Below are 143,040 nucleotides of genomic sequence, written 5' to 3'. Positions count from 1 at the left end.
GTGCATTTTGTGTTTATTTTTATTAAAAGATATTTGGAATTCCTGTTTAGCCAGAGGGCAGTGATTTGATCTAGTTATTTGTGGTAACTCTCTTCTTCTCAAGGATGGAGTAGAGGATAAAGGAGGGGAGAAATGGGGCAAGAAATGACTGACTGTTACTACAAGATATGTCTTTGGTGTTTTTTTTTGGTTTTGTTCTGTTTTGTTTTTTGCGGGGGACAGGGTCTCTCTCTGTCTCCTAGGCTGGAGAGCAGTAGCATGATCTTGGGCTCATTGCAGCTTCTACCTCCTGGCCTCAAGCAGTCTTTCCACCCCAGCCTCTCAGCACGCTGGAATTACAGATGTAAGCCACCACACCAGGCCTACGAGGTATGTCTTCGAAGGAGCATTGAAAGTCTTGGGTTTTTTTGTAATGAATTTCCTTGGAAGATGTTGGGGTCTCACTGGGGCATGTGCATCATTGAAGACATCTGTTTTAGTAGATGGTGGTGCCAGTATTTGGGGGTGGGGTCATTACAGGTGTACACCACCATGCCCGGCTAATTTTTGTATTTTTAGTACAGACGGGGTTTCACCACGTTGGCCAGGCTGGTCTTGATCTCCAGACCTCGGGTGATCCACCCACATCGGCCTCCCAAAGTGCTGGGATTACAAGCATGAGCCACCGTGCTGGGCCTTTCCTGTTTATTTTTTAGAGTTGCTTTTTTTCTTCCCCCTAAACCTGGCCCATTTCAAGGTTCAGTTTGATAATGTGGCACTTAGCACAAGAGACTTCATTCTGGCTTGGTCTGGTAGTTTGGGAGGCTGGTCCGAAACAACGGCCTTCCCACAAAAAAGAACAAGATCATGTCCTTTCCCAGGACATGGATGGAGCTGGAGGCATTATCCTTAGCAAACTAACACAAGAACAGAAAACCAAACACTGCACGTTCACACTTACAAGTGGGAGGTAAATGATGAGAACACATGGACACATAGAGGGAAACAACACACACTGGGACCTACCTGAGAGTGGAGTGTGGGAGGAGGGAGATGATCAGGAAAAGTAACTTGTAGATATTAGGCTTAATACCCGGATGATGAAATAATGTGTACAACAAACCCCCATGACCCGTTTACCTATGTAACCAGCCTGCATATCCTGCACATGTACCCCTGAACTTAAAATATAAATTCAAAAAAATACTTTGGGCTTCCATAAAATTTGTTTAACTGGTTATTCATTTTTCCTTCTACAGAATTACTTTAAACAGTGTTTTCTGATGGTGGTGTATTGACCATTAAATGCATGCGCACACACAGACCCTAAAGCCTCTAGTTTCCTTCCACTGTGCCCTAATTAAAACAAAACATACCATTAACTGTGTTTCTGCCTGTAGTGAGTACCCCTCTCTGTGCTTCATTTAAGAGCATAATACACTACAATCTTGTTCAGAGTCTCTGTCTTCACTTCTTGCCTCCAACTGTGTCTTGAATGCGTCGGATGAAACTTTCGTATCCACCATTCCACTGATAACTTTATTTTTCAGAGTCACCAGTGACCTCCCCATTTCTAAATCCAATGTATTTCATTTCCTGCTTTACTCTTTCTTTTCCCGTCAGGAGCTATTTGATTTTCTTATCATCTCCCTGACCATTTCACACTTCTCTCTGCTGCTGTGTCCTGACTCCAAATTGTTTCTCAATGTGGGAATGATTCATGGCTTAGTCCTTGAGCCTCTTCTTGTTTCTCTCCACACCCACTGTCTTTCCTCATCATCTCATCTTATGAATTTCAACACCACTGTATTAGGCCATTCTTGAATTGCTATAATGAAATACTGGAGACTGGGTAATTTATAAAGAAAACAGGTTTAATTGGCTCACAGTTCTGCAGGCTGCACAGGAAGCATAGCAGCATCTGCTTCTGGGGAGGCTGCAAGAAGATTCCAGTCATGGCAGGTGAAGGAGGAGCAGGCGTCTCACATGGCGGGAGCAGGAGCAAGAGAGAGTGAGGGGGGAGGCGCTACACGCTTTTAAACAACTAGATCTCGTGAGAACTCACTGTGATAAGAACAGCACCAAGAGGTGGTGAGAAACCATTCAACACAAATCCACCCTCATAATCCAACCACTTCCCACCAGGCCCCACCAGTAACACTGGGGATTACAATTCAGTGTGAGATTTGGGCCAGGGACCCAGAGCCGATCCATATCACCCACCTATGTCCATGTCCCCTGCAGACCTGTCCCCTGACCTCTAGAATTCTGTGTCCTTTTGTCATCTTGGCTGTCTGCTCAGCCAACTAACAGGTATCTCCACCAAAAGCAACTGCCTAAACTCCCCAAGTACATTCCCCTGCGCTCCTGCACCTCTCAGGTGAAGGTGACCCTATACTTCCTGGCTTTAGTTTTACATGTCAGCATATATTTGAAATAGAGAAAACATGACATTAAAAAGAAGTGCTTTAATTCATGTGATAAAGATAAGTTGTATTTACTTAAAAAGGGTGAGGAAATACATAGTTTCTTAAATTACTGTGAGCTGTGGGAGAAGAGTGTTTGAATACCTCGTCTCTACCTAGTCTGCTCCCCAGAACCTCTCTGACCTCATCTCCTCCCTGTGTCCTCCCTGCTCCCGCTGCTCCAGCCACACAGGCCTCTTTCCTGTTCCTTGGGCTGAGGTTGCTTCTGCCTCAGGGCCTCTGCCTGGGCTGTCTGGCCCCTCAGCTGCAGGTGCAAACATCCTTCCTTCTTGAGGTCTTTGTTCTGATACCACCTTCTCCATTGGGACTTTTGTGACTCACCCTCCTCTCACCATTTAACACTCCAGCCACACCCTTGCCCCTACCCCTGGTGCATATTATGTGTCTCTGTGTTTCTTTCTGGTCCATTGTCTTCTACTGTCTACAAACTGGTAACAATGAGGCCCCAAGGGGAGAGCAGAGCTGGGAGGATGGGGCTGTGCTAGTCTTGCCCCCTTTAAGATGTACTCAACCCTGGCTTCACATTAGCATGCTGAGGCAGTTTGCAAATACATGTTTTGTGCCCTTTTACCACAGATTCCACTTCCCATAGTTAGCTTGGACTCAACCTTCATATTGTTTAAGGTACCCAAGTTGATTCTAATTTGTATCCAGCATTAAGCGTCAAACCTCTGTGTCTTCTGTTTCTGAGAGCTGAGCTCAGCCTGTGATCCACAGGGAGTTGAGGGGGCTGTGCTCTGTATGGGGTTTGATCAGGGATGGGTCTGTGTCCTGAAGGGAAGCATAGTCCAGCCCAGCTCCCCACTGCTGCAGGGTGTCCGGGAGGGGAACAAGTTCTGAAGAAAAGGGTGAGATGGCTGGGCGCGGTGGCTCAAGCCTGTAATCCCAGCACTTTGGGAGGCCGAAACGGGCGGATCACGAGGTCAGGAGATCGAGACCATCCTGGCTAACACGGTGAAACCCTGTCTCTACTAAAAAATACGAAAAAACTAGCCGGGCGTGGTGGCAGGCGCCTGTAGTCCCAGCTACTCGGGAGGCTGAGGCAGGAGAATGGCATAAACCTGAGAGGCGGAGCTTGCAGTGAGCCGAGATCCGGCCACTGCACTCCAGCTTGGGCGACAGAGCCAGACTCCGTCTTAAAAAAAAAAAAAAAAAGAAGAAAAGGGTGAGAAACTCACTTGGTCATTGTGTAGGAATTTATTATTCTTGCACCCTCCTGGTGCAGTGGGCTGTCTGTCCACATGCTGAGGTCTTCCCTGTGGGCATGGTTGTGGCACAGAAAGGAATGTGTTGTTTCCAAGCGTTAAACAACAGATTTTTGACTTTCAGATTTGACTTTTAAAGAATTAATTGTATTGACTGAGAGAGAAGCCCAAAAGAGGAAGAAGAAAGAAAAGGAGTCAAGAATGGCTCTTCCTCAGGTAAAGTGATATGCTCAGTGGATTGTTTTGTCTCCTTCCTTTTTGAAATGCAGGGCATTGGAGTTGCGAATCTCTGAGTCTGAAGTGTTCTGCCTGACACATTTGCTCGCACTCACCCATGCCTTCCCTCAGTCCCGCTCATCTGCACTTACATTCCAGATCTCACGGTGACCCAGTGACATGAGCTTGGGAAGAGGTTGCACTGGCCATGGTCCTGGGAAGGGCTCATACCCAGACATGGATGGAAACGGGGTGTGGGTCCTGCGGTGTCAGCTTTTGGGCAGCAGAGATTGTTTACGGGCAACATCTGAATGCACTGTCAGCTCTCAGTAGACCAGGAGTAGAGAAGCTGTATGTGGTAGTCACATGTTAATGTGTACAAATACCTTATAAATTCTTGAAAAGATGCCTTTAAGGGGAGATCTTTTCTACCTGGTTTTATGCCACATTTGAAGCTATAATGAATGAGTCACTCTTTCTAACTCCACAATCTTAATGATTGGGAATGGAATGGAAAACTAGGTACCGACATCAGTGATAGAGGGTGTTTTATTCCATCATTGCTTTTAAAATATGAAATCAACCTGAACATCAGATTAATTTAGCCATTCTCAGCATATCCATCCCACAGAGAATGCAGTGTTCCTGCAGGGACTCTTACCAGCAGTTGTTTTTTGTAAAATGGTTATAATTTTGCTCAGATGTAAGAGCCAAACTTTTTTGATGTCAGAGAAGATGCAGCCAAATTCTGTCATTCCACCAATTATTATTAAATATTACGTTTTTTTTATTTTAAACATCACATGATATATATATTTGTTTTGTGGTAGAAGTCCAAACAGAGATGCAATTTAGGCATTAAGAAGGGGGGATACAACATAAGCGTGATAGGGAGTAACATTTTATTATATGTGAAATTTATGCTAAATGAGATTTTAGGTGTTCTTGCCACAAAAGCAAAAAAAAAAAAAAAAGGTAACTGAGATATGGATATGTTAATTTGTTAAACTGTAGTGAGTTTTTTACTATCCATATCTTGCTATATTGTGTACCTTAAATATACACAATAAAATTTGTAAGCAAACAAGTAAAAAACAGGGCATCAAGAAAAACACTTTAGTTTTATAGTAAAAACAACTTACAACCTGAAAAAAGGACATCAAGGCATATATATTTAAAAACTTTACAGAATGTGAAAGAGCTTCCAGAATGCGGTAAAAGAAAATTGAGCATAAAATGAAAATTATTTTATTTTGATTTCCACAAAATAATGAAATGTCCTCACAGTCCAAGGAATTGGAAAATGGACATATAAAGAATTTTTATTTTTTCTAGATCCTCAAAGAGAAAAAACTACATAGTAGTACTTGTTTTTTTTTAAAGAGGGGGAAATGTCATGTGTCGTTGGTGGGAGGGGGCATCTTTGAACTTGGGATAGTGGGGAATCTTGCCAGATTCACCAAAATAGGAAATGTACTATCCTAGAAGAGGCGATCACTCTTTCAATTACACACCCGGAGGAACCCAGGTTCCTTTTCCCTGTCACATCCTCCACCATGTGTCATGTTTCATTGAGGAGCTACAGTGGTAAGCTCTGTGGCAAGAGTCAGTGAGAGGTGTCAAGATGCATTTACACGTCATTGTGGGTTTTTAGAAGACGATTCTTCAGTGAATGTTCTGCTGTATTTTGCAAGTTTTGGAAATGTACATGTTTTTTATGTTAATAAACATTAATAGCTTGTTTTGCATCCTCTTTGGAGCAATTTCTTAATGAAGACATGGATCTTCTACAATTTTTCACTTTTGCAAAAAATATCACCGTGGCTGCTTCTGTGCATGCTGTCTTCACCACAAGTGTGTGAGGGTTACTTCACTGGCAGTTCAAAGAATGTTTGCTGCTTTTAGGACGGTATACCACAAAAGCAAAAATAATTATATGTTTGTTTTATCTTTTGGAAGCCCTGGCTCACGGTGTGATTATAAAATATGAAGTTTCTTGAAAATCTAATGTTTCTTGCTTACATTTTCTTTGCATGAATTTTTTTTGATTGAATCTTTAATTTGAATTTTTGTGTATATCTTTTTGTAGATTATATTTGATTGCTTTTAAAGTTTCAGATTATAAATGTCATAATAGGTTCATATGAAGATTGGCAAACCTCTCCATTTCTTTCCAAAATTTTGTTGGTTCTTTTTTTTATACAACAGTCACATTTTATTAAATTCCCACATACTTCGTTTGTGTTTGAATGACTGTGAATTTTTACAGTTGCAGGTCTTGTCACCACATCTTCCAATAAGAATTGAGTTTGTCAGTCAGTGATTATATCTTTATTATGTCTTTCAGTAAAGCTTGTTTGTTTGCTTACAGTTCAGTAATGTTAGGTATATTCACATTATTTATTGGGCTTTCAGAATATATATGTTCTTGGTGCTTGATGGTTTCCCCTTATGCTCTCTTTATTTTTCTTTATTTTTTATAGTTTTTGTTTTCCTCCCAGTCAAAATCCCCTTTGAGTTCACTTATTCCTTCTTCTGCCTGATTAAGTCTGCTATTGAACTCATCTGGTGAATTTTTCAACTCAGTTATTGTATTTTAGGTATACTTTTTTTCTTTCTTTTGTTTTGTTTTCAGGCGGGGTTTCACTCTTTCCCAGGCTGGACTGCAGTGGCACAATCTTGGATCACTGCATTCTCTGCCTCCCGAGTTCAAATGAACCTCCCACTTCAGCCTCCTGAGTAACTGGGACTACAGGCGTGCACCATCACACCTGCCTAATTTTTGTACTCTTAGTAGAGATCGGATTTTGCCATGTTGCCCTGGCTGGTCTCGGAACTCCTGGGCTTAAGCAATTCTCCCACCTTGGCCTCCCAGAGTGTTGGGATTACAGGCATGAGCCACGGTGCCCAGCCTCAGAATTTCTTTTTGATTCTTTTTTATAGCTTCTATCTGTGTTGATACTCTTCTTTGCATGCATAGTTCATATAGTTTTCCTGATTTCGTGAGCTTGTCTGTGTGTGCTGTCTTTTAACTCATTGAGCATTCTTGTGGCTATTATTTCAAATTCTTTGGTAATTCACATACAGTCAGCCCTCTGCATTCATGGCTCATGTAGCCACAGATGGAACCAACTATGAACTACAAATAGCCAGAAAAAAAATGGATGGTTTCAAGGAACATGTATAGTCCTTTTTTTCTTGTCATTATTTCCTAAACAATGCAGTATAACAACTACTTACGTAGCATTTACGTTGTATTAGCTATTATGAGTAGAAATGATTTAAATCATATGGGAAGATATAGGTAGGTTATATGCAAGTATTATGCCTTTTTTATATAAGGGACTTCAGTATCCATAGATTTGATCTCCTTAGGGAATCTTGGAACCAATCCCCTGCATATACTGAGGGTGGTCCCCATTTCTTTTTAGTTCTTCAAAGCCATGATGTAAATCACCATTTCTTTAGTGTAAGTTTATAGAGACTTAATTGGTTTCTTTTTACAGACCGTATTTTCCTGTTTCTTTGTAAGCTTTCTTATCTTCTTTTGGCACTTCAGTATTTGAAAAATCATCTACCTCCCCAGTTTTCGGTGGTTGCTTTGTTCAGGGAGGACACTGCAGTCAACTCAACTACATTCTGGAGACCTTCCACACCTTTTCTGGCTGGGGATTTTGTCCTCTCTGGGCCTTTGCTTGTCATCTCTTCATTGAAAATGTTTGCTGGTTTCTACCCAGAAGCTCCCCTGTTGTCTCTCTTTGGTATTGCAGACTTGGGTGCTACAGTAAGCTGTAGTACTAGATCTTCACTTAGTGTTTGTCTATGTTACTGCACACACTGGTTTATGTAAATCATCCTTTTTCTCAGTGGCCCCTAACCTTTCACCTTGTTCTTGTCAGTGCTTATATTCAGTAAGAGAGAAACCAGCCCATCAGTTGGTCATCTGAAAAGTCAGGATGTTGGACAGATATTCTGCTCCTTTCCATCCCCTAGATGATCTTGGGAGTTGTGGGTTTCTTTTCTGTTACCCCTGCATGGCAGGGGCTGGGTCTCTGTCAAGTGGATGCTTCAGATTTTCCTTCAGAGCTTCTATACTGTTTGCTTTATGTTGGCCTGAGGTGTAGAAACCTCGTAACTGTTTTGTGGATTTATCCCCGAGGCAATTAGTCTATGAATTGTTGTTAAAATCATTTCATTGTGGTGACTGGAGAGTTTGGGGATTCTTGTTCCTTTATCTTGCTGACATCACTCAGTATAGTTTTATAATTTGTTCACAGAATTCTGAAAATGTTTTGTACTTAAGTGCCATGGTATATATGCTAATGAAAATTTAGAAGTGTGTGTGTGTGTTGTTGTTGTTGTTTTTAAATTAGTGTACTAAAGTAGGAAGATTTTTTCAGTATATTATTAGTTTGTATACTTAAATATTCTTTTTCTGGGTTGCAATCATGTTATCTCTCTTTTTTTTTTTTTTCTGAGATGGAATTTCACTCTTGTTGCCCCAGAGCGAATCATGAGATTTCCCAGCCAGCAGAATCATGAGAAATACATTTCTATTGTTCATAAATTAGTCTCTCTTATTTTGTTATAGCTGCACAGAAAGACTAGGACATATTCTGTTATATAACGGTTGAATTCTGTTGATTCAACTCTAATTTTTAGACATCTGGGTTCAGGTGCTTGTTGCACTGTTGGCAGGTTGTTGACCTAGGCGAGTTTCTTAGCCTGTCTGTGACACAGTTGTCTTCTAGTAAGATGGGAAGAAATATTTCTGTCCTAGGTTATTATGTCATCATTTGAGTTAGAACATGTAAAGCCTTTGGAGTAATGCCCGGTACATGAGGAGTGTTCCAAAACTTTAGTCCTTGCTGTTGCTCTTGTCATCAGTTTTTAGTTTCTGACCTTTCTTTAAAGCCACTAAGAACACTGTCATCTCTGAAGACACCACTTGTATTCTAGCTCATCTGGACACCTTACTTGGTGTAACAAATATAATATCTAAAACTTTCATAGGGATAACTATGTGTTTATTTCTTATTTTGTCCGCAGAAGTGAGAAATGTGCACTGATTTAGATAAAATCTTAATCTCCTATTGAATTTTATAAAACCCAAAATTAGGGACACATAATTATCTCACAGATGCTTTTAATGGTTATGTCAAAACACACACTTCAATCAAATTGATGTGACAGTTCTTTCCTCTTCTCATTTTATGTAAAGATAAGAGCTCACCCATTGCTCATATTGAAATGTGTTTTTCATTTTAGGGATCTTTGACATTCAGGGATGTGGCCATAGAATTCTCTCAGGAGGAGTGGAAATGCCTGGATCCTATTCAGAAAGCTTTATACAGGGACGTGATGTTGGAGAACTACAGGAACCTGGGCTTCCTGGGTGAGGATAATTTTCCTCTAGAAGTTAGGATCTTCCCTTGTGCATTTTTGTACTTTCCTTATTGTGTTTCTTGGGAGGCCCTACATTATTTGACAGAGATTGAAGCCTTGTTGATTCACAAATAAAAAGCCTCATGGATGTTCTGCTTCCTTCTTTGTATGTTAGTGGTGGTTCCAGAGCTGAGGTACATATAAAACCTTATGGCAGAGTTAATATATCCAATTCCCTGTTCCTGTTTTCTATCCCTGTGGTTTTTTTTTTTTTTTTTTTTTTTTTGACACAGTCTCAGTCTGTCACCCAGGCTGGAATGCAGTGGTGTGATCTCGGCACACTGCAACCTTAGCTTCTTGGGATCAAGCCATCCTCCTACCTTAGCCTCCCAAATAGCTGGGACTATGGGTGTGCAACACCATGCCTAGGTAGAGACAGGGTTTCACTCTGTTGCCCAGGCTGATCTTGAACTCCTGTGCTGAAGCCATCTTCCTGTCTTGGCCTCCGAAAGTGCTGAGATTACAGGCTTGAGCCAGTACGCTTGGCCTATCCCTGTGTTTTTGATTTAGTATTTCTTGGGAGAGAGCTAGATATCTGCATCTTTTTTTTTTTTTTTTTTTTAGACGGAGTCTTGCTCTGTGCCCCAGGCTGGAGTGCAGTAGCGCGATCTCGGCTCACTGCAAGCTCCGCCCCCCTGGGTTCACGCCATTCTCCTGCCTCAGCCTCCCGAGTAGCTGGGACTACAGGCGCCCGCCACCTCGCCCAGCTAATTTTCTTGTATTTTTAGTAGAGACGGGGTTTCACCGTGTTAGCCAGGATGGTCTCGATATCCTGACCTCGTGATCCGCCCGTCTCGGCCTCCCAAAGTGCTGGGATTACAGGCTTGAGCCACCGCGCCCGGCCGATATCTGCATCTTATAGTGTTCCCTAAACATTCAGAAGGAGGCAATCAATGGATGAGTTTGTGAAATATTTTGTAGATTCAACTGCAGTGTTTTCTCTTCTACCTAAACATTAGGCTGGGTTCTGGAAAAACCATGGGACATCTTCTTTCTTTTTTTTATAAACAGGACTCTGTCTTCCTGACCTGAATATTATCTCCATGTTGGAGCAAGGGAAAGAGCCCTGGACTGTGGTGAGCCAAGTGAAAATAGCAAGGAACCCAAATTGGGGAGAATGCATGAAAGGCATGATCACAGGTAAGAGCTCAGATGGGCACAATGGAAGCAGCATGATGAAATTGTGTGTGTAAAACTCTGCAAGTGGGAGAGTTCTGTGGGGAAACAAATTTGATTTTCTGTGAGCTCCGAAATTTTTCTTCTTTCCTGCTTATCACTTTGCTCTCCAGACACGTATAAGTTTACCCTTTCACTCTCCACGGGTTGCTGCAGCTCAAACAGAGTAAAGGACAAGACTGTTATGATGAACCACAGTGTCATCTGAATTCTCTGAACTCTGATGCTTTGACTCTGTGGCATGGGAAGGGCCTTTTCAAAGAAGTCTCTTTCCCGTGTGGTCTCTCCTCCTGTTCTTGATTCCATCTGATCCTCAGTTCTCTGATCCATATAGATTAGAGCTCCATAGTCCTGATGCCTGGAGCTTTTCTGGTTCCACCTCATTTCGTATACTTGAAAGTGCTGGTCAGGAGATGGGGAAATATTGGTTGCCCTTCTTTTGAAGCTGGGGTCCTAGAACTGCACGGGACTGTCTTCAGCCATCTGCCTGTTCAGGTCCCTCAGCCATTTTCTTAGTTCTTCTTTGGATACTCTTCTTGGGTTTGTGACAGGGGAATGAGTTGGGTCTCCTGAGATTGTTACATAGAAGAATTGTAAAGACAGTTGACACAAAGATCCTCTCTTTATTCTTAGTCCTACACAGGGAGCATATCTCTGTCTTCACACTCTTAGTTTGGGATCTGTGGACAGAGCAGAGTCTCATTTCAAGATCCCTCACAATCCAACTCCTGTGTTTTTCTCTGTCTTGTTTATGCCTTGGCTATTTCTGATCTTACATTCTCTTTTATGTTTGTGTGATTTTTTTGCCTCTGAGACTTGCTTTGAATAAACACATTTCTAGGGTCTGACATTTTATCCTTTTTTCCTGCTGTGATAACCCATCTTGGGGTTATGAATATCTCGTGGACTATCTTATGGAGTGGGTTTACTGGGTAAGAGAAAATTTTTGAAGGAGAGCACTTTGAGTAATGAGTTTTAACATCATCTTGCTACATACAGATGCGACTATTAAAGTCAGAGTAGAATGATCAGCATTTATCATGATATTCAGATAGCATCACAAGAGCCTGGTTTCTGAGAAATGTCACAAAAGTATCTCTCAAGGGTACTGTGGTAATGTTGATCTCATATACTAATGGTCCTCTTTTTTGAGCTAGCAGTGAATGGTGTAGGAATTTCTCCCATGCCGGGCGCAGTGGCTCATGCCTGTAATCTCAGCACTTTGGGAGGTTAACCTGAGGTTAGGAGTTCTAGACCAGCTGGCCAACTTGGTGAAACCCCGTCTCTACTAAAAATACAAAAATTAGCCGGGCATGGTGGCAGGTGCCTGTAATCCCAGCTACTCGGGGGGCTGAGGCAGGAGAATCACTTGAACCCGGGAGGTGGAAGTTGTGAGCCGAGATTGCGCCATCGCAGTCCAGCCTGGGGGACAAGCTGGGGGACAAGAACAAGACTTCATCTCAAAAAAAAAAGAGAGGAATTTCTCTCAGGGAGAACATTGTCCAAGTTCACAGCTTCATCTCTGCAGGGTGGTTGCCTGAACCACTGCTCATGCCACACTTTTCTTCCCCAGTATTTTTGTTTACAGTGAGTACGACTTTGATCTTGAGGAAGCTCATGAAGTTGAATGAGGCTTATTTTTTTTAAGTCCAGAAAGTTCGTTTTAAGCAGCCGTTGCTTTCATCTGATGCATTTTCATGTATTATAAATGAACTTTGTTTTTATTTGTGTAACGATCAGTTCCATAGTTTTGACGATACTCAGTTTTCTTTGTTTTATGTTTCTATGTGTGGTAGTGTTGTGTTGGGGAATGCATATTGTTTTATGTATTTTAAAAGATTTCCTTCTCTAGTACACATGGTATAGCTCAGCAGCAGTTTCCCTAAAACTTACACAAACTCCATAGTGTTGTGTTGACAGTTTCAGTTATTGCTTTTACTTCTGTTTCACCTGACTTCATTCCTACTATGAAAGTATATGTTTGTCAATTAAATTGATTACAGTTTTTAAGTTGGAAATTTTTAATATCTTGAACATAATTTTTTAAGTTACTGTCGTAATTGTGGAAATACCATTTAATAGATTGATCATTCTTTGTTATATGACATACATTGCTTTTCTGTAATAAGTTTCAGTTTCCTAAATATAGCTTGCTGAGTATTCAAATTGCACTGTTTTTTTCTTTATTGGAACAAATGCTATATTATAATGACTATTCTGTCTACATTCATGTCCATCATGTTATAGTGAATCATTATTTAAAAATCTAACTTTATTTTACACTTAGCCCATTTCTTACACTTCAGAGACTTCTCTACTATTTATAAAACCTATATATTTTTTTCATGATGCTCAAGCAATGAAGAATAAATTCTCTTGAAAAACTTGTATTGGGCCAGGAGCAGTGGCTCATGCCTGTAATCCCAGCACTTTGGGAGGCTGAGGCGGGTGGATCATTTTGAGATCTGAGGTCAGGAGTTCAAGACCAGCCTGACCAACATGGTGAATCCGTTTCTACTAAAAATACAAAAAAATTAGCCAGGCGTGGTGGTGCATGCATGTAATCTCAGCTAGTTGGGAGGCTGAGACAAGAGAATTTCTTGAACCCAGGAGACAGACGTTGCATTGAGCTGAGATCGTGCCACTGTACTTTAGCCTGGGTGACAGAGCAAGACTCTGTCCCTAAAAAAAAAAAGAAAAAAAAAAACAAACTTGTATTTTGTCCAGAAAAGTTTTTCCTATATTTTCTTCTAGAATTTTTGTAGCTTGAAGTCTTACATGTAAGTCTTTATTCATCTTGAATTAATTTTTGTATATGATGAGAGATAGGAGTCCAGTTTCATTCTTCTGTTTATGGCTAGCCAGTTTTTCTAGCATCCTTGTTGAATAGAATGGCTTTTCCCAATTGTTTTTGTTGACTATAAAAATCAGTTGGTTGTAGGTGTGTGGCTGTATTTCTGGGTTTCCTACTCTGTTTCATCGGATATCTTTCTATTTTAATGTTAGCATTTATATCTATAGATTTTCTATCTTAGCACTTTTTTCTGCATTCACAAGTCTTGGTATGTTCTATTTTCATTTTCCTTTGTTTTGAGATTTTTTAAAATTTCCCTTGTGATTTCTAATTTGACATATTGGCTGTTTAAGAGTATGGTTTTATTTGTTTTTGTTTTTGTTTTTTGAGATGGAGTTACGCTCTTATTGTCCAGGCTGGAATGTAGTGGTGCAATCTCAGCTCACTGTAACCTCCACTTCCTGGGTTCAAGCGATTCTCCTGCCTCAGCCTCCCAAGTAGCTGGGATTACAGGCGTCTGCCACCACGCCTGGGTTTCACTATGTTGGCCAGGCTGATCTCGAACTCCTGACCTCAGGTGATCCACCTGCCTCAGCCACCCAAATTGCTGGGATTACAGGTGTGAGCCACCACACTGGCCTAAGAGTATGTTGTTTCCACATATTTGTTGATAATCTAATTTCTTGATTTTCTTGAATTTTCTTGAATTTGTTGATAATTTAATTTTCTTTCTTGATCTCTAGTTTTATTTTATTATGATGGGATAAGTTATGCTTTATGATTTTAGTCTTTAAAAAGTTTTAAAAATTTTTTCTTTTCCAATATTTTTTTTTGAAAAATGTTTCATATGCAGTTCTGAAAAATTTGTATTGTGCTATTTTTGGATGTTGTGTTATGCATATATAGGTTAGGTTCAATTTGATGTATAGTTTAGGTTCTCTAGTTCCTTATTTTTCTTTTTTTTTTCTTTTTATTTATTTATTTATTTTTATTTATTTATTTTTTATTATTATTATACTTTAAGTTCTAGGGTACATGTGCATAACGTGCAGGTTTGTTACATATGTATACTTGTGCCATGTTGGTGTGCTGCACCCATCAACTCGTCAGCACCCATCAACTCGTCATTTACATCAGGTATAACTTCCAATGCAATCCCTCCCCCCTCCCCCCTCCCCATGATAGGCCCCGGTGTGTGATGTTCCCCTTCCCGAGTCCAAGTGATCTCATTGTTCAGTTCCCACCTATGAGTGAGAACATGCGGTGTTTGGTTTTCTGTTCTTGTGATAGTTTGCTGAGAATGATGGTTTCCAGCTGCATCCATGTCCCTACAAAGGACACAAACTAGTTCCTTATTTTTCTTCTGTCTGATTGTCCTATTTATAAGTAAAAATAGGCCATTGAAGTCTCTTATTATTACTGTGAAACTACTTCTCCCTTTAGTTGTATTAATTTTGCTTCACATATTGAGGATTGCTATATTAGGCACATATTATTATATCTTCCTAGTTAATTAACCTTTTAATCATTATATAATGCCCTTCTTTGTCTCCAGTTTTGACTTAAAGTCTATTTCGACTGACATCAGTTTAGCCACTGCTGATGTCTTTCTGTTACCGTTTATAGGGGATATCTTTTTTCATCGCTTCAATTCAGCCTACCTATATCCTTTGAATTAAAATGAGTATTTTCTGGATAGTGTGTAGCTGAAGCCAGTTTTAGAAATTCATTCAGCCAGTCTCTGTCTTCAGACTGTGGAGTATAAACCACTTACATTTAATGTAATTACTGATAGAAAAGGACTTATATTGCCATTTTGTTAAGTGTTTTCTGTGTCTCTTTTAGATTTTTTTTGCTCTGTTTCTCTTACTGCCTTCGTTTTTGTATAGTTGATTTTTTTTTTCCTGAAATGGTTTTACTTCCATTGTGTGTGTCTTCTATACATTCTTTGTGGTTACCGTTGCAATTACAGAAAACACTTTTGATTTATAACATCCTATTTTAAACTAATAACAGCTTAACTTCAATTACATACAAAAATGACTTTTTTACAGATCTGCTTCCATGTTGTGTTTTGTCTTTTTTTTTTTTTTTTTCCTTTTTGTGGAGAACGGGTCTCGCTATATTACCCAGACAGGTCTCGAACTCCTGGGCTCAAGCTGTCCTCCCGCCTCTGCCTCCCTGAGAGCTGGGATTACAGGCGTGAGCCACCACGCCCGGCCTCCATGTTGTGTTTTGATATCCCAGTTACTTTCATCGTATATACTGTGTCTCCATTGACATATATTTCAACCTTGACAAGAGTCTCCTGCTTTCTTTGTTTTCTCAAATCTTCGCCTGTTGTGCTAGGGTCCTCATTCTGCACCCCATGTCTCCTTAACATTCTTGTACTATCAATAAAGTTTTATGGTATCATTATGTGTGTGTACGAAATGAATTCATCCATCTCCTCTTCATGGCAATTTTCAAGTTTTTTCTTAAGGACTGAATTATAAGAACAGTCTTTCACATATCTCCTGATAGGTAGGGTTGTTGAGCATATACCTGGAAATAGAACTCATGGGACATTCAATTTGATAAATTTCATAGCAAATATTATAGAGACATAATCTGTTTTCTTCCCATATCATCATACCACCTCCTTTTTAATTGTCTTCCCTTGTCCTGCACCCATAGTGTATTTCTCACATTTAAGTATTAGTACAATGCTACTTCTACATTAGTTTCTCTTTTCTTCCAAAGCCAGGATTTTAGCTGTTTCTTGTGCAGTTACATTCCCACAGCTCTGCAAGCACACAAACCTTGCTGCCCCATGCTTATTACTCCTTGCTCTCCCGGCTTGCCCTTTCTCCTCTTAGGCCTTTCCTAACATATTACTTTGGTCCAGATGGACTACCCAGTTACTGCCTAGCATATTAATTTTATACTTCCATTATTGCAGAACTCCCTCACCTCCTATGCTACTCTCATTCTGTAAGGGGTCACCCCTACTCATTTACTTGACCATTGTCTGATAACACTGCCTAAATCAATATGTGCAGGGGATGATGACTCAGAAACCGTTCGTTATTCATGACGGATGGCTGAATAATGCTTTTGGCAACACAGCATTGCAGGGAGCTGAAGGTTCATGGGACGTGACCAACTCAGCATTCCACTGGAGGCTATATGATCAAACAGCAAATTGTTTATCATGAATGCAGGATGTGGGCAAACTCATGACTGCTTCTGCTGACAGAAGTTTTGCTGGAGGCAATCACTCCCTGGCGCCAAGGTTATCTACTGTGATATCTAGAGCCTGTTGTTTGAGGAATGCAGTCTTGCAAACCTACTTTGGGCTGAGCAGCTGACCCCTTCTTCCACCCTCCTTCTCACTATCTCTCTTGCTTAGTAAATACAGAGGGCTGTGTAAAGCTCAGGGCCCTTGTCCACTAGAGGCAAGGTGCCCCCTGACCCCTTCTTCCAAATATACTCTTTTGTCTCTTGTCTTTTATTCCTGCATTCACCCCCTTTGTTCAGTTCCCCTAGGTCCATGTGGGTTACATAGTGGCACCCCGAACAGCGACAGAATCAGGTGCTCTACACAAAATGGCTCTTGAATTATTTCTACACTCTTGATATTTGGGTTGACCTGTTATCTGCACTGCTTGTTTGGGAGTTGTTTTTAAAAACATGTTTGATCTTGCAAACCCAGGTTCTCATATCTTACTTTCTTTGTAAATTGGGTATAGATACATAAATCCTGTGGCCATATTTAGTGTGCTTGTTTGTTAAATAATGATAACTTACCTAAAGACTTTTTAAACAAGTTAATGCTGTTAGCTAGCTTAGAATATTGCATGTTTTATAGTAAAGACTCACAAATTTGTTTAATAATGTGTATCAACATTGTTTCATGTTTATAATGAGATAGCATATTGGCTTTACCTTAGTCAGCTTGGCTAGCTATATCAGATACCATAGATAGGATGGTTTAAACAGCAGAAATTGACTTTTCACAGATCTAGGTGGTGCAAAGTTCAACATGTCAGAGCCAGCCACTTTGGTTCTAGGTGTGGGCTTTTTTCTGGTGTGCCATGGCTGACTCTTTGTGTTCTCATGTGGCAGAAAGATTGCCATGCAAAAAACAGAAGCTTTTTCACGTCTCTTCTAATTGCATTCCTGAAGTTCTATGCACCATCCTGACGTAATTGCCACCCAAAGACCACACTTCCAAATACTATATCACATTGAGGATGGGACCTTAACATAGGAATTTTGGCAGACATAAGTCTTTATATCAGAACAGTCTACATTGTATCTGTAAATTTTCATTTTGCAGTTTGTTCCAAACAGTGTTGTTTTTTATCTTAGTTCATACATTTTCCAAGTGCAATCTCTGTATCATACATGTTTTGTGGCCAATGAACTGGATAATTAAAGACAATGAACAGGACTGGGTACGGTGGCTCATGCCTGTAATCCCAGCACTTTGGGAGGCAGAGGTGGGCAGATTGTTTGAGCTCAGGAGTTCCAGACCAGCCTGGGCAACATGGCAAAACCTCATCTCTACCAAAACTACAAAAAAATTAACCGGGCATGATGGCGTGCATCTATCTGTGGTCCCAGCTCTCAGGAGGCTGAGGTGGGAGGATCGCTTGAGCCTGTGAGCTGGAGGCTGCAGTGAGGTGAGATCATGCCACTGCACTCCAGCCTGGGTGAGAGAGTGAGACTCCATCTCAACCAAAAGCAAAAAAAGACAATGAATACATAGGGAGTTGCTCTATTGTTTGTTACATAGTTGTAGGCACGAAATCATAACTGGAATTTCTGATTTCCTTTCCCAAGTTTTATTCTTTTTTTGAGGCAGTCTCTCTCTGTCGCCCAGGCTGAAGTGCAGTGTCGCAATCTTGACTGACTGCATCCTCCCCCTTATGGGTTTATGTGACTCTCGTGCTTCAGCCTCCTGAGTAGTTGGGATTACAGGCATGCACCATCACACTTGGCTAATTTTTTATATTTTTAGTAGAGACGAAGTTTCACCATGTTGGCCTGGCTAGTCTCGAACTCTTGGCCTCAAGTGATCTGCCCACCGTGTCCTCTCAAAATGCTGGGATTATAGGTCTGAGTCACCATACCTGTTCCCTTGTTTTTTTTTTTGGTTTTTTTTTGAGATGGAGTCTTGCTCTGTCGCCCAGACTGGAGTACAGTGGCGAAATCTCGGCTCACTGCAACCTCTGCCTCCTAGATTCCAATGATTCTCCTGCCTCAGGCTCCCGAGTAGCTGGGATTATAGGCATGTGCCACCACGCCCAGCTGATTTTTACTTTTAGTATAGACAGGATTTCACCATGTTGGCCAAGCTAGTCTCGAACTCCTGACCTTGTGATCCACCTGCCTCGGCCTCCCAAAATGCTGGGATTACAGGCGTGAGCCACTGCGCCTGGCTGACCTGTCCCCAATTTTCATTCTTTATTATGTTATGTATTTACCTTTCTCTCATCCAAGTACTAACCAGTTCTGACACTGCTTAGCTACTGAGATCAGATAGATCAGATGCATTCACGGTGGTATGGCCATAGACATATTTACCTTTCTTTTATCTTTAAAAGCCAGTGATCTCAACATATTTTCTAGTTATCATATGCTGCCTCTAGACTATAAGTTCTTGCTTATTATTAATGGAGAATTGTTTAGAATTTCATACTATAAATTTGTATTTTGTGGTTGTTCATTATTTACCTGCTGGTTTTATCACAGGCTATTAGAATGTTTTATTTATTAATTTATATTATGATTATTAATTAGTTAATATTTACCATTACAGTATATCTTGCTGTGGTTTTAGCATTTATTTGTATAAAATAAATATATGTAACTTATTTTCTCTTCTATTATGAGGGAGCCATATGTTTACTGCCAGTTGGTGTGTCATTTGGGGTCAGTGGTTGCAAAAGACTTGTTTTGGTGCTCATATATGTTTGCACAACACGAGTCTTTTGGTCAAAGGATATTTGAAACTAGGCTTTCCTAAAATTGATTTGAATTACATGTGATCATCTTTACTACAGAATTCTATTCATTTTGCATTTCTACAAATAGAAGATCATGGTAGAAAAGTTTCACAACTTGCTAGTATATTATGTTTAGTGTAGTGTGTTTTCAGTATAAAATAATATTTACCAATAATAGTTATTTTAAAACCCCATGTTCATTATATTTTGCAGGTATCTCTCCTAAACGTGTGATCAAGGAATTACCACCAATACAGAACAATAACACAGGAGAAAAATTCCAAACAGTGATGTTGGAAGGACATGAAAGCTATGACATTGAAAATGTTTACTTCAGGGAAATCCACAAAAATCTACAGGACCTTGACTTTCAATGGAAAGATGGTGAAATAAATTGTAAAGAAGCACCGATGACCCATAAAAACAATCTTACTGGTACAAGAGTTCGACATAGTCAAGGGGACGTAGAAAACAAGCATATTGAAAATCAGCTTATATTAAGCTTTCAGTCCGGTCTGGCTGAATTGCAGAAATTTCAAACTGCAGGGAAAATTTATGAATGTAATCAAATTGAGAAGACAGTTAATAATGGTTTTTTAGCTTCACCACTTCAAAGAATTTTTCCTAGTGTCCAAACCAACATTTCTAGGAAATATGGGAATGATTTTTTGCAACTTCCGTTACCTACACAAGATGAGGAAACATACATTGGGGAAAAACCTTACATAGGTAATGAGTGTGGCAAAGCCTTTAGAGTGTCTCCAAGTCTTATTAATCATCAGATGATACATACAACAGAGAAACCTTACAGATGCAATGAGTCTGGCAAAGCCTTTAATCGGGGCTCACTACTAACAATACATCAGATAGTCCATACAAGAGGGAAACCATATCAATGTGATGTATGTGGCAAGATCTTCAGACAAAATTCAGATCTTATAAATCACCGGAGAAGTCACACTGGAGACAAGCCCTACATATGTAATGAATGTGGCAAGTCGTTTAGTAAAAGTTCTCACCTTGCAGTTCATCAGAGAATTCATACTGGAGAGAAACCTTACAAATGTAATCGATGTGGGAAGTGCTTTAGTCAAAGTTCCTCTCTTGCAACTCATCAGACAGTTCATACTGGAGACAAACCCTACAAATGTAATGAGTGTGGCAAAACCTTTAAACGGAACTCAAGCCTCACTGCACATCAGATAATCCATGCAGGAAAGAAACCATATACATGTGATGTATGTGGCAAGGTCTTTTATCAAAATTCACAACTTGTAAGGCACCAGATAATTCATACTGGAGAGACACCTTACAAATGTAATGAATGTGGCAAGGTCTTCTTTCAACGTTCACGTCTCGCAGGGCATCGGAGAATTCATACTGGAGAGAAACCTTACAAATGTAATGAATGTGGCAAGGTCTTCAGTCAACATTCACATCTTGCAGTGCATCGGAGAGTTCATACTGGAGAGAAACCTTACAAATGTAATGAATGTGGCAAAGCCTTTAATTGGGGCTCATTACTCACTATACATCAGAGAATTCATACCGGAGAGAAACCTTACAAATGTAATGTGTGTGGCAAGGTCTTTAATTACGGTGGATACCTTTCAGTTCATATGAGATGTCATACTGGAGAGAAACCGCTCCATTGTAATAAATGTGGCATGGTCTTCACTTACTATTCATGCCTAGCACGTCATCAGAGAATGCATACTGGAGAGAAACCTTACAAATGTAATGTGTGTGGCAAGGTCTTCATTGACAGTGGAAACCTTTCAATACATAGGCGAAGTCATACCGGAGAGAAACCTTTCCAGTGTAACGAATGTGGCAAGGTCTTCAGTTACTACTCATGCCTAGCACGTCATCGGAAAATTCATACTGGAGAGAAACCTTACAAATGTAATGATTGTGGCAAAGCCTATACTCAGCGTTCAAGCCTCACTAAACATCTGGTAATTCATACTGGAGGGAACCCTTACCACTGTAATGAGTTTGGCGAGGCTTTTATCCAAAGTTCAAAACTTGCAAAATATCACAGAAATCCTACTGGGGAGAAACCACACAAATGTAGTGAATGTGGTAGAACTTTTAGTCATAAAACAAGTCTCGTGTACCATCAGAGAAGACATACTGGAGAGATGCCATACAAATGTATTGAATGTGGGAAAGTGTTTAATTCCACTACAACCCTTGCAAGGCATCGGAGAATTCATACTGGAGAGAAACCTTACAAATGTAATGAATGTGGCAAGGTCTTCCGTTACCGCTCAGGCCTCGCACGTCATTGGAGTATTCATACTGGAGAGAAACCTTACAAATGTAATGAGTGTGGCAAAGCCTTTAGAGTACGTTCAATTCTGCTTAATCATCAGATGATGCATACTGGAGAGAAACCTTATAAATGTAATGAATGTGGTAAAGCTTTTATTGAAAGGTCAAACTTGGTTTACCATCAGAGAAACCATACTGGAGAGAAGCCATACAAATGTATTGAATGTGGCAAGGCATTTGGGCGGCGGTCTTGCCTCACTAAACACCAACGAATTCATTCTGGTGAAAAACCTTATAAATGTAATGAGTGTGGCAAATCTTACATTAGTCGCTCAGGCCTTACTAAACATCAGATAAAACATACTGGAGAGAACCTTACAACTAAACTCAATGTGGAAAGGCCTTTAGACGTTGTCCTAACTTCTGGGATCCCCAAATAATTTATACTTAACTGATATAATTTGTGTATTTGTCCCTTCCCTTTGAAGTCTCATGTGGAATTGTAATCTCCAGCATTGGAGGTGGGGCCTAGTGGGAGGCAACTGGATGATGGGGGTAGATTTCTCAAGAAAGGTTTAGTACCATCCCCTTGTTGCTGTCCTTGTGATAGTGAGTTCTCATGAGGTCTGGCTGTTTAAAAGTGAATGGCAGGGCCAGGCGCCTGTCTCATGCCTGTAATCCCAGCACTTTGGGAGACTGTGGACGGATCACTTGAGGTCAGGCATTCGAGAGCAGCCTGGCCAACATGGTGAAACCCTGTCTCTGCCAAAAATACAAAAAATTAGCTGGGCTTCATGGTGGGTACTTGTAGTACCAGCTACTCGAGAAGATGAGTCAGGAGAATTGCCTGAACCCTGGAGGTGGAGGCTGCAGTGACCCGAGATCGTGCCACTGCACTCCTGCCTGGGCAACAGAGTGAGACTCCGTCACACACACACACACACACACACACACACGCACGCACGCATGAAAGTGAATAGCACCACCCTCTTGTTTGTTCCCCTTCTGGCTATGTGACATGCCCACTCCCCCTTCACCTTCCACCATCATTTTAACCTTCCCGAGGCTTCCCCAGAGGGTGAGCAGATGGCAGCACCATGTTTACTGTAAAGCCTACAAAATTGTGAGCCAATTAAACCTCTTTATACATTAGCCTCAGGTATTTCTTTCTAGCAATGCAATTATGGCCTAATACATTTACACATGAAGTGAAGAATATAGCTAAGTTTCAAGCAAGTGTTCACTAGGCATAAGAATATACATCCTGGAGAGGAATCACAGAAGTGTAATATGTGTGGCAAGAATACTAAAGGTCAAAACTTGTGGATCTATAAATAACTCAAAGTGCAGATATGCTTTACAAATGAAATGAGTGTGGCAAAAACTTTGTACCAGAGTTCAGTCACTACTTGACATGAGAGTTTATATTGGAAATAAATCATATAAATGTATGTGCTAGAGGCTTCCCCGAGGTATCTGAACTCGCTAGACATCAGAATATACATCTTGGACAGGAACCACACAAATGCAACTTGTGTGCTAAGGCTTTTTACCCGAACATCAAAACGGAAACATCAGAGTATTCATACTGGAGAACAGCCTTACAAATGTAACGAATGTGGTAAGCCTTTTTTAAAAAAAATCAAATGGGCCGGGTGTGGTGGCTCACACCTGTAATCCTAGCACTTTGGGAGGCCGAGGTGGGTGGATCACCTGATGTCAGGAGTTCAAGACCAGCCTGGCCAGCATGGTGAAACCCCGTCTCTATTAAAAATACAAAAATTAGCTGGGCGTGGTGGTGGGCACCTGTAATTCCAGCTACTTGGGAGGCTGAGGCAGGAGAATCACTTGAACCCGGGAGGTGGAGGTTGCTGTGAGCCAAGATTGCACCATTGTACCCCAGCCTGGGTGATAAGAGCAAGACTCCATCTCAAAAAAATAAAAAATCAAATGTTCATGTTTTTGGAGTTTGAGATAATTTATACAAGAGAAAAGCCAAATGATTGTGCTTAACATAGAAGGACCTCTAATCAGTAGTGTGTCTTCAGGCTTCACCAAATTATTCATGCTGGATAGAAACCTTGCAAATGTAATTAACAAGGTAAAATTTTAAACCATTTCTCAACAGATTCCACATTAGGTAAACCATACTATGGATAACTAAGTCTGCTTCTCCATCCAGGATTGACCTGGAATGATACCTGCTGTAAAATAACTACAAGACAAAATTTGTCAAAACCCCAGGTAATATGTACATCAAAGGAGCAAAAGCATGTGTGCAAATGGCTAATTCAGTATATAAAATAATTGTATTCACTTTGACATTTCTTAAAAAGGCTAGTTAACTATTTGTGACCTTCATCCTAAAGTATGAAGTCTTTCCTACACATCCTTCATTGTGGCCTCTGGGAATAAATCAGATGAGAGGGCTACTTCATTAGGTGTGGTTCCTTCATATCCATGTTTTCTGGAAGATTAAGGTCACTGTACTGTGTGAGTTAAGCAGCATGGAGTACGGTGGAGAATAATGTAAATTTACAACGTAAGTCACTGAGCTTGTGTTCACAGTGTCCTTTGACAAACAGAGTTACTTTGGGATATGGGAAACATACGGTGTACTTTCACTACCCTAAAAATCTGTGCTCCACCTAGATTTGTACATTGTTTTCACTTCTGTCACTTGTTGCTTCACATGTTTTGCAGCTGGTTTTAAGTGCACACACACAAGATTCTCAAATCATCTTTGTAAATTGACATTTTTATCATGTAACCACCCTGTCACTCAGGCTGGAGTGCAATAGTGATAAGGTCAACTTTTGGAACCCATCTGCAAATTTCCTAGGATTCTTAGAGTAGCTTCCTAGCTTTTCCTTAATTGCTATATATCAGTTACAGAGAAGGGGACCTGCAATAGGACTGGCCGTTCGGCTCCTGCTACTTCCCTAAGGGGTAGCAAGGCTGGAGGGAGAGTGGAATATGGTGTTCCCCTCTGAGTGTTAGGGGGACTTAGTAGCGTCCCTAGTGTTTGGTCCTGGGTTTTAGCCTCAGGAGCACTTGGCAAGGGGGCGATAGGGATGGTCGCTGTTCATCCGTAGAGACAAGTGGCTCTTGTAAAAGGGGGTCATCTGACTGGGCACGGTGGCTCATGCCTGTAATCCCAACACTTTGGGAGGCCGAGGCAGGCGGATCACCTGAGGTCCGGAGTTCAAGACAAGCCTGACCAACATGGAGAAACCTCATCTCTACTAAAAAGGCAAAATTAGCTGGGCATGGTGGTGTGTGCCTGTAATCCCAGCTACTTGGGCGGCTGAGGCAGGAGAATTGCTTGAACCTGGGAGGTGGAGGTTGCAGTGAGCTGAGATCAAGCCATTGCATTCCAGCCTGGGCGACAAGAGCGAAACTCCATCTCAAAAAAAAAAGGGGGGGTCATCTATATCATCTATAATATCTAATTCTACCTTAGAACTTTCCTTTGGTTGGAGGGGGAGGTGGGTTCTGGGAGTTTCACAGATTGTTAGGTTTTGGTATAGGGTCATAAAAGCCTGTGCATATGGGATTTCTGACCATTTGCCCTGCCTCTTGCAAAATAGGTCTAATGGCAGGATGGTGTCATAATTAAGGCTGCCAGTGACTGCCCATTGTTCCAGGCTGGGCAGTTCATAATGGGGACAGACAATGTTGCACAAAAAAAAATTACACATTTTGTCTTTAGAGTGTCAGGGTCAAATTTATTTCAATGGTTGAGGATATAGCCAAGCATGGAATCAGGTGGAAGAGGTGGAGAGTTGCCCATAGTGGTCTGGAAAAGAGAAGAGGACTTTAAAAAGTGGAGGGCTCATTAGGTGACCCAAATTTTACCTGGGGCATCCCCCTGGAAAAATTCTGGGCCCAGAGTGGGGTCCCTGGGAGCATCCCCCCTTTAGGGCTCCAACTTAGTCTGTCAGACATCTCTGACCTTAGATGGGTGCTGGCACCGCTTTGGAATGGTTCTCTCCACCACTGAGGACCTGACAAGTTTTTCTATCCCACTTAAAGCAACTCTTTAACCCTCTCAACTTAGGCAATAATAAATTCCCTTTCATGAATTCCCTCCACCACCATGCACCACACAGACCACCTACGATACGCCCAGACCCTCTGACTTGTATAACCTTTTTTGCATAGTTAGGTGGGTTTTCTGTCCTTGGCCAGTTGAATGAGGGAAGGGAAGAATTTAGCATAAGTAAAAGAAGCTTAAGTCACCTGAAACCTGTGAGTTCGCCCTGGATGAGCTACTGCTGCCAACTGCATCACACATAGGGATCAGGGACTATTACTGAAAAGGATAGAAAAGAGTCTTTTCCCCTTCTGGGCAGGGGAGCCATCCCTGTTCACTCCTTGGCCTTCAGAGACCACCAGAGAGTGGCCCCAGTCAGTTCCCCCCAATTACCAAGGAGCTACTAGGAAACGGCTGCTGAAAGACTGAAAAAGGAGAAAAGGAAAAGAACTCAGAAAAAGAAAAAAAGGAATAGGACTCAGGTTTCTCACCTGAACCAAGCGGTGGCAGTCAGGCACTTCCACACAGAAACCTTTCAGTTTCACCGGAGAATGGCCCTGGCCAGAAACTTGCAGTTGTCTTCGTGCTTAGGCGCTGTCCACCGAGGGTCCTGAGTTGGAAAGGAAAAGAGACCTAGACAAAGACTTCCCTGTATGTAAAAGGGGAAAGGAGAAAAAGAAATCCCAAACTTTGGACCTACTTTCTCTCCTGGCTAGCTCACCAAAATATGTTACCAGTAGAGGGTCTTGATTGCAAGTTGTTCAGGTTCTTGGCATTTTGAACAAAGAATTGGAAAAAACACCCAGCAAAAGCAAGGAAAGAATGCAGCATCAAAAGAACGAAAACAGGAATTTACTGAAAATGAAAGTACACTCCACAGTGTGGGAACAAGCCCTAGCAGTGGCCCGGATATAGAATCTTCTTGGGTCCAAATGACTACTGCAGCTTTCCCATTGGCCGCTTGGTGGTCTCCTCATATAAATAAAATGGTGGCCTGCAATCAGTCAACCAATCAGAGGCTGAAGTAAAGTTACAAAGGTCTTTACTTTGTAAAAGTAAAAGCAAAAAGCAATCAATCAGAGGTACTTTTAATTTCCCACCTGCCACGCAGACAAGGTAGAGGTTTGCAAAGGGAGTAGTCTCTGGTTCTTTTGTTACTTAGGTGTGGAAAGTTAGGGGTTTCCCTTCAATTTAGTTCAAGGAAGTTAGCACGAAACAGCCTTAGGTTTCCTGCCTCCAGACCCTATTCTCCTGCCTCAGGACCGCAGGCCCACGCCACCACACCTGGTTAATTTTGTATTTTTTGTAGAGATGGGGTTTCGTCATGTTGCCCAGACTGGGAGAAATATATTTTAAGGTATAATTAGCATGTTGTTTTTAAAATCCCGGTGATATACTTGCACATTAGCAACAGAGCTCTTGCTTCCGCATTATACAATTTCAGTTCATTATCTTGTATCATTCGAATTATTGCACGGAACTTAAAATGTAAGGGACCCTCTACATATTGATAGAGCACATCCTTTTTATCTGTCAGTTCTCTGTACATATTTTTTGCCACACAAATCTAAAAATACCACCTTGATTTATGGATCCTTCAAGTTTTTCATTTAAGTACAAGGGAAGAAATGTAAATCTATAAATTGGATTAAGTGATTTCTAGGAAAGTGTATAATTGTTTTTAAAAAGTATTTTAAAAAGTAAGTTTTGGGCAGTTGTAGTGGCTCGCACCTGTAATCCCAGCACTTTGGGAGACCATGGTGGGAACATTGCTTGAACCCAGGAGTTTGAGACCAGCCTGGGGAACATGGTGAAACCCCATCTCTATTTAAAAATAAATAAATAGGCCGGGAGCAGTGGCTCACGCCTGTAATCCTAGCACTTTGGGAGGCCGAGGTGGGTGGATCACTTGAGGTCAGGAGTTTGAAACCAGCTTGGCCAATATGGCAAAACCCCGTCTCTACTAGAAATATACAGATTAGCTGGGGGTGGTGGCAGGTGCCTGTGATCCCAGCTACTCAGGAGGCTGAGGTGGGAGAATCGCTTGAATCCATGAGGTGGAGGTTGCAGTGAGCCAAGATCACGCCACTGCACTCCAGCCTGGGCGACAGGAGTGAAACTACATCTCTAAATAAATAAGTAAATAAATAAAATGGAGCTTTGCTATAGTTGAGAAATTATTATAGAGTACCATGCTTATTATGATAACCTCATGTAGAAATTTTTATAGCTTTTTGAAAAATGACTTTTTTGTTAATTTTTATTGTCTTATAAACATTAATTTTCACAATTCAAGTGTAAAAATATTGTAGACAATTTGTCTAAGCAGTATTTTGGAAGCACTTTCAACAATTATATTGTGTAAAGGGTCCTATTTATGCTGGAAGAAAGGACATGTATAAGGTTTTAGCATGAGGAAATTGAGCCTTTCTCAACCTAGAAGTCAGGAGTTTCAAGAGTAAACATTCAGTGTTGGATTAAAGAATCTGAATCTACTTTTTTATTGATTACTGATATCTTTTAAGCCACACCACTTTTTCTATTTTGCCCATTTGGGCAAGTCGATAATAAAGAGTGCTCCCTTCTTTGGTATATGCTGGAAGTTCAAGACATGCCTGGGCACCTTTACCCTAGCCCTACTCCTTAACCATAGTCAACAACACATTTTCCTGCTCTCACAAGCCACTTTTGAACCAGCTTGGGCAGTCTTCTGCTCTTTCCAGAGTCTCATTATGTAACAAATATGATACTTCACTATGTGACATCATCAGTCCCAGCATCCAAACGTGGGTGGGGTTCCATCCTGTTCTAGTGGAGTGCCCCCAGTGCAAATTAACGAAATATGTTTTGGGTTGAATATATATAGTTTCTACTTTACCTACCCCGCAAGATATCCCATTGTGTATGTTTATTCTTCAGAGGGAACATTAACCTTTTTTTTTTTTTTTTTTTTTTTTTGAGACTAAGTCTCACTCTGTGGCCCAGGGCTGGAGTGCAGTGGCACGATCTGTGTTCACTGTAACCTCTGCCTACCGGGTTCAAGCAATTCTCGTGCCTCAGCCTCAACCATGTCCGTCGAATTTTGTATTTTTAGTAGAGACGGGAATTTCTCCATGTTGGTCAGTTTGGTCTCGAACTCCTGACCTCAGGTGATCCACCAGCCTCAGTTGGTTGAGATTGCAGGTGTGTACCACCACACCAGCTAAATTTTGTATTTTTAATAAAGACTGGGTTTTGCCATGTTGGCCAGGATGGATGATCACCAGGATGGTGATCCACCCGCCTCAGCCTCCCAAAGTGCTGGGATTACAGACATGACCTACAGACATGACCCACAACCCTGGCCCATTAATCTTTTTTTTTTAAATTTATTATTATTTTTTTAAGACAGAGTCTAGCACTGTTTCTGTTTTTGTTTTGTTTTGTTTTTTGTTTTTTTCACAGAGTCTTGCTATGTTTCCTAGGCTGGAGTGCAATGATGTCATCTCAACTCACTGTAGCCTCTGCCTCCTGGGCTCAATCGATGCTCCTGGCTCAGCCTCTCAAGTAGCTGGGACTACAGGTATGCGCCACCATGCCCAGCTGATATTAGTATGTTTTGTGGAGATGGTGGTTTCATCATGTTGCCCAGGCTGGTCTTGGATTTTTGGGCTCAAGCAATCCTCCCGCCTCAACCTTCCAAAGTGCTAGGATTACAGCCATGAGCCACCGTGCCTGTCCTAACATTTAATCTTTTCAAATTCACTATGTATTCTTTTTTGTTGTTGTTTTTTTTTCTGTTTACTTCACTATGTATTCTAAGCACAAATAAGAAATTCTTATTTCCTAATTATTTTCATGTATATAATATATATATATATTACATTTTTTAATTTTTTTTTTTTTAAGACTGCGTCTCACTCTGTCGCCCAGGCTGGAACACAGTGGTGCAATCTCAGCTCGCTGCAAACTCTGTCTCCCAGGTTCAAGCGATTCTTCTGCCTCAGCCTCCCAAATAGCTGGGATTACAGGCATGCGCCACCACACCCAGCTAATTTTTGTATTTTTAGTAGAGACACAGTTTCACCGTGTTGTTCAGGCTGGTCTCAAACTTCTGAACTCATGTGATCCACCTGCCTCGGCCTCCCAAAGTGCTGGGATTACAGGTATGAGTCCCCACACCTGGACCATTTCCTAATATTTGTATATACTTGCCATATTTTTATTTTTACCACACATAAAAGTCAAGGCAAATGCAAGCCACTGATCTTAGTACATACAAAGGCATGTAGAAATATAATCATATAGTGAATATTCATGAATACTGAGGCAGGTTTTAGATGCTCAGAGTCTGAAATTGCACTGCATGGTATTTCCACAAAAATGTCCTGGGGCATACTCAGAGAGAATAGCTCAAGTGCAAATTATAAGCATATAGTCCCCAAATTGTATCCTGTTTGAATTCATCTAATATGAAAAAACTTGTTGGCCGGGCGCGGTGGCTCAAGCCTGTAATCCCAGCACTTTGGGAGGCCGAGACGGGCGGATCACGAGGTCAGGAGATCGAGACCATCCTGGCTAACACAGTGAAACCCCGTCTCTACTAAAAAATACAAAAAACTAGCTGGGCGAGGTGGCGGGCACCTGTAGTCCCAGGTACTCGGGAGGCTGAGGCAGGAGAATGGCGTGAACCCAGGAGGTAGAGCTTGCAGTGAGCTGAGATCCGGCCACTGCACTCCAGCCTAGGCAAGAGAGCCAGACTCCGCCTCAAGAAAAAAAAAAGAAAAAAAAGAAAAAACTTGTTATAGGTGGCATTCAACCTTCAGCACTTCGTGATGTATTACTAATATTTATTATGAAGTGCCCCAGTGAGGCAGAACTTGCTTTGGTTGATGTAAGGCACATGATTTGTTCCAGGTTGCAAAACAAGCAATTACATTTTACTGATTAATACATCCATTATAAATCAATACTAAAATGCAATTTCAGTAGCCAAATATGAATCCTACACATGAACACTCTTCTGCTTCTTTTGAATAAAATGCCCTCTGTAATAACTGCTGTCTTTTTAGTTTCCAAGAATAAGACTAATTTTCATTAATATGATATACAACTATTACTTTTTGTGTGTGTGTGACGGAGTTTCCCTCTTATTGCCCAGGCTGGAGTGCAATGGCACCATCTGGGCTCGCTGCAACCTCCGTCTCCTGGGTTCAAGCGATTCTCCTGCCTTTGCCTCCCGAGTAGCTGGGATTACAGGCATGTGCCACCATGTCCGTCTAATTTTGTATTTTTAGTAGAGACGGGAATTTCTCCATGTTGGTCAGTTTGGTCTCAAACTCCTGACCTCAGGTGATCCACCAGCCTCAGCCTCCCAAAGTGCTGGTATTACAGGCATACGCCAGTGTGCCTGGCCACAACTATTACTTTTCAAAGTAGAAGGTGACTATCATTCTCCTTACATTTTTTTTGTCTACCATATATGCATTTTTTGTCTACCATATATGCAGATAGGTAACCTATCATTCTACTCCAATGAAAATCTCATTCTCTTAATGTTCCGGTCTGCTATTCATGTAACATGGTCATCCTGCAGAGTGATCCTTTCCTTTAATCAATAAAGACTCTCTGCCATATCAACAAAAGAGAAGGTGCCCTGACGACATGAGGCATGATAATTTGGAAAATAGTTGTATGTCTGTTATCTGCTACTTCCCATGCTCTCAAGTTTATACCATATTGTATCTTTTTTTGTTTGTTTTGTTTTTGGTAGAGACAGGGTTTTGTCATGTTGCCCTGGCTGGTCTTGAACTCCTGGGCTCAAGCGATCTTCTCGCTCCAGCCTCCCTAGGACTACAGGCATGCATCACCATGCCCAGCTAATTTTTTTTTTCTTCTTCAGATAGAGTTTTGCTCTTTTTGCCTGGGCTGGAGTGCAATGGCATGATCTCACTGCAACCTCTGCCTCCCAAGTTCAAGCAAATCTCCTGCCTCAGTCCCTAAGTAGCTGGGATTACAAGTACTTACTACCACACCTGGCTAATTTTTGTATTTTTAATAAGGACAGGGTTTCACCATGTTGTCCAGGCTGGTCTCGAACTCCTGGCCTCTCAGGTGATCTGCCTGCCTTGGCCTCCCAAAGTGCTGGGATTACAGTCATGAGCCACTTCACCTGGCCCATACTGTATCTTAAAACACTGCAAAGTAGGTACATAGTGCACTAGTAACCACTTCATCCCACTGCACCTTGAGCTGCAATTTCTACTTATTTGCTAACTTTGTCTGTTTGAAAACCCAAAGAATCAATTTTGACCGCTAAATTTTGTATTTCTTCATTAATTACATAGCCAGTGAGTGTTCTTTTTCTTGGGGGGGGAAAAGTATCAATTATTGGCTTATGTGATATTCAAAAAAATGGTAGACGCTGCCATTTAAACCATTTGATGCTGTTGGTTTTATTTGTGAAAGACTGTTACAAATATATCTCTTTCTTCTAGGGATAGATTTCTGTTCAGGCTTCCTATCATTGCTGGGGTCAATATTGATAAGGTAGATTTTCCTATTTCTTCATCATCACTTCTAAATTAATTTGCATTTAATTGTACAAATGAGTTCAGTGACATCTAATGTGAATTACTGGCATCAAGTACTTTTTCTTTTCTTTTTTTTTTTTTGAGACAGAGCCTTATTCTGTCTCCCAGGCTGCAGTGTAGTGCTGTGATCCAGGCTCACTGCAACCTCCGCCTCCTGAGTTCAAGCGCTTCTCCTGCCTCAGCCTCCTAAGCACCCAGAATTATAGACGCACGCTACCACACCGGCTAATTTTTGTATTTTCAGTAGAGATGGTGTTTCACCATGTTGGCCAGGCTGACCTTGATTCCTGACTTCACATGATCCACCACCTTGGCTCCCCAAAGTGCTGAGATTACAGGCGTCAGCCACCATGCCTGGCCCAAGGCTACAGTTCGGTTGGGTTTTTGTAGAAGCGGCATTGGGACATAGGTTTACATCTATTCTAACATTTAAGAGATTAGATCACTTTTCCTGTTTTTTTAGTTTATCTTATACTTGCCTTGTTTTTATTCTATATGATTTTTGTGAATGTATTGTTGGCATACATTAGCATTGCCTTAAAGGATTCCATTGTGTGGATATCACTGAGTCATTTTACTATGTGGATGGTCTATAGTTTGGGGTATTATGACTAGTGCTGGTATATAAATTCTTGAATTAATCTTTTGGTGGTGTATATATATAGATATAGATAGAGACAGAAATTTATTTGGGGTATATTTGTAAGAGTGTAATTGTTGAGACCTAGGTTTGTATCTCTTCAGCTTATGTAGGTACTACCAAAGAGTTTTCCAAAATATTTGTGCCATTTTTAACACCCATTGGTATGAAGTGCCTGATTTACCCACATCTTTTCCAAAACTTGGTATTTCCTACCATTTTTATTATAGATTTCTGGTTGGTGTACAATGATATTAGGTAGTAGTGTTATTTTAATTCTCACAATTAATAAAGACATTGAACATTTTCTCTAAATTATTAATTGAGTAATGTTTTTGAAGCTTCTATTGGAATGTTTTGACTATAATTTACTCTATTGTGTGAATCTGTGTTTTTTTACGGTACATACATCTCTCTCTTCCAAACCCCTCGTGTGTGTGTGGTGTGTCTTTTAGGAGTGCCAGCTCTTAATTTTACTATGGCCTAATTTGTCATCTTTCCTATATTATTAATGTGTTTTGTGTGGCTTGAGAAACATTTTGTTATTCTAAAACCACAAGAATACTATTATTGTTTTTCTAGAAATTGTATTACTTACCATGAAAATTTAGATCAGCAATTCATTCAGAAGTAATTTGTTCTATAGTGTTGGTAGCGGTTGAGGTTATGTCTTCTTTCCATTATAACTACCTCATCAGTTTATTCATAAAATGTTAGATGATGCTTTTTTTCTGTTTGCTATCACTTGTCATTGCTTCTCCCATGGTTAACAGCACCTCATCCTACGTGCTGACTTCCATGAAGTATCCTGGTAATTCTTTCCATTTCTAAGTGCACCTGGCTATCCTCACCGGAGCACACAGTGAAAGTTACTGTTAATGACAAGAATCTTCAATAAGGCTATTTGCTCATAAGAATGATTGTTACCATCCTTAAAGGAACATGTGCTGAATGAAAGAATAGATTCCAGTGATGTGGCAATAAGGATAATCTTATCACAGAAGAGAGTTGAAATCCTAGGCAACTTCTCTCTTGTCTGCCATTATCTATTCCTTTCTTACAAAGGATCCAGGTTGAGGTCCACAGATGTGATTCTCAAGCACTTGATCATTGGAAACCCCATGTTTCTTCTCTCAAAAGGAGTTCCCCAGACAATGTCAGCTTTTGGATTGACACATTTCTTCAATGGTTTTGGATGTGAACATACTTTCTATGTAGAAAGAGTGGTTAGGACTACGTCCATTGGCACCACCTGCCTCTTGAGTGTCTTCCAGACCATAAGGATCAGCCCCATGAACTCCAGGTGGAAGGATCTTAAAGTAAAAGCTGCAAAGTACGTTGGATACTCCATTCCCATCTGCTGGATCCTGTACATTGTAGTAAATTTTTCCCGTGTATCTGGTTGTCACATACAGCAACAAAAACATCACAAAGAAGAGATTTTGGTTACTGTTCTACTCTAGGTTTTAACAAAATTATAGACCCATTGTATGCAGCATTATTTGTATTCCCTGAAGTTTTATTTTCTGTGCTCATAATCTTGTCCAGTGGCTCCAGGATTTTCATTTTGTACAGGCACAAGCAGTAAGTCCAACACATTCACAGGAATAATGTTTCCTCCAGATCCTCTGAGTCCAGAGTCACCCAGAGTATCCTTGTCCTGGTGAGCACCTTTGGGTCTTTTCACATCCTCTCCTCCTTCATTCATGCTTGTATTGCTCGATTTCATAATCCCAGGTGGTGGCCGGTGAACACTGTTGCCCTCATTTCTGTGTGTTTTCCAAGTGTCAGCCCCTTTGTTGTCATGAGCTGTGACTCCACTGTATCCAGGCTCTGCTTTGTCTGGATCAGAAATACAAATTCTCATCTTATCATAAATAAGTAAATTGCATGTTTTTGCACACATTCAGTTGTTTACACATTCATCATCCTTGGAACATCAATGCAGAAACTTACGGAGGAGCCACATTTCTTTCTATTGTAGTCTCAGGATTTTCTTCAGCTGGTTAATGTGGTACCTACGTGGGGATAGCAACGGTGAATAAATCAGGTTATCCTCATCCTGATGCATAGTATCCAACTGATAGAAATCTTAATTAAATATTGCTTCATTAGGGAGGCTGAGGGGGGTGGATCACTTGAGGTCAGGAGTTTGAGACCAGCCTGGCCAACATGGTGAAACCCCGTCTCTACAAAAAATACCAAAATTAGGCGTGATGGCACACGCCTGTAATCCCAGCTACTAGGGAGGCTGAGGCAGGAGAATCTCTTCAACCCAGGAGGCGGAGGTTGCAGTGAGCTGAGATCATGCCACTGCATGCCAGCCTGGGTGACAGAAACTTCCATAGTTCCTGAAAATGACCAGAGGTGTGATTCAAAATAAGATTGATAGATAGATAGGCTGGGCGTGGTGGCTCACACCTGTACTCCCAGCATTTTGGGAGGCAGAAGCGAGTGGATCACCTGAGGTCAGGAGTTCAAGACCAATCTGGCCAACATGGTGAAACCCCGTCTCTACAAAAAATATAAGAATTAGTTGGGCATGATGGTAGGTGCCTATAATCCCAGCTACTCGGGAGGCTGAGGCAGAAGAATCACTTGAATGCGGGAGGCGGAGGTTGCAGTGAGCTGAGATCTCGCCATTGCACTCCAGCCTGGGCGACAGTCTGAGACTCTGTCTCAAAAAAAAAAAAGTTGAGACGGAGTCTTACTCAGTCACCCAGGCTGGAGTGCAGTGGCACGATCTCGGCTTACTGCAAGCTCCCCCTCCCGGATTCATGCCATTCTCCTGCCTCAGCCTCCTGAGTAGCTGGGACTACAGGCGCCGGCCACCACACCCGGCTAATTTTTTTTTTTTTTTTTTTTTTTGTATTTTTAGTAGAGACGGGGTTTCACCATGTTAGCTAGGATGGTCTCAATCTCCTGACCTCGTGATTACAAGCGTGAGCCACCGTGCCCGGCAATTCCTAACTATTCTTTTTAAAAAGGGGATTTAATACCCTCTAAATCACAATAAATATAAGTGTTTAGGGTACATTCTTGGAAGAATTAATTGATCTGTATTAAAATGGAGAAGAATATAAGTTGTTGGGGCAGGTAGGGCCATGAGAGAGATCAGCACAAGACCAGCAGGTGGGGCACTGCATAGGTAGAGGAGGAAGATATGAAAAGACTCACAGGTGAGGTATCCTAGAGGGGATGTGGAGAAAAAGTATTATGAGAGGTTCTGAAGTTTTTTGCTCTTGAGTGCCCTGTTATCTCTGTCCCTGTCACTCTTACAGTATCTTCAAAAAAGGCCACATGTGTCACTGAGGTTTTTCTGTAAAAGTAAATTCTTTTGGAAATATCTGAGGGGATTTGAGCTTTATATCTGTACTTACATTAGGCAAAATCTAATCTTATGGAGAAGGCCAAGATGAATACAGAGGAGATACTGGTAGGTTAAACCCCTAGGAATTAGAACAAATTTCTGGGAAATCTTCAGCATTTCGAGGCTGCAGAAGTTATGTGGTAAAGGCAAGATCTTGGAGGAGAGAACCAGACCCAGCTAAAGCTGAGTTATATGTGAAATAAACAGAGTTTCCCCAAAGAATATCTTTTATAAGATGAGAGAAAGGAGACGAAGTAGAAGAGAGACTGAGTTGGTCCTTCAGGATCGGAATCTGATAGATTGGACACTAGAGGAAGTTTAATGTAACTTTTTTGTGCTATCTAGATCTAGTTTTTAGGCCCTGGCTAGAGGCCAGTTAGTTCCTTTTCTAGAGTGGCCAATAAAGTTCACAACACCGGCCACAAGTGAGCTTTACCTTGTGGTATTTACCTTGCCCTAATCCTATCCCCATATCCTCTGCTCCAAGGTAACTTTGAAAAGCAACCACCTTTTAACAACAGTAACAGTGAATATCTGCACCCTAGCAGATTATCTGCACTTAAGGAGGTAGAAATGGCTCTGAAAATGGCAGAAATGGCTCTGAAACACCCAAAAGCCTCCATCCCCACAGAATTTTCACTACTAAATGTGTTGCAGCCTGAACAGGTCTATTCTCATAGTATTTCTCTATTTGACTTGACTCAGCTTTATCTATGTGAACACTCCTACCCATAGGGCACTTGTCAAAAACAATCAGTGGCAATTGTTTAACACTAGAGTGTTTAGAGGAGTGATAGTGTGTGTCTGTGTGACAGATGGAAGTAATAAGAGGGTACAGGGGAAAGGGGCCATAGGCATAAGATGATGGAACAGAGCCTGGAGTGTGGGGTATAGAGAGTGTAGGGGAAGGGAGAAGGCAGACAGGTAAAAGGAAAAAGAATGTTAAGTGTTGTTCAGCCTCAAGACTGACATGATGAAAATACCTTTATTGTGGTTTTTGTAAATTAGAACACATGCTTTATTATTAAAAAGAAAACACACAATTGAAAATGTTGACATTTTCATCCTTGCGTCTTCTAAAAAAACGACACAAGGCATAACTTGTGGTAATAATTCTGTAGATATATGGACAATTTTAAAAAATAGTATTTTTTCATTGCAAAATATTCATTAGTGTCATATCATAGGCAGATCTCCAACTCCAGAATAATTCCCATGGTTATATTATGTTACATGGCAAAAAGGACTCTGCACTGTAATTATTAATCAGCTGCCTTTAGCATTGGGAGATTATTCTGGATTGCCCAAGCACTTAATAATAGGAGAAACCGGAGAGATGCAATAGTCAGAAATTTCAAATATGAAAGGCATTTGACAATACTATTGTTGGCTTTAAAGATTCCTATCTTTAAAGGGGTGGGGGCAAGGAAACTGTGTGAAGGAAATTAATCTGCCAACAACCTAAATAATTCTAGAAAACGATTCATTTCCAGAGTCAAGAACAGAGCCAGGTGGTTTTGTTCTTCTAAAGACAATTCCACGGGCCAGTTCCACCGCAAGCTTCCCAGAGAGCATTCGTTCTGCCCTACGGACACCGACCTTCCCCTAAGATGGCCGCCCCCACAGTGCTCCCGCCTGACGGCGCGGTTACCTGCAACGCACGACTCGCTTATTTTTTGTTCTAATCCCGCTTGATTCAGTTTTTATACGGCCTCTAAAACGCTTCGCATTTAAAATAGTGATTGAGGTGCCCAGAGGTGACTTTAATTTTCCATTGAGTTGAGACGCCACAGCCATCATGACCGTTAAGAACTGATGCCGCGCCTTTGTGGTAATAATGGGTTCCGGCCTTTGAGAAGTTTGCGCCGTTCACTAGCCCCTGCAAGGAGAAGATCAACTTATTCTGTTCCCTGTCTGTTCAGAGGACTTTACCCACACGCCGTATCTGTCTGTGTGAACTCAAGCCTCTGATAATCTCTCCATTTTCTGCCAGGGCTGACGTGTCTGGAAATCGGACAGTTTTAAGAGGCCTCTGTCCACAGCGTCTCGCGGCTCCTGTGCCGTCTGTACGTCACGTACTCAAAGATGGCCGCCCCCAGAGCGGCGAGGCGACTCCGGCGCGGACGCTTCTTCTGAGGAAAAGCCGGAAGGCCGCAGTCCGCTCTCCATGGAAACGCGGGTGACCTTCCCTTGAGGTTTAGTGGGGAGGGAGCTGGGCGAGGGGCCCAGAAGTGGAAGAACTTTAGGGAAGTAAGTTCAGTCTTTAAGAAGTCGCAGCGATTCCAGGGAGAGTCAGGTCAGTGTGTGGGTCAGGACGTGGAAACGCGGTGGGAGGGAGCATTCTGAGGGCGTCTGCGTTGTTGGTGGCGCTGTACCGTGTAGGTAGCGCGGCAGTGTGGGGGAGGCGGGGGCGGGTGTTTTCTTTTGGAGGGGAGCTGGTAGGAGTCCCTGGTGGGTGTCTGTGATGGGATATCTTTGGGGGTCCCTCATGGAGGCTCTGGTGGTCAGTGATTAAAGGCCTGAGTAGATCTACGACCAAGAGTCCTGAGGTCAGGGATTGTGGTCCTCGAGGGTCACTCCCCTGTGGGGCTCAGTGATTGAGAATCGGTAGGGTGGCTTTTTCAACTAATGTGACTTCTGTTTCACATTCGGGATTAATCTGAGGCTCAGTGATCGAGGAATCATTAAGGGAAGCCAGTGTACGTGTGTATCTACTCCAGGTTTTCGTATTAATCTGGCGGGGTGGTGGCCTTTTGTGTAGAGACAAGTGAAAACTGAAGTATTTTCACAAGAGCCCTGGCAGGGTCTGTGTGTGTGTGTTGAGCTCAAACTTTGGCTGCTGGAACAGACTTGATGAACGTTAACATTTCCTAAAAGTTTCAGGTCCAAGTACCTCCTGCACGATGAGTTTTCTAATCCTCTGGCTTTCCACGACAACCCATGCTCTTGAACCTGCAGAAAATGAAAGTTTTGTTGCGGGGGCAGAGAGGGTGCGGATGAATAAGCTTTCTATTTAACAGTATGTTTTTTTAATTACTGCTGCACAAATTAATAAGAGCCTATTTTTATCCTTCCTCTTGCAAATGTACTGCATATTTTTTATGGGTGTTTCAGGTTTTGTATGTTCATATATAAAGGCGGCTATTTTCCCAGTATTTATATTTTTGAATTGTTTTCTAAATTTGTACTTATACCTCGTATTCCTTCTCTCTGTCTCCCTCTTTTTTTTGATGTGTTTCTTGTTCTTCATATTGAAGTGTGTATATAAACACTTTTTTTTTTTTTTGAGATGGAGTCCTGCTCTTTTTGCCCAGGCTTGAGTGCAATGGCTGGGCTCACTGCAACCTTCGCCTCCTAAGTTCAAGCCATTCTCCTGCCTCAGTCTCTGAGTAGCTGGGATTACAGGTGCCCGCCATCACACCCGGCTAATTTTTTGTATTTTTAGTAGAGACAGTGTTTCGCCATGTTGACCAGGCTGGTCTTGAACTCCTGACCTCAGGTGATCCGCCCACCTCAGCCTCCCAAAGTGCTGGGATTACAGATGTGAACCATCATGCCGGGCCATATATAAACACTTTTAAATATATATAAAGACTTTTAAAGAGGTGTGAGGGTAACATTGTATAAAGGGGAAAATGTACAGTTTCTCACCATCCATATGGCATTATTTAAAAAGCTGATATGAGAATTACCTACCACTTAGGCATGATGCTGTGTGGCCTTTGTGACCTCCCCTTTCCTCTTCATGTTACTTCCACACTTCACCGAAGAAAGGCATTTGGCCTTCATTGAGGGTCTTGCATTTCTTTGGTTTGAGAGAACCAAATAAAGAGACAAATATTCAGGGTCATGTGTTAGGATGAATGTACCCCTGAAAGTTGTTTTGCTCCTCAGTCTACAGGTCCTGGCTGCCCTGGGAAGAGACAAGAAGTGAATGAAGAAAGAGGAAGATTCCAGGACCTAGATAATGATTTTTGTGGACACTCTTCACTGGTGACTGAGGTTTCTAACTAGAAATTTAAGGCAGATCCAGAGGAGACAAAGACAGAGTATCCCAGGTGCTGGCCATTTCCCACAACTGAAGAAAATGATCAATGCCCAGGTGACTTTTTCTGTATTTTATTCTCTCCTTTATTCCATGGTGGATTTGTAGAGACCTGTAAGAAATTATTTCAGAATCTAGAGAGAAATAAACTTTAAATCTAACTCCAACATCATGGCAAAGTAAGATCAGGAATATAGTGTTTATGTGATTCCTACAAAATGACTGATGTTGGAACATAATGCCTGACTAGAAGATCCTTTCTATTGCATTAGCTGTCAGTTTGCATCTGATGTCTCTGACAGCCAGTACAAGAAAGTCATGCTAAGTTATATAATATACAGTGACTGTGAGGAAAAAGCAGACACGTTCCTCAGGAGATCATTATTTCATGGCACTTAGATGTCAAGAAAAATTTGCTATTCTTCCCAGAGGTGATATGGTTTTTTGAACAGTGTTTTGAACTAGCTTTCTAATAAAGGCAGAAGATTTCTTACTGCTGTTTATAACAGGGTTCCTCAGAGACTCCTATGGAAATAGACCAGGCAAACTCAGTGGACACAGTTTTTTCAAGGGACGAAAGCAAGGCCACACACTCAAGTCTTTGTGAGCTGATTTAGGAATAAAATCTAAGTGGCCTAGGAAAATGGAAGGCGTGCATAGCTTCCATTTGTCCTGAACAGATGGCTGAACTGGCATTAACTGCAGATTTGGCATTAGGGAGTTGTCTGATAAGGTCTTGAGTTGTTGGGTGCCATGTTTGATAACTTTACCTCATCTCAGAATATACAGAATCCTTCTGCATTTTCACATCCAATTCTTACATATTTTTATTGCTTTTATTTTTTGTAATTACATAAATAACTCATGGATTCCAAAGGGAAAAAAATCTGTTTTTTGTTCGTTTGTTTGTTTTGTTTTGTTGAGATGGAGTATCACTCTGTTTCCCAGGCTGGAGTGCAGTGGTGTGATCTCGTCTCACTATAACCTCCGCCTCCTGGGTTCAAGGGATTCTCATGCCTCAGCTTCCTGAGTAGCTGGGATTACAGGTGCACGCCAGCATGCCTGGCTAATTTTTGTATTTTTAGTAGAGCTAGGTTTCACCACATTGGTCAGGCTGGTCTCGAACTCCTGACCTCAGGTGATCCACCCGCCTCTGTCTCCCAAAGTGCTGGGATTACAGGCATGAGCCACCGTGCCTGGCCCCACAGGGAAATGAATTCTAATGATGAAGTACACACTGGTTAAAAAAGTAGATTCCCGGGCCGGGCACGGTGGCTCATGCCTGTAATCCCAGCACTTTGGGAGGCCGAGGCAGGCGGATCACCTGAGGTCGGGAGTTCAAGACCAGCCTGACCAAAACCCTGTCTCTACTAAAAACACAAAATTAGAGTGGCATGGTGGTGCATGCCTGTAATCCCAGCTACTTGGGAGCCTGAAACAGGAGAATCGCTTGAACCCAGGAGGCGGAGGTTGTGGTGAGCCGAGATCATGCCATTGTACTCCAGCCTCGGCAACGAGAGCAAAACTCTGTCTCTAAAAAAAAAAGGTAAATTTGCTCATCATAACTTTATTCCTAATCCCCTTATAGTGCTTCAACAAAGGTTTGGTAGCACGTACTTACTGTCACCGAACTGTGTGCATCTCTGTATGTATGTGTATTTATAAATCTATGTGTTTTATGTATGTGTCTGTATATATAAACACATTTATTATGACTTCTTTTGCTTCAGTGGAATCACATTTCACCTGTTGGTCACCTTAGATCAAACTTGTACAACCTGCAGCCTGTGGGCTGCATGTGGCCCAGGATGGCTTTGAATGTGGCCCAACACAAATTTGTAAATTTTCTTAAAACATTATGAGAATTTTTTGCACTTTTTTTCCAGCTATCATTAGTGTATCTTATGTATGGCCCAACACATTTCTTCTTCCAGTGTGGCCCAGGGAAGCCAAAAGATTGGACACCCCTGCCTTAGATGGTATAGTTTTAGAATATAAAGGAATATCACTATAATTAATTGAAGAATATTAATTGTATAAAATTCCATTTGTCTAAAGTCATACATGGAAACATTGTTAAACTATGTAAAGTATTTAAATGAGTGCCTGCAACATAGAGACTGATACATGGAGTCCTTTTTGCCTTAAATCTTTGCCAATACTTAAAAATAAGACATTATCAAATTACACAATTTTCAGTGATCCAATATTCTTTTGTCTTATTTTGCATTTTCCTCATCACAGGCGAGGTTGAAGTCCTTTGTGTGTATTTCTTGGCCAACTGGATTTTTTGCTCTCGTGAAATGCCTGACTATAATTTTTATATTAAAAAACTTTTTTCTTACTGGTTAATGAGTTGGTTATATCTACTATATATTGACCTTTTGTTTATTGCAAATTTTTTTAGCCCGTCATTTTTCTTTCAGCTTTGTTTATGATCTGTTTTTCAATGTAGATATTAAAATTTTTTTCTCATAAAATTTGTCCCTGTTTTTTCCTTTATGGCTCTGAACATGAATATATTTCATATTTGCTTCTGCTTCCATAGGTTCTTTTGCTTTCTGGTTAGGACTTTAAACGGGAAAAACTTATTTTTGAGTATGAAATTAGGTAGAAACCTAAGATTTTTTTTTCCAAACAGATTTATTTCTCATGTGAAATAATTCCGAATGTGATAAGATCAGCAGCATTAAGAATTTGCAGACTCCACTAAGTCTGTTCTTTTATCTGTGTATTAATCTCTGCAATTACATGGGGATAGATTATCCCATCAATTTTCACCTAGCTCTTTCCTGCCTCAAGTTCCCACTACCATATGATTATAAGTCATGTTGAGACAGGAGAGTGGCAGTTTAGTTGACAAGAGGGTCTCAATTTATTTTCCAGTGGCATTCGGGGCTAGGCCATACCATACAATTTGCCAAATACCACAGAATCAAGACATTGAAGACGTTATTCTGCACTTTTCTTGCTTCTTTTGTTTCTATGGAAGTCAGTTGTTAGAACATTTTGTCTTTCTTTTGATGGTAATGCATCTTTTCCTTCTGTTAATGCTTGTTTTCATAATGTTATATTTGCATCTGATGTTCAATAGTTTCTGTCTGATGTGTCTAGATGCAGATTTTCTGCTTGGCTTTGTTGATTTATTAAATTTGAGTTACAGGATATTTAATCAGTTCTGAAAATTTCTCACTCAGATATTTGGAAATTGCTTCTCATTTCAATATAATATTTCAAAAACTATGTATAGGCATATGTTAGGCCTCATTCTGTCTTCCATATTTAGTAAACTCTCCTTCATACTTTCTGTCACTTTGTGTCTCTGCTTCATTTTTCAGTTATTTTAATTTTTTGAGATAGGGTCTCACTCTGTCACCCAGGCTGGAGTACAGTGGCATGATCACAGCTCGCTGCAGCGTCAACTTCCTGGGCTCCAGCGATCCTCCCACCTCACCCTCCCAAGTAGCTGAGACCACAGGCATGTGCCACTGTACCTAGCTAATTTCTGTCTTTTTGGTAGAGACAGGATTTCACCATGTTTCCCAGGCTGGTCTTGAACTCCTGAGCTCAAGCTATCCACCTGCCTCAGGCTCCCAAAGTGCTGGGATTACAGGTGTGAGCCACCCCACCTGGCCCTGTTATTTTTTTTTTTACTGTGAATTCCAACTCACTAATTATTTCTTCAGTGTATCTAATATAACCTTTCTGTTAATAGACACACATACCTGTGACTGTATACATATATATACACACATACGTATATATGTTTGTGTGTGTACATATATATTTAATATATATTTCCAAAAATAAGTTTTCCCAATTTGGTTACTCTTTAATAGTTTCTCATGCTTTCTATGCATTTCTATTTTTTAATCCATTTAATAATTAAACATGAACGTAGTGTCCTGTGATTCTAGCATCTGGAGTCTCCCCATGTCTTATGTTAGTATTAGCTGGGAAGGCTTACAGTGAATGAAACAATTTATATCAGATACCTAGATGTAGGTAGCATATACTTTCTTGACTGGGCAATAGATACTGAAATTAAAATTTATACGTAAAACCTGTTTTTACTGAGCGGATTTGATATAAAACCTTAATTTTTGTTGAGCAAATGGGGCACTGTACAATTATAGAATACTTGGAGATTCTCTGGTGATATTAAAAAATACAATAGATTTATAGATGGATGCAGTCTAGGTGGTTAATATGAGCAGGACAACTTCCCTTCACATTCTTTTCATGTCAGTAAAAGAGAAACACTTCCTATTAAGCGAGGCTCTGTTTTCTTACAGGAATTGCTGACACTGGAGGATATTACTGTGGAGTTCACCTGGGAGGAGTGGCAGCTCCTGGACCCTTTTCAGAAGGACTTGTACCGGGATGTGATGTTGGAGATCTACAGCAACCTGGTATCAATGGGTAAGGACAGCTGCCCTCTGTCACCTGGAGGGTGCCCAGTCTGTGGCCTTTGCTTTCTCAGCTGCTTACCCTTGGAATTAACTGCAGTGCTCTGAATAGCAGATTTTTGGTACATCCTCTGGCTTCTGATAAAAGGATATACAGTCACCCCTCAGTGTCTGAGAGGGATTGGTTTCACAGCTTTCCATGGATATGAAATCCACAGATGCTCAAATCTCATATAAAATGGCATTGTATTTGCATATAACCTACACACACCTCCCCCCAAATACTTTAAATCATCTCTAGATTATGCCTGATACTTAATACAATGTAAGTGCTATGTAAATAGTTGTTATACTGTATGTTTTAATTTGTTTTTTATTGTGGTTTTCTTTTTTCTTTAGAGACAGCGTCTTGCTCTGTTGCCCAGGCTAGAATGTAGTGGTGCCTTCATGGCTCACTGCAGCTTTGAACTGGGTTCAAGTGGTCCTCCTGCCTCAGCCTCCTGAGGAACTATGCCTACAGATGCAAACCACCATGCTTGGCTATTTTTTTTTTTTTTTGTAGAGATGGAATCTGTGTTGCCCAGGCTGGTCTCCCACTCCTGGCTTCAAGTGTTGGTTTCATGTCAGCCTCCCATAGTGCTGGGATTATAGGCAAGAGCCACTGCACTTTGTATTTTTTATTATTGTATTTTTTTAAAAATATTTTCAGTCCATTGAAAATATGGTTGAATCCCTGGATGTGAAATTTTCAGATATTAAGGTCTGACTGTAATCTGCCCTTTCCTGAGAGAAAAGCCTCTACTTACTTTGCAGATGTGAAAACTGTCTAGTTACTTAAATGTAACGTTCTCTCACATTACATACACCAGCCCAATCCAGTGTGTCTGTCTTCTGTCATTTCCCATAAATAGGTTATCAAGTCAGCAAACCAGATGCACTCTCCAGGTTGGAACGAGGAGAAGAACCATGGACAATGGAAGGTGAAAGGCACAGTCAAATCTGTCCAGGTATGCGAGAACCAGCAAGATGCGTAAGTCATATTACAGTCAGTAAAAGAATGCTGTGTGGGTGTCTCAGGACACAGAAGCAGTGCCTATTAGGAATACGGATCATTTTTTCTCCACAAAAACCTTCCCATCTTATTTTAAGGTTGCATTCTCCTTTAGTACCATACTTCTTTCCTGTCTGTGCTGGTATTGTATTGAATGTCCTTTACCTATGGAGTTGTCTTGTTAAAAGTCTCTACTATTTTTGTTGACTGTTTACCTAGAAAGGAGTTTTACATCCTACATCAGTTGTAGTCCAAACCAGGTCATAACTTATGTCTATCTCAGAGTACTTCCTTTGTACATTTGATTTCTGCTTTTCCCTTAGTTCATCTTAGACAGTAGCATTGTATTCATTTCCCTAATGTGTTTTTCCCATTATAGATTTGTTTTTTAACAGCTTAATTTACATACCATACAATTTTCCAATTTAAAGTTTATTTTTCAGTGCTTCATGGTGTATGAACAGTTATGTAACCATCACCATAGTCAATTTTTTTTTTCTTTCTTTTTTTTGTTTTTTGAGATAGAGTCTCGCTTTGTCACCCAGGGTGGAGTGCAATGGTATGGTCTTGGCTCACTGCAACCTCTACCTCCTGGGTTCAAGCGATTCTCCTGCCTCAGCCTCCTGAGTAGCTGGGATTACAGGCGTGCAACATCATGCCCAGCTAATTTTTGTGTTTTTGTGGAGACGGGGTTTCACCATGTTGGCCAGTTTGGTCTCATACTCCTGACCTCGTGACCCACTCGCCTCAGCCTCCCAAAGTGCTGGGATTACAGGTGTGAGCCACCACGCTCGGCCTCTACTTTTTATCTCTATAGATTTGCCTGTTCTGGACATTTTATATAAATAGAATCATAAAATATATGGTCTTTTGTGTCTCGCTTCTTTTATTTAGCATAGTGTTTTTGAAATTCTTCCATTCTTTAGCATGTATCAGTACTTCATTTCTTTTTATTGTTGAATAATATTCCATTGTACCACATTTTATTTATCCATTCATCTATTGAATTAACATTTGGGTTGTTTCTACTTGTTGGCATTTATGAATCATGCTGCTATGAAAGTTCGTGTACAACTTTTTCGGAAACATATTTTTCATTTCTCTTGAGCCTTCACCTAGGAGTAGAATTCCCAGGTCATTTGTAGTCCAGGAGGGGGTCCAAGTGCAGTACTTCTGGTCCTCCTTTCACTGTGGACATTACGTCTCTTCCCAGCCACAGTGTGTGACAATACAGAGTATTGACAACTAGGGAAGTTCACTTGAGCCTTTGGTGGCCAGAGTTTTGATTAGGTTCCAGTCACATACAGCCCACATGGCTGACTTTCAGTCTTTTGCCTCTCCCAGAAGTCGGGCTAATACCTAGAGTATCTAGTTTTTCCAAAGTGTGGAACTGATATGGCATGGGCCAAAGCCCCTATCATAAATCATATTGTTAAACTGTCCAGCAGCTAAAGCCAGTGGGCAAACAAAGACACTCCTATAGGCCAGGACATTCCAGGGGCCTAGAGCTCATTTCCTAATAGCTAAGAACAAATGTTAGATCTCTCTTTGGATGAGGTTAGATCTAGATCCTCACTACACAGAAGATTACCATAAAAATTAATGATACAGGGGTTAATTTAGGAATACAGAGGAAATAGAGCATATGGCAGGATAGTCAGAATTGCAGCAAGAGTATGATGTGCACAAAGCATATCTAGATTTTGAATTAGGAAGATGGTGACATGAATTAAGAATGAAGGCATGGGCCAGGTGCAGTGGCTCATGCCTGTAATCCCAGCACTTTGGGAGGCCGAGGTGAGCGGATCACCTGAGGTCAGGAGTTCAAGACCAGCCTCACCAATATGGAGAAACCCCATCGCTACTAAAGATACAGAATTAGCCGGGCATGATGGCACATGCCTGTAAGCTACTCAGGAAGGCTGAGGCAGGAGAACTGCTTGAACCCGGGAAGCGGAGGTTGCGGGGCGCAGAGATTGCGCCATTGCACTCCAGCCTGGGCAACAAGAGCGCAACTCTGTCTCAAAGAAAAAAGAATGAAGGCATGAAATAGGAATTGTGCAAGGCCATGGGCTTGACTATCAAAAGATTGGCCTCAAGTTGGCCAAATACAGGTCAGTGATAGAAGCTGCTTGTTGGAGAAATCGTGGAGCAGAAACATGGTAATATTCATGGTAATGTAAGCTTTATTTATCAAGATGGCTTTTGATTTTATATATGAGTAATTGAGGTAGCATGGTTGAGGATTGGTTACTTTTATATTTTTGTCTTTTCACAAAATATCTTGCTAGTCTGACCTTTCACCTGGATGTCAGCAGCGTAGCAATGATAAGAAACAGCTAAATATCTTAAGAAAAACTGAAGGTGAAGCTGGCACAACCTTTGTCTAGAAGGAGGAAGTTTATCCTTTAGTACAACTTAACTAATGCTGAGACATAAATGTAGCATTACTGAAGTAGATGCTATTGGTAGCAGATGAAGAAACAGTGTATCAGGGACATTGAAATGGGAAAAATTTGATACGACTTTTTTTTTTGAGGAAGGGTCTCACTTTGTTGCTCAGGCTGGAGTGCAGTGGCACGATTTCAGCTCACTGCAGCCTGGACCTCTGGGCTCAAGCGATCCTCCTGCCTCAACATCCCAAGTCGCTGGAACTACAGGTGCATGTCACCATGTCTGGCTAATTTTTGTATTCTTTGTAAAGATGATGTTTCACCATGTTGCCCAGGCTGGTCTGGAACTCCAGAGCTAAAGTGATCTGCCCACCTTGACCTCCTAAAAGTGCTGGGATTACAGGCGTGAGCCACTGTACCTGGCCTTGATATGACTTTTCTACTGCATACAAAATGTGATAGGAGAAAGTGACAGTTTTCATATCCCATGCAGCAGCACATTTTCTTCTGAAGGCAACTACATGGTACACTGGCCAGTTGCAAAATTCCCTATCATTGTTTTCCTGTTTCATAATTAATGGAACATATGATAACACAACACAGCTAAACCAGAGGGTGGAATGTTGACTATAGGAGTTGTTCATTAAATGTGATGAATGTTTTTGGAAAGTTAGATGGTAGTCTACAGATTGAAGAGGGGCAAATTTAATAACAGTTACCACACAAGAGTCTTACCTCAGTTCACTTAATTTCAACAGATGGAGATTTCTATTTCTTATCCTTGCCAGGCAACAAGTATGTGAATGTATTTATTCTATATATCTCAGTAAGCATATTTCCCTGATCTTTGTACTCACAATTTGGTTCCTCTAAGAGGGCTTAAATAATCCCAAAACCAAATGTTGGAATGTCTAAAACCTTGGCTCTGTACCTTCCTCTTTCATTCTACATGTCTTCTCAACATGGTATCCTGGCCCAGTGCCTTGGCTCACACCTATAGTCCCAGCACTTTGGGAAGCAGAGGCAGGCAGATCACTTGAGCCCAAGAGTTCAAGACCAGCTTGGGCAACATGGCAAGACCCTGTCTCTACAAACAATACAAAAATCACTCAGGCGTGGTGGCATGTGCCTATAGCCCCAGCTACTCAGGAGACTGAGGTGGGAGAATTGCTTGAGCCTGGAAGGTGGAGGTTGCAGTGATGCAAGATTGTGCCACTGCACGCCAGCCTGGGTAACAGTGAGACCCTGTCTCAAAAGAAAAAAAAAAAAAAAAAAGTCATTCAGTCCTTTTTTCTTAAATAATATGTATGTGCTGATTATTTCCATGCTGCCTTCTCCATTTATACCTCCAACCAGATTCTTGATGTCTGTGTTATGTATTTGATAACCATTTCAAAGTGTATGTTTCACAGTGTATACTTTACATGTTCTGGACTGCAGTAATATTTGCCATCTCATGAGATGCTTTCATCTACCCAGTGTCTCAAGCCATATATTTAGTAATCTTTGAGTCCTCACTTTCCTCACTCTCCCCATTGAATTCATCATTTAACCTTGTATTTTCTTTGTACAAATATATCCTGCTTCCCCCAACTCTCATCATCTACACTGCTCCACCAAACCACACTTAACATCTCCAACTCCCTTCTTTTTTTGTTCCCTCTGTTTTTCCTAACTAGAATTCAGCATCCGTGAAAAGAAGGCATATTTTGTATATCCCAAATGCCAGCAGAGTGCCTTATCCATAGGAGTCATTCAACAAATACTAGTGGAGTGAATAAATACAACCCTTAGAATTTTGGATCAGTTGCCTTTTCCACCTTTGTGGTCTGGTGTCTCCCAAAATTTTGTGGAATGGTGTTCCTCCAAGCCCTGTTGTTTGCTTGTAATAATGACTTGCTTGTATTTTACTGTGTCCACATGTTTTGCAAGGTCCTGTTTAGAAAGCAGTCAAATCTATACAGATTGTCAACTGCCTCACCTTATTTGCACACAGACTGCTTTTACTTTTTGGTTTGTTTATATTATTATGTTTTTACCAAAGTGTATACATGAAGTTGCTTTTATACTATTATCATCGTATTGTCATTAAATAGCCATATTTAAAAACACCTGGCTGGGTGTGGTGGCTCACATCTATAATCCCAGCACTTTGAGAGGCCAAGGTAGGGGGATCACCTGAGGTCAGGAGTTCAAGACCAGCCTGGCCAACATATTGAAACCCTGTCTCTACTAAAAATACAAAAATTAGCTGGGCGTGATGGCACATGCCTATAAACCCAGCTGCTTCGGAGGCTGAGTCAGGAGAATTGCTTGAACCCAGGAGGCAGAGGTTGCAGTGAGCTGAGATCACACCACTGCACTCCAGCCTGGGTAACAGAGTGAGACTCTGTCTCAAATAATAATAATAATAAACAAGGATTTTTTTTTTTTTTTAAGAAAACAGTTTTATCCCCAACAAGATTCTGAAAGGATTCATTGTTCTCTTCTTTCCTAGAAAACAACAAAGTTGATGATCATCTGCAGGATCACTTGGAAAATCAAAGGATGCTGAAGAGTGTGGAACAATACCATGAATGTAATGCATTTGGAAATACTGCCTCTCAAACCAAAAGCCATTGTCTTTTCAGGGAAAATCATGATACATTTGAGTTATATATAAAAGCTTTGAAATCAAATTTAAGTGTAGTCAACCAGAGCAAAAGCTGTGAAATTAAGAACTCTACTAAATTTAATGGAGATGGAAAATCATTTCTTCATGGTAAGTATGAAGAACTTTATTCTGCAGCTGAATTCTCTGTAAGCACAAAATCCAGTAGCACTAAATCCCAAGTCAGTAAGCATCAGAGAACTCATGAAATAGAAAAAACCCATATATGCAGTGAATGTGGGAAAGCATTTGTCAAGAAGTCACAGCTCACTGATCATGAGAGAGTTCATACAGGAGAAAAACCTTATGGATGTACTTTTTGTGCAAAAGTGTTCTCCAGAAAGTCCAGGCTAAATGAACATCAAAGAATTCATAAAAGAGAGAAATCTTTTATATGCAGTGAATGTGGAAAAGTCTTCACCATGAAGAGCCGTCTGATTGAACATCAGCGAACTCATACTGGAGAGAAACCCTACATATGCAATGAATGTGGAAAAGGCTTCCCAGGCAAGCGTAATCTCATTGTACATCAGCGAAATCATACTGGAGAGAAATCCTATGTATGTAGTGAATGTGGAAAAGGCTTCACTGGGAAGAGCATGCTTATCATACATCAGCGAACTCATACAGGAGAGAAGCCCTACATCTGTAGTGAATGTGGGAAAGGCTTCACCACAAAGCACTATGTCATCATACATCAACGAAATCATACAGGAGAGAAACCATATATATGCAATGAATGTGGGAAAGGCTTCACCATGAAGAGCCGTATGATCGAACATCAACGAACTCATACAGGAGAGAAACCCTATGTATGCAATGAATGTGGAAAAGGCTTTCCCAGGAAGAGCAATCTCATTGTACATCAGAGAAATCATACAGTAGAGAAGTCATATCTATGTAGTGAATGTGGAAAAGGTTTTACTGTGAAAAGCATGCTCATCATACATCAGCGAACTCATACTGGAGAGAAGCCCTACATATGCAGTGAATGTGGGAAAGGCTTCCCCTTGAAGAGTCGGCTGATTGTACATCAGCGAACTCATACTGGAGAGAAACCTTACAGGTGCAGTGAATGTGGGAAAGGTTTCATTGTGAATAGTGGACTGATGTTACATCAGCGAACTCATACTGGAGAGAAACCATACATATGCAATGAATGTGGAAAAGGTTTTGCCTTTAAGAGCAATCTTGTTGTACACCAGCGAACTCATACTGGAGAGAAACCCTTTATGTGCAGTGAATGTGGAAAAGGCTTTACCATGAAACGCTATCTTATTGTACATCAGCAAATTCATACAGAAGAGAAATCTTGTATATGTAGTGAATGTGGAAGAGGCTTTGCCATGGAAACTGAGCTTGCTTTACATAAGCAAGTTCATACTGGAGAAAAACCTTATGGATGCAATGAATGTGGTAAAGGCTTCACTGTGAAGAGCCGTCTAATTGTTCATCAACGAACTCACACAGGAGAGAAACCCTTTGTATGCAGTGAATGTAGAAAAGCCTTCTCCTCAAAGAGAAATCTCATTGTACATCAGCGAACTCATAATGGAAATAAACCCTAACAATGCAATGGACGTGGTCATGCCTTTGGGAATAAAATATGTCTTGTACACCATCAGTGATTTCACAGTATAGTTTTTATGGGTATTGAGTATGAAAAATCATATTTCAAAATCCAGTGTTATCCACTAGGATAAATGCTATCAATGTCAGAAAGGCTTCAACATGAATTCAGGCTCTGAAATCTTTGATGTACCAATGTATAGAAAATAACTCATCTGAGAGAGATTCTGTGGACTGGGGGTAACCTTTCATTTGTCAACCTTCATTAAAACTATGACAACATCCATATGTGAAATGTGTAAGGTACATAGTCCTTTTGCAGAGAATTTGAACTGATTACATACAAACAAACTCATGCAGAGAGAAAACCATGTTAGTAATGTGAACTGAGCCGGGCGTGGTGGCTCATGCATGTAATCCCAGCACTTTGGGAGGCCAAGGCGGGTGGATCATGAGGTCAGGAGATCAAGACTATCCTGTTGAACACGGTGAAACCCTGTCTCCACTAAAAATACAAAAAAATTAGCCGGGCGCGGTGGTGGGTGCCTGTAGTCCCCGCTATTCGGGAGGCTGAGGCAGGAGAATGGCATGAACCCAGGGGGTGGAGCTTGCAGTGAGCGGAGATTGTGCCACTGCACTCCAGCCTGGGCGACAGAGCGAGACTCCATCTCAAAAAAAAAAAAAAAAAAAAAAGTAATGTGAACTGATTAAACAGCAGTGTGCTCCTAGCATACATGCATATAGGCAGTGTAGAGCAGCCTGTTGCTAGATTTTCACACTTGGAAGATTATGCAGTTTGCAGGAGTGAATTTTAACAAATGCAGAGAATGCACTAGTGCCTTCAGTGATTAATTACCTCATATTGTATGTCACAATAAACATGTAGGAAATAAACTTGATACATCCAATGCAGAAAAGTCTTGAAAATTTTCTAAGTAACTATGTCTTGAAAAGTATTTACTGAGATAAATTTTATAAAGGGGGAGGCTAGGAAAGCCTTCTATGGGAAGAAAGACCCTGTCTCATCAGTGATCATAATAGATCATCAGTGAACTTACACATACTAGCAGCATTTATCATGGGGAAAGCCTTTGCCCAGAAATAAAACCTTAACAGTTGGCAGATATATTTCACACTGGAGAAAAAGTTTCAAATGGCAGTGAATACAGTAGGATTTCAGTGATAAATTCTGCCTCATCATCATTACTTCATACAGAAATAAAACTGAAATGAAGAGTAACTTTAAAAAGGATCAGGAAATTCATGAAGTAAAAAAGTCTCATGAAAATGATACATATTTGAGGACTTTCACAAATCTAAACTCATGATACACTTGATGTCTATTCTGGGACAGCATACCTTGCATATTATCAATGATTCCATAATTGTAAAGTGGGCTGTTCTTATCATTGATTAAATTTTAATGCCATATATAACAGGTGCTTTCTGTGCCAACCTGATGTAATTATTTATTAGATCTTACATATAGCCCCCAAATTTATTTTTTCAATTTATTGATAAATGTAATCCAGTATATTTGGATGTGTTTATCCAAGTTAGTAGGTACCATTATGTAGTTTACAAAAATGCCTTAAATATTATTTTTCTAAAATTTGTTTTGAAATAATTTTAGATTCACAAGAGATTACAAAATATACGTGTTTCCTGAGTATCCTTTGCTTAGCATCATCAATGTTATCTTATATAACCATAATAATCAAAACCAATAAAATGACATTAGTGCAATGCTGTTAAACTACAGCCTTTATTTGGACTTCACTACTTTGTGCGTGCAGTAATTGCTGTTTTATTTATTTTTATGTACAGTTCTAAGAAATTCTGTAAGATGTATAGATTTATGTAAATCCCACCACATCAGGATGTGGAACTGTTGTGCCAACAGAAAGAAACATCCTCTTGCTACCTCTTTTTTTTTTTCTTTTTTGAGACAGAGTTCTGCTCTTGTTGCCCAGGCTGGAGTGCTATAGCATGATCTTGGCTTGCTGCAACCTCTGCCTCCCAGGTTCAAGCGATTCTCCTGCCTCAGCCTCCCGAGTAGCTGGGATTACAGGCGCTCACCACCACACCCGACTAATTTTTGTATTTTTAGTAGAGACGGGGTTTCACTATGTTGGCCAGGCTGGTCTTGAACTCTTGACCCCAGGTGATCCATCTGCCTCAGCCTCCCAAAGTGCTGGGATTACAGGCATGAGCCACTGCTCATGGCCTCCTCTTGCTACCTCTTTATACTCACACTGTCCTTCCAATATGACCCATAGTAACCACTGATCCCATCACTCTAATTTTGTCATTTCAAGCATGTTATTAAAATGGAATTGTAAGGTATGCAACCTTTGAGATAGGGCTTCGTTCACTCAGCAGATTACCCTTAAGATCTATCCAAATTGTTGGGTGTCTAAATAGTTTTAATTTTTGTTACTGAGTTAGTATTCTTTTAGACGGATGCACCAGGGTTTGTGTATCCATTAACTGTTGATGGACATTTGGGTTGTTTCCAGTGTTTTGCTGTTATAAGTAAAGATGCTGTGACTATCTGTGTACCCGATATTGTATGAACATAAGTTTTTATATATTTGGGATAGACACTGGGGGCATGACTGCTGGTGAATATGGTAAGTTTGTGTTTAACTTTATGAGAAATGGCCAAACTCTTTCCCAGAGTGGCTGTACTAATTTACATCCCACCACCAATGTGTGAGCATTCCGTTTGTTCCATGCTCTTTCTAGCTCTTGGCATTGCCAGTGTGCTTTAGCTTTCCTATTAGGTATGTGGTGGTATATGATTATGGGCTCAACTTACACATCCCTAACAGAAAATGACGTTCAGCATCTCTACATCCACCGAGAACCGTATCAAGTAAAATTGTAACTTTTGCTTCCAACCAGCAAACACGATTTTTAAACTTAAAAGAATATTACATTTTATAACATATTTACTCTTTCTGTTGTTTTTTCTGCATTCCTGATGTTATGTTTCCTTTAGTTATTTCCTTTTTATGCAAACTTCCTTAATCATTTCGAGCAGGCCTGGTGGCAAAAAATTATTAGTTTTTCCTAGAAACGGTTCCTGTTTTCTCTATCCAGAGTTACTTCCCTTGATCTAATGAGATTTAATCCAGTTTATAAACGGTGAGTTCTCTTTATAAAAGTAATAGATATTTGCCACATAGTATTGTGGCAGAATTTAATCCCTGACTCCATATTGAGTAATTCACTCTTTTGAAAATATTTCTTGAGCTTCTACACCATGGCAGGCATGTTTTAGACAATGGAGACACATCAGTGAACAAAACAGGCAAAGTGCTGGCTTTGATATGACATACAGTCTGGTGAAGGAGACTGAGTAAGATAAATACAAAACCAAATTCAGATAAGTGCTAGGAAGAAATATAAAGCCTAGCAAGTTCATAGATTGTAATCAGAGTTATTTTAGTAAGAGTTTTCAGGGAAGGCTTTTCTGTGCAGATGTAATTTGAACCAAAGCCTAAGTGTACTGTGGGGAGACAGCCATCATATTTGTAAGTCCATAACACTATAGAATTTTCTAAGTGTTTTCTTTGGGGTGCCTGCCTCGGCATTCTCTGAGAAGCTTGTAAAAGAAGGCAAATTCTTGAGTCACTCCCCGGCTTTCCAAGCTAGAATTTCTGGGGATGGGGTTCAGACTCTACATTTATAAAAAGAGCCTTCTTAAATTTGAACATCTCTGCCCTAAATTGTGGATTCGTGCTCCCATCACCACTCCCACACTGTATAACAGGATGGATTCAGGGCAGATTGTCTACAGCAATGAGTCAGGCAAAAGTGCTCCACCAACCAGGCCCTTGAATCACCTTCCTTGTCCCGTGAGTCAGCACAACCTGCCACAGCAAAGTCGTATCAGCCCACTCCTGGAAATGATCAGTGAGTGAAGGGGTGGCCAGCCCCTCCACAACCTGTGGGTGTTTCTCGTCAGGTGGGATGAGAGACTGAGAAAAATAAGACACAGAGACAAAGTATAGAGAAAGAAAAGCGGGCCCAGGGGACCGGTGCTCAGCATACAGAGGACGCACGTCGGCAATGGTCTCTGAGTTCCCTCAGTATTTATTGATCACTATCTGTCATCTCAGAAAGGGGGATGAGGCAGGACAACAGGGTAATGGTGGGGAGAGGGTCAGCAGGAAAACGTGAACAAAGGACTCTGTGTCATAAATAAGTTTAAGGAAAGGTGCTATGCCTTGATGTGCACCTAGGCCAGATTTATGTTTGACTTTACACAAACATCTCGGCGCAGTAAAGAGCAGTATTGCCGCCAGCATGTCTCACCTCCAGTCATAAGGCGGTTTTCTCCTATCTCAGTAAGTAGAACATACGATCAGGCTTTACACCGAGACATTCCATTCCCAGGGAGGAGCAGGAAACAGATGCCTTCCTCTGATCTCAACTGCAAAGAGGCCTTGCTCTTTCACTCATCCTCCTCAGCACAGACCCTTTATGGGTGTCGGGATGGGGGACAGTCAGGTCTTTCCCTTCCCACGAGGCCATATCTCAGGCTATCACATGGGGAGTAACCTTGGACAATACCTGGCTTTCCTAGGCAGAGGTCCCTGCGGCCTTCCGCTGTGCACTGTGTCCCTGGGTACTTGAGATTAGAGAATGGCGATGACTTTTACAAGCATACTGCCTGCAAACACATTTTTAACAAAGCACATCCTGTACAGCCCTAAATCCATTAAACCTTGAGTCAACACAGCACCTTTCTGCGAGCACAGAGTTGGGGCTAGGGTTACAGATTAACAGCATTTCAAGGCAGAATAATTTTTCTTAATACAAAATCAAAATGGAATTTCTTATGTCTTCCTCTTTCTACATAGACACAGTAACAGTCTGATCTCTCTTTCCCCCACACTAGAGAATAAGCATTGCATGTTCGTATAATTTCTTGAGTGTTATAACATATTCCATCCAGGATTAAATTTCAGTCCCGTTCATCTGGAATGTTAATCTCTGGTAGGTAAGTTTAGCACCTGGTCCACAGGACTGTGATCAGCCCATGATGGGATCCTCACTTGTGGGGAAAAGAAAGATCAGACTATTTTTTTTTTTTTTTTTTTTTGAGACGGAGTCTCACTGTGTCTCCCAGGCTGGAGTGCAGTGGCGCGATCTCGGCTCACTGCAAGCTCCGCCCCCCGGGTTCACGCCATTCTCCCGCCTCAGCCTCCCAAGTAGCTGGGACTACAGGCGCCCGCTACCGCGCCCGGCTAGTTTTTTGTATTTTTAGTAGAGACGGGGTTTCACCATGTTAGCCAGGATAGTCTCGATCTCCTGACCTTGTGATCCACCCGCCTCGGCCTCCCAAAGTGCTGGGATTACAGGCTTGAGCCACCGCGCCCGGCCGAAAGATCAGACTATTACTGTGTCTATGTAGAAAGAAGTAGACATAAGAGACTCCATTTTGTTCTGTACTAAGAAAAATTCTTCTGCCTTGAGATGCTGTTAATCTGTAAACCTAGCCCCAACCCTGTGCTCACAGAAAGGTACTGTGTTGACTGAAGGTTTAATGGATGTAGAGCTGTGCAGGTTGTGCTTTGTTAAAAATGTGTTTGCAGGCAGTATGCTTGGTAAAACTCATCGCCATTCTCCAGTCTCAAGTACCCAGGGACACAATGCACTGTGGAAGGCTGCAGGGACCTCTGCCCAAGAAAGCCTGGGTATTGTCCAAGGTTTCTCCCCACTGAGACAGCCTGAGATATGGTCTTGTGGGAAGGGAAAGACTTGACCATCCCTCAGCCTGACACCCGTAAAGGGTCTGTGCTGAGGAGAATGAGTGAAAGAGGAAGGCCTCTTTGCAGTTGAGATAAGAGGAAGGCATCTGTTTCCTGCTCCTCCCTGGGAAGGGAATGTCTCGGTGTAAAACCCGATCGTACATTCTATTTACTGAGATAGGAGAAACCTGCCTTATGGCTGGAGGTGAGACATGCTGGCGGCAATACTGCTCTTTACTGCACTGAGATGTTTATGTAAAGTCAAACATAAATCTGGCCTACATACATACTGAGGCACAGCACCTTTCCTTAAACTTATTTATGACGCAGAGTCCTTTGCTCACATGTTTTCCTGTTGACCCTCTTCCCACCATTACCCTATAGTCCTGCCACATTCTCCTCACCGAGATAGTAGAGATAATGATCAATAAATACTGAGGGAACTCAGAGAACAGTGTCCGTGTGGGTCCTCCAGTGCGGGTCCTCCGTATGCTGAGCGCCGGTTCCCTGGGCCCACTTTTCTTCCTCTATACTTTGTCTCTGTGTCTTATTTCTTTTCTCAGTCTCCACCTTGCAAGAAATACCCACAGGTGTGGAGGGGCAGGCCCCCTTCACTCTAGAAATTACAAAACATAAGTACAATGAAGAAATTTTAAGTCACCATAATTGTATGGAAGAGTCAAATATTGTTAGTATATTCTCCAGAATTTTTCAAATGCATGAGTATACTTTCTGAAAGAAAACAGCCTATTTTGCATTTATCATGCCATGAACTTATACATCATCATACCTAATTTTTTTCTAAGATCAACATCTGTTTTATAATATAGATATTCATGATTATGATACGAAGATATTAAAATTAAGAAGTACAAATTGGGAATATTTTCCAAGCAAAAACATGGCATTCTCTACCTATAAACACAAACAATATTAATTCAAACTAAATGTCTTGTTTAACCAATCACAATTTTCCAAAAGATGTTTATGATTTCTTCCAATTACAAGACCATAAAATATATACTATCCTGCAGATCATTTTTTGTCCTGTGACGAATACAGTTATCCTTCCTTTTTTAATAAAACAATTGTAGTATATTCTTTTAAATTGATATATACTCTTACAGTTGAGCAGATGTTCCATAATTTACCAAAGTATTCATCTCTCATTGTAATTCCCTTCTTTTTGTAAATTACAAAGTTGTGGTTAATATTAAGACAGCTTTTCACCAAATAACTTTTAGAATTGCTGTCAAAGAAAACGAAAAAATTAAATTGGCTCTAGGTTGCCTTCCAACAAGGCAATATTTACTTAAATCTTCTACAGTTACAACGCCAACATCTGCAAAAATAGAACTAACATTTCTTAAGTGTTACTTTTAAAACAATCTGGAAACATGGCAAAGTAGGATGATCGCATTCTAATAATTTCATATTCTGAAGTGCCCCACTGTCATCTTCCTTTACTTCTGGAAGGAAACATGTAGATACTAACACAGTTGCACCTTCACCTCTTCTTCCCCTTCCCCACTGGCAGTAGTTTTATAGCAAGCCCCATGTGGGTATTAGCACTTAATGGAGCATCACTCCTATTCTCGGCTTCGTCCATCTAGTCAGTGTCTAATCTAACCTACAAAAGCCTTACCCAGTGCACAACCCCCGTCCTATCCCCAAATCTAACACTTCCAGTGACCACTGGTGTTGGCAATTCTGTGACCGCTTCCTGGCCAGCACCGTGGTTTCTTCAAACCTTGTTTATTTTTCCAATTGTCCTGGATCTAAGCATTTTCTCTGCCGTATGGCTGCTGCCTTCCTCTAAGATGGTCGTGCCCATGGTGCTCCAGCTAAGGCTCCACTCTCAGCTATAACGGGCACAGAGGGTGCCGCCATCTTTTTCTCCTCAGCCGGCTGAATAGAATGCCACTGCGCCGTGCTGGCCTTGGCTGGGCACCCGACTCTTGAGTGTCCCTCGCAACGAATTGAGAAAGGCACTGGGGTGGCCAAGAGTGATTTCCACAGCCATTATGGCCGCTTCTGTCAGAAACGCTGCCACGGGCGCAGCCCTGTGACCTCATAGAGCGGCGCCCGCAGTCTGAACTCGCGATGCCAGGCAGGCTCCATGGTTCTCGCCTCACTTCATCGTCGTCACCGCTCAGCGTCCGGGAGGCGGCGCGGGAGCGTGTGTGAATAGGAAGCGGTTTCGGACGTGGATGCGGCGTTTTGTCGCTGCTAGTGGTGTCTGGAGAGGTTCGGGCTCGGGTGAGTCGTGTTCTGGACATGGACTCGGGGCTGTAGGTCTGTGTACCCGATGGTGCCTGGAGCATCCAGGTTGGGGCTGTATTTGAACGCAGTCGCTGAGGAAGCGGGGCGTTAATGACTGGGCCTTTGGCTGTAGCGGTGAAGAGTCTGAGGAAATCAGCTTCGAGTCCGACGCTGTCTGGGTTTGAGGTCCTTGTGAGTCACTTGGTTTGTGGGGCTCAGTGATTGGGAACTGGAGTGAGAAGTTTGTACCTGTGAACGCGGGGGCCTGGTTCAGGGTCACAATTTAATGTGGAGCTCAGCCTTAGAGATGTCTGGGTTGGGGAGATGTCCTCTCGGTTTCCTAGATGTTTGGGGTTTCATATTGGATTTAATATGGGGCTGAGTCACGGAGAAGCCTGGTAGGGACTGTCAGTGTGTGAGGAGGTCCAGAGCCCTTTGATAATCGGTTGAAACCTTGAATGCGGGGACAGACTTGAAGGCTTCATTTTCCCCTGCTCAAATCGACTTCCCTCCATCCAGTTCAAGTCCGTCCCCGCAGTCCTTACCAAAAACTTTTTTGTCTTCCCACATTGCCACTCTTCTCATATGGAGACAGATCTGTGACGTAAAATTCATGACGTCACTTCGTAAGCTGTTTAAGTTTTGTAGAGCCAGCAGTGATAATGTTATATTCCTGAGTGTCACTGCTGCTGTGCACTTACCTTAAAGGACCCTGATATTTCTACTTCCTTTATTTGGTGCCTCGGAGCCTTTTACACCCTGGGGCAATAAAACAAGGTTCTAAATGTGTGAAAGCTCTGCCTTTTTTTATTATTATTATTATTATTTTTGAAACGAGTCTCGCTCTGTCGCCCAGGCTGGAGTGCAGTGGCGCGATCTCGGCTCACTGCAAGCTCCGCCTCCCGGGTTCACGCCATTCTCCTGCCTCAGCCTCCAGAGTAGCTGGGACTACAGGCACCCGCCACCACGCCTGACTAATTTTTTTTTTTTTTTTTTTGTATTTTTAGTAGAGACGGGGTTTCGGGATTTCAGCGTGTTAGCCAGGATGGTCTGCATCTCCCAACCTCGTGATCTGCCCGCCTTGGCCTCCCGAAGTGCTGAGATTACAGGCGTGAGCCACCGCGCCCAGCCGAAAGCTATGTCTTTCTTTAGACACAAGGTAACTTGTGTCTTTTTTTCTTGATTAGTCTAGTTAATGAGTATCAATTTTATTGATCTTTTCAGTCACTTTTCATATTCTTTGTTGGACACTTTTCAAAAAAATGTTTTTGTTTTTGTTTTTTTCAGTGATTTCCACTTTCCTGTTTATTTTTTCAGTCAAATTGTTTTGTGTTTTAATTGCTCCTCGTTTTCTAGTTTCTCAGTTTGGACAATGAGTAATCATTTGAGGGTGTTTTCTGATACAGGTTTTCTTTCTTTTCTGATTTAAAGTTATTTTCTTAAAACAACTCCTTTAGGGGCCGGGCGCGGTGGCTCAAGCCTGTAATCCCAGCACTTTGGGAGGCCGAGGCGGGTGGATCACGAGGTCAGGAGATCGAGACTATCCTGGCTAACATGGTGAAACCCCATCTCTACTAAAAATACAAAAAACTAGCCGGGCGTGGTGGCGGACGCCTGTAGTCTCAGCTACTTGGGAGGCTGAGGCGGGAGAATGGCGTGAACCCGGGAGGCGGAGCTTGCAGTGAGCCGAGATCACGCCACTGCACTCCAGCCTGGGAGACACAGCGAGACTCCGTCTCAAAAAAAAAAAAAAAAAACAACTCCTTTAGGGACAGCTAATTAATGTTTATGTTGTGTTTCTGTTTCCAATCAGTTCAAAATATGTCCAATTTCCCATGTGATTTTCTTTTTCCCCTCTCTTTTTTTTTTTTTTTTTTGAGACAGGGTCTTGCTCTTGCCCTTGCTGGAGTGCAATGGCGCCGTCTCTGCTCCCACCTCCAGGGTTCAAGTGATTCTTCCATCTCAGCCTCCTGAATAGCTGGGATTACAGGCACGCGCCACCGTGCCTGGCTAATTTTTTGTATTTTTAGTAGACTTGGAGTTTCACCATGTTGACCAGTCTGGTCTGGGACTCCTGGCCTCAAGTGTTCCACCTATCTCAGCCTCCCAAAGTGCTGGAGTTACAGGCGTGAGCCACCGTGCCTGGCTCATGATTTTCTGTTTAACCATGGTTATTCAGATCTGTGCTATTTTATTTCCAAATATTTGGATATCTTCTAAATTTCATTCTGACATTGATTTCTAATTAAATTGTTGTGGTTGGAAAATATATTTAGAATATATTGACACTTGTTTTATATTCCAGCACATGGTCTTATCCTGGAGAATACAACATGTACTCTTGAAAAAAAAAGTTTATTTTACTGCTGTTGAGTGTAGTGTTAAATGTTAGTTAAGTATAGTTGGTTGATTATGTTGTTCAAGTTTTCAGTATCCTTGCCGAGTTTCTATTTGTTTTCTTTATTATTGCAAGTACGGTAATGCAGTCTTCAGTTATTATTGTTGAATTGTCTAATCCTCTCTCATTCTGTTTTGCTTCATATGTTTTTAAATTATCATATCCTTATATATACACCCTTATATTATTATTGCCAGCCATTGTAACCATTGTTGCCACTCACCTAGGCCTTGGTGTCTGAAGGGGTGGCCTGCTCCTCCACACCTGTGGGCGTTTCTCGTCAGGTGGGACGAGAGACTGAGAAAAGAAAGAGACACAGAGACAAAGTATAGAGAAAGAAAAGTGGGCCCCGGGGACCCGCGCTCAGCATATGGAGGAACCGCACTGCACCGGCAGTGGTCTCTGAGTTCCCTCAGTATTTATTGATGATTATCTCTACCATCTCGGAGAGGGGCAAGTGGCACGACAATAGGGTAATGGTGGGGAGAGGGTCAGCAGGAAAACATGTGAACAAATGTCTCTGTGTCATAAACAAGGTTAAGAAAAGGTGCTATACTTTGATGTGCACATACATAAAACAGCAGCATTGACACTAGCTCGTCTCACCTCCAGCCCTAAGGCGGTTTTCTCCTATCTTAGTAAATAGAACATAACAATCGGGTTTTACACGGAGACATTCCATTGCAGAGGGACGTGCAGGAGACAGATGCCTTCCTCTTATCTCAACTGCAAAGAGGACTTCCTCTTTCACTAATCCTCCTCAGCACAGTTCCTTTATGGGTGTCGGGCTGGGGGATGGTCAGGTCTTTCCCTTCCCATGAGGCCACATCTTAGGCTGTCTCAGTGGGGAGAAACCTTGGACAATACCTGGCTTTCCTAGGCATAGGTCCCTGCGGCCTTCCATTGTTGAATTGTCTAATCCTCTCTCATTCTTTTTGGCTGGATATGATTTTAAACTAGCATACTGCCTTCAAGCACATTTTTTTTTTTTTTTTTTTTTTTTTGAGACGGAGTCTCGCGCTGTGTCACCCAGGCTGGAGTGCAGTGGCGCGATCTCGGCTCACTGCAAGCTCCGCCTCCCAGGTTCACGCCATTCTCCTGCCTCAGCCTCCGAGTAGCTGGGACTACAGTCGCCCGCCACCACGCCCGGCTAGTTTTTTGTATTTTTAGTAGAGACGGGGTTACACCATGTTAGCCAGGATGGTCTCGATCTCCTGACCTCGTGATCCACCCGCCTCGGCCTCCCAAAGTGCTGGGATTACAGGCTTGAGCCACCGCGCCCGGCCTCAAGCACTTTTTAAACAAAGCACAACCTGCATAGCCCTAAATCCATTAAACCTTGAGTCAACACAGCACATGTCTCTGTGAGCACAGGGTTGGGGCTAGGGTTACAGATTAACAGCATCTCAAGGCAGAAGAATTTTTCTTAGTACAGAACAAAATGGAGTCTCTTATGTCTACTTCTTTCTACACAGACATAGTAACAGTCTGATCTCGCTTTCTTTTCCCTACAGGTGTCCAGAATTTTTATTGGGTATCAGTTAACATACACACAATTGACTGCCTATGTGGCTGACTTCAATCTCCAGCTCCTCCATATATCAAACTAATACCACGTGGTCCAAGGCCTCCCATAGTAAATCACATTATTAGGATAGACAATTTCGCATGACTCAAATTGCCCTGATAACCAAAGACAGTTTTATCAAGCAGCATATTCCAAAGTCTTAGAGTTTGCCTCATAGAAACTGTGGGCAAAGGACAAACCTCTCTTGGGTAAAGTTAATCCTTTAGCGCATAATGTGAAAATGAGACAGTTCTTACGATTTGCTTAGTACATTGGTCTTGACATGAGGTATGTATACCCATAGAGCTTATAGAGACTTTTGAACCAGTACATGGACACACATGCTTTTTAAAGACATTCTTGGAGCCTTCCATGTGTTCTCTTTCCTAAAATTGATCTGTCTGGGAATTCACCTGCCTCTAAGGCATTGTACTGTGCCAGTTCTGCTTTCCCACCTTCTCTATAATAGTCATGCCACTTCTGCTTCACAAAAGAAAGGCATAGCTTTCACACATTTAGAACCATGAAAACCTCTGAGGCACCAAATAAAGGAACTGTTAGAAATATTAGGGTCTTTTATTTAAGGTAAGTGCAGAGCAGCAGTGACCACGACCAGACCCAGGGTGAATGTACACTTACAGCCATTTTGTTTATCAGTCCTTAGGTCCTGGCTCCCAGAAGCAAGATAACTCAAGTGAAGCAATGAAGGAAGAAGAGGGAGGTTGCTGGCCTTGGATATCATAATTTCCGGGGACAACTTTAAGTGGACACTAATATTTCTGACTAGGAAAACTTCATGGCAAATGCAGAAGAGACAAAGACGTATAGTCCATGTTTTCCACTGTTTTCTGAGCACAGAAGAAAATGATCAAGACCCAGGTGATTTTTGGTTTGTTATATTTTCCCTTTGATTTTTTGATAGATTTATGGTGGCCTGAAAATGTCAGTTGAATTTAAGGAAGTATATACTGGAATAATTTTGTTCTAGGGAGAAATTAACTTAGATTGCTTTTGGGAGTAGAGGTGGGGGTTCATTCTGCCTTAAGAAGTAGATTCTGGATTGCTTGAGCTCAGGAGTTCAAGATCAGCCTGGGCAACATGGTAAAACCCCGTCTCTACAAAAAATACAAAAATTAGCTGGGTGTGGTGGTGCACACCTGTAGTCCCAGCTACTTGGGAGGCTGAGGTGGGAGAATTGCTAGAGCTCAGGAGGATGAGGCTATAGTGAGCCATGTTTGTACCACTGCACTCCAACCTAGGTGACAAAGTAAGACCCTGTCTCAAAAAGAAGGAAAAAAAAGTAGACTCAATATGAAAGAATGCATGCTTTCTTGGTAGTTCAACTTTCGACCATTACAATGATACATGAATCACCTCTTAAGAAGGAACTATGGTTGTCATTTTAATGTACACACTCCAGACCATTTTTGGTATATTGGCATTTTTTGCACGCTGATGCCTGCCAACCAACTTTTTTTTTTTTTTAATTAATTAAATAATTTATTTATTTTGAGATGGAGTCTTGCTCTGTTGCCCAGGCTGGAGTGCAGTGGCGTAGTCTTGGTTCACTGCAAGCTCCGCCTCCCAGGTTCACACAATTCGCCTGCCTCAGCTTCCCAAGTAGTTGGAACTACGGGCGCCTGCCACCACACCTGGCTAATTTTTTGTATTTTTAGTAGAGACGGAGTTTCACTGTGTTAGCTAGGATGGTCTTGATCTCCTGACCTCATGATCTGCCCGCCTTGGCCTCCCAAAGTGCTGGGATTACAGGCATAAGCCACTGTGCCCCCCTTTTTTTTTTTTTTTTTTTAGGCATGTTATTATAAACCACATGACTATGAACAAGGTTTTACATGGTCGTGTTAGTGGCTTTTTTTATGAAATTATATCAGTATTACTTGAGGATAATTTTGTGAAATTATATCAGTATTTACAGATAAATCAATTATAGGATGTAGTCATTTTTTATTTTAATGCATACTTTCAGTTGCTGTCAAAATGTACATTCCACTTTATGGTTAGTGTGGCATATGGTCAAAAGTGTTGACTCTGGAGCCAGTTGCCAGCTGTGTGACCTCGCATACTTCATTTAGCATATGTACCCAGTTTTCTCATCTGTAAGAGGGATAATGATATGGCACCTATGTAGTAAGTTAGGACATAAAATGAGTTAATCTATATAAAGCATTTAGAAGAGTATCTATGTGCAGGAACAACAGTTTTACTCTCTATCCTCAGACAGTGTTTCTGACACCAGATATGTGGGGTTTTTCCCACACATCAATTCAATTCTCCATGCCTATTAGATATTCTAAAATTTACTCAATTCTGACACTAATTGCCTGGACTTAGGACAGACCCCACAGGTTGAGGGCTCAGTCCCACAAGACTGCCCCCCTGAAAAGTGCTGGGTCCCCAGGTTACTCACAACTTCTATTCGACTTGGCTACCAATTGGATGTCCTCACAACCCCCTTCTCAGATCTATTCATCTGCCAGAAGGCTCAAAAAATGCAGGAAGACAGTTTATTTACTAGATTACTGGGTTATTATGAAAGGGTACAACTCAGGAACAGCCAGTTGGAAAAGATGCATAGGTCCAGATAATGGGGAAGGGCCACAGAGCTTCCATGCCCTCTCTGGGTGTTCTGCCCTCCCAGGACTGCCATATGTTCAGCAGCCTGGAAGCTCTCAACCTCAATCTTTTATTGTTATGGTGGATTCATTACATAGGCATAATTTATTAATTCATTAACTATTGGTGGTAAGCTCAATTTCCATCACCTCTCCCTTCCACAGAGGTCAGGGGTTGGTTGGAGAGGTGGGACTGAAAGTTCCAACTGTCTATCACAAGGTTGGTTCACCTGGCAACCAGCTCCCTTCCTGAGGCCATGGAAGAGCCCCAGGCACCAGTAATCTCAATAGCATATATAAAAGACACTTAAGCAATTCCAAAGATTTGGAGGGCAGAGACCAAATGTATATTTATTTTTCACAGTCTGGTATATAGAAAGTGACATGGATAAGAAGTATATTTGGTCATTGCTCCCAGTTCATGGCACAGTATGCTTAAAACCCTTGGAATTTCTTCCTGAGGAATAGGTGTGTCTTTTGTTATTCATAAGGAGCCCCTGTGATACACCTGAGTTTCTGCTCATAAGGTGACTAATTATGAGACCGCTAGATAGTGTCAGGATGAGACTGGTCCCCAGAAAGACTAAGCAATTAGAGGATTGGAACTGAAAGGAAGAATGGACTGGAGAGTAAGTTCTATAAAAACTCTTGAACAGGCCGGGCTTGGTGGCTCGCGCCTGTAATCCTGGGCGGATCATGAGGTCAAGACATTGAGACCATCCTGGCCAACAACCCTGTCGCTACTAAAAATACAAAAATTAGCTGGGCGTGGTGGCATACGCCTGTAGTCACAGCTACTCGGGAGGCTGAGGCAAGAGAATCCCTTGAACCCGGGAGGTGGAGGTTGCAGTGAGCTGAGATCGCGCCACTGCACTCCAGCCTGGGTGAGAGAGTCAGACTCCGTCTCAAAGAAAAAGAAAGAGTTTTATTTGTTATAACTATTTTTTTGAGACAGAGTTTTGCTCTGTCGCCCAGGCTGCGAGTTTTTTTTTTTTTTTTTTAAATAGACCGTGTCTGACTCTGTCACCCAGGCTGGAGTGCAGTGGCGCGATCTCGGCTCACTGCAAGCTCCGCCCCTGGGTTCGCGCCATTCTCCTGCCTCAACCTCCCGAGTAGCTGGGACTATAGATACCCGCCACCATGCCCAGCTAATTTTTTGAACTCTTGAACAAGCTTCAGGTTGGTGAACATATCAGGGTGCTGGGAGGATGCCACACCCAGAGGGGAATGGAAGCTTGGATGCCCTCTTCTATATCTCGCCCTATGCATTTCTTCAATCTGGCTGTTCCTGAGTTATATCCTTTATTATTAACTAGGTACCATAAGTAAAGTATTTCTTGACTTCTATGAGCTGTTCTAGTAAATTATCAGACCTGAGGAGGGGTTTGTGGGAACCCCAAATTTATAGCCAGTTAGTCAGAAACTGGTAGCCCAGGACTGGTGACTGGCATCTTAAGAGGAGGCAGTTTATTTATTTATTTATTTATTTATTTTAAATATATATTCTCCAATTTAAAACTTTTAACTGAAAAGTAAACTTTAATGTCAAATGCAAACTTGGGGAGGGCAGAAAAAACACACAGGCTGTCACTTCACACTTGGAGGGTCGCACAGCAGCCAGACAAAGGCGCTCCTCACTTCCCAGGCAGTGCAGGGGGCCAGGCAGAGTGGCTCCTCACTTCCCAGAAGGTGGTGGTGGCCGCGGTGGTGGGGGCATGGGGCGGCTGGGCAGAGGCGCTCCTCACTTCCCAGACAGTGGGGCAGCCGGGCAGAGGAGCTCAAGAGGGGGCAGTCTTGTGGGATTGAACCCTTAAATCTGTGGATTCTGACACAGATAGTGTCAGAATTGAATTGAATTGTTGGACATCTAGTTGATGTTTAGATAATTGGAGAATTGGTTGTTAGTGTTGGAAAACACTGCACAAAAAGAACATTCAGTGCTGCAAATCTTGCCAACACTTACTATGTTATCAAATTGTGTATTTTCCATGATCTAGATGATCCAGTATTATTTTGCCTTGTTTCACCAGTGAGGTTCAGATCCTTCTCATCTCTTTGTTGTTTCTTTGGATTATTTATTCTGTGATAAAGTGTCTTTAGTCTTTGCTCATTTAATTTTTTTGTGGTCTTACTGATTTATAATTGTTTATCTTGACTGGATATTGATTCTTTTATATGTTGCAAATATTTTTCTAGAGTCTTACTTCTCTTTTAGCTTGTTCAAAATATTTTTTCCCATGCAGGAGCCATTTTTTTTTTTAAAGCTTTTTACTTATATCATCAACATGTTTTTATTCCTTTTTTTTTTCTCTATTTGAGACAGGGACTCGCTCTCTTCCCCAGGATGGAGTGCAGCAGCACAATCATGGCTCACTGCAGCCTCAACCTCCTGGGTTCAAGTACTATCTGCCTGCCTTAGCTTCCTGAATAGCTGGGACCACAGGCATCCACTACCACACCCAGCTAATTTTTTGTTCTTTGTTGAGAGTAGAGACAGGGTCTCACTATGTTGCCCAGGTTGGTCTCAAACTCCTGGGCTCAAACTGTCCTCTGGAATTACTGGGATTACAGATATGTGCCCGACTTCTGGCCTCATAAGTTCTTCTTAAGTTTATATCTTATATTCATTGCCTGTTAGTAGCTAACAAATTACTCCAAAATGTAGTGACTTGAAACAACACTTAAAAAAAAAAATCTCACACTTTTCTGTGGCTCAGGAATAAAAGCAAGGCTTAGCTGGCTACTTTGGTTCACAGTCTCTCATGCGGTTATAATCAAGGTGTTAGCTGGGTTGGAATCTGATCTGAAGGCTAAAATGGGAAAAGATGCGCTTCTAAGCTCACTTATGTGGTTGTTGGGAGGATTCATTTCCAGAATGAGAAATGAGGCAGTTTTGTTGGGGTCCTCAGTTTCTACCTGTCTGTTTGTCTAAGCCCACCTTTAGTTTTTTGCCACATGCACCTCTCCTATGTGCCAAATTGTTTAATCAAAGCTAGAAAATGACAGCTTCTGCTAGCAAGATGCAAGTCATAAAGAGTGTAATCTTAAAGCGGCATCTCGTCACTTTTGCTGTATTCTTTTCTTTAGAAACAAGCTTTTAGGCCATTTGATACTCAGGAGGATGGTACTGCACAAGGGCAGGAATCACCTAGAGTGTAATAAAGAATTTGGCTAGCCTTTGTTTTCGTTCCTGGGAGGTAACCTCTAAACCCTTGTAATTACCCAAGTTAGTGTCTGTGTCATTCATAGTGGGCCACTCATATTTAATAGTTTATATGTACAGTGGTGACTCATAGTGGGTCCCTAGATAATTTATGGCAGTGACATGACTCTGGATAGGGGCTGCCCATGCCAAAAAGAGCACTATGTGATTAAAGAGTTGTGGCTTTGAGCCATGTAATACCAGTCAGGAAGGGGAGGGAACTGGAGACGGAACTCAGCTACATGGACAATGCTTCAATAAACTGTGCCTACATAATGAAGTCTCAATAAAATCTCGACATCAAAGTTTGGGTGCGCCTCACTGGTTGGCAAGTACTCTTGAATATTGTTACATGATGTAGTCAGGAAGATGTAATGCCACCCAGGACTCCATGAGGAGAGGACAGTCAGCAGCTTTATGTTTGGAACCTTCCCAGACCTCACCCTGTGCATATTTTCCTTTAGCTGATTCTGATTTGTGTCATTTTGCAATAATAAAGTGCTAATTGTAAACATAGGACTTTCTTGGGTTCTCTGAGTTGTTCTATCAAATTATTAAACCTGAGAGAGTCATGGTAGCTCCACACATTTGTAGCCAGCTCATTGGAGTTGAGGGTGGTCTGTGTAGCCTTAAGCTTGCAGCTTGTGTCTGAAGTGAGGGCAGTCTTGTGGAGGATTGTGCTTTTAACCTGGGAAGTTTGGCCTAACCCAGGTAATTGATGTCAGAAGTCACTGCAGCTAGAGAATGAGATTATCAGAGGCCACCTTAAGAGTTGGCCTGCAAGATTTCCACTCAGTAATAAATTCTTTTGGACAGTGGAGTGAGGTAGAAATTTAACTTTATACTTACCCAGTCAATAGACATCTCACATAAAGATTTTGGAATGAGATAAGCTGACCAGGCTTGAGCAGTTGTGCTCTCTCATGAGTCTACTTTCTTGACTATGCAGCATCCCACACAGTAATATAGGATAGATTCTCTTATCAGTATTTCCTTGGATCTTAGTTACCTCTACTTTACACTTTGTAGTTCTCTGAAAAGTTATTGTGAAGCAGGAGAATGACAGTTTAGTTGACAAAGAGGTCCTTGATATCACAGTTGTAAGACAGCAAGTCATCTGCTAGCCATGTGTTTTAATCCTAAATGGCCGTCCAAAATTGGCCTTTTTTGTTGCAAGAATCAGGACTTTGAAGATTGTATTCCATACGTTTCTGGATTCTATTATTGAAATGTCAGCCATCAGTATATTTTGTTATTTCTTTGTAGGTAATCTGTCTTTTGTCTCTTGATGATTCTATAGTTTTCCCTTTGCATTTGATGTATGGTGGTTTCAGTCTGATGTGTCACACCAGTTGTGACTTCCTGCTCTGAACTTGTTGGGATTTCTGAATTTGAGATTTGAGGTATTTAGTCCTGAAATATTTTAGGTTTTAGATATTTATTAATAGATATTGCTTCTCTATTACACTGTTTTCCCTTTTAGAAACCATAAGTGGGCATACATTGGGTCTTGCAACTCAGTATTTCATATTTATTAACTTATTTGTTATGATTTATCTCTTTTTCTCTGTACTGCATTTTCTGCCATTTCCACAGTTATATATTCCAATTCACCAATAATCTTCAGAGTATCTAATATGCTGTTAATCTGTCAATTATTACACATATGTACATATGTTTTTCTGTTAGAAGTTTTTTTTTGCTGGGCACAGTGGCGCACACCTGTAATCCCAGCACTTTGGAAGGCCGAGGCAGGAGGATCACTTGAGGCCAGGACTTCAAGACCAGCCTGGTCAACATAACAAGACCCTGTCTACAAAAATTGGTAGTAGCATCCACCTGTAGTCCTAATTGCTTGAGAGGCTGAGGTCGGAAGGTCGCTTGAGCCTAGGAGTTCAAGGTTTCATTGAGCTATTACCGTGACACTGCACTGCATTTGGGGCTACAGAGCAAGACCCTGTCTCTTTAAAAATTAAAAAATAAAATCTAATCAACTTTAAGGGCCTTTTGTGCTTTATAGTTATATAGTTTCCTCTTTTCTCTTACATTTATTTAAAAGCACTATTTTTTGAATTCAAGATGTGGAGTCTATTCATGACAGATCCTTATATTGGCCGTGAAGTCATTAGTAATGTAGGGATGTTTTATTTGTCCTGATGTCATTTGCCTATGTTTAATATTTAGAAATAGGTGCTAATATGTATAGATGGAGGATTTTGCTCCTACCAAAGTATATTTGAGAAAGGAATATAGATGCAGGCTGTATTGTGAAATTTAAAAAATATATATCCTTCTATATTAACAATAGGAGTTTATATCATATTAAATAGGACTTTGTAATTACAGGAATCACTGACCCTGGAGGACGTGGCTGTGGAATTCAGCTGGGAGGAGTGGCAGCTCCTGGACACTGCTCAGAAGAACCTGTACCGGGATGTGATGGTGGAGAACTATAACCACCTAGTATCACTGGGTAAGAATAGTTCCCCTGTGTCACCTAGAGGTGCCTACAATGCCCAGACACTGTCCTATGCTCACCTAATCAAAGCTTTACAGTCACTGTGGTGTTTGGAAGAGTTACATTTTCAGTCCCCTCTCTGACCCCAAAGTGGTATAATCTCTTCTAAGAGAGAATGCTTACTTTGAAATTGTTTTCTTTATCTCATGTATTATTTTCCCATCTTGACATACTGGACTCCAGTTCAGTATGTTTGTGTTTGTCTTTCCTCATGAACAGGGTATCAAACTAGCAAACCAGATGTACTCTCCAAGTTGGCGCATGGACAAGAACCATGGATAACAGTTGCTAAAATCCAGAATAAAAATTGTCCAGGTAAGTGAGAACCAGCAAGGACAGTGGCTATAGGAGTCTTATTGTAGTCATTAAGGAAAGGTGTCACAGATGTGAAGTATCTGAGGCTACCTAAGCAACTCCACCATATATTCATCTCCCCATCTGATAACTTTTTTAATGTTGTTATGGCTTTAAAGACTTTTTGTCTTTTCTTGGATCTGATTCTTACTTATTTCAGCTTATATCTTCATAATTTCCTTTTATACTGGGATCATGGAGTTGACAATAAAGAGCCAGCCCCCAGCAAATCATCTCATAAGCATTTTTTTTTTTTTTTTTTTTTTGAGACTGAGTCTCGCTCTGTCCCCCCACCGGCTGGAGTGCAATGGGGCAATCTCGGCTCGCTGCAACCTCGGCTTCGTGGGATCAAGCGATTCTCTTGCCTTAGCTTCCTGAGTAGCTGCCACCATGCCCAGCTAATTTTGTGTTTTTAGTAGAGATGGGGTTTCACCACATTGGTCAGGCTGGTCTCAAACTCCTAACCTCGTGATCCGCCCGCCTCAGCCTCCCAAAGTGCTGGGATTGCAGGCATGAGCCACCATGCCTGGCCTCATAAGCATTTTTATCTCATACAATTCTCATGGAAGAATTTGTTACTCTGTTCTTTCTTAGGAATCGGGAAAGTTGACAGTCTTCTGCAAGAGCACTCTCCAAACCAAAGACTTCTGAAGAGCGTGCAGCAACGCAATGGACAGAATACACTTAGAAATACTGTACATCTCAGCAAGACACATTTTCCTATAGTGCAAAATCATGATACATTTGACTTGTACAGAAAAAATTTGAAATCAAGTTTAAGTTTAATAAACCAGAAGAGAAGACATGGAATAAATAACCCTGTTGAGTTTATTGGAGGTGAGAAAACGCTTAAGCACGAATGTATGCATGCTAAAACTAGATTTTCTGAAAATGCAAAATGCATCCATACTAAATTCCAAGTCTTTAAGCATCAGAGGACTCAGAAAATTGAGAAACCCCATGCATGTATTGAATGTGAGCAAACCTTCCTTAGGAAGTCTCAGCTCATTTACCATGAGAACATTCATATACCAGAAAATCCTGGAAGTGGTCAATGTGAGAAATTATCCAGAAGTGTCCTGTTCACTAAGCATCTGAAAACTAATACAAGAGACAAAATCTGTATACCCAATGAATATGGAAAAGGCTATACTGTGAAGAGTAGTCTCATTGCACATCAACAAACCCATACAGAAGAGAAATCCTATATGTGCAGTGAGTGTGGAAAGGGCTTTACAATGAAGCGCTATCTAATTGCTCATCAGCGAACTCATAGTGGAGAGAAACCTTATGTGTGCAATGAATGTGGAAAAGGTTTCACTGTGAAGAGCAATCTCATTGTACATCAGCGAACTCATACAGGGGAGAAACCCTATATATGCAGTGAATGTGGAAAAGGCTTCACCATGAAACGCTATCTTGTTGTACATCAGCGAACTCATACTGGAGAGAAACCCTATATATGCAGTGAATGTGGAAAAGGCTTTACCGTGAAGAGCAATCTCATTGTACATCAGCGCTCCCATACAGGAGAAAAATCTTACATATGCAGCGAATGTGGAAAAGGCTTCACTGTCAAACGCACTCTCATTATACATCAGCGAACTCATACAGGAGAGAAATCTTACATATGCAATGAATGTGGTAAAGGCTTCACCACAAAGCGCACTCTTATTATACATCAGCGAACTCATACAGGAGAAAAACCCTATGAATGCAATGAATGTGGTAAAGCCTTCAGCCAGAAAATATGCCTCATACAACATGAGAGATGTCATACAGGAAAGACTCCCTTTGTATGTACTGAGTGTGGAAAATCCTATTCACACAAATATGGTCTCATTACCCATCAGAGAATTCACACAGGAGAGAAACCTTATGAGTGCAATGAATGTGGAAAAGCTTTCACCACAAAGTCAGTACTCAATGTACATCAAAGAACGCATACAGGAGAGAGGCCGTATGGATGCAGTGATTGTGAGAAAGCCTTCTCCCACTTATCAAACCTTGTCAAACATAAGAAAATGCACACAAGAGAAATGGGTAGAAACAGTCAAGTTGAAAACTCCTGTAATGAAGAGTCACAGCTCCTTCCTTACAAGTGAACTCATACAGAATGAAAACCCTACTAGTGCAGTGAGGCCAGGCACGGTGGCCCATGCCTGTAATCCCAGCACTTTGGGAGGCCGAGGCAGGTGGATCACGAGGTCAGGAGATCAAGACCATCCTGGCTAACACAGTGAAACCCCATCTCCACTAAAAATACAAAAAATTAGCCAGGCATGGTGGCGGGTGCCTGTAGTCCCAGCTACTAGGGAGGCTGAGGCAGGAGAATGGTGTGAACCCAGGAGGCAGAGCTTGCAGTGAGCTGAGACCACGCCACTGTACTCCAGCCTGGGTGACAGAGCGAAACTCAGTCTCAAAAAAAAAAAAAGAAAACCCTACTAGTGCAGTGACTATGGAAATGCCTTTTGTGGCAACTCAGACTTCATTAAACATCAGTGTGTTTCTAGCCAATTGGAACATAAACATGGTGCGGCCTGTTGACAGATGTGTGTCTGTCCTCAGGAGTTAAAATAATTTGCCCTAGAGATCAACTTGATGAATACAGTAAATAAGGTAGTGCCTTCAGTGGTTGTTTACCTCATATTTTCTGTCAATGAAAACATGTTGAATAAACTATATTAATGTGGAGATGTTTTGAGCAATAATTTCTGCTCATATGTCTGAAAAGTATACAGAGATAAATTCTGTGAATGCAGAGACTAGGAAAAGTCTGTGGAAAGATAGACTTTATTATTGGTGTCATCATAGATTTCAATGTAAGTGAGCTTATTGTTGATAGAAACATGATGACCATGACAAAGCCTTTACTCAGAAATATGACCTTGGTGAGTGTCAACGTTTACACTGGAGAATAACTTTAAGGTGACAGTATTAATGGTAGGATTTCAGTGACGCACTCAGCTTCATCATTTGTCAGGAGATCACATAGAAAGTAAAATTGTTCCGAACATGCTATCAAATAAATGTGGAACACCTTTAGCAAAATATCAAGAGCTCATGAAGGCATGAAATGTGGTGAAAATGATGAATATTTGAGTGCTTAATAAGTATAACCTTAAACATCAGCTAATACACCTGGTGTGCATTTTCAGACAGGATACCTTAATCCTCATTTCTAGTTGCCTTGCCAATGATTCCATAATATACTGTGTCTCATTACTGTTTATTTTTACTGTTTTGTAAAATTGTGGTATAATAAGAAATACATTTGGTCTTTGTTCCTGGTTCCTGGCACAGAGCTCCTAAAACCCTTAGAATTTCATGAGTGATAGGAGTGGGGTTTTTTTGTTTGTTTGGTTGGTTTTTGCTGTTGTTGTTATTCATAGCACTGCCCTTTTAATTACACTTGATTATACTACTGAGGTAACTTATGGTTGGTGCCTAGACAGCCTCTGAGTGGGGCTGTTCCCTAGGAAGATCAAGTTAACTAGAGGATGGAAACTTTGTGCCCATTTCTCCCACCTCCTGGAAGGGGAGGGGGGCTGGAGATGAGATTAGATAATGAGATTAAGAGAACTCCAAATAGCCCAGGAGGGTGGTGCACCCCCAACTTCATAGGGATAGCGACTCCTAAGATTAGGGGAACCCTTTTTAGGCTTTACTCTATGTACCTCTTCATTTGAGTGTTGATTTGCATCCTTTATAACCAGTTAAACAAAGTACACTGTTTTCTTGAGTTTTGTGAGCCCTGTAGCAAATTATCAAACCTGAGTAGGGGTAGTGGGAACTTGGAATTTATCACCATTCAGAACTGCAGGTTGTCCTTGTGAGTGGCATCTGATGTGGGGGCAGTTTGGACTCAGCCCCTTAACTTGTGGAGCCTGCACTAACCTGGAGAAGTTGGTGTCAGAATTGACTTGTAGAACACCCAGTTGGTGTGGGGGAATTAGATAATTTATTGGTGTCAGAAAATACCCCAGAACCACCCCATATTATGATTAGCTCTTTTCCTGTCTTTGGCTCTAAGCTTAATAGTCCATTAAACAAACTGAAGTAGTTTAAAAAGAAACTGAATATGTTAAATATATTAACAACATACTTGGACTTGCTTGACTAAGATTATACAGATGATCAGTTTATAAAACCACCTTCAACTTAAATAAATTTGAACTCAAAAGAAATTGCCAAACTAATCTAGAGGCTTTGCTAGTATCCTTCAACCAACTTCTAGGAAAAACATCCTACATAACCATAATTATCAAAACCAGAAAAAACAACATTGGTAGGATACCATAAAGTAAACTAATCTTATTTGGGATTTGACTAAGTTTTACATGATTCTTTCTTAGTTTGTATTCTAAGAAGTTGTATTACATGTATAGATTCGTGTAACCACTGCAACCACATAAAACTATTTAATGAACACAAACTTCCTCATGCTACCTTTTTATGCTTACACTCCATCCAAACCTAACTCTGCCAACCACTTTTCTCCTGTCAGTATAATTTTCATCATTTCATGAATGTGATAAAAATAAAGTTGTTTTTGTAAATGGTTTTTGTAAATTTTATATAAATAAGTTATATAAATTTTTATTGCTAGAGAGTATGTAAGCTTTTGGCATTTTTGTCACTCAGCAAATTACTCCTAAGGTTTATATGAGTTGATGAATAATTGTTTTATTATTTTTTTTTTACCACCATGTATCTAACCAGATGAAAGTTGTTTATATTAGAGAGTAGTATACATATTTGATGTACTAGTTTGTTTATCCATTCACCAATGAGAGATATTTGGACTGTTTTCCTGGTTTTAAGTGTTATAAATAAAGATGCTGTGAAATCTACATATAGGATTTTGCTTTTGATTTTTTTTTTTTAGGATTTACAATCTTAACCTCTTTTTTTTTCTTTTTTAAGAGATAGGGTCTCTTGAGAGGCCAAGGCAGGCGGATCACTTGAGGTCAGAAGTTCAAGACCAGCCTGGCCAACATGGTGAAACCCTATCTCTATTAAAAACACACACAAAAAATTAGCTGGGCCTGGTGGTGGGCTGTTGGAGCTGAAGGCCCGTGGGATGTGACCAACTCAGCATTCCACTGGAGGCTATGTGATCGAACAGCAAACTGTTTATCATGAATTCAGGATGTGGGCAAACTCTCGACTGTTTCCGCTGCCAGAAGGTTTGCTGAGGGCAATTGCTTCCTAGTGCCAAGCTCCTTGAGGTTATCTACTGGGCCATCTAGAGAATACCATCTTGCAAACCCTACTCTGGACCGAGCAGCTGACCTCTTCTTCCACCCCCCTTTTCACTATCTCTCTTTTGCCTAATAAATACAGAGGGCTGTGTAAAGCTCAGGGCCCTTGTCCACTAGAGGCAAGGTGCCCCCGATCCCTTCTTCCAAATATACTCTTTTGTCTCTTATTCCCATTTCCCCCACTTTTTTCAGTCCCCCTAGGTCTGTGTGGGTTACATAGTGGCGCCCCAAACAGCGACAGGATCGGATGCTCTACAGTTGGCGCCTGTAATCCCAACTACTTGGGAGGCTGAGGCAGGAATCACTTGAACCTGGGAGGCAGAGGTTGCAGTGAGCTGAGATCCTGCCACTGCACTCCAGGCCTAGGTGACGGAGTAAGGCTCTGTCTCAAAATAAAACAAAACAAAAACCAAAAAAAAGAGTCTCTGTTGCCTAGGCTGGAGTGCAGTGGTGCAAATTACAGCTCACTGCAGCCTCAAACTCCTGCGTTCAAGTGTTCCTCCTGCCTCAGTCTCCCAAGTAGGTGGGACTACGTGTGTGCACCATCATGCCTGGCTTTTTTTTTTTTTTTTGTAGAGACAGCATGTTTTAGGCCATTCTTGCATTGCTATAAATAAATACTTGAGGCTGGATAATTTATAAGAAAAGAAGTTTAATTGGCTCATGATTCTAGGCTGTACAGGAAGCATAGCACTGGCATCTTGTCCTGCGGAGGCCTCAGGAAGCTTACAATCATGGTGGAAGGTGAAGAGGGAGCAGGAGTAAGAGTGGAGGGCGTAGGTGCTGCACACTCAAATAGCTAGGTTTTGCTAGTACTCACTCACTATTGCAAGGGCAGCATCAAGCCATGAGGGATCTGCCCCCATGACTGAAACACCTCCCACCAGGCCCCACCTTGAACATTGGGGATTACATTTCTTTTTTTTTTTTTTTTTTGTTGAGACAGTCTCCCTCTGTCACCCAGGCTGGAGTGCAGTGGCATGATCTTGGCTCACTGGAAGCTCCACCTCCCAGGTTCATGCCATTCTGCCTCAGCCTCCCAAGTAGCTGGGACTACAGGCGTGTGCCACCACATCCAGCTAATTTTTTTTTTTGTATTTTTAGTAGAGACGGGGTTTCACCGTGTTAACCAGAATGGTCTTGATCTCTTGGCCTTGTGATCTGCCCACCTTGGCCTCCCAAAGTGCTGGGATTACAGGCATGAGCCACCACGCCCAGCTGACATTGGGGATTACATTTCAGTGTGAGATTTGGGCAGGAACAAATATCCAAACTATATCATTCAGCCTCTGGTCCCCCTCCCCCACAAATCTCATGTCCTCACATTGCAAAATACCATCATGCCTTCCTAAGAGTCCCTCAAAGTCTTAACTCATTCCAGCATTAACTCAAAAGTCCAAAATCTTATCTGAGACAAGGCACATCTCTTCTACCTATGAGCCTGTAAAATCAAAAGTTATTTGCTTCCAAGATACAATGGGGGTACAGACATTGGGTAAACATTCCCCTTCCAAAAGGGAGAAAGCCTCAAGAATGGGACTACAGGCTCCATACAAGTTCAAAACCCAGCAGGGTAGTCATTAAATCTAGTGCAAGCGGTGGGTTCCCAAGACCTTGGGCATCCTCTGCTCAAGGGGCCCCCTCAGGCAGAGATCACTGTTTGTAGACAGCTGAAGCCTTGCCAGGTGGCCCTAGAGAGTAAGGCATGCCGGACTTTTCCAATGTCCTGCAGACCCTACTGTCTCACCTCTTACGGTGATCCAAGAGTGAGGGCCCCTCCCTACTTGGACACCGCCTAAGCTGGCAAGTCCTGCTTGGCTAGGAGCAGGGATACGCACTTGGATGGCAGATTAGGTGACTCCCACCCACTCATGGCATTATGCCTGTCCATAGAGTTTAATAACAATTGGGACTGCTGGGCTGGAGGCTCTAGTGTTGGATTTTGACTGGGGCTGCATGGTCTAAACAGTTGTTTTCACATATTTGGGCTTCTGCTGGAATGGATGAGGGCTTTATTTACAGAGTCAACAAGAGGCTAGTCTGGGCTTTATCACAATGTGTTAGAAGATCTCCAAGAGACAAGCAAGCCTCGATGAGCAAGCTTATTTCTCACCTCTGTGTTACGCTTGCTACTGTCCTATTGGACACAGTGGTCAATCACTATGGGGAATACTATCCAAAGATGTGAATATAGGGATGTAAAAATAAATTAATGCAATAACCACAAAATTATTTCCTTATACATGTTAGATCAACACCATAAATATCCTTGCACATATTTGTTCTCACAAAGAAAAGTTCTATTGAATCAATTCTTAAAATTCATGGCTCAGAGAAAAGGAAAAGTTTAAACTGGGTAACAACAGACTGTACTACAAAAACATTTTACTAATTTATATAGAAACACAATCCTATACCTAGAAATAATGTAATGCTTAAGAACTTTGAATTATGACAAGTATGATAATACTTCATTTAAAGTTGCATGTGATAGACAACATTATTACCTAACATGCAGAAAAAGAAGACTTAAAGAGGCTTAGCATAACAGAATGCCTTTGTTCCATGGCCTTATAATCTAAATATGATTTGTCATTCAATCTTTAAGAATCTTAATAAGGGTTAAAACATTTATATTTCACTTTTACTTTGCATTTGTTTGAATATTAGTAAAACTGGTATTTTAAAAATTCTTTAGGATCATTTACACTAAAAAAATGTGTCCTGTTTATTTCCTTCAGCTATTTATAGGAAATTTTAGGGAGCTTTTAAGTTGATCATCTTTTCCTTATTTTTATTTTTTTGACACAAGAGTCTCGCTCTGTCTCTCAGGCTGGAGTGCAGTGGCAGTTATCTTGGCTCACTGCAACCTCCGCCTCGGGGGTTCAAGCGATTCTCGTGCAACCTCCGCCTCCCGGTTCAAGCGATTCTCGGGCCTCAGCCTTCCTAAATGGGACTACAGGCCTGGGACACTACGCCCAGCTAATTTTTTTTTTTTTTTTTGTATTTTTAGTAGATATGGGGTTTCGCCATGTTGGCCAAGCTGGTCTCAAACTCCTGAGCTCAGGCAATCCTCCTGCTTAGGCCTCCCAAAAGTGTTAGGATTACAGGCGTGAGCCACCGCGCCCATCTTTTTTCTTATTTCTTTTCAGATCTCTTTATAGGTCATGTGAAGGGTGAAGTGGCTCACACCTGTAATCCCAGCACTTTTGGAGGATGAAGTGGGAAGACTGCTTGATGCCAGTTCAAGACCAGCTGGGCAACACAGTGAGACCCCCGTCTCTACAGAAAATTTAAAAATTAGCCAGGTGTGGTGGCGCCCACCTGCAGTCCCAGCTACTCAGGAGCCTAGGAGTTCCAAGTTACAGTGAGTTGTGATCTCCCCAGGCACTCTAGACTGGGCAACAGAGTGGACCTTGCCTCAAAAGAGAGACAAAAAAAAAAAAAAAAAAGAAAAAAATATCATATACCGACGATGAGAAGAAGGTGAGAATAGGAAATGGAACATGGACTTTAGTTTGATAATTTCTCTGTATATTCATATACTGGTATCTGTATCACACACACAAATTCACACAGGCATTTCCTTTCCCTTATTCTTCTAATACACGAGGTTTGGTTGGATTTATATTTACAGTTCAGCATTACCATGACTTTGCGGATACTATTCGCAGTTGGCACACGTAGTATAATATGATCTCTTTCTTAACCTTTCTTTTCTTTTTTCCTTCCCCCCCCCCCCCCCCCGAAGGAGTTTCCCTCCTGTTGCCCAGGCTGGAGTGCAATGACGCCATCTCGGCCCACAGCAACCTCCGCCTCCTGGGTTCAAGCGATTCTCCTGCCTCAGCCTCCCGAGTAGCTGGGATTACATGCATGCACCACCATGCCTGGCTAAGTTTGTATTTTCAGTAGACAGGGTTTCTCCATGTTGGTCAGGCTCGTCTCCAACTCCCGACCTCGGGTGATCCGCCCACCTTGGCCTCCCAAAGTGCTGGGATTACAGACGTGAGCCACCGTGCCCAGCCTCTTATCCAACCTTTCTTTCTCCCTGAAGTGGTCCTGTTCCCTTAATTTCTGGCCACTTCTCCTGAGTCCTGCCCTCATATTTGGCTCCACCTGGGTCCCAGGCTCTCCCCTCCGCCTTGGGAACTATACTTTCTGGCTTTTACCCATGCCTTTCACCCAACATAAATTTGGCACGTTCCAACCGTTTTCATTACCTAGTTTGTGACTGCTACCCCTGTTCCGTCAGCGTAGCTAGCAGCCCTCTTCTGCATTCAAAAGGCGCTTCAAGCCACTTTCTGCTAGAAATCCGGCCAAAGGGCGGAGGCGTCCCTTCTCGGCCGGTTCTCCTTTCCCCTCACAAGGAACTGTTTCCTAACCTTAGTACAAAGTGTAAACGTCGCGGCCATCTTAGCCTTCTGTTCAGCCGGTGAAAGGGATTTACCTCCACGCCATTTTTGTCTTGTGTAAACTGGAGGTTCTGTATATGGAACCGTATTTATGAAGGGTTGAGGTGCCAGGATATGGGACAGTTTCAGTGCCCTTTCATCTTCCCGGTCACCTCCGGTCACCAGCGCCAAAACGGCCCCTTTGCCTTGTGTACGTCAGATACTCAAAGATGGCGGCCCCCACGGCGACGAGGGCGCGGCCATCCTGCATCTGCGCAAACGTTGGGAACGCCTCCTACCTTCCGTAGGCAGTGAGGAGGCCGAGAGATGAGGCCAGAGCCGACCAAGTTCTGGGAAGTAAGTTCAGTCACTGGGCGGTCGCTGTGGTGACGGGGGAGGAAATTCTGTCCGTGGCCGGGCGTGTTCGTCGACAGTGGTGACGGACCGGTATCTGTCGGCGCCAGCGTTTGGCGACGCCAGTGGAATTCTTTCAGGAGCTTAGCGTGGGTGCGATTCCTATCGCAGGGGAACTATAAGGGGTCCGTGATGGGTGTGTGTGTGTGTGTGTGTGTGATCGGGGTGCCTCTGGGACCAGTCACAGGGTCCTCGTGTGGTTTGTGGTTAAAGATCTGTAGAGATCAGCTACTGAGTGCCCAAGTCACATTCTGTTGTCTTTGCTGTTGTCCTTTGGCGGGGCTCAGTGATTGCGAACTGGAGGGTTTGTTTTCTCAGCGAATCGGTTTCTGGTTCAGGTTTGTTTGGGACTAAATGATTGAGGAACTGTCTTGGGGGTTAAGGTATGGAAGTTTCTGATCCAGGTTTTGGAATTAATCCGAGTGACGGTGGTGGTAGCGCTACAGATTCCGATGTGCGCTGCAACTCTGGAGGCCTGGGATCCATGGCAGGTGGTGGGTTGAGCCCCAGTCCTGGCTGCTGGAACAGAATTGATGCTCGTTAGCATTCCCCTTCTGCCCAAGACCCTTCTCCACGACTGGTTTTTAAATCCCCTTTGGCACCCTCCATCACCCTTTGGTGATGAATCCTCGGAAATGGAAGTTTTTGGCGAGATCAATCATCTAGCATACCTAAAAGTAGTATGTTTTATATTTAAGATGCGGCTTCTACCCTTTGTCCTGCAAGTTACCAGTGTCTTCCTCTTGGATATTTCTTTTCAGGTTCTTTCTGACACAAGTAATATAACATCTCTGCCATGGTAAGCTCGGTTACTCAAAGATAACCTTTGTCAAATTTTTAGAATATTTCAGTTTTAGACGTGAATGTTATGTGCTTAATATTCATAATTCAGATAAATTACATAAATGGTACTATTTTCTTTTTCGCTTTATGTTATGTAATAAACATTTACAAGTTGTTTTTACTGTTTGAGCCGGTGGTACTATAAGTGCATTTACATTAAGTTTATGCATACGATTGGATAGAAGTGAAATGTTTTAAAATGTTTAGGTATCATTTTTAGGAACGTTTTATGGTTATCCATTTATCCACGAATTTTGTTTTTCCTGCCTTTAATCTTCAATCTAGACTATTACTTTTATTGCAGTGTATTGCTTTCTGACTCCCCTTTCCTTATAATTTATAACAAAAGATAAATTAATTTTAAATATTTACTTTATAATTGGTCATCTTACTTAATTCTTAGTATTACAATATTTTTCTCTCTGCCTAACATATTTTTATGTGAAAAATTTTGAACCTATGGAAATATTGAAAGAAGTTTGAGGTTACTACCAGTATGTCTACCACCTAGCTTTTACCATTAACATTGTATTAGATCAGCTCTACTGGTTTTCTAAGTATTCATCCATTCCTCTGTTTGTGAATCATTCCTTATTTGTTGTCGATTTTGGTATATTTCAAAGTAAGTTACAGACATAAGTACCATTCCTCTAAATAATTCTGTATATGATCAATTAGAATTATTCTACTAATAGCCTTTTTTTTTTTTCTTTTGAGATAGAGTCTCACTGTGTCACCCAGTCTGAAGTGCAGTGGTGCTGTCTTGGCTCACTGCAAGCTCTGCCTCCTAGGTTCATGCCATTCTCCTGCCTCAGCCTCCCAAGTAGCTAGGACTACAGGCACCCGCCACCATGCCCGGCCAATTTTTTTGTAATTTTAGTAGAGACAGAGTTTCACTGTGTTAGCCAGGATGGTCTTGATCTCCTGACCTTGTGATCCGCCCGCCTCGGCCTCCCGAAGTGCTGGGATTATAGGCGTGAGCCACCATGCCTGGCCACTAATAGTCTTTTAATTGCTTTCTTTATTTACTTAATAAGGAAGCATCTGATTTACAGATAATTTTGGTTAGGTATAAAGTGGAGTAAAAGTGGATTTTGAAGTGAAACAAACCTGAATTTTCAGTCCTGATTCTGCTTCTTGCTCATTGTGTGATTGGCATAACTTGTGTCTCTTTCCTTGTTGGCCAAAAGAGGAGTTAAACATCTTTTCTCCACGGTTATTTCTGAGGATTATTTATGGTTTTGTCTTTTGTAAAATTTGTACATATATTCATTTTTTCTCTCCCTTTCTCCCGCCTTGTTTCTCTCTTTTTTCTGTTAATGAAAACAGTTAAAGCCATAAACTTATATTACTGAGCTACCATGAGCAATTTTATTTTAAGTGTAGAATGCTAATATTTTTCGGACGTAAACCTGTGTTTTCCCCATGAAAAATCCAGTGAAGAAAGTAAAAATGACCTGTCAGATAGCACACTTTTGCCAATATTACCTTTTCAGAAAGTTCTAGAAATGGGGTTTTGGGTTACCAGGGGTACCTTTACTGGCAATTTTCAATAGAATGTTAAATTATTCCCAGAATTATTCTGCTCTTAATACTGACTCTTGATCTGTATATGCTTTAGGAGGATATAAGATTTTTCTATTTAAATTTTGTATCCAGCCACCTGACTAACGGAATACAGACATTTTCGGCAATACTGATAATTTGCCCCTTATATTCAAAAGTCATCTTTGATGATTTTTTATACCGCATTCTACTGAGTAGCATTCTAGACCCAAATTCTCAACTCTGCCATTGTAATGTGACAATAGTCTGAGACGAGATGTCATGGAATGCATCTAGCTGTGTTCCCATAAGACTTTATTGGTGGTTCAGGTCCTGGATACTATATTACTGACTGTTGATTTAGGTGACGATATGGCTTTTCTGCACTAATTCACAGTTGGGCAACTAGAGCCCATGGACTAAATCTCCCAGCGCCTGTTTCTGTTAATAAAGTTTTGTTGGGACCTGGCCACAATCATTAGTCCGTTTTTTTTGTATATGGGCATTTTTGAGCAAGAGTTGAGTAGCTGCCATGGAAACCATAGACCTCTCTTTTAATGTGGAAATAATTTTTTTTAAATTAGTTTTATTGCTGACACTATTGATTACGAATAACATATAAACTTACTTGTTAATGTTATGGTAATTAGTATTTTTTACTCTTCTGCTATGCAGACATCTTAAAATACTTTTTCATTTGCCATCTTCCTACTTTATATGTTCTTATGGAATATTTTAACACTATATATGTTAAAACTTCAGGAAGTTTTTCCAGTCAATGCTGATTTAGATTTTATTACTTACTTACCATTTTGTTGCTCTTCAGACCTTGCTCCTCTGCTTGCACTGGAGTCATCTTTCTTTTGCTTGAAGAATATCCATTAGGATTTGTTGTAATATGTAATTCCTCAAGGATATTTTTGCTGAGTATCCTTTATACATTTTTAATACTTTGCAAGTATCAAGATGTGCATGGCGGCCGGGTGCAGTGGCTCACGCCTGTAATCCCAGCACTTTGGGAGGCCGAGATGGGTGGATCACTTGAGGTCAGGAGTTCAAGACCAGCCTAGCCAACTTGGTGAAACCCTGTTTCTACTAAAAATACAAAAATTAGCTGGGCATGGTAGCATGCACCTGTAATCCCAGCTACTCAGGCGGCTGAAGCAGGAGAATTGCTTGAACCCAGAAGATGGAGGTTGCATTGAACAGAGATCACACCACTGGAGTCTTACTCACTCCAGCCTGGGCGATGGAGTGAGCAAGATTCCGTCTCAAAAAAAAAAAACGTTAAAGATGTGGATGGTAATGAATAATTTAAATAAGATAGTGCTTATCAATTGCTTAGGACAATGTTCTCAAATTATAGTATATGCATCCTAGAATGTCAAAAGACCTCTGGAAAAGGTAGATGGGTATACATGGTTTTAAAGACAAAATGTATGCATCTTAGCTGTTTGTGTGACCTCTTTCCTAAAACTGATCTGCCTGAAGATTGCCCTCCTGCTGGGCATCACGTGTGATGATTCTTTTTCCCACATTCTCTTTCACTTACTAGCAGTAATCGTACTATGTCAACTTTATATGGAAGGGTGCTGTACCTCCCCTATACTCAGAATATTATATTTTACTAGCCCAGATATAAAAGCTTCTGGAGCACTAAATAAAAGGACAGACAGATATTTGGGGGCCTTGATTTAAGGTGAGCATATAGGAACAGTGACAACATCTGGGCCTAAAAAGAATGTACCACTCAGAGTAATTTGCTCTTCAGCCCACAGGTGCTGAGAACAGGAGAAATCAAGTGAAGGAAGGAGGCAGAGTTTCCAAGACTTGGGTGTCATCATTGCTGGGGACATCCTTGATTGGCGATTGAAGTTTCTGAACAGAAATTTAGAGCTGATTCAGAAGAGACAAATACAGAACATCCAAGTTAGCAGTCATTTCCCAAATTTAGGAGACAATGATGCAGGCCCAGGTGACTTTTGGTTTGTTTTATTCCTTCCTTTATTCTCCATTGTATTTTTAGAGTCTTGTAAAAATCAAGGTAATTAATCAGAAAAGTATAAATTGGAAATATCGGGACCTGGAGAAATCTGGGCAAAGAAGGATCAGGGATATAGGATTCGTAGTACATGATTCATGTTGAAATTTGTGACTATGTGGGACCCCGTAGGTTACATTGGCTGTAAATTTGCCTCTAGTATCTCTGACAGCTATACAAGAGGATCATAGTAAGTTACATCAGCTGTGAGAAAGCAGTCCAGTTTCTTGAGGGATGTTAATGTTTCGTGGCATATAATTCTGAGACTCACATACATCTTTGATAGTTCTTCACAAAGGTGTTGTGGTAGTTGGTGTTCTTAACTGCAGCCTTCTCATAAATGCAAAAGTAGATTTCTTGTAGCTGTTTCTTCATTGTATTTAATGTTATTAATGCTGTCTAATAACGTACACATACATATGAATTTGTGTGGATACATGTGTCTACATATATATTCTAAGGATTTTTTTTTTCCCCAAATTTGCTTAATCATGGCCAGGCGCTGTGGCTCACACCTGTAATCCCAGCACTTTGGAAGGCTGAGGCGGGTGGATCACCTGAGGTCAGGAGTATGAGACCAGCCTGGCCAACATGGCAAAACCTCATGTCTACTAAAAATACAAAAAGTAGCCAGATGTGGTGGCATGCGCCTGTAATCCCAGCTACTAGGGAGGCTGAGGCAGGACAATTGCTTGAACCTGGGAGGCAGAGGTTGCAGTGAGCTGGGGTGTGCCACTGCCTCCAGCCCTGGGCAACAGAGTGAGACTCCATCTCAAAAACCGACAGCCGAGTAGCAGTGGCTCCGCGCCTGTAATCCCAGCACTTTGGGAGGCCGAGGCCCGAGGCGGATCCCACAAGGTCAGGAGATGAGACCATGGTGAAACCCGTCTCTACTAAAATACAAAAATAAGCCGGGGCGCGGTGGCAGAGCCTGTAGTTCAGCTACCGGGGAGGCTGAGGCAGGAGGGAATGGCGTGAACCCAGAATTTGGAGCTTGCAATGAAACCAGGATGGCGCCACACTGCACTCAACTTGGGCGACAGAGGCCGAGACTCCATCTCAAAAAACAAAACAAACAAACAAAAAATAAATTTGCTTAATCATCTAATAATCTTTGTGCTTTATACGTGTTTTATATAGTTTCTTTTATTTCATTCAGAATAAAATAATAATATGGTTAACTATATTAACCATAGTTATTTAGTATGCATTATCTGGTGATACTGGCATCTGCCATGTCTTCATTACAGAGTTTGATATTGGCCTGAAAGCTCATAGTGAATTTAAGAATCTGTATTATTCATCTACTTGTAACTAGCATATACTTATACTTATAACTAGTTTGGTATTGGGAAATAGATGCTATATATTATAGATGTTCTTTCACTGGCAAGAGGATTGGATAGCTGTGTATTACAGACATTTCTTTGACTTTCAATGTTGTTGAATGAATGGATGACTGCACAATTACAGGAATATTTTACTAGGATTCTTATTCTGTCACAATGTACTGAGGAAAAAACCCCACCAGCTTCCTATATGGGGAAAATGAGCAGAATGACTTCCTTGACATTCTTTTCCTATCAGCAAAAGAATATCACCTCATTAAACAGGAGTGTGTTATTATAGGAATCCCTAACACTGGAGGATGTGGCTGTGGACTTCACCTGGGAGGAGTGGCAGTTCCTGAGCCCTGCTCAGAAGGACCTGTACCGGGACGTGATGTTGGAGAACTATAGCAACCTGGTGGCAGTGGGTGAGGACAGCTGCCCTGTGTCACTCAGATGGTGCCCAGTCAGTGGCCTTCCTTTCTCAGATGCTTACCTGCAGTACTCTGAAGTGGTGGATTCTCACATCATTCTCTCGCCCCACACAAGAGAGTATAATCTACCTTCTTGTGACAGAAAAGCCTTGATGTTACAGACTTGACACCTGTGTAGTTCTTAAAATGTAACACTCTCCTTTTTCAACATTGCCAGCCCCATTCGATTTGTCTAAATCTTCTGTCATTTCCCATGAACAGGGTATCAAGCCAGCAAACCAGATGCACTATCCAAGTTGGAACAAGGAGAAGAACCTTGCACAACAGAAGATGAAATCTACACTCGAATCTGTTGTGGTGAGTGAGAGGACCAGCCAGGTGGACAGCCACAGACATCATGTTCTGCTCACACAGAGCAAACGTCAAAGCAGTGAAGGCATCTGAAGACACAGCAACAGCCCCTCCATGACTCCTTCTTCCCAGGAAGAGCTCTTTTTTGTTGTAGTATGGAAAATATGCCCCACTTTCTTTCTTTTTTTTTTTTTTTTAAATGGAGACTCGCTCTGTCACCAGGCTAGAGTGCAGTGGCACGATCTTGGCTCACTGCAACCTCTGCCTCCCGGGTTCAAGGGATTCTCCTGCCTCAGCCTCCTGAGTAACTGGGACTACAGGCACATGCCACCATGCTCAGCTAATTTTTGTATTTTTGGTAGAAATGGGGTTTCACCATATTGGTCTTGATCTCTTGACCTCATGATCTGCCCGCCTTGGCCTCCCAAAGTGCTGAGATTAGAGGCGTGAGCCACCAGGCCCGGCCCCCACTTTTTTTTCCTTGAGATTTCATCTTTGTTTATTTTATACACATCTTGTTTTTGTCTACATAATTATCTTCTTAGGATTTTCAAATCTGCTTTTTCTCGTCCACTGTCACTCTGTCTCTGCTTGTGTATTACCTCTCTTGCTATGAAATTCCACTTTCCAGGACTCTCCAGAAAGAGAGACCTTTGCACTCATGACTTTTTTCTGCCTACTGTATCTTCCTGCCCTAGTAGGAAAATAATTTTCCTTCATTATTCCCACTCTGGGAATCATTATTCCCTCATTTTCTCCACTCTGGATGCTGTGCCCATGATAACCTGGTCTCTAATTGGCATCTATGTGGTTCTTAAGTTCTCTTATTCCTCCTATACTGAATAGTGAGTTTCTCCATACTTTTTTTTTTTTTTGGAAACAAGGTCTCATCTGTCACCCAGGCTCACTGCAGCCTTGACCTCCTGGGCTCAAGCGATCCTCCCACCTCAGCCTGAAAGCTTGCACCTAGTTTCAGACTCAGTATGCCTGCACCCAGGTTATTAAAAAGCTTTATTGCTCACACACAAAAAACAAATAAATAAAATAGGGTTTTCACTAAAGAGTCACCTCACACCAAGGCAGTTTTTAAAAATAGTTTAAATAGTTTATTTCAAAACAAGAAGATGGAGTGATTGACTGTTCTCTTCTTTCCTAGAAATCAGGAAAATTGATGATCCTCTGCAGCATCACTTGCAAAATCAAAGTATTCAGAAGAGTGTGAAACAATGCCATGAACAGAATATGTTTGGAAATAGTGTTAATCAGAACAAAAGTCATCTCCTGCTGAAGCAAGATCCTGATACCTTTGACTTACATGAAAAACCTTCAAAATCAAATTTAAGTTTTGAAAACCAGAAAAGGAGCTCTGGCCTAAAGAACTCTGCTGAGTTTAATGGAGATGGGAAATCCCTTTTTCATGCTAACCATAAACAATTTTATACTGAAATGAAGTTTCCTGCAATTGCAAAACCTATTAATAAGTCCCAGGTCGTTAAGCAACAGAGAACTCGTGACATAGAGAATGCCCATGTATGCAGTGAATGTGGGAAAGCCTTCCTCAAGTTGTCTCAGTTTATTGATCATCAGAGAGTTCACACTGGAGAAAAACCTCATGTATGCAGTATATGTGGGAAAGCTTTCTCCAGAAAATCCAGGCTAATGGACCATCAGAGAACTCATACAGGACTGAAACATTATGAATGCACTGAATGTGACAAAACGTTCCTCAAGAAATCACAGCTCAATATACATCAGAAAACTCATATGGGAGAGAAACCTTACACATGTAGTGAATGTGGGAAAGCCTTCATCAAGAAGTGTCGGCTCATTTATCATCAACGAACTCATACAGGAGAGAAACCCCATGGATGCAGTGTATGTGGGAAGGCCTTCTCTACAAAGTTCAGTCTCACTACACATCAGAAAACTCATACAGGAGAAAAACCTTATATATGTAGTGAATGTGGAAAAGGCTTCATTGAGAAGAGGCGTCTTACTGCACATCATCGAACTCATACTGGTGAGAAACCCTTTATATGCAATAAATGTGGCAAAGGCTTCACCTTGAAGAACAGTCTTATCACACATCAGCAAACTCATACAGAAGAGAAATTATATACATGCGGTGAATGTGGAAAAGGCTTTTCAATGAAGCACTGTCTCATGGTACATCAACGAACTCATACTGGAGAGAAACCTTATAAATGCAATGAGTGTGGAAAGGGCTTTGCCTTAAAGAGCCCACTCATCAGACATCAGCGAACACATACTGGAGAGAAACCCTATGTATGCACCGAATGTCGAAAAGGTTTCACCATGAAGAGTGACCTCATTGTACATCAACGAACTCATACTGCAGAGAAGCCATATACATGCAATGATTGTGGAAAAGGTTTCACTGTGAAGAGCCGCCTTATTGTGCATCAACGAACTCATACTGGAGAAAAACCCTATGTATGTGGTGAGTGTGGAAAAGGCTTTCCAGCAAAGATCCGGCTAATGGGACATCAACGAACTCATACAGGAGAGAAACCTTATATTTGCAATGAGTGTGGAAAAGGCTTCACTGAGAAGAGTCATCTCAATGTACATCGGCGCACTCATACAGGAGAGAAACCCTATGTATGCAGTGAATGTGGCAAAGGCTTAACTGGCAAAAGCATGCTCATTGCACATCAGCGAACTCATACTGGGGAGAAACCTTATATATGCAATGAATGTGGAAAGGGCTTCACCATGAAGAGTACTCTTGGTATACATCAGCAAACTCATACTGGAGAGAAGCCATACAAATGCAATGAATGTGATAAAACCTTCAGGAAGAAGACATGCCTCATACAACATCAGCGATTTCACACAGGAAAGACTTCCTTTGCATGCACTGAATGTGGAAAATTCTCTTTGCGCAAAAATGATCTTATTACACATCAGAGAATTCACACGGGAGAGAAACCATACAAATGCAGTGACTGCGAGAAAGCCTTCACTACAAAGTCAGGGCTCAATGTTCATCAAAGAAAACATACAGGAGAGAGGCCCTATGGATGTAGCGATTGTGGGAAAGCTTTTGCCCACTTGTCTATCCTTGTTAAACACAAGAGAATTCACAGGTAGTCATTTTGGGAAAGCCTCTTGCCAAATGTAGGCCCTCAAGATATCTGCAAAGAAGAGTAATTTCGTGAATGCAGACTATGTTTGTTTGTTTAGTGATCAATTACCTCATATTTTGTGTCAGAGAAAACAGTACAAAACATTTGAGAAAATATTTTAGGACATTATGTCTAAAAATTGTATACTGAGAAAAACCCTATGAATGTGGCAGACTATGAAAGCCTTTGGTGGGAGGATAAACCCCCTCAGAAGTGATCATAGATCATGAATAAACTACTAATTGGTGGAAATGTAATAATTATAGGGAAGTCTTTGCCCAAAAATAAAACCTCAGTAGATTGAGAGAGTTCACACTGGAGAAATACTTTCCTCTGGCAGTGAATATGGCAGGGTTTTCAATAAAATGTTTTGCCTCATCATGTGCCAGGAAATAATGCAGAAAATAACTTATGAAAACATTCAATGTACAAGACTTTCAGGAAAATGTCAGAGAACTTAATGCAAGAAAGAAGCCTTGACAAAATGATGGATGAGAGCTTTCTGTCACAATTATAACCTTAGAAGATAATAGCCTCATGTGCATTTGGGAACAGGATACCTTGAGCCATATTCCTAGTTGCCTTGTCACTGATTTTATACATTTTAAATTGTGACTTCCTCTAATCATGAATTAAAATTTAATATTGTATACAATATAGGAATATTTTTTGCCTGCCTCATTTTGTTATATGATTAACTCCTTCATTTCTTTAGTTCTAAGTTTGTCTTATTTCAGAATAACTGAAGTACTTCAGAATGAAACTGGATAGAGTATATTCAATTCATAAGTGTAATTGAACATACTTGAATGTGTTTAAGTTTATAAGTAACATCAGGTGTTATGAAATTAATATAAATAAGATGTGTAAGTTTTTATTTTGAAATAAGTTTAGATTCACAAAATCTTACCAAAATATCCCAGGATTCTTGAATGCGCTTAACCCAGCTTCTTCCAAAGATAACACCTTACATAAGCATAGTTCATTACCAAATACAGGAAAGTGAAATTGTTACAATACTGTTAACTACAGAATTTATTTGGAAATCACCAGTTTTAACATGCGTGCATTTTTGTTTGGTTTTTATATGTAGCTTTAAGAAATCTTACCACATATATTGATTCATGTCACCACCTCCACAATCGAGATTCAGAATTTTGCATCAGTGCAAACTCCCTCATGCTCCCTTTTTATAGTCACAACCTCTCCTCAACCCTAACCCTTAGCAATCAGAAATCTTTTCATCTTTAGTTTTGTCATTAGTAGCATGTTATAAAAATGGAATCATACAGCATGTACCCTTTTGGTATTGGCTATTTGACCTAAAGCAAATTAACCTGAAATCCATCCAAATTGTTTTGTGTATCATTGTTTTTTTATTGGTGACTAATAATCTATGATATGAATATACCACAATTTGTTTATTCACCCACTGAAGGACTTTAGGGTTGTTTCCAGTTTTTCTTATTTTTACAAATAAAAATCATATGAACATTTGTACACACGGGCTTTGTGTGAGCACAATTTTTCATTTCTCTAGGATAATTACTGAAAAGTATGATTCATGGGTCATAAGGTAAGTGTATGTTTACCTTTGTAAGATACTAACCAGAGTGGTGTTTCATTGCTTACCAGCAATATATACAGAGGTTCAGTTGCTCCGCATTCTTCCACTTGATGCTGTCGTATTTTTTTTGTTTTGTATTCTTTTGTTTTTGAAATGGAGTCTTGCTCTGTCCCCCATTCTAGAGTGCAGTGGTGCAATCTTGGCTTGCTGCAACCTCCGTCTCCCGTGTTCAAGTGATTCTTCTGCCTCAGCCTCCCAAGTAGCTGGGATTACAGGCACACGCCGCCATGTCCAGCTAATTTTTGGATTTTTAGTAGAGACAGGGTTTCACCATGTGGGCCAGGATGGTCTCGATCTCCTGACCTCGTGATCTGGCCACCTCGGCCTCCCAAAGTGCTGGGATTACAGGTGTGAGCCACCACATCCAGCCAGTTTTGCTTTTAATGTTTAGCAATATGATCCATTTAAATTGATCTTTGTATACAGGGTAAGCATTAATTTAAAGTTCAGCCTATGGTTGCCCAGTTGATTCAACAGTATTGAAAACACTGTCCTCTTTTCATTAAATTGATTTTGAACATTTGTAAAAATCAGTTGCCTGTTCTTGTGTCCATTTCTTGACTCTCTTCTGTTGATGTGCGTGTCTATCACTCCACTAATAATACCATATGGCGATTATTGTCATATCGTGATTTTAGTCATAAAATGGAGTAGTCAGAGTCTGCCAGCTTTATTTTTCTTTTTCAAAATAGTTTTGCCTATTCTAGTTTCTTTGCTTTTCTGTATAAATTTTAAGTATAAGTTTGTCTATATCCACAAAAAGTCCTTTGGGAGTTTTATTGAGATTGCATTAAATGTATAATCAAAGTTGGTTTATTTGCCATCTTTACTGTGTTGAATCTTCCAACCAACTATGCCTCTCCACTTAATTAGGCTTTCCTTGCTTTTTTTTTTTTTTAAGTCAGTGTTTCTGAATTTATAGCATATACATTACTTATGTCTTGGTAAATATTTAAGTGGATCATATTTTTGCAGTGATTTTTAAATTTTTTAATTTTTTTTGGAGATAGAGTCTCACTCTGACGCCCAGGCTGGAGTGCAGTGGCACGATCTCGGCTCACTGCAAGCTCCGCCTCCTGGGTTCATGCCATTATCCTGCCTCAGTCTCCCAAGTAGCTGGGACTACAGGCACCCGCCACCACACTCGGCTAATTTTTTTTCTATTTTTTTAGTAGAGACGAGGTTTCACCGTGTTAGCCAGTCTGGTCTCTATCTCCTGACCTTGTGATCCGCCCGCCTCAGCCTCCCAAAGTACTGGGATTACAGGCGTGAGCCACCGCGCCCGGCCTGCCATTATTTTATACTGTTTTTTTTTGTGATAGAGTCTCATTCTGTTGCCCAGGCTGGAACGCAATCGTGCAGTCTGGGTTCACTGCAACCTGCGCCTCCCAGGTTCAAGTGATCCTCCTGCTTATCTTCCCAAGTAGCTGCGACTACAGGCATGCACCAACACACCTGGCTAATTTTTGTATTTTTTTTTTAGAGATGAGGTTTCACCATTTTGCCTAGGCTGGTCTCGAACTCTGGGCTCAAGTGATCTGCCCACCTCAGCCTCCTAAAGTGCTGAGATTACAGGTGTGAGCCACTGCTCCTGGCCATATTTTTGGAGCTATTACAAATGTTCTTGTGTTCATAATTTAGCTTCCAATTGTTCATTGTTATTCTTTAGAAATAAAATTTATTTGAGTGTGTGTTGACTTTTCACCTTATGACTGCTAAACTCACTTGTCTAGTTCTGTAGACTCCTTGGGATTATATTTGTATAATCATGTCTTCTGTGAAGACGGGCAGTGATATTTCTGCGTTCCAGTGTTTTCTTTTCCTTTTCTTACCTTTCTTCACGGGCTAGGGCTTCCACTTCATTAAATAGGTACAGTAAGAGTGGACATTTTGGCCATGTTTGCAATTTTAGGAGAGAAGTATTCAGTCTTTTTAAAAATATGTTAGCTATAGAATATTTTTTACATACTTTTTTTTCTTAACCAGGTTCAGGAAATTCCTTTGTAATCCTAAAATTTTAGCTATTATCTCTTAAAATATTCTTTGTTAACTTTTTTCTTGTGATTCCTATCTGGCCTAGGTGTTGTGGCTCATGCCTGTAATCCTAACACTTTGGGAGGCTAAGACAGGAGGATTGCTTGATAATCAGGAGTCTGAGAGCAGCCTCAGCAAAATAGCGAAACTCCAGCTCTATTTAAAACAACGAGTACATCTGATGTCTTACAAGTATTTAAAACTTTTCTTCTTTTCTTTCTGGTGGATAATTTATTTTGCTCTCCAAGTTTGCTCAACGTTTCTTCTGACATTGCAATCTGCTGGTGATATTATCATGTGAATTTTTAACTGTTACCGTATTTTCAGCACAAACATTTATATTGGATTCTTTATTATATTTTCTTTTTTTTTTTTTTTTTTTTTTTTTTTTGAGACAGAGTCTCGCTTAGTCGCCCAGGCTGGAGTGCAGTGGCCCGATCTCGGCTCACTGCAAGCTCCGCCTCCCAGGTTCACGCCATTCTCCTGCCTCAGCCTCCCGAGTAGCTGGGACTACAGGCGCCCGCCGCCTCGCCCGGCTAATTTTTTGCATTTTTAGTAGAGACGGAGTTTCACCGTGTTAGCCAGGATGGTCTCGATCTCCTGACCTCGGGATCCGCCCGCCTCGGCCTCCCAAAGTGCTGGGATTACAGGCGTGAGCCACCGCGCCCGGCCTATTATATTTTCAATGTCTTTGTTGAGATTTTCTTTTATGGGATTATTGCCATATTTTCCTTTAAACACTTAAATATGTCCGAAATATTTTCCTTTATGTTTTTAAATACATTTATCATACTGGCTTTGAAGCTATTGTCCGCTATTCTTCACTAAGGCCGACTCAGAGTTAGTTTTAATGACTGCTTTGTTTTCTGAGTATTAATGACTCTTGGCTGTTTATTTGCAAATATGTTATTTTTGCTGCTGTTGGAACCCGAACATTTTGCATCTTCAACTCCTTTTTCCTTTTACTACTAAAATTCACAGCACATCCAGTGAGACCTGAACAGGACTGAAACCTTCAGTGTTTTTGTTGTGGCCGCCCCAGTGACATCTTGGCTTCTACAAACCTCATCCAGCCAGTTGTCTGCAGTTTCTTCTGTTTTATGGACCCTGGACTTTCTGTAAGATGGTGGTTCCCGTGGTGCTCCTGCCAAACGGCTCAGGGATGCAGCCATCTTTCCATTTTGCTCCTTAGATAGTTTCTGGCCTCTGAAAACCTATGCAGTTAGCGCAGTGTCGTGACAGTCTCTTGTAAGGAGGAAGGGAGGGTACTGGAGTCCCCCAAAGACATTTGCATTTCTTCCCACCTCCCTGAGCCATGGCAACCGTTGCGGTCACTCCCATCAGAAATGGCATAATATGCTCTATGAGGTAAAACAGCTATGTTACCTCATATAAAATGTTCAAAGCCAGAACTTGGACTTTGGGAAATGTCCCATATCCCTCTCCGGAAGCCCGCCTCCCAGCCTCTCGGTGTTCTTGGAGACAGCGAAGGATGGGGTTGCAGCACCAGAATTCCAGATTCGGAAGTGGGTTCCGATATGTGTTCGGCCTTTGGTAGCTGCTACTGTAGCCTTGAGAGCCTGATGCAGCGTGTGAATCCGGATGGGGAGCTTGTGGGGACCACGAAGTGGAAATGCATGTGAATGTCCGTGTTCAGGGGTTTTATTTCAGTTTAGTCACCGAGGAATATGGGTGTGAGAAAGGGACCCTTGGGAGGTCGAAGGTTAAGGCTTAGTTTTAAGAGTTTAATGACTGAGGGTCCCACGGACAGAACTTGGGGTCTACATATTCACTCTTCATGGGTCTCAGTAATTGAAAACTGGATGGAAAGTGTCTCTCAGTGAATGCAGTTTTTTGCTCAGGTTTGCAATTTAATATGGGGCTCAGACACAGAGAAGCCCGAGCTAGGAAAAGGAGTGGCGTGAATGAAAGGTCTAGGGGGAGGAGTGTCAAAGGAATGCCTCTGCGGTAAGTTTTAAATTGAATTTGAAGGCAATTTTATTTCGGGGAAGACGGGGCTTGTCTGTGTTTGAGAATGTAATGAGGCTGGAGGCTTTGAGGTGTGCAGTTGAAGGTTAGTGGTTGCTTTGAGGCTAATTGGATGCTGGAAACACTTCCTGTCAGTCTTTCAAGTCCAAATCTGTCCTGAAGGTTTCTATTAAAAAACTTTGTCTTCCTGCATCCACTCTTCTCATTGCACCCATAAAAATCAGAGTGGTTCAGGGTGACGAAGTGGTGTCTTTACCGAGGATACTTGCTCTGTCACCCAGGCTGGGGTGCAGTGGCGTGATTTAGGCTCGCTGAAACCTCCGCCTCCCGGGTTCAAGCAATTCTCCTGCCTCAGGCTCCCGAGTAGCTGGAATTACAGGCGCGCCCCACCGCGTCCGGGTAATTTTTGTATTTTCAGTAGAGACGGATTTCGCCATGTTGGCCAGGCTGGTCTTGAACTCCTGACCTCATATGATCCGCCTGCCTCGGCCTCCCAAAGTGCTGGGATTACAGGTGTGAGCCACCGTGCCCCACTTCACTTTCTTCAATGTTGTGTTTAGAAGCACAAACTTAAAAAAAAAATTAAGTCCACTTTATTAATTTTATTTCGTTTTATGACTCATCCTTTACTCTCCTCTCAGAATTAACCCACGTCCATGAAGATTATCTCCCTTTTTCTTCTCTAAGTTTTATACTTTTTCCTCTTAAACTTAGATCAATGATCTATTTTAAGTTAACTTTTGTGTATGGTTTAAGGGTCTTAACTAATTTTTCTGCATGTGGATATCCAGTTATCCCAGTGCCGCTTGTTGAAAAGACTATCCTTATTGAATTGTCTTGGCACTTTTGTCAAAAAGCTCTTAATATTTTTATACTCTCAATTCTGGTTCTGCTCTTCCCATTGGCACCTTTACTAAAAGTGGCCTTCCTAGGAGGCCCAACCCCAATCTTAACTCAGGTGCCTCCTCTTTTCCTTTAGTCTGTCATGGCCAGGCTCACATCATAACTCCTTCTCGAAATCTCTTCTTTCTTTTCTTCTTTCTTCTTCCTTTCTTCTTTTCTTTCTTCTTCCTCTTCTTTCTTCTTCCTTCTTCTTCTTCTTCCTCTTCCTCTTCTTCTTCTTCTTTAAATAATAATTATGTTTTCGAGGCCAGGCGTGGTGGCTTACGCCTGTAATCCCAGCACTTTGGGAGGCCGAGGCACGCAGATCACGAGGTCAGGAGATCGAGACCATCATGGCCAACATGGTGAAACCCCGTCTCTACTAAAAATACAAAAATTAGCGGGCGTGGTGGCGCGTGCCTGTAGTCCCAGCTACTCGGGAGGCTGAGGCAGGAGAATCGCGTGAACGGGGAAGGCAGAGGTTGCAGTGAGCCGAGATCTTGCCATTGAACTCCAGCCTGAGGACAGAGCAAGACTCTGCCTCAAGAAAATTACAATTATTTTTTCTTTCTTCACCCCCCACCCGGAATACTTGCTATTTTTCTGTTCTCAAAAACCGCTTCCTGCAAGCTGTTTTTTGCCAGACGCTTTCCCGTGGGTGTCTGCCTACCTGATGTGTTGCCTTCTCCCTTTCTACCTGATGTGTTACCTTTTCCATTTCCAGTTCATTCTCTGGGATACCTACACCTGGCTGCACTGTTACTTGTCTTTTTCAAAATCCTTTTTTTTTTTTTTTTAATTTAACAAAGTGGATGGCAAAGCGCTAAAGTAAATTTAGCTTGCCCCATATTTGCCTGATAAAGCTTGAGTCTCTGAAAATCTGCCCCTTTTCGCAAGACTTTAAGTGCCAGGAAACGAGGCGATTTCAGTGACTTCTCATCTTCCCTGGCTGCTGGCTCAAAAACCTGCCATTGCCTCTGTACGTCTGATTTTCAAACATGGCTGCCGTCATGGAGCCACAGCTGTGGGCGCGGCCATATTACAGCCTAGGAAACGCCGTAAATGCGGTTGTCCTTGCTCTTTTAACATTTTAGGTTCTTCTCGGCCGCCGTAGGTGGACCATAAACCTGTGCGAGGACTCCAGAAGTAGAAGCAGTTTACGGAAGTGTAACGTTGAGGTCCTCCTTGTGGATCTGGAGAAAATAGAGGTCAGTGTGTGGTTTTGTCTCTGAAAGATTTTTGTCCCAGTTCAGGTTTTGTCTCAGTGGAAGGTTTGGGAGGTCTGAGGACGTGTTGTATCCTGGACCACGTAGTGTTTCGCAGGAAGACCGGGGAGCGCCGCGGTGCAGGCATTTGGGAGATACCTGGTAGGAGTCTGTGATCCCCCTGTCTGTGGGCCGCGTCCCTTTGGTGTGAATACAATGACTAAGGGTCTGTGGTGATCAACGACCGTGTCCTAACTGTCAAGTTATGAATCACTCTGCTTGTAAAGGATGGAGGTGGCGCTTAGGATCGATGCGGCGTCTGCTTCGGGTTCAGGATTTAATTTGGGACTCAGTGATGTTGGAGTTGGGGAGGATGTCCTTCACTGGAGAGTGTCTGGTCTGTGGTTCGGATGAATAAGAGGCATGAGGCCAGTGTCTGTGGTACAAAGGCTTGTGAGGGCTGAAGCTTTCAAGACTTTGGAGCCCTGGGTTCTGGGTTGAGGTTCGAACCTTGGTTACTGGGGGAAAAGGCGACACAGCCCCCAGCATTAGTTCGAAACCATGTATCTACTCTTCTCATCCTTGAAGTGGCTATTTACAGATTGGGGGGTCATGGCTATTTACAGACTGGGGGGTCAAGTTCAGTCATACCCTCCGATTATATATTGTCTATGACTGTAAAGGCAGCATTGAGTTGTTGTGACAGAGACCTCATGACCGGCAAAATCGAAAATGTTGCCAACTACTGCATTCACTTGTTTTATTTTTTATTTTATTTTATTTTTTATTTTTGAGACGGAGTTTCCCTTTTGTCTCCCAGGCTGGAGTGCAATGGCACAATCTCGACTCACTGCAACCTCCGCTTCCCGGGTTCAAGCGATTCTCCTGCCTCAGCCTCCCGAATAGCTGGGATTACAGGCGCTCGCCACCACGCCCGGCTAGTTTTGTATTTTTAGTAGAGACGGGGTTTTACCACGTTGGCCAGGCTGGTCTCGAACTCCTGACCTCCGGTGATCCGCCCGCCTCGGCCTTCCAAAGTGCTGAGATTACAGGCGTGAGCCACCACACCCGGCCTTCACTTCTTTTTTTTTTTTTTTTTTTTTTTTTGAGACGGAGTCTCGCGCTGTGTCACCCAGGCTGGAGTGCAGTGGCGCGATCTCGGCTCACTGCAAGCTCCGCCTCCCAGGTTCAGGCCATTCTCCTGCCTCAGCCTCCGAGTAGCTGGGACTACAGGCGCCCGCCACCACGCCCGGCTAGTTTTTTGTATTTTTAGTAGAGACGGGGTTTCACCATGTTAGCCAGGATGGTCTTGATCTCCTGACCTCCGGTGATCCGCCCGCCTCGGCCTTCCAAAGTGCTGAGATTACAGGCGTGAGCCACCACACCCGGCCTTCACTTCTTAATATATAGTGACAGTGGTACTTGCCCCTCTTATATTCACACTTTCTTATCAGACTCTCCATTTCGTGAAGTATTCATCCCCGTAGCTAGGTGACCCAAATCCCAGTTTCTTAGTAAGGCCTGGTTGGTCTTAGCCAATCTTGGTGATTCCAGTTGCCATTGCTAGTGATAGGTTTGATATGGACATGAGCTTAGGCATATGGTGCAATTCTAGCCAACTATATATGCGGAAATCTTCCTGGGAGTTTCTGAGGGAGCATTTTCTTTTTTAAATACGTAATTTCTTGAATCTCGTTTTCCATGTTGGTGATGATATCGCCTGAAAATAACCTTAATTTTCTGTCTTACTTTGTAATGCTTGTAATTCATTCTTATCTTAATGCATTGGCTCAACTTTCCATTACAAAGTAGGAAAATAGAGTGTTAGTGGACATTCACCCGTTATATTGTCTGGAGTTAACACCTTTCCTGGAGTAAAGTGTTTGGTATCATTGATCTCTTCCTTTACTTTGTTAATTTTTCTAGATTTATATATTTTAAATGTACAATTTAATTATCATGGAGGCAATATATGTAGAAGCAATGATTGCCCAGGTCAAGAAATAGAATATGGTTAGCACACCGGTGGTGTTCTGTGAGCCTTTTTCCATTCTCACACTGAAAAGTATTTTAGGCTTTTCTTTATATAATTAATCATTATTTATCACTGTAGTTAATACAGTTTTGCCTGTTTTAAACTCTATATGTCAATGGAATTGTACATCATTTTTTTTGTGTGTCAGCCTTCTTTTGCTCATTATTTGTGAGGGTCTTTCCTGTTGCATCTGAGTATATTTTCTTTGCTCAATGATGGCAGTCAGGCAAATTTACAGTAAATATTTTAGGGCTTGCAAGCTACATATGGTCTCTTGCATATGCTAATTTGCTTTTTGTTTTACAGTCCTTTAAAAATATAAAAAGCATTCTTGCAGGCTGGGCCAAAAGTATAATAGGTTTTCTATCACATTCCGTTATGTAAAATATAGCAGGTTTTTTTCTATTATTAATTACATTTGTATTGCCTAAAGCTTGTATTATTATGAATAATGCATCTATGAAAATTTGTGTAAATGTCCTTTGGTTCATATGTGCTCTCATCTGGGGGAGGCAGAGGTATATACCTAGATGCACGCCTCAGAATAAAATTGCTGCTTCATAGGGTGTGTATAACCTCAGTCAAAATAAGTGTCAAACTGTTTTCTAAAGTGGTTGTTCCCCTAGCAGAATAGAGTTTGCTTTATAGGGTGCTTTATGTGACCTGTTTAAAATATCTGGCCATACCTTAATAACATTGAGAGATTCTCCTAAATTAATCTTCTTTAAAGCTTTATTGATATGTTTCTACCGTTGAAATTGACAGTTGATTCTAAATGGTTTTTGTGTATGTTTTGAGGGGTAGTTTAACCTTCTGTCCCCATCGCCAGTACCATTTATTGATTTTTTTTTTTCTTTTTTTTTTGATAGAGTCTTGCTCTTGTCGCCCAGGCTGGAGTGTAGTGGCACGATCTTGGCTCAGCTGCAACCTCCACCTTCCGGGCTCAAGTGATTCTTGTGCCACAGCCTCCCAAGTAGCTGGGATTACCAGCATGTGCCACCTTGCCTGGCTACATTTTGTATTTTTAGTAGAGCCGAGGTTTCACCATGATGGCCAGGCTGGTCTCGAACTCTGGCCTCAAGTGATCCACCTGCCTGAAGGGAGCCTGCCCCTCCACACCTGTGGAGACTGAGAAAAGAAATATGACACAGAGACAAAGTATAGAGGAAGAAAAGTGGACCCAGGGCACCGGTGTTCAGTATACAGAGGACCTGCACCGGCACAGGTCTCTGAGTTTTCTTAGTATTTATTGCTTACTATTTTTACCATCTTTGTGAGGGGGATGTGGCCGGACTATAGGGTAATGGTGGGGAGAGGGTCAGTAGGAAAACATGTGAGTTAAGGACTCTGTGTTATAAATAAGTTTAAGGAAAGGTGTTGTGTCTTGTTGTGTACATAGCCCAGATTTATGTTTGACTTTACACAAACATCTTAGTGTAGTAAAGAGTAGTATTGCTGCCAGTATGTTTCACCTTTAGTCATAAGGTGGTTTTCTCCTATCTTAGTAAATAGAATGTATGATAGGATTTTACACTGAGACATCCCATTCCCAGGGACGAGCAGGAGACAGATGCCTTTCTCTTATTTTAACTGTAAACAGGCCTTCCTCTTTTACTAATCCTCCTCAGCACAGACCCTTTACGGGTGTTGGGCTGGGGAACGGTCAGGTCTTGCCCTTCCCACAAGGCCATATGTCAGGCTGTCTCGGGGGGGGAAACCTTGGACAATACACAGGCTTTTTTGGACAGAGGTCCCTGCGGCCTTCTGCAGTGCACTGTGTCCCTGAGTACTCAACACTGGAGAATGGCGATGACTTTTACCAAGCATACTGCCTGCAAACACATTTTTAACAAAGCACATCCTGCACAGCCCTAAATCCATTAAACCTTGAGTCAACACAGCACATGTTTCTGCGAGCACAGGGTTGGGGCTAGGGTTACAGATTAACAGTATCTCAAGGCAGAAGAATTTTTCTTAGTACAGATTAAAATGGAGTTTCTTATGTCTTCCTCTTTCTACATAGACACAGTAACAGTCTGATCTCTGTTTCTTTCCCCCACACCTGCCTCAGCCTCCCAAAGTGCTAGGATTACAGGCACGAGCCACAGCACCCTCAGTTCTATTTTTTGAAAAGACAGCCTTTATCACTTCCCTGTAGTGCTGTCATTGTCATTGAGTCTCTATATGTGGTTAATTCCACTTATAAGGATTTTATTCTGTTACTTTGTCCTATTTGTCCATTATTGTACTAATATTGTGCTGTCCTAATTAAAGTACCTTTATAAGTCCTCATAACTCATATGGAAAGTCTTCTAACTTTTTTTTCAAACTTAAAAAAAAAAGTTTATAGCTATTTAAACTATTCATTGTCAGTTTGGGATTTTGACTGTGATTTCATTGAATCTGTAGATTTGGGAGACTTGACATTTTAAAAATGCTTTATTTTTACCAGCCCATCTTTATAGCACATCTTTGAATTTATTTAAAACTGTTAAAATTTATCTCAGTATTTCTAATTTTAAAAATATATTCGAGTTCTTCTAAATGATATTGTTTATGTCAACCTAAAAGAGGAAACTGCACAAAATATAATTTTAAAGAGTTTACTTGAGCCGAAATGAGGACAGCTGCCTGGGAAAATACTTTCAGGTTGCCTTGGTAAGTGCTCTGTTAGGATTTTGTTACAAGCAGGTTTTAAAGGCAAAAGGGAACAAACTGTGAGCTGACATAAAGTTGTTTGGCAAGAATTCTCATTGGTTTACAGAAATAACATCAATTAGTGATTGGCTCTACATTGTTAACTATGGGGTTTTATGAGTTATCATTTCCAGGGAATGGCATTTTATGGCTGCTTGGTGTGAGTTCATCTAGAGCCTACATACAAGTGGCTTTAAGAGATAATTATTTAGCTTGAGGGGGAAATGAGATGTGATTGTTGTCACAGTAAATTTTTTTTTTTTTTTTTAGTTTTTAATTTTTTCTTTTCTTTTTTTTTTTTCCAGGGGAACCCATATCAGAAAGACTGCTGTCACATTTTAATGCCTCTCTAGACCTGATAATTTAAAGGGAGTCACATTCCTCAGATAAAAGGTTTCATTTCTTTCTCATTTATAAATTTTATTTTGTTTGTTGATGGTCCGTTTGTTCTGTCAGTTACTAGGAGAGGTCTGTTAAAGTCTTCTTTTAGTCTGAATTTTCTATTTCTTGTTTTTGGTTCTATTTTTTGCTGTATACATTTCAAGACTGTTGTTAGGGGTATAGATGTGGAGTATTTCTATGAATGAAGAGCCAAATCGTACCTCTTTTCAGTGAGCATTGTTTCTCTTTCTCTCTGATAATTCTTTAGGATTTCTGGTCAGTTTTGTCTAAGATATAGTTACAACAGATTATCTTTCGTTACTCTCTCTGTGACATATTGTCTCCAACCTTTTATTCTCAAACTTCCCATATCATTTTGTTTCAGACATATCAACTATAATAACCGCATGTGGGGAGGCCAAAGCGGGTATATCATGAGGTCAGGAGTTCAAGGCCAGCCTGACCAAGATGGCGAAACCCCATCTCTACTAAAAATTCAAAAATTAGCCAGGTGTGGTGGCGGGCTGTAACCCACATGGACCTATGGGACTGAACAAAGTGGGGGCAAATGCGGGAATAAAGACAAGAGACAAAAGAGTATATTTTGAAGAAGGGATCAGGGGTCACCTTGCCTCTAGTGGACAGGGGCCCTGAGCTTTACACAGCCCTCCGTATTTATTAGGCAAAAGACATAGTGAGAAGGGTCGGGGGTGGGGGTGAAAGAAGGGGTCAGCTGCTCAGTCCGGAGTAGGCTTGCAAGACTGCATTCTCTAAATGTTACAGTAGATAACCTCGGTGCCAGGGAGTGATTACCTCTAGCAAACCTTCTGTCGGTGGGAGCAGTCCGCAGGAGCAGTTGTGAGTTTGCTCACATCCTGCATTCATGAAAAACCCTTTGCTGTTTGATCATATAGCCTCCAGTGGAATGCTGAGTTGGTCACGTCCCAGGGGCCTTTGGCTCCCTGCATAGCCCCCTTTCTGTTTATGTATTAATTGAAAGAATGTAAGGCCAGGCTGGGCAGCTCTCATTCTCCGATTGGCGGTCCATCCAATTTTACAGACTATGAACAGAAGACAGAGACAAAACAACATTATTCCAAGAACTACATGTAAGATGTTACTGTGGTACTTTAGATAGGTCTGAGGGTTGAGGCTCTCCAGGCCTTCCTGGAATTTGGTCCAGTCTTCTAAAGAAGGCTGAAATTCTTGAGTTTGCCTATTTAAATCAAGAACTTTGTTTTGTAATTCACCAATATCAAAGGTGAGGTTGGATGTGAAAGCTCCCTGCAAATGGGCTTTCACGAGGTCCCATGGATACTCACTTTGGTTGTATTCTAAGTTGGTTACACAAATATGAGTGTGATTAAAATGATGACGCAATTGCTGCTGCAACTGCAAGCTTTGTACTTGTTCCCCTAGCCACAGAACCGTGAATTTCAGCATTGCCAATTCAGTTTGTAACTCAGTATTAATTTTATTCTGAAGTAACCACGCTTGGTTGGCTGTGCATGTCCAGTTCTCCACATACTGAGCTGGTTGAATAGAATTATGCAAAGCTATAGAAGATATCACAGCAGAAGTTATTAGTGTGACCAAGGAAACAGTAGCAAAAATTATCATGCCTAAGGTTCTATGGACACAATGAGTAAGCTGAGTTAGAAGAAGTCTCACAAAATGCAAAGCAGGTGTGGCAGCCCACGGCTTCGACAGATGAACAGGAATCCATAGCCCAGGGATGCGAACTAAAATCATCAATGTAGAGATACTATGTGTTTGCAATGTGCTATGATTAATGCAGTGACATAACTGACAAGCTTTACAGGTCAATTGGGTGTTGTTTACCTGGAGCTGGTGCTTCTTAGCTGCCAAAAAGACATAAGGATTAAAAACACAAACTGTAAATTGACTGGTGATATTCCTTACAAATGCAACATTAAGACTGTGTCGCTTACTATTGCTATTATTAGTGTTCCAATCCAGATGTTGCCATTCATAAATGGGAGTGCTGCCTTCCATATCGTTTCTTGAATTGGTCCTTTCCTCCCCAGATAATGCCACTAAGGAAGAGGTGGGCTAACGCCCGCTCCATGCCAAGCAATCTGAGTGGCTGACTGGGATTGGATCCTGGTGTTGTATAAAGAAGAAGCATTAAAAGCTTGCCACCAATGCAGCAAAGTTTGTGCCATGATTTCTGACTTTCACCTTTTCCATCTAATTGACCTTTAGGTCCCCAATCCACAATGTCTCCAGTTAGCATAGATTGTTTACTAGTCAGTGGACCAAGACGCTGGGTCCACAGAGTGGGGTAGGAACTATTGAATGGAATCCATTCTGTATAATCAGCACAGTTAGGGCGATTGGACCGGGAATGGTCAGTTAACACACCAGTTACATTAATAGAACCAAGACTTAATAAGTACATGATTTTTCCATAGTGACTCAACCATGTTTGAGCTTGAATTGTAAGACAGCTGTGGCTGAGCAGCGTCTTTGTGGTGATACACAAAGGGAATCCTTCCAGTGGAGCGGTGTAATTGATGACATTGTTCTGAGAGTCTAAATGTTCTATGTCAGGGGGAGTGAGGGGTCCTGGAGCTGACTCTCCCTGATGGTGATAAATCTCAGGAGGAGTGAGCTCCAAAGTATAGGCTGTACTACTGGGAGATGGGAACATATGCCCAATATGTTTTTGCCTGTGCACAGGGAAAACATACCGCACAGGACATTATGGCTAGCATGGCCAAGAACGTGGAGTCAGGAGTTTTTGCCTGTCCCTGACGCTCCAGTAGTTTCTTAACTTCCTGCGTGGTTTTCTTGAGTTGTCCCCAGGTTATGGGGGTTGATGTCATTGTGACTCTGGTTGGCCTTCTCTCCATCTTTGCACTTAGGCTCAGCTGACTCATGGCTTGTATAGGAGGGACCGGGCCCATGGTTGGCCACCCTGGGTTCCTTCAGCCTCCCATTCCATGGTCGCACGCATCTTGAGGGCACCACATGGCTTGTCCATCTCCTGTAAAACACAAGCGTACCCTCATCCCCATGTCAGTAAATCCACCGGGCCTTTCCATTGTCCTTCTTCTGGGGATTTCCATAACACTTTCGGATAAACTTTCCTGTTTTCCTCCAACACTTGCCAATGTCTTTCTGCTGGAGTCTTACCATCCATACCAGGAGTCAGAAAATTTAAAGTAAATAAGGCTAAATATAGTTTTGATTGAGGTGGTAGTTGGCCTCCTATACACACTTTTTGTCTTTTCAACATGCAGTGTAATGTTTGATGTGCCCATCCTATACATTTTACTGACACATCAGTTCCTGTATACATAAGCCCATAAAATGTCTTTCCTTTAATTTGTACTACATGGGTAGGTCTATTAGAGGCTATGGGTTGGCATAGATAGATTTCCCGTGTAGTTGTGCTCCCAAACCCTTTATGTCCTCATTTCTCTTTTCATGGGGAAGGGTGTACTTCACTGGGAATAAGCAATAATTGAGCAATATATTCTCCTGGTTCAAAAACCCAAAGATCTTGTGACATTAAAACTACTTGAATTTCTCCTTCGTAATCGGAGTCAATCACTCCTGGGACTATAGTGATGCCTTACAAGTTAAGGCGGTTTTTGTCTAAAATTAGTCCCGTGTGTCCTGTTGGTAAAGGTCACCAAATACCAGTGGGAACTTTGATAGGTTTGTCTCCCCTAACTAATGTGATTCTTTCTCTGGTGGGTAGATCTAATCCTGCACTTCCTGGTGTTCCTGGGTTGAGGGAGTCAATGTGCCTCCAGGAGCGCATCCCTGAAACGGGGTTGTGATCTGCACTGGGAATACCCTCATTGTTTGAAGGGCCCGGGTCCAGGCCCCTGTCTTGTTTACTGACGGTGGGTGGGGGGGTGCCATTCTGATGAAATTTTGAGCAGCACTAGTTAGCCCAGTGATTTCCTTTGTTACAGTGAGGACAGAGTCCTGGTGTTTTTTCTGCTGGGGAGTGAACTGCATTGTAATATCCTTTCTGTCCTGAGATCTGGCAGCATTCCTTTTTTAAATGTCCAGTTTTTCCACAATTATAATATTTTCCCATTTTAGGGTTTGACCCTTGGCTCCTTTCAGATTTGTCAACTGCTAAATTAGTCATTGCTTATGCTAACATTGCAGGTCGATGAAACTGAGTTCCTATATCCTGACAAGCTCTGAGAAAATTTCCCAAGATTTTTGTACCCCTCACCAGTGCCAGTGCACGTTTACAATCCACGTTTGCATTCTCAAAAGCTAAAGTTAAGGTTAGCATTTCTGCAGCCATAGTACGAGGAATCTAATGCTTCACTGCCTTTTGTAATCTTGCAAGAAATTGTGCATAGGGTTCCTGTGACCCTTGCATGATATATAAAAAAAGATCGTGCTGGGACTCCCTCTTCAGGATTGTGGCCCAGGCGTGTTTAGCGGCCTGTGCACACTGCTGATAAGCAGCATCTGGGAGTGCCATTTGATGTTCTAGGTCTGAATAAGGGCCATTACCTAACAGCATATCCTCTGGAATGTCTCCGTATCCAGCAACACGGTTCTGTTTAGCCTGGTCTGCACACATTTCTTGCCAATTTAAATTCCATGTCAGATATGCACTAGTAGACAAGCAAGTTCACGCCAAGTGTCTCACATCAAAGGGTAAAAGACGCATAGCACCAAACACAGATTCTAGCAATCCTAAGGTGAATGGGCTCTGTATGCCATTATTTACCACTCTTGCTTTTAATTCCTTCAGCAACTTAAACTCCAGTGGGGTGTGTTCATGAATAATCTGCTGTGGATTGTTTGGATCAGGCCTTATGGAAATAGGAAAAGCACAAGGTCCTAAGGGCTCTCCAGCTATGACAGCAGAGCATAAAATTCTTTGTATTGGGGTTTCTATTCCTGCCACCGAAGGAGGCTGTATAGATGTTTCTGCAACTGGAGGAGGCGTTACAGGCCAGTTTTTATCCTCCCTCTCCTCCTGTTTTTTATTTTCAATTGGAACTGTGGGTGGGGTAACAGATTCTTTCAGATTTTTAGATTCAGCCTGCTGTCCCGCAGAATAATAATGAGATAATGGCAGAAGTACAGTACAAACTAACTCCAAGTAGATAAAACAGAAGAATCAACTTTAAAACCTTTTTGTTGAACCTGTTTTAATCCTTCTCCTGCTCTGTCCCACTTTTCCACATCAAGAGTGCCTCCCTGTGGAAACCATGGGTTATGCGTAATAACTTTTTGTGGCTTCTGCAGGAGGTTAGTAAGTGTCTGCGAATTAACCTGAGCTCCAGACTGTCTCAACAGAACTTTAAGCAACTGCACATCGTGTTTTTCTTCAGTAGACAAATTCTTTCCCTTGTTACCCTGATTCAGAAAATTTTCCAGTACTTCTTTAAAGCACTGCTCCCAGTGCCTCTTTAGGGCACTGACCTTATATCCACTGCCAGCAGACTCATCCCGGGGTCCCCGTTCACCTTGTCAATTTCAGTTCCCCTGCTCCAGCAGACCACTTCAACCATTCACATCCTTGAAGTCCCATGTTCGGATGCCACTAGTTGTCCTTGGAGTGCCTGTTCTGAGTTGCCGTTTGTAACCTGCTCCGACCTAGGTGGACTGAACAAAGGGGGCGAACACAGGAATAAAGACAAAAGACAAAAGAGTATATTTGTAAGAAGGGATCAGGGGGCACCTTGCCTCTAGTGGACAAGGGCCCTGAGCTTTACACAGCCCTCCATATTTATTAGGCAAAAGAGATAGTGAGAAGGTGGGGTGGAAGAAGGGGTCAGCTGCTCAGTCCAGAGTAGGGTTTGCAAGACTGCATTCTCTAGATGTTGCAGTAGATAACCTTGGTGCCAGGGAGTGATTGCCTCCAGCAAACCTTCTGTCGGCGCGAGCAGTCGTGAGATTGCTCACATCCTGCATTCATGATAAACGGTTTGCTGTTTGATCATTTGAACGTGGGAGGCTGAGGTTGCAGTAAGCCAAAATCGCACCATTGCACTCCAGCCTGGGCAACAGAGCAAGACTCCATCTCAAAAAAAAAAAAAAAAAAAAATTAAAAACCCAGATGTTATTCGATTTTAATTTTTAATCCATTCTAACAGTTTTGAGGCATTTGTATTTAATGTAATTAACTGGAATCCATGTTCTGTTTTTACTTAGCATAAATTCTTAATGTAATGTAATTTTCTTAGTACATTTTATTTTAAAACAGCTATCCAAATGCATTGTATTTGCTCTTTTTGCTCTCTGTTTTTGATTCTCTTCTTTTGGATGATTTTCTTACTATTATTTTTCCCCCTTTTGTTGGCTTGGAAATTATGTACTTTAAAACAATTACTAGGTTTGTTGTTGTTGTTGTTGTTGTTTTTTGTGAGCGAGAGTTTCGTTCTTTTTGCCCTGGCTGGAGTGCAATGGCACGGTCTTGTCTCATGCAACCTCTGTCTCCCAGGTTCAAGTGATTCTTCTGCCTCAGCTTCTGGAATGACTGTATTTTTAGTAGAGATGGGGTTTCACCATGTTGGCCAGGCTGGTCTCAAACTCCTGATGTCAGGTGATCCGCCCGCCTTGGCATCCCAAAGTGCTGAGATTACAGGCGTGAGCCACTGTGCCTGGACTTACTAGTTTTAATTGTAACACTAGAGATTACATGTAGTGTGCAACCTTTGTCATATTCTTCTGCTAATTAGGACTTTTCCATTCTACAGAAACCTTAGAGCATGTCAACTTCATTTACCACCTAATTTATCCAGTAAATTATTGTGTATTTTAGCTATTTATGTATTTAAAACCTCCTAAAATATTGTCACTACTGTTTTTATGACAATGCTTATGATTTGCCCAGTACATTGGCTTTCAAACTGAAGTACATGTCCTCACAGGGTGTATGTACAAAGACTTTTGAAGAGGTGTGTGAACACACGTGATTTAAACGAAAACAAAGACCAGCTCCTCTCTTTGCTGACTGTCTCTTTTCTAAAACTAATCTGCCTGAGAGTTCACCAGCTCCTGAAGCATGGTGCTATGGTGGGTCTTATTTCCTGCATGCCTTCACAGTCCTTTCACAGAAACCTCACAGAGGAAAGGCATACTTCCACCACAATAAGAATCTTCGACATTATTGGCCAGAGGGATAAAATCTTCTGGGGCTCCAAATAAAGGTATAGTTAACTATACTGGGGGCATTGTTTTAAGATGAGTGCCTAGGAGCAGTGACAGTATCTGGGCCCAGAGAAAATGTACCACTTACATTGAATTTGTTCTTCAGCCCACAGGTTCTGACTCCTCAGGAGAAAAAGCATCACCCGAAGAGAGAGGAAGTGGATTTGGGTATCACCATTTCTAGGGGCACACTTGATTGAAGACTGAGACTTCTGAAGAGAAGTCCAGAAGATACAAAGACAGACCATCCCAGTTGAATGCTCTTTTCCAAGAACAGAAGAAAATGATCCAGGCCCAGGTAACTGACTTACGGTTTGTTTTATTCTTTTATTTGTTCCATAATAGATTTGTAGACGCCTATACACATCTATCTCACTAATATAAAAAGTAAAAATTTTAAAAAGCAGGATCTGGAGATAAATGAGCTTAGTTTTTAAACTCAATATCATGCAGAATAGTAGGATAAGGAAGATAATGTTCATAGCATTAACAGTGAATTATGAATTTCGTGACATCATGCATGGCTGGAAGATACTGTGGGTTATATTAGCTGTCAGCTTGCATCTAATATCTCTAACAGCCAATATCACAAGAAAATCATGATTTACATGGTATGTCCTGGTTTTGAATATAAAGCAGATTACTTCCTGGGGGGTGCCATTATTTCATGGCACTTTTTTCTCAGGAAATTTCTTCGGTGGTTCTTCCTAGAGGTGGTGTGGCGGATGGTGTCCAGAATAGCAGCTTTCTCATAAATGCAGATGCAGGTTTCCTGTGGCTATTTCTTTTTTTTTTTTTACTTTTCTTTTTTTTTTTTTTTAAATTTATTTATTATTATTATACTTTAAGTTGTAGGGTACATGTGCATAACGTGCAGGTTTGTTACATATGTATACTTGTGCCATGTTGGTCTGCTGCACCCATCAACTCGTCATTTACATCAGGTATAACTCCCAATGCAATCCCTCCCCCCTCCCCCCTCCCCATGATAGGCCCCGGTGTGTGATGTTCCCCTTCCTGAGTCCAAGTGATCTCATTGTTCAGTTCCCACCTATGAGTGAGAACATGCGGTGTTTGGTTTTCTGTTCTTGTGATAGTTTGCTAAGAATGATGGTTTCCAGCTGCATCCATGTCCCTACAAAGGACGCAAACTCATCCTTTTTTATGGCTGCATAGTATTCCATGGTGTATATGTGTCCTGTGGCTATTTCTTGAAGGATTCCTTATGTACCGCTATGGAATATGAAGGGGGCCAGCCCCTCCACACCTGTGGGTGTTTCTCATTGGGTGGGACGAGAGACTGAGAAAAGAAATAAGACACAGAGACAAAGTATAGAGAAATAAAAGTGGGGCCCAGGGGACCGTTGCTCGGCATACGGAGGACCCACGCCGGCACTGGTCTCTGAGATCCCTCAGTATTTATTGATCACTATCTCTACTATCTCAGTGAGGGGGATGTGGCAAGTCTACAGGGTAATGCTGGGGAGAGGGTCAGCAGAAAAACATGTGAGCAAAGGTTTTTGTGTCATAAATAAGTTTAAGGAAAGGTGCTGTGCCTTGATGTGCACGTAGGCCAGATTTATGTTTGACTTTACACAAACATCTCTGTGCAGTAAAGAGCAGTATTGCCGCCAGCATGTCTCACCTCCAGCCATAAGGTGGTTTTCTCCTATCTCAGTAAATAGAATGTACGATCGGGTTTTACACTGAGACATTCCATTCCCAGGGACGAGCAGGAGACAGATGCCTTCCTCTGATCCCAATTGCAAACAGGCCTTCCTCTTTCACTCATCCTCCTCAGCACAGACCCTTTACGGGTGTCGGGCTGAAGGACGGTCAGGTCTTTCCCTTCCAACAAGGCCATATCTCAGGCTGTCTCAGGAGTTTGAGACCAGCCTGAGCAATCTAGTGAGACTCTGACTCTGTTTAATAAAATTGAAGAAAAGAAAGAAAGAAAAAGTTCCCTTTTCATATATTTTCTTCCTAATCCCCTTCTGTAAATGGTTGGTAATATTTACTTCCTGTCACTGTATCTGTGTGTGGATCTATGTATGTATTAACAAAAGCATGAGTATATATGAATCTGTAGACATAAACATATATGTCTATTACGAGATATATATATATATATATTTTTACATGATAGAATCATATTTCAAAGAACATAGCAGCCAACTTGAAGGGACTCTTCATTGGCCTAAGATGCTATACTTTGAACATCCAAAGACCAATGATAGCAAATGATGGAAGAACATTCATTGTATAAAATTCCATCAGTTTATAGTGATAACTTGGAAAAAAATGCATTTGTTACCATTGGGGGTTAGGAGAGAATCAAGTATTTAATTTGAAAAATGATAAAAGAGGCCGGGCGCGGTGGCTCAAGCCTGTAATCCCAGCACTCTGGGAGGCCGAGACGGGCGGATCACGAGGTCAGGAGATTGAGACCATCCTGGCTAACACGGTGAAACCCCGTCTCTACTTAAAAAATACAAAAAACTAGCTGGGCGAGGTGGCGGGCACCTGTAGTCCCAGCTACTCGGGAGGCTGAGGCAGGAGAATGGCGTAAACCCGGGAGGCAGAGCTTGCAGTGAGCTGAGATCCGGCCACTGCACACCAGCCCGGGCGACAGAGCAAGACTCCATCTCAAAAAAAAAAAAAAAAGAAAAGAAAAATGATAAAAGATCATAAACATATTTGTGTGTGTGTGTGGGGGGGTGGGTAGGGTTGGGTTGACTATGTTTTTTAATTTTTTACTTTTACTTTTCTGCTTTTTTCTTTCTTCCTTTCTTCCTTTCTTCTTTTCTTCCTTCTTCTTCCTTCTTCCTTCCTCCTCCTTCTCCTCCTCCTCCTCTTTTTTTTTTTTTTTTTTTTTTTTTAATAGAGATGGGGTCTTATTTTGTTGCCCAGGCTGCTCTTGAACTCCTGGGCTCAAGCAATCCTCCCGCCTTGGCCTCCCAAAGTGCTGAGATTACAGGCATAAGCCATTGCACCTGGCCCTCTTGGTAATTTTGTATTACTGACCCTCACTCTGCTCCTTGGCTGTAAATTCCCACTTGCTTTTGCTGTATTTAGAGTTGAGTTCAGTCACCCTCTACCACTGCAAAATCCCATTACATTTGTCTATATGCCTATCATAATGGCCCTGAATAAAGTCTTCCTTACTGTGCTTTAACAATTATCATTGAATAATTGTTTTAAACACGTATAGCTTAATTAAGGAAGTGAGATTCCAATGCCTTTGCCATATTCTTCTGATTAGAGGTAAGTCACTAGGCCAGTCCATGCTCAAGGAGAGGGTGTAGAGCACCCAATTCTGTCCCTGTTTGGGCGCCACTTGTAACCTGCATGGACCTAGGGGGACGGAACAAAGTGTGGCAAACACAGGAATAAAAGACAAGAGATAAAAGAGTATATTTGGAAGAAGGGGTCGGGGGTACCTTGCCTCTAGTGGACAAGGACTCTGAGCTTTACATAGCCCTCTGTATTTTTAGGCAAAAGAGATAGTTGAGTGGGGTGCAGTGGAAGAAGGGGTCAGCTGCTCAGTCCAGAGTAGACTCACAAGACTGCATTCTCTAGATGTTGCAGTAGATAACCTCAGCTCCAGGCTGTGATTGCCTCCAGAAAACCTTCTGTCTGTAGGAGCAATCATGAGTTTGCTCACATCCTGCATTCATGATAAACAGTTTGCTGTTTGATCATGTAGCCTCCAGTGGAATGCTGAGTTGGTCACGTCCCACGGGCCTTTGGCTTCCTGCAAGTGGGAGCTACATAAAGGTGTGAACACTGGGAGGGTGGAGTTCATTGAGCCATCTGCCTGCCATAGATCTGTCATATAGTAAATTATTTTTGAGTGTGGATTGAGGTAGGACTGTCACTTTACTTTTTACCAAATAGATAGATATCTCACATAAATAATTTAGAATGGGTAAACCAACCAGGATTAAGTACTTATATCATCTATCAAGTGTGTTCACTGGCCTCTATAATAAAATGAGTGTAGAGTATACCTTCTGCTGTTCCCTGGGTCTTCAATGACTCAATTTTCCACCCAGCAGTATTCTTTAAAGGCATCCTGAGACAGGAGATTGACAATTCATTGATAAGCAGTCTTAATTGTCACTATTACAGGGCTGTAGGTCCCTTGCCAGCCATGCCTTTGAGTCCCAAATGGTCTTCAGGGTTGGGCTGTGTTGTTCAAGAGCTTGGGACCTTAACACTTATTGTTCCGATATTTATTGGCTATAATAACTTCTCTGGAGCAGTCAGCTGTCAGAAAATTTTGTCTCCTTTGTAGGTAACTTGTCTTTGGTCTCCGGATGCTTTTATAGTCTCCTCTTTGTATCTGGTGTAACTTAGTTTCGATCTGTTGTGTCTACATGTAGACTTCTTGGTTGTTGGATTTCTTGAGTTTGAAGTTTGGAGTGTTTAATCAGTTCTGAAAAATTTTCAGTGTTACATATTTGGATTTTGTTTCTCCATTACTTGATTTTCTCCTTCTCCTTGAAAAATTATCAAAGTCAAGGAGAAGGTCATGGGAACCCTCAATTTATAATTAGTCCATCAGAAAAATAGGAGGCCTGGATTTGTGATATATTGTTGGCCCTCCACATCCATGACTTCCACATCCATGGATTCAACCAACTGAGGATTGAAAATATATATTTTTTAAAGCACCTGAACTAAGCACACACAGACTTTTTATTGTCATGATTCCCTAAACAATACAGTATAACAACTGTTAACATAACATTTACATTGTATTAGATATTATAAGTAATCTAAAGATAATTTAAAGTATATGGGGCTGGGCGTGGTGGCTCACTCCTGTAACTCCAGCACTTTGGGAGGCTGAGGCGGGTGGATCGTCTGAGGTCAGGAGTTTGAGACCAGCCTTGCCAACATAGTGAAATCCCGTCTCTACTAAAAATACAAAAAATTAGCTGGGTGTGGTGGCAGGCGCCTGTAATCCTAGCTACTCGGGAGGCTGAGGCAGGAGAATCGCTTGAACCTGGGAGGCAGAGGTTGCAGTGAGCTGAGATCATACCATTGCACTCCAGCCTGGGCAACAGGAGCAAAACTCCATCTCAAAACAAAAAACAAAAATTAGCCAGGTATAGTGGCACAACCTGTAGTCCCAGCTACTTGGGAGACTGAGGCAGAAGAATTGCCTGCTCCTGGGAGGCGGAGGTTGTAGTGAGCTGAGATTATGCCACTGCACCCCAGCCTGGGAGAGAGTGAGTCTCTGTTTTAAAAAAAAAAAAAAAAAAAAAAGTATGTAGGAGGATGTGCGTGGGTCACATGCAAATCTGCAAGTACTCTTCCATTTTATTTTATTTTATTAGAGACAGAGTCTTTTTCTGTTGCTCAGGCTGAAGTTCTGTATGATCATAACTCACTGTAGTCTCTAACTCCTGGACTCAAATGAGCCTCCTGCCTCAGCCTCCCAAGTAGCTGGGACCACAGGCACTCACCACTGCACCTAGCTAATTTTTTAATTTTTTGTACAGACGGGGTCTCATGTTGCCCAGGCTGGTCTTGAACTCCTGGGCTCAGGTGACCCTCCTGCCTTGGCCTCCCAAAGTGCTGGGATTACAGGTGTGATCTACTGTGCCTGACCAATACTGTGCCATTTTATATCAGACACTTGAGCATCCTCAGGACGTCCTGGAACCCATACCCTACAGACAGTAAAGGACGACTGTATATATGTCTTTTGTCTGCATCTATGTAAACAAATATATGTACATGTATTCATATATATTTACATATATAAAATGTGTAAATATGTTGTTTTTAGGTTAGCAAGATTTAACTTCCACACTTTATAGAAACTTCCAATTGGGATGAAGGGGTGGCCTGCCCCTCTATACCTGTGGGCATTTCTCATCAGGTGGGAGGAGAGACTGAGAAAAGAAATAAGACACAGAGACAAAGTATAGAGAAAGAAAAGTGGGCCCAGGGGACCAGTGCTCAGCATACGGAGGACCTGCGCCTGGCCCTGGTCTCTAAGTTCCCTCAGTATTTGTTGATCACTATCTCTACCATCTTGGAGATGGGGATGTGGCTGGACAATAGGGTAATAGTGGGGAGAGGGTCAGCAGGAAAACATGTGAGCAAAGATCTCTGTGTCATAAATAAGTTTAAGGAAAGGTGCTGTGCCTTGATGTGCATGTAGTCCAGATTTATGTTTGACTTTACACAAACATCTCGGTGCAGTAAAGAGCACTATTGCCACCAGCATTTCTCACCTCCAGCCCTAAGGCAGTTTTCTCCTATCTCAGTAAATAGAACACACAATTGGGTTTTATACCAAGACATTCCATTGCCCAGCAACGAGCAGGAGACAGATGCCTTCCTCTTATCTCAGTTGCAAACAGGGCTTCCTCTTTCACTCATCCTCCTCAGCCCAGACCCTTTATGGATGTTGGGCTGGGGGACGGTCAGGTCTTTCCCTTCCCACTAGGCCATATCTCAGGCTATCACATGGGGAGAAACCTTGGACAATACCTGGCTTTCCTGGACAGAGGTCCTTGTGGTCTTCCACAGTGTATTGTGTCCCTGGGTACTTGAGATGAGAGAATGGCATGAATTTTACCAAGCATACTGCCTTCAAGCACTTTTTTAACAAAGCACATCCTGCACAACCCTAAATCCATTAAACCCTGAGTCAACACAGCACATGTCTCTGCGAGCACAGGGTTGGGGCTAGGGTTACAGATTAACAGCATCTCAAGGCAGAAGAATTTCTCTTAGTACAGAACAAAATGGAGTTCCTTATGTCTACTTCTTTCTACATAGACACAGTAACAGTCTGATCTCTCTTTCTTTTCCCCACATGGGTGAATGGAGGATAATTGAATATACGATGACATAATATTATATTAGGACTTTACTTCTTCCACAATGTATTTTTTTTAAAAAAACAACAACTATTTGGTATAAACACACAGCCTGTAGAGTGGAAATGAGCAGAAAAACTTTAGCATTTCTTCCATATCATCAAAAAGACATCACTTTATTAAACAGGACTGTTATTACAGGAATCCGTAACACTGGAGGATGTGGCTGTGGACTTCACCTGGGAGGAGTGGCAGCTCCTGGGCCCTGCTCAGAAGGACCTGTACCGGGACGTGATGTTGGAGAACTACAGCAACCTGGTGGCAGTCGGTGAGGACAGCTGCACTGTGTCACTCAGAGGGTGCCCAGTCAGTGGCCTTCCTTTCTCAGATGCTTACCTCTTTGGAATGCCTGCAGTACTATGAAGTGTTAGATTCTCAGATCCTTCTCTTGCTCCCACACAAGATGGTGTAATCTACCTTCTTGTGAGAGGAAAAACCTTGATGTTACAGATGAAACTAAACTTTCATAGTTTCAGATATGAAACTAAACTTTCCATATTTTAAGAAACTCAAGTTTCCTGAAGTGTAGCGTTCTTCCTCTTGACATTGCCAGCCCAATTTGATATGTCTAAGTCCTCTATCATTTCCCATGAACAGGGTATCAAGCCAGCAAACCGGATGTATTCTTCAAGTTGGAACAAGGAGAACCACCGTGGACAATAGAAGATGGAATCCACAGTGGAGCTTGTTCAGGTGAGAGAACCCACAAGGCAGAAGGCTGTGGAAGTCACATTCTAAGTCGGTCAGAGAAAGCAACACAGCTGTGAAGGCGGTTTGAGGATATGTAAACAGTTCCTCTGCTCATCTCTCTCCCAGTGTGAGACCTGTTTTTCTTTGTAGGAATTTAGAGTTTAAAAAAAAAAAATCCCTTTATCTCTTCAGAGATCTGATTCTTTATTTTATCTACATATTTTTTGTTTGCCTGCATAATTTTCTTCGTCCTCGGGTTTCAAGTATTTCCTTTCTTCATGTCCTTCCACCTCTCTTGTTATGAAATTCCACCTTCCAGGCCTCTCTCCAAAGAGGAAACTTCTCGAACTCCCGCCTCTTCATGCCCCTTGACTAATGCTGACCTCCCCTCCTAACACCTCCACTGTGTTGGATGTGACAGTGGCTTCCTCAGGGTAAACTGGGCTTTCACTGTGCGTTGGCTTCCTTGGCTTCTCTTTTTCCTTATTCTTAGGTTCTCCAAAGGCCCTGTTTTCCATTTTCTCATCTGTGCCCTTCACTCTTCAAAGTTTCCTTCATTCTAGTAAGTTAAGCGCCTTCCATTCCCTGGAGGAGAGTCCCAAACTGACATCTCCCGGTTGTTACCTAACACAGATTTTAGTTCTGTGTTTATTTGATGGCAATTCTCCCCTGAGTTCCTAGTAACTGCAAAGAACTAGAATCATCTTTCCTCCAAGAAAACCCCTGTTAAGTTTGTATTCTCGTTTGTTCCTGTACATCCTGAATCTTGGCCATCCAGGCATTACCTGTCCGAAGAGCTCTCTTCTTTAAAGGTATCTGCTAGTCATGATGAATCTCTTAAGTAAAAAAGTCATTTTTTAAAACATCCTACATTCCCAAGGCCAGCTTAAACCAGGTCATAACTCCTGCCCTACTTCCATTTGATTCCTTTCTGTGTTTAATAATTTGCTTTTGTTTTTTTCCCCGTCATATTCTGATGCCACTAAGTCCCAGTAAACCATGTTACCCGTCAAAGTTCTCGTTTCAGTGATCTCTGTGATACAATACCATCCTGCTCACAAAGAGATTTCCATCTTCTTTCCTAAACCCTCCCGGGTGTGTTCCACACATATGATTACTTCCCTGACTCATTCCCTTAAAAATTACTTATTATTATTTATTTTTATTTATTTATTTTTTGAGACAGAGTCTCACTGTGTGCCCAGGCTGGAGTGCAATGGTGTGATCTTGGCTCATAGCAACCTCTGCCTCCTGGGTTCAAACGATTTTCATGCCTATCCCCAACACTAGCACCATACCTGGTACATGGTGATCATTCAGTAAGAGGTTGTGGAATGGATGGATCTGTTCTTTGGATGAAATGGCCCTCCAACCTCTGGTCTGTTGGTTACAGTGAATTGCTTGTATTTTTAAGGTCTTTGTTTTGCAAGGCACATTTAGAATGCAGCCAAATCTGTCTTTATTCATTATTAGTGATCTAACCTTGTTTTTATGCTAACTGCTTTCACCTTTTAGTTTGTCTATACTATTATTTTTTGCCCATGTGCAAGGAACATTAAACATGTAGTTTTATTTACACTCAGGTCATACTGTTATTACTAAAGAGACACCTCACATCAAGGCATTAAAAAAAAAATACTTTGGGGCCGGGTGCAGCAGCTCATACCTGTAATCCCAGCACTTTGGGAGACCAAAGCGGGCAGATCACCTGAGGTCGGGAGTTTGAGATCAACTTGGCTAACATGGTGAAACCCCGTCTCTACTGAATATACAAAATTAGCTGGGCGTGGTGGCACATGCCTATAATCCCAGCCACATGGAAGGCTGAGGCAGGAGAATCGCTTCCAAGGTTACGGTGAGCTGGGATTGTGCCACTACACTCCAGCCTGGGCAACAGAGTGAGACTCCATCTCCGCCCTGCCCCCCGCAAAAAAAAAAAAAGTACTTAGGCTGTGAGCCGGGATTGTGCCACTGCACTCCAGCCTGGGCGACAGAGTGAGACTCCATCTCCCCCGCAAAAAAAACAAAACAAAACAAGTTTGGTCATGAGCCGAAATCGTGCCACTGCACTCCAGCATGGGCAACAGAGTGAGACTCCATCTCCCCGACTCAAAAAAAAAAAAAAAAAAAAACTTTGTCCGGGCACAATGGCTCACGTGAGGTCAGGAGTTTGAGACCGGCCTGGCCGACATGGTGAAACCCCGTCTGTACTAAAACTACAAAAATTAGCCAGGCGTGGTAGCAGGCACCTGTAATCCCAGCTACTTGGGAGGCTAAGGCAGAACAGTCGCTTGAACCCGGGAAGTGGAAGTTGCAGTGAGCTGAGATTGCAGCATTGCACTCCATTCTGGGCAACAGAGTGAAACTCCATCTAAAACAAAAAAACAAAAGAAAACCAAAAAAAAACCAGAACAGACTTTTACCTCAAATCAAAATGATGGAAATCTTTGTTCTTTTCTTTCTAGAAATCTGGAAAGTTGATGATCATGTGCTGAAGCGCTTGCATAGTGAAAGCCTAGTGAACAGAAGGAAACAATGTCATGAACATGATGCATTTGAAAATATCGTTCATTGCAGCAAAAGTCAGTTTCTGTTAGGGCAAAATCATGATATATTTGACTTACATGGAAAAAGTTTGAAATCAAATTTAACTTTAGTTAATAAGAGCAAAGGCTATGAAATAAAGAACTCTTGTGAGTTTACTGGAAATGGGGACTCCTTTCTTCATGCTAACCATGAACGACTTCATACTGCAATTAAATTCCCTGCAAGTCAAAAACTCATCAGCACTAAGTCCCAATTCATCAATCCCAAGCATCAGAAAACACGAAAATTGGAGAAGCATCATGTATGCAGTGAATGTGGGAAAGCCTTCATCAAGAAGTCTTGGCTAACTGATCACCAGGTAATGCATACAGGAGAGAAACCCCACAGATGTAGTTTGTGTGAGAAAGCCTTCTCCAGAAAGTTCATGCTCACTGAACATCAGCGAACTCATACGGGAGAAAAACCTTATGAATGCCCTGAATGTGGCAAAGCCTTTCTCAAGAAATCACGGCTCAACATACATCAGAAAACACATACCGGAGAGAAACCCTATATATGCAGTGAATGTGGAAAAGGCTTCATCCAGAAAGGAAATCTCATTGTACACCAGCGAATTCATACAGGTGAGAAACCTTATATATGCAGTGAATGTGGAAAAGGCTTCATTCAGAAGACTTGCCTCATAGCACATCAGAGATTTCACACGGGAAAGACGCCCTTTGTGTGCAGTGAATGTGGAAAATCCTGTTCTCAGAAGTCAGGTCTCATTAAACATCAAAGAATTCACACAGGAGAGAAACCCTTTGAATGTAGTGAATGTGGGAAAGCCTTTAGCACAAAGCAAAAGCTCATTGTCCATCAAAGGACTCATACAGGAGAGAGACCCTATGGCTGCAACGAGTGTGGGAAAGCATTTGCGTATATGTCGTGCCTGGTTAAGCATAAGAGAATACACACGAGGGAGAAACAAGATGCAGTCAAGGTGGAAAATCCTCCTGCAGAGAGGCACAGCTTATTACACACCAGTGATGTCATGCAGGAGAAAAACTCCGCTAACGGGGTGACTACACAAGTGCCTTCCGTGGCCCCTCAGACATCACTAAACATCAGCGGCCTGCTCGCAAACAGGAACATAGTCCTTGTGGGACAGCCAGTGGTCAGATGTGCAGCCTCAGGAGATGATAGAGGATTTGCACAGGACAGAAACCTTGTGAATGCGGTGAATGTGGTTGTGCCTTCCGTGATCAATTATGTCTTATTTTATGTTACAGAAAACCCATAGGAAGAGAACTCAGATCTATGTGGAAAAAGGGTGGAGCAAAAATTTGTAGTTCATTATGTGGCTGAAAAGCATACACTGAGAGAAAATGTATAAGGCAGAGAAAGCCTGATAAACTCATCCTATTTAAATGTATGCTGTGATGCACGGGCAAAATCTGATGTTAGCCTAAACACATACACAGCAATTGCTCTATTGTGTCAAATAAATGAGTAAAGGAAGCCCAAGTACTTTGAAGTGGAAGAAATGAAGTACTGTGAATTTTTAAAAGAGATGAAAGAATTGGTATCGGGGGTGTTGCAGTGACTGAAAAACCCCATAAGGGGCGGTTGGTGGGAAAGGGCTAGTACTGGAATGGTGGGATGTGGGACGCATTTGTGTCAATTCAGTTTCCTTAGACCAGTGTGAAGGATTAATTGAAAACCAGGACCATAAACTTTCAGAACTTTATATTTTGCAGAGGGATCTGTGAAACTAGTCATTTTGTTTCATTAAACAAATATTTTAAAATTATATCCTTTGTACCCTGTCCTGTTCCAGGAGCTGAGGTCAAAGAAGAAAAAGTTTGTGGTCTCCCGGAGAGTTTGTGGGGTTAATTTTAAGTGGTATCGTCACACTCAGCTAATCTAGTCAGGGGATGCAAATATCTACATTAGGTGAAATGGACATGGAGTAACTGTGTCCAGGGGACATGATAATTTGTTGTTCAAGGAGCAGCAGAAGGACTGCTGTTAATGGTACTTAAGCACCTGAGTACAAAAATGAGGTTTGGTTTGGTTTTGTTTTTTATGCCCAGTCTCATCTCTCCAAAAGATTACAAATTCCCTGCTAATTTTTGTGGCTACTTAAATTTTAGAATTAAAGAAACTGAACACAAAATTTAAAAATTCAGTTCCCTCACTGCTCAAGAGCTGTACGTGAATAGCTGCTACCAAACTGGACAGCAGAGTGAACAGAATTTTGAGACAATGGGGACTCTCTGTCATCATTTCCAGCATCCCAGAAAGTTGTGCTGAAGAGGCTGCTTTGCATGATTTAATATTTCCCAACACATAGAAAATCAAAAACTATATTGATTTGGAGAGAGAATGATTTGGAAAGAGAAGAGTATTTTGTCATTGAAGGGAATGACAGTTGTAAAGAATGGAATTGTCACCCACAACTTTTGTGTGATTAGAGAGACTTAGTCAAATATATAAAAGGGGCAGAGCAGAAAAGGAAAAGGACCCTTAGAATAAGTAGAACACAAAGGAGGAGGAAAATCTTAGTCTCTGAGAATGGATGAGACTGTAACAGATGGGGGGAGGTGGGTTTCTTTTGGGATGTCTTAGAGATGACCCTTTTATTTGTCCGTAAGACCTATCCCTTGCTAAAGTTACCATTTCAAAGATCCTGGCTTCTCTGTGACGTGCTGAACTGAGATGTGATTTTTTTTTTTTTTTTTTGAGATCATGATTTATCTTCATCGTTCTCACTTTTCTGGGAGTAGATCTCTTGGCCTTCTTTATCCGGTTTTTTAACCTTCATCCCATATGGATACACTGTCCAAGTTACAGTAAGTGCTGCGCATAGGAAAAGAAATGAAAATTTGCCTTGTTGTGGCTAGCTCAGAATTCAACAGAAATCCTGGGTTACTAGGTAACTTTTGTTTTGTTTTTGTTTTTTTTTTGAGATGGAGCCTTGCTCTGTCGCCCAGGATGGAATGCAGTGGCACGATCTCAGCTCACTACAACCGTCGCTTGTAGTGGGGTGTGTTGTCCCTGAAAACCCTGAGGAACAAAGGGCTGAATTGGGAATGCCCCAGTTTGTTGTGGGGCCTGAAGTTGGCCCCTCTTCTCCTTTCCCAACAACAGTTGCCCATTTTTATCAAATTTATTACAACATTGATTAGCCAGTGTTTTCCTTTTTTATATCTTGGGCATAGGCCAGGTGGCTCTTTCTTTTTTGTAGTAGCTTGAGTTGTTATATTTTGTTCATTTGAGACTGGGCAGTTCTGTTTTAGATGACCAGTTGGACCACAATTATAACATTTTCCCCCAAATGTTCTAACTTGTCCTTCTAAAACAACTCCCATTATTGCTTGAGCTATAAGTTTAGCTTTATGCATAGCTCCTCCAATTCCATCACAGGCTTTTATGTACTCTGAGATTACATCTGATCCTGCTGGGACCTTTTCTTTTAATGGCTTAATGGCTGAGTGACACTCAGGATTGGCGTTTTCTTATGCCATCAACTCCACTATGACCTTAAGGGCATTCTCATCCATAATTGACTTTTGAGCAGCATCTTGGAGCCTTGCCACAAAATCAGGGTAGGGCTCTTTAGAGCCTTGTCTTATTTTATTGAATGAGGGGCAGGTAGTTCCTGGGTCTTGGATTTTCTCCCAGGCCGTAAGGCAGATAGCTCTAACTTGCTCAATGACCTCATCTTGCATTATTGCTTGTTGATTAATAGTGCTCCAATTTTGACCTGTTCCTAATAGTTGATCTGCATCTATGTTAACTGGAGGATTGGCAGCCCTGTTTCTTCAGACCTGTTCTTGTGCCCCATCAATACACCAAGTCTTAAATTGTAAAAATTGAGAGGGTGAGAGTGATGATTTCGCCAGAATCTCCCAATCATAAGGAATGTGTCTGTGTCCATGAGCAATGGAATCTAATAATGTCCTCATATAAGGGGAGTTGAGTCCATATGCTTTACTCCCTCTTTCATATCTTTGAGCATTTTCATAGAAAATGACTCATGTGGCCTCAGCTAAGGGAGGCTCTCCCTTTTGGGCCCCTTCTCCAGGTTGTACCTAATATTACTCTAATATTACTGGGAACCTCAATATCTCCTTGTTTTCTCGCCTTGTCAATAATCTTATATAATGCATTACCCTGTCCACTAGGTGGTGATACAGGATTAAGTCTCATAGTGGGCAGCTGAGGCTGTAGAGCCCTGCCCTGTGGTGCTGGAAACATTCCTGGCTGTCCATACTGATTTTCTGGGGGCAGCCGATACTGAAGTTCAGCTGGCGGCCAGTATTGATAGGCTACTGGCAGTTGGGTCTTATTTTCTACCGACTGTTATTGTGGATACTGTATTTGGATTGGCATTGCCGTGACAGAGACTCTGTCTTTCTCTATTTGATATTCTCTTGGGGTTTGGACTTGTCTAACCTGCATTTGAGGTTGTAATGTTACAGGCATCTGAACTGCTGGAAGAGGAGTTGGTCTTCGTGGTTTAGACTCTGATGGCCCCGCTAATTCTGGACCTTTTTCTTCTAATTTTAATGTTTCAGGGTATATTACCTCCTGTAATTGATTGTAGTCAACATTTTGCGTTGACCGAGCCATTACAGACTCTGCTACATATTTACAACGTAAACTTTCTGTTCCTTTCCAGGATTCTGTCCCTGCCTCTTCCTCACAATCTATTACACAGCTTTCAGGGGCATCAGAAACTGATATGCTGTCTTCTCCTGTTGAAACTATTCTAAAGGTACTTTAATAATGGCCCAATCATTCCATACTGTAAGTGCAACAATTTTACCCTCCCGACTTGCTTGTTTTAATTCTTTGCCAATTTTGTCCCAATCTTTTAGATCTAAAAACCATGGGCAGAATTGTTCTGTCATTTGAGATAGTGTGATTATATTTTCTGTAGAGACTCTACCTCCCCCTCTTCTTAAAAGAATTTTAATTAAGCTGAGATAAGAGGCATATTTACTATCAGTTTGCTCTATTTTTACCCTGGGTTCTTCCGAGCGCACAAGCTTACCGCAAGGCTGACCATGGATGTACTTGGGAATCTCTTGTCGACTTGTCGTCAATGACCACGCTCTAGCGTATTTCACCCACGTTGGGCACCAGATGAAGGGGGCCAGCCCTTCCACACCTGTGGGTGTTTCTCATCAGGTGGGACGAGAGACTGAGAAAAGAAATAAGTCACAGAGACAAAGTATAGAGAAAGAAAAGTGGGTCCAGGGGACCGGCGCTCAGCATATAGAGGACCTGCGCCAGCACTGGTCTCTGAGTTCCCTCAGTATTAACTGATTACTCTCTACCATCTCAGAGAGGGGGTAGACTTTTACCAACCATACTGCCTTCAAACACATTTTTATCAAAGCACATCCTGCACAGCCCTAAATCCATTAAACCTTAAGTCAACAGAGCACATGTCTCTGCAAGCACAAGGCTGGGGTTAGGGTTACAGATTAACAGCATCTAAAGGCAGAAAATTTTCTGTAGTACAGAACAAAATGGAGTTTCTTGTGTCTACTTCTTTCTACATAGACACAGTAACAGTCTGATCTCTCTTTCTTTTCCCCACAAGTGAGAGCAAATGGAAAAAAAAAAGCGTAATTCAACATTTTCAGAATACAGTGATTTTGCTAGTAATATGTAAGAAAAGAAACAGCCTCATTCACTACCCATGCCATTCAACAAACCAATACTAATGGATTGCTGATTGAAATTTACAACCAGATAATGCAATTTTGAGAATTACAAAATGAAATATTTGCTATGGTCTTAGAATCTGAGGATGTTTTATAAACAGTATGAAACACATTGATGATATGGGTGAAATGACAAATTAGAACATTAAATAAGAGTTGGCCGCCGGCCGGGCGCGGTGGCTCAAGCCTGTAATCCCAGCACTTTGGGAGGCTGAGACGGGCAGATCACGAGGTCAGGAGATCGAGACCATCCTTGGCTAACACGAAACCCGCCTCTACTAAAAATACAAAAACTAGTCATGGTGGCGGCTTCGTAGTCCCAGCCACTCGGGAGGCTGAGGCAGGAGAATGACGGGAACCCGGGAGGCGGAGCTTGCAGTGAGCTGAGATCCGCCACTGCACCCAGCCTGGGCGAGCAGAGTGAGACTCCGGCCTCAAAAAAAAAAAAAAAAAAAAAAAAAAAAAAAGTTGGCCGCCATCACACACACACACACACACACACACACACACACACACACGCATACACACAGCGGGGAGCATAGGTATGAAGAGTTGTATGTAGCATAAAGAACACATATCACATAATATAATGAAGTATAGGGAAAACATTACATCAGAAACAAAAAAATGGAAATTGTCCAGTGAGTAGTAACTATGAGGAAAGTTTTGATGTCCTCAGTAATCATGAAACTTCAAATAACACCACCACCTGGTGCCATCATACGCCAACTAGAAGTCTAAAATTAAAATGGCAGGAAATACCAAGTTTTGGCAAACATGTGCCAGGAATTCCATGTGCTGCTGATGGGTGTTAAAATTGGCACAGGCATTTTGGAGAACTGTTTGGCAGTACCTACTTAAGTGGAACAGGTATCAACCTCTGTCTCGACAATTCCCCTCTTATAAGTATGCCCCAAATGAATTTCTAAATATATCATCAAAAGACAAATTCCAGAATTTGTATATCAGCACTAGTCATAACAGTCCCAAACCAGAAGACCAACCACTTGCTCCCTCAGAATAGAATGATTCAAATATTTGATATTAACAGAAGGAATGTTATGTATCAATGCTAATGGAAATCAATAGTACATTTGAAAAATCATAAAAATTTAAGAGCTAAATATAGACAGGTTCTTGCTGTATGATTTCATTTATATAAAAAACAAAACATACAAAAGCGATGTGACCTCTTAAATGTTGGAATAGATATAAACCTATGTCTCAACAATTCTGCTACTCAAATATACCCAACAGAACTATGCTCTTGGGGGTAGGAATTTAAGAATATGAAATCTTCTGCAATGTAAAAATTCAAGTAACAGAAAAACGTGTCATGAGCCTGAGACTGATGTTCATATGTTATTAAACCAGAAGAAATAACACAAGACATAATTGGTCCTGGCAATGTCATCTGATATCCATAATTAAAATATTACCTTTTCCTTTAATGAGTCCTTAACTTTAAGAGAAAATGCACTCTCCCATAATCATCAGAACATGGATACTTCATTGTAGACACAGTTGTGACCTCCATTAACATAATAATAAACCTAGATTTATATAAAATATTTTTTATTCCAGAGATGAATTGACATCATGGTTTTTGTACAGGATTATGTAGTTCTTATAGTTCCATCCTAATCTTTCTTATAAACACATAGGCATTATAAATGTGACCGTAACAATAATTTTGAAAACGTAGTCTATAATTCAAGCAAGGCAATGTGAACAACCTGAATTATTTCATATTACAATTCTTAAGCATCTTCAAAATGAGATATGAGATTTTATCACTTGAATTATTCACTAACATCCTCAGTGAGAGTTTTATTAAATTATAATAGGAGCCATTGAGGACTGGCATATGGTCTAGGACGCCGGTCTTTTTACTAACCCGACTCAGAGCTAAGGTATTATTCCTCCTCCTTGACTGGCCTTGCCACTGAATCTGCTTCTACCCCAGAATACTCCCTTTGTAGACATGAGCATGTAGTAAGACTTCCTTTCCTTGCAGACTCTGCATCTCAGAGTGCAACAGAAAATACTCACTGGACTTCTTCCCTCTGCCAGGACAGTGAGCTCAGTGTGAAGGTTGTGACAGCCATTACATGAGGGAGGGAGGCAGCCACACCTCAAATAAAGGTTTGTGATTCTGTGACCTCACGTCCCCTCAGAACTGCAATTGTCACTTTACCTATGGGATAAATGACAGTGAAGGCCTGGGGAGCTGAGAACACTTCTGAAATTTTGTTTCCCAGTTGCTAATTACCAACACCAATGACAAGTCTCTTATGTGTGTCTTCAAACAGGCTGCTGCAGTGTTTGGGAAAAGCTCTTACTTTTTCATGATCTCTAGAGGCACACAGGGTCTAATATGGAAGGAACAGGAAATACTGAGGTCTGACCCATGAGGGACCCGCAGAGAGATTTATGTGTCTCACTGGGTTCCAGGCTTCCCTGAGTTCTTCTACCCATTAGTTAGCTAGATTAGTTAACCCTTAATTTTCAGATGTCTGAGCTATACCACTTTTAAGTATTCAACAGATACACAGAATCGGAAAACGTTCCTGAGAAGGATGTCTCGTGAGGTAAGAGTAAAAGCAAGAACACAATGTCAGTAATTCACATTGGAGGTTACTGGACTTGTTTGTATAATTAAAGGCAAAATAACTTGAAAATGATTATATAGAAATATTCTAGAAAAATGTGCTCCACCAATATTGACTCCTGCAGAGATAAGAAATCGAGACAGAAATTTATCCCTAGAAGAAAGAGAGATGTATAGCATTCTCTCAAAGATGAAAGCACCAGTATCAGACAGTTTAACCAGAAGATTACATCATTCTTTTAATTGTTACATAAGCCAACTCTACGTCTCAATTCAACAGCATGGAATGGTTATGAAAATTGTCACACTTATTTTTGCCAAAAAGTAAGGAGCATTCATTGGTTATGTAATTAATGAAGATGTGTAAAATTTAATCATCAAAATCAATCCTTTGGATTTTGCAACAGACAAATCTACATTTGACAAGGTCCACTATCTATTCCCTTCATGAGGATTTGTAGGCAAGCAAACTGTAGAAGAAACTCAGTTTTCACAAGGCCACCATTTCTTCTGACACCATTTGTAAGATTTCAGGTCCCCCAATTCACCCTCAGTATTGGTAATTCTCTGAAGGACACACAGAACTCACTGAGAGCTATTTTACTCACTATTCTGGGGAAAGGATACAGATTAAAATCAGCAATGGGAAGAAACATAGAAGACAGACTCCAGGACTAGTACCCAAAACGCTGAGTTTTCAGTTGTCCTCTCTCCATGTGGTCCTGATATGTTACTTTCTCAGCAGCAATATGAGATAATACTCACGAATGTTTTCATTCAGTAAATCTCTCCCAAGCCTTGGAGACCAGAGTTTTTTCTGAAGCTTCAGTGCATACTGCCTGCTTGGCTGCCCTTAAGTCTACCTCCTCCAGAGGCTAAGCTGTTACTGTGAGACCCAAAGCCCCCGCCATAAGGCAAATTCTTAGACTGTCTGATGGTCAAGCCCATGGGAAAACAAAAATACTTTCGTCAGGCACGACATATGAAAAAAATGGGCATCACCTCCAGGTAGGTAAGGGTAAAGGCCACACTTCCTGTTGGGAATGGTAAATGTTTTGCTACACAGGCCACCTCCAGGTCTCTGCCCACGACTTGTCTTACAGCCAAATGAGCATATTTGTCTGGGTATCTATGTTTAGTATAGCATTTACAGGACAGACATAGCAACTGTGTCATGTGAGTATTTCCAGTATGTGGATCAGCCTGCATGGGATAGAGAGTGATTTAAAGAAACAACTAATCAAGTAGGAAGTGGAGAAAGATATTTGAATAAGAGCCTCCATCAGTCGTCCTCCCTGCAGGAATTGAGCAGCTATCCACACAAAAGAAGCAGCTTCATAAGAGCCAAAAATCAGGTGAGCAATTACAGTACCTGGTTTTTACTTCATATCACTGAAAGAAGCACTGAGTAGGGTAGAAAAAACAGTCTCGAATTGCCAACACCACCCCACCCCTTCCCCCAGCGGTGGCCGCCTGGTGCAAAGAGAGAACCTGTGCTCTTGGGTTGGGCAGAGAGAGTACAGTGATTGCGGGACTATGCATGTGAACTCAGTGCTGCTCTGTCACAGCAGCCAGCAACACTGAGCAGAACTTAGCTAGCACTCATGGATGAAGCATTTAGATCAGCCCTGGCTAGAATCTCCAGTTTTGTTCTTTTTGCTTAGGATCATTTTGACTATTCTGGGTCTTTTGTGTTTCCATATGAAAAACATAGGAAAACATTAAAAAACACAAATCCCATTTATAACAGCTGCAAATGAAACAAAATACTAGGACATAACAAAACAAGTGAAAGATCTCTACAATCAAAAAGTATAAAACATTGATGCAAGATATTGAAAACACAAACAAATGTAAGATATTCCATGTTTCGGAATGAAAGAATTGACAGATTAAAATGTTCATACTACTTAAAGCAATCTACAGATTTAATGCAATTCCTCTCAAAATACCAATGACTTTCTCCACAGAAATAGGGAAGAAAAAACTAAAATTCATATGGGAACACAAAAGATCCAGAATAGCCAAAACCAACCTAAGCAAAAAGAACAAAACTGGAGGAATCACAACCTGACTTTAAATTATACCAGAGAGCTATAGTAACCAAAACACCATGCTACTGGCATAAAATCAGACACACAGATCAGTGGAACAGAATAGAGAATCCAGAGATAAATACATACATCTACAGTGAGCACCTTTTTGACAAAGGTGCCAAGAACATACCTTGAGGAAAAGACAGTTATCGTTAATAAGTGATGCTGGGAAAACTGGATATTTATATTCAAAAGAATAAAACTGGGTACCTATCTCTCACTGTATACAAAATGTCAAGTAATAGGATTAAATACTTAAATCTAAGACCTCAACCTATGAAACTGCTATAAGAAAGCATTGTGGAAACTCACCAGAACATTGGTCGGTGGAAGATTTCTTAAGTAATACCCTACAAGCACAGCAACCAAAGCAAAAATGGACAAATGAGATCATGTCGAGTTAAAAACTTTGGCACAGCAAAGGAAACAATTAACAAAATGAAGAGAAAACCCACAGAATGGGAAAAATATTTGCAAACTACCCATGTGATAAGGGATTAATAACTAGAATATATAAAGAGCCCAAACAACTCTAGAGGGGGAATATCTAATAATCTGATTAAAAATGGGCAAAAGATCTGAATAGACATTTCCCAAAAGAAGACATACAAATGGCAAAGGGGTATATGGGAAGGTGATCAACATCAGTGATCATCAGAGAAACGTAAATCCAAAGTACAATGAGGTATCATTTCTCACCAGTTAAAATGACTTTTATCCAAATGTCAGGCAATAACAAAATCTGGAGAGGATATGGAGAAGAGCGACCCTCATACACTGTTGGTAATAATGTAAATTAGTACATCCACTATGGAGAACAGTTTGGACGTTCCTCAAAAATCTAAAAATAGAGGTACCATATGATCCAGCAATCCCACTGCTAGCTGTGTATCCAAAAGAAAGGAAGTCAGTATACTGAAGACTTATCTGTACTTTCATATTTATTGTAACAGTATTCACAATAGTCAAAATTTGGAAGGAACCTAAGTGTCCACCAACAGATGAATGGATAAAGGAAATGTGGTACTTATACACAATGCAGTACTATTCAGCTATAAAAAAAGAATGAGATTCTGACATTTGCAACAACATGGATGGAACCGGAGGCCATTATGCTAAGTGAAATAAGCCAGGCACAGAAAGACAAACTTCACATCTTCACTTATTTGTGGGATCTAAAAATTTAAATAATTGAACTCATGGAGATAGAGAGTAGAATAATGGTTATCAGAGGCTGAAAAGGGTCGTAGTTTTGGGTGGGGGATGTAGAGATGGTTAATGGATATAAAAATAGTTGGAAATAATTAGGCCTAGTATATGCTAGCACAGCAGGGTGACTCATCAAAAATAATTTATTGTACATTCTAAAATAATTACAAGAGTATCATCAGATTGCTTGTAACATGAAGGATAAATACTTGAGGGGATAGATACCTCATTTACCCTCATGTGATTATTACACATCATAAGCCTATATCAAAATATCTCATATAACCCATAAATATATATATATATATATCTTCTATGTACTCACAAAAGTTAAAAATAAAATTTTTTTAAAAGAGGGTTGACTATTGCCTGTACAAGCCTATGTTAACTACAATTCTTCCTGTGAGACAGCCAAACTATAAAGGGTGGAAATCTGTACAGGATCTCAGAACAATCAATAACATATTAATAACATATGGGGATGGACAGTACTATATGTAGTTCCTCTACATTCAACACTGAATAACACTATATGTAGGTAGCTGCCATCTTAGCTAATGGTTACTTTTTTACTCTGATAGATTTATGTAGTGCTCTTCTTAGCATTTCTGTTGATAGAGATTTAGTTACTACTTGGCTTCACATGGAAAGACGAACAATGGACATAGATGGTTGTGCCTCAGGGATATACTCAGAGTCCAACTTATTTCTCAGAAACATTGAAACCAAATGTCTTGTATGCTGCATTTTTTGAAAACTACACTTTAAAACAATATGTGGATGATTTCCTTCTTTTTTCAGAAGATGAGAAAGCTGCTATAAAAAGATGGGATTCACTTGTTACAAAAATTGCTTTCAAAGAGACATGGGGTCTCCAATAAAAAATCTTGAGTTCTGTCAACAATGAGTAAAATATTTAGAGTTATCTGTTATCCAAGAAAGGCCTTTTTATTGATCCAAATAGAATAAAACAAATATTTTCCTTGCTTACTCTAAAAACAGAGAAAACAACTAAGAGGATTTCTGGAACTGGAAAATTATTGCAGAAATTAGAGTCTGAATTTTTCATTAAAAGCTCATCTTTCTATACTCTTTTAAAATGAGACAAGCAGACTCTCTGGATTGGACAGAAAAAAATCAATTAATGTTAGAAACAATTTAAAGGATCTCATAGATGCCCCAGCACTGGAAAATCCAAATTATAAATTTTGTTTACATTGTTTGTACATGAAAATCAAGAAAACACCCTAGGCATTCTGACTCAAAAACATGGGGCTCAAAATAGACCTACATAATACAATAGTCAGCAATTGGATTCAGTGGCTAGAGGACTACCAGCCTGCATGGGGTTAATACAGCAATCACCCTACTAGTAACCCTCCTGGGCTCAAGCAATCTTCCCACCTCAGCCTCCCACCTAGCTGGGACTTCAGGTGCATGCCACCATGCCTGGCTAATTTTTCAAATTTTTTTGTAGAGGCAGGGTAGTCTCCTTATGTTGTCCAGGCGGGTCTCAAACTCCTGAGCTCAAGAGAGCCTCCTGCCTCAGCCTCCCAGTGTGCTGGGATTACAGGCATTAGCCACTACACCCAGCCTGGAAGCACTTTTAAATTCACTCCATGCTCAGAATTATTTAGTTAGCAGGCTGGTACCTTCAGAAGTCCTACTTCTTTCTGCACCTCATATGACACTGCCCCTAAATTTGAATGAAATGCCTCATGATTGCATATAAAATTTTTTTTTTTTTTTTGAGACAGAGTCTTGCTCTTGTCACCCAGGCTGGAGAGCGATGGCATGATCTCGGCTCACTGCAACTTCTGCCTCCTGGGTTCAAGTGATTCTCCTGCCTCAGCCTCCCGAGTATCTGGGATTAAGGTGCCTGACACCATGCCCGGCTAATTTTTGTATTTTTAGTAGAGACGGGGTTTCACCATGTTGGCCAGGCTAGCCTCAGACTCCTGACCTTGTAATCCACCCACCTCAGTCTTACACGTGTGAGCCACCGTGCCCAGCCTGAATTTTTGAGACATAAAATGTGACGTCATTGATCACTGAAGCCACTACCACACTCACTGCATTTATAAGTTTTTTCCTTTGGGCATATTTTCTGCTCTCTCCTGAAGGCACATATGGAGCAAGAGACGGTTCCAAAAGAACTATGTTCCTATTTTCTAGGAGTCCACTGATATTTAATGATATCTGAGGAGTTAGAGGCATTTTAAAACAATCACTGCATTAACAGGGTTTTGCTTATGTGTTCACAGTTTCACTTGTAAGAAGCTGCAATTCTTTGTGCAGGGATTTTCCACCTTCACCGAATTGACATTTCTCCCTTGTATTTTCTCATGTTTAATAACGCAAGGCTTGTAGACAAAAGCTGTCCCATTTGTGATACATTCAAAAGTTCTCTCTCCTGTATGAATTTTTTGATGTACAATGAGCTGTGGCTTCCTATGAAAGCTTTCCCACATTCACTACATTCAGGAGTCATCTCTCCTTTATGAATTTTCTGGCGTGTAATGACACATGACTTCTGAGAACAGGATTTTCCACATTCACTACATACAAAGGGAGTCTTGTCAATATGAAATCTCTGATGTGAAATGAGACCCAACTTCTGGATAAAGCTTTATCCACATTTACTGCATATACAGGGATTCTCTAGAGTAAAAGTTTCCTGCTGTACAATGAAACTGTCCTTCTGGGTGAAGCCTTTTCTGCAATCATTGCATATGCAGGGTTTCTCTCCAGTATGGGTTTTCTGATGTAAAAGAAGATGTGATTTAATGAGGACGGCTTTCCACATTCAATGCATTGATGGGTTTTTCTTCTCTTTTGTTTCTTTCGTGCATAATACATTCTTTCTATAACATTCTTTGCCATATTCAGCACATTCATGGGATTTCTCTCCTGTATGCATTCTGTCACGTTCAGTGAACCTGGACTTTGGTGGTATACAGTTTCCCACATTCACAGCATACATGAGGTTTCTCAATTTGGGGAGCTCTCCAATGCTTAATAAATTGAGACTTCATGCTAATGGATTTTCTACGTCCAGGGAAAGTGATTTTGTATAAAATTTCTCATGCTTTGCATGGAGAAAGGATTTCCCATCTCCATTTCACTCATAAGAACTCTATTTCATGGCTTCCTGTTTTGTTTAAAATTTGAGTTTTTCCATGATTTTACCTTAAAGGAAAATGATTCTGGCCCAGATGAACCATATTTTCAAAGACATTATGTTCATAGCATTGTTCCTTCTCTTCAGACAATGTTGATTATCCAAATGTCCCTGAAAAAGATGACCAACATTTTTTATTTCTAGAAAAGGAAAAAACAATAAATGCAAAGGTGTGGATTGGCTCTTTACTGTCTACTACATGATCTCAGTATAATAATAATAATATTGTATAATATTTAATGATATTAGATTCCTTAACATAATAAAATACTTATATAACAATATATTAAGGAATCTAATATCATTAAATATTAGTATTGTAATTACTATTTTTTTTAGATGGAGTCTTGCCCCATTGCCCCGGCTGGAGTACAGTGGTGTGATCTTGGCTCACTGCAACCTCTGCGTCCCAAGTTCAAGCGATTCTCCTGCCTCAACCTCCCGAGTAGCTGGGATTACAGATGCATGCTACCACGCCCAGCTAATTTTTGTATTTTTAGTAGAGACAGAGTTTCACTATGTTGGCCAGGCTGGTCTTGAACTCCTGACCTCATGATCTGCCCGCCTTGGCCTCCCAAAGGCCATGAGCCACTGTACCCGGCCTATAAATACTATTTAATAATATTCCTTATCTATGGGCAACTTGTTAAAAAAAATTACACAAACCATGTGGCAAAAGCAGTAAGTATACAAGCAAGCTTAAATAACTCACAATGAATAAATATAGATTTGGCTACTTTCTAAATGTCATCTTGAAAAACATGCAGAGAGAGTATTAAAACAAACAAGAAAATCACCTTTAGATGAGAGAAATAGAGGTAGAAGGGAAACCTGATCCAAAATTACAAGGGCTACATTCAGTTATTCTACAAATCCTTATTAAATGCCCATCAAGTACTGGCCATGGTGCTGATGCTGGTGACACACAAACATATTCTTTATTCTCAGTGAGCTTACGTTCTGGTTGGGGAAAACAAAATAAAAACACAAGCAAACTAAAAAATGAGGTATCTGCAAATTATGAGAAGTGGTCTGAAGGAGCAAAGGAGACAGACAGAGGGGGAAGAAAGGAGGATATATAATGGAGGAAGATAAGGCTCACTGATGAGTTCAAAATGAGGGGATGAAGAAAGTGAGGAATTAAGGTTTGCTCCTAAGTATTCTGCTTGAGTCAAGAGATAAGTGGAAACTGCCTTTGCGAGAGTGAATATTACTGAGGTTTGGAATGTAGGAGAAATAAGTATACTTTTAAAAACATTTACATATTTAGATTTTTATTAGATATTAAAGTACAAAGTACCCAACTGGATACCTAAATGTTGAGAAAGGGCTTGAGAAGGGCAATGTGGAAAATATCAGGACATAAATATTTAAGGATAAAAGACTAGATGAGATCATGTTCAGAGAATGCCAAAACAATAAAAATTAAGGCAAAGAACCAAGATGTTAGTCATTTAAACATTTGGTTTGGAAAAGACCACTAAAGGGAACCACACACTCATCAGGGAAATAAGCAGACACACTTATTTTAAACAAATATCTTGGGAGAGTCAAGTCAGAATGTCAGATTTTGACTTCAATGTATCTGCGACACTCTTAGATGATCATCCTGTTTTTAACATGTATCCCTTTTCTTCATTCTGTATCATCAAACTAATTTTCCCAAAGCACCAATCTCACATTTAGAGTGAAACTTATTCTCAGTGTTCAACCTTTAGCTTCACTGTGGGCACATTCTCCTGTGCTTCTAAAGAAAGAGGGAAATATGAGAAACAATGATCATTTGGAAATTTTGCAACAGGCCAATGAACCATGTTGATCTCTCCAGAAGCAGATGTGCTTCTGAATAGGATAAAATGTGTTACTGAATGGGTGCTGCTGCTGGTGCCCAGATGTGTTGTCTGTCACCTTCTTCAGTCACATTTGGCATGTGGTACCTACACAGATGTCACATCTGAATTTTTCCCATTTTATTGTCCCTAATACACTGATCCCTTGTCATGTAACTAATAGCATCTTCTATAATTCTACAATTATGTCTTGGATGGCATCACACAAGGGGCCTAAGGGACCACCTTCTTCCTTTTAAACCAAGACTTATGCCACCTTTAAATATTTCTTAGAGGTCGGGCACGGTGGTTCATACCTGTAATCCCAGCACTTCGGGAGGCCAAGGCGGGTGGATCACCTGAGGTCTGGAGTTTGAGACCAACCTGGCCAACATGGTGAAACCCCATCTCTACTAAAAATACAAAAAATTAGCTGGGTGTGGTTATGGGTGCCTGTAATCCCAGCTACTAGGGAGGCTGAGGTGGGAGAATCGCTTGAACCCAGGAGGCGGAGGTTGCAGTGAGCCAAGGTCACACCATTGCACCAGCCTGGGGACAAGAGCAAGACTCCATCTCAAAAGATATATGTAATATATTTTATACTTATATATGAAACTGGCTGTTCCTTATTATTGCATCATTACTGTCACTGCGTGAAAGATAAGACTACCCATAGGCTAGAAAAATACAAAAGAAACTTACCCCCTACCATGCTACCTCAATTACTAACACAAAATCCAGTCAGCCTGGCAATAAAAGTTAATGTTGCTATGATTACCCCACTTATCCACATATCCATTCTACTACTTTCCCTATAGACACCTTCTAACATTGGCTTCCATATGGCTGGCTTCGGACCAAATCTGTTGGCAGTCTCCCCCATGGCCTGACAAATTTTCCATTTAATCTCTTCATTCTCTGCCCTTCATTATCTTTATTCAAAATTTAGATATGCCTTTTACATATCATGCCATCATTCCCTATGCTCTATATATCACTTTAACCTTTATTTCCTTTACATTTCTACCATATTCCCTATCTTTGCTAATCATTTTTTAAACTGGCCTGATTTCCCCACAGAACTGATGTTAACAGTCTTTTTGAATAAATATAGACATTGACCCTCCTAGTCTTAAAGCTTGAAACTTACATTTGTCTTATCTGAGTTCGTTTCTCCTGAAACCAACCATCAGGCCTCCCAGATAGTATCAAGGAACTGAAACTTACCAGATCACTGCATCTAGACAATGAGATGGCGGACCCGTCATCCATCATGATTGCCTAACCGACCACCTGATTCCTGTTAGCCAACTCCCCTTCCTTACCCTTCGCTAATTCCTGTTTTATATTCCTTACCTGTTATATAAGCCACCAATTTCAGTTAGTTGTGGGGAGACAGATTTGATATTTATCTTCCTCTCCCACCTGATGTTACCCAAAAAAGGCTTTCTTCTCTCACAATACTCATTATCTCAGTGATTGTCTTTCTGTGTGTGTGGCAAGGAACAGGACCTAGGCCGAACCCTTGGCATTTCAGTAACATCTTGACATGTAACTTCACACAACCTAGAATTCTAACAATACCTTGTGTTCAAATCCTGTATTAAATATAGATGTTTCATATTTTTTCTACAAAAAATCATCACTATTAGAAGAAATTTTCTTGTTTCTCACAAAATTCCATCCATTTTAGCGTATATTAGGCTGTGGCTGTTACCAAGTATGTCACAATAGCATCCCCTAGAGAATTTTATCAACACTATCAGGGATTGTACTCCAAATCGAATCAACCCAGACTCTCAGAGGAATAGGCCTTAATACATGCATTAGGTAGGCATACTCCAGCAAATATTTGGATTTAAGAAATGCTTGACTAGGAGCAGTGGCTCATGCCTATAATCCTAGCACTTTGGAGTCTGAGGCAGGTAATGCCTCAGGTGGATCGCTTGGGCTCAGGAGTTCAAGACCGGCCTCGGCAACATGGTGAAACTTAATTTCTACAAAAAATAAAAAAATTAGCTGGCCATGGTGGCGAGTGCCTGTAGTCCCAGCTACTGAAGTGGGAGAATCCCTTGAGCTTGGGACGTGGAGGTTGCAGTGAGCCAAGATCATACCACTGCACTCTAGCCTGGGCAACAGTATGAGACTCTGTCTCAATTTTTTAAAAAATGACTTCCTCTTCTAGAGGAATTATGAAAAAACAGTATAAGCTACTTAAGAATAAATGTAACCATAAGGTCTAGGACATAAAAAAGTGAACCACAAATCTTGGGGTGGGAATGGAAGAACTTGGGTAATTAGAGAATGAGAATGTTATATATAGAGAGAAAATATAGAAATAGAATTGAATATTTTATACTTGTCAATTCCATCCTAATTAAGGCAAACATTTAATGTGACTCCATTTACTAAGCCACTGGTACAACCTTCTGATATGATACAGCCATTGAAAAATTTTATATGTAGTCCCAGCTACTTGGGAGGCTGAGCCAGGAGGATCCCTTAAGCTTAGGAGCTGAAGGTTACAGTGAGCTGATGGCACCACTGTAGTGCAGCCTGGGAGACAGGGCAAGACTGATTCCCTCTGGATGGATGGATAGATAGATAGATAGATAGATAGATAGATAGATAGATAGACAGACAGATAGATACATAGATATATATAGAGAGATATATACTATATATGCATACATACATGTATGTATGTGATGAGAATTTAAGTGATGAAATAAAATATTTACCCAAAGTATTGCAATTGTGAAAACTGTAGTAAGAAACAACAAAAAAAAAATGTTCCTCAATAAGAATCAGAAGTGTGGGTAATAGAGATTTTTTTCTTGTGTTGGAATAAATCTGAAAGAAAATATTTATGAAACGACACGGTAAAGTTCGGAACTAGAGAGAAAAAAAAGTCGACTTTAGTAGCAAACTCATAATCACCTCGTCCAGAAATTTGTAGACAGTGATATGAATATAGGAAGGGAAATGTTTTTCACTGTTATTTTTAAGACAGACTTAGACTTGAAGAACTGAACTGCATGTAGCTCCACTACGTAAATGTAGCTTTAATCACGACTGTAACCAGCAGTCAATTATTAGGCCTCAACCCACCCACTCTCCAGGGCCCTTGGGCCTGCAAAGCTCCAGCCTCCTCAGGCCCCTAAACCACAGACATGTACAGGCCTCCTCAAACATTGACTCCAAATTAAATCTGAAACCTCTTTCACTAAAACCTTCTCCAGCCCCAAGCTTCTCTATCACATTAAATTGCAAACCCAGACTGGACACCAAGGTCATTCATTGACACACACTTTCCTACTCCTTTTCTCAACCACTGATTCCCACGGCATTCCCTCAACGACCATAAACCTTGACAGTTGGGCTATCGATCGTTAATATCTTCCAGTCTCTTAATTACTGACCACCAGGAGCCCTATCACCAAAGCCAGTCTTCTCCAATGAGTAAACCCAGGGAGAAC

At 41.3% G+C, this 143,040-nt stretch overlaps 5 protein-coding genes and 3 long non-coding RNA genes across 30 annotated transcripts in view; 5 read left to right on the top strand and 3 right to left on the bottom strand.

Moving 5' to 3' along the window:
• The window catches only part of ZNF841 (zinc finger protein 841), a 23,905-nt gene extending 1,569 nt beyond the window's left edge, over positions 1 to 22,336 (top strand). Inside the window, exons 2-6 of one of the 3 annotated variants that reach the window (XM_009195143.4) lie at positions 280 to 369; positions 3,795 to 3,886; positions 9,155 to 9,281; positions 10,343 to 10,471; positions 19,508 to 22,336. In XM_009195143.4, coding sequence (XP_009193407.1) covers positions 3,872 to 3,886; positions 9,155 to 9,281; positions 10,343 to 10,471; positions 19,508 to 22,011 — 2,775 coding nt within the window. In that variant the 5' untranslated portion in view covers positions 280 to 369; positions 3,795 to 3,871 and the 3' untranslated portion in view covers positions 22,012 to 22,336. The remainder of the gene's footprint in view (positions 1 to 279; positions 370 to 3,794; positions 3,887 to 9,154; positions 9,282 to 10,342; positions 10,472 to 19,507) is intronic. The other 2 variants (XM_003916038.4, XM_021931414.2) reach the window with 2 other exon arrangements.
• A 2,940-nt stretch (positions 22,337 to 25,276) lies between these two features.
• On the bottom strand, positions 25,277 to 37,952 carry LOC108583312. Of its 4 annotated transcripts, none has more exons than XR_001897817.2 (4): positions 37,841 to 37,952; positions 33,418 to 34,837; positions 25,814 to 26,217; positions 25,277 to 25,370 (listed from the first exon to the last, which is right to left on the bottom strand). It is a non-coding gene; the product is annotated as an uncharacterized LOC108583312 (long non-coding RNA). The 4 variants fall into 4 exon arrangements; XR_001897818.2 differs by having other exon boundaries at positions 25,277 to 25,886; positions 26,099 to 26,217; XR_004180238.1 differs by having other exon boundaries at positions 25,277 to 26,256.
• Positions 37,953 to 38,360: 408 nt separating this feature from the next.
• ZNF432 (zinc finger protein 432) lies at positions 38,361 to 52,590 on the top strand. Of its 3 annotated transcripts, XM_031659254.1 has the most exons (6): positions 38,380 to 38,485; positions 39,067 to 39,208; positions 40,084 to 40,291; positions 44,530 to 44,656; positions 45,555 to 45,650; positions 50,585 to 52,590. In XM_031659254.1, exons 3-6 carry the CDS (start codon positions 40,277 to 40,279, stop codon positions 52,303 to 52,305), a joined length of 1,959 nt encoding a protein of 652 aa, XP_031515114.1. In that variant the 5' UTR covers positions 38,380 to 38,485; positions 39,067 to 39,208; positions 40,084 to 40,276; the 3' UTR covers positions 52,306 to 52,590. The 3 variants fall into 3 exon arrangements, with proteins under 3 accessions (XP_003916086.1, XP_031515114.1, XP_031515115.1); XM_003916037.2 differs by lacking the exon at positions 39,067 to 39,208 and having other exon boundaries at positions 38,361 to 38,485; XM_031659255.1 differs by lacking the exon at positions 38,380 to 38,485 and having other exon boundaries at positions 38,605 to 39,179.
• A 7,624-nt stretch (positions 52,591 to 60,214) lies between these two features.
• On the top strand, positions 60,215 to 75,219 carry ZNF614 (zinc finger protein 614). Of its 2 annotated transcripts, XM_021931413.2 has the most exons (6): positions 60,219 to 60,327; positions 61,338 to 61,489; positions 64,953 to 65,174; positions 72,477 to 72,603; positions 72,868 to 72,963; positions 73,597 to 75,219. In XM_021931413.2, the coding sequence occupies exons 3-6, from the start codon at positions 65,160 to 65,162 to the stop codon at positions 75,105 to 75,107; spliced, it is 1,749 nt and encodes a 582-aa protein (XP_021787105.1). In that variant the 5' UTR covers positions 60,219 to 60,327; positions 61,338 to 61,489; positions 64,953 to 65,159; the 3' UTR covers positions 75,108 to 75,219. The 2 variants fall into 2 exon arrangements, with proteins under 2 accessions (XP_003916085.1, XP_021787105.1); XM_003916036.5 differs by lacking the exon at positions 61,338 to 61,489 and having other exon boundaries at positions 60,215 to 60,327.
• Positions 75,220 to 82,920: 7,701 nt separating this feature from the next.
• Positions 82,921 to 94,266, top strand: ZNF615 (zinc finger protein 615). 8 transcript variants are annotated; one of them, XM_003916034.5, is made up of 6 exons: positions 82,935 to 83,014; positions 83,833 to 83,870; positions 87,231 to 87,434; positions 89,130 to 89,256; positions 89,524 to 89,619; positions 90,770 to 94,266. In XM_003916034.5, the coding sequence occupies exons 3-6, from the start codon at positions 87,420 to 87,422 to the stop codon at positions 92,725 to 92,727; spliced, it is 2,196 nt and encodes a 731-aa protein (XP_003916083.1). In that variant the 5' UTR covers positions 82,935 to 83,014; positions 83,833 to 83,870; positions 87,231 to 87,419; the 3' UTR covers positions 92,728 to 94,266. The 8 variants fall into 8 exon arrangements, with proteins under 8 accessions (XP_009193405.1, XP_031515110.1, XP_003916083.1 ...); XM_009195139.4 differs by lacking the exon at positions 82,935 to 83,014 and adding an exon at positions 83,021 to 83,164 and having other exon boundaries at positions 90,770 to 94,255; XM_009195141.4 differs by lacking the exon at positions 87,231 to 87,434 and having other exon boundaries at positions 82,921 to 83,014; positions 90,770 to 93,465.
• On the top strand, positions 82,981 to 124,704 carry ZNF350 (zinc finger protein 350). Of its 8 annotated transcripts, XM_021931399.2 has the most exons (7): positions 100,163 to 100,502; positions 105,537 to 105,624; positions 112,672 to 112,775; positions 112,883 to 113,074; positions 119,820 to 119,946; positions 120,276 to 120,371; positions 122,834 to 124,704. In XM_021931399.2, exons 4-7 carry the CDS (start codon positions 113,060 to 113,062, stop codon positions 124,195 to 124,197), a joined length of 1,602 nt encoding a protein of 533 aa, XP_021787091.1. In that variant the 5' UTR covers positions 100,163 to 100,502; positions 105,537 to 105,624; positions 112,672 to 112,775; positions 112,883 to 113,059; the 3' UTR covers positions 124,198 to 124,704. The 8 variants fall into 8 exon arrangements, with proteins under 8 accessions (XP_017808145.1, XP_017808142.1, XP_021787091.1 ...); XM_017952650.3 differs by lacking the exon at positions 112,672 to 112,775; XM_017952651.2 differs by lacking the exons at positions 100,163 to 100,502; positions 112,672 to 112,775 and adding an exon at positions 100,510 to 100,661.
• LOC103880168 lies at positions 108,538 to 122,860 on the bottom strand. The gene is made up of 3 exons (XR_004180237.1): positions 122,792 to 122,860; positions 111,090 to 111,228; positions 108,538 to 108,622 (listed from the first exon to the last, which is right to left on the bottom strand). It is a non-coding gene; the product is annotated as an uncharacterized LOC103880168 (long non-coding RNA).
• Positions 124,705 to 128,022: 3,318 nt separating the features above from the next.
• LOC116271627 lies at positions 128,023 to 140,991 on the bottom strand. The gene is made up of 3 exons (XR_004180236.1): positions 140,918 to 140,991; positions 137,741 to 137,843; positions 128,023 to 128,106 (listed from the first exon to the last, which is right to left on the bottom strand). It is a non-coding gene; the product is annotated as an uncharacterized LOC116271627 (long non-coding RNA).
• Positions 140,992 to 143,040: the final 2,049 nt, after the last annotated feature.

The sequence above is a fragment of the Papio anubis genome, chromosome 20 (assembly GCF_008728515.1).
Source record: "Papio anubis isolate 15944 chromosome 20, Panubis1.0, whole genome shotgun sequence".
NCBI lineage: Eukaryota > Metazoa > Chordata > Mammalia > Primates > Cercopithecidae > Papio > Papio anubis.
The sequence above is the reverse complement of the archived record's forward strand: the minus strand, read 5'-3'. Positions and strand labels throughout refer to the sequence as shown.

Excerpts from the sequence above, each read along its gene's own strand:
- ZNF615 (XM_003916034.5), top strand. Across the intron at positions 89,257-89,523 it reads TAGCAACCTGGTGGCAGTGG|GGTATCAAGCCAGCAAACCA; the intron begins GTGAGGACAGCT and ends TCCCATGAACAG. Across the intron at positions 89,620-90,769 it reads CTACACTCGAATCTGTTGTG|AAATCAGGAAAATTGATGAT; the intron begins GTGAGTGAGAGG and ends CTTCTTTCCTAG.
- ZNF350 (XM_017952656.3), top strand. Across the intron at positions 119,947-120,275 it reads CAGCAACCTGGTGGCAGTCG|GGTATCAAGCCAGCAAACCG; the intron begins GTGAGGACAGCT and ends TCCCATGAACAG. Across the intron at positions 120,372-122,833 it reads CCACAGTGGAGCTTGTTCAG|AAATCTGGAAAGTTGATGAT; the intron begins GTGAGAGAACCC and ends TTTTCTTTCTAG.
- ZNF432 (XM_003916037.2), top strand. Across the intron at positions 44,657-45,554 it reads CAGCAACCTGGTATCAATGG|GTTATCAAGTCAGCAAACCA; the intron begins GTAAGGACAGCT and ends TCCCATAAATAG. Across the intron at positions 45,651-50,584 it reads GCACAGTCAAATCTGTCCAG|AAAACAACAAAGTTGATGAT; the intron begins GTATGCGAGAAC and ends CTTCTTTCCTAG.
- ZNF614 (XM_003916036.5), top strand. Across the intron at positions 72,604-72,867 it reads TAACCACCTAGTATCACTGG|GGTATCAAACTAGCAAACCA; the intron begins GTAAGAATAGTT and ends CCTCATGAACAG. Across the intron at positions 72,964-73,596 it reads CCAGAATAAAAATTGTCCAG|GAATCGGGAAAGTTGACAGT; the intron begins GTAAGTGAGAAC and ends GTTCTTTCTTAG.